General features: G+C 52.3%; 1 protein-coding gene and 1 pseudogene across 3 annotated transcripts; one reads left to right on the top strand and one right to left on the bottom strand.

Moving 5' to 3' along the window:
- Window positions 1-30,743: 30,743 nt before the first annotated feature.
- On the bottom strand, window positions 30,744-31,607 carry LOC308624961 (actin-related protein 2/3 complex subunit 3-like; annotated as a pseudogene). Its single transcript has one exon. The product of its transcript is annotated as an actin-related protein 2/3 complex subunit 3-like (transcript).
- A 1,430-nt stretch (window positions 31,608-33,037) lies between these two features.
- Window positions 33,038-111,108, top strand: FBLN1 (fibulin 1). Of its 2 annotated transcripts, XM_081250021.1 has the most exons (17): window positions 33,041-33,241; window positions 48,349-48,451; window positions 54,214-54,349; window positions 56,474-56,645; window positions 61,317-61,376; window positions 62,921-63,022; window positions 63,649-63,786; window positions 64,906-65,043; window positions 68,718-68,861; window positions 69,715-69,843; window positions 70,639-70,764; window positions 73,233-73,352; window positions 74,477-74,608; window positions 76,384-76,507; window positions 90,392-90,534; window positions 92,601-92,732; window positions 110,761-111,108. In XM_081250021.1, the coding sequence occupies exons 1-17, from the start codon at window positions 33,163-33,165 to the stop codon at window positions 110,898-110,900; spliced, it is 2,118 nt and encodes a 705-aa protein (XP_081106147.1). In that variant the 5' UTR covers window positions 33,041-33,162; the 3' UTR covers window positions 110,901-111,108. The 2 variants fall into 2 exon arrangements, with proteins under 2 accessions (XP_081106148.1, XP_081106147.1); XM_081250022.1 differs by lacking the exons at window positions 90,392-90,534; window positions 92,601-92,732; window positions 110,761-111,108 and adding an exon at window positions 82,873-83,325 and having other exon boundaries at window positions 33,038-33,241.
- The last annotated feature ends 5,921 nt before the right edge of the window (window positions 111,109-117,029 follow it).

Here is a 117,029-nt window from a genome sequence, read left to right as displayed (position 1 = left end):
ACCAGTCGGTAGTAAATATCCCACAGCCCAGATTACGCCTCCAGCACCCACCTCCAGCTTTCCTCGTCTGCCACTAGAGCTCGCCACCTGGATGTCCACATGCATCTCAAACTCAACACGTCCAAACTGAACTCACCATTCTCTCCAGGACTGCTCAGCTATATTCAGATTCCACACTGATGAAAGGCACCACCTCGTCCTGGGCAGGAAAGCTGGGAATCATTCCCCGTCGCCCCCGTCCACCGCCCATGCTGCCCTCATATCAACCAAGTGCTGGCCCTTTCCTCTCTGATTTGGTCCCCTCTTTCCCAGCCCCCTGGTCCCTGCCCTGGTTTGGGGTCCTCCTCCAGAGTCTGGAGCATTGCAGCAGCCTCTTCTTGCCCCACCTCTGACAGCCACTCCCTACCCCTCCAGCCAAAGTGATCTTTGGAGAAACCCACATAGATTCCATTTGGCCGTGGCCCTTTTTGAGGACTGCACTGGAGTGCAAACCCATCGGTTTCTCCACTTGAACTCCACCTTCCAAGAAAAATGTAAATAATGACAATATCAACTCATACCTAGGATTTAACACAAGAGGACACCTTCCAGGAACTGCCCTGAGACAAGGACACCCTGGGGGAGACTGTACCCCTTCTTCCGGTCCACCACGTCCTGGATAATGGAACTGGTGGTCTGGTGGCAGGATTCTGGCACATGGAGATGACCCAGATGCAGTCCCTGCCAGGTGGGGCTCAAGGATGGGTAGTTAGTAATGACTGAAAGGAAAGTTTCCAGAAGGAGGGAGCAGAGAGGGGCAGGGCCAGTTTGAGAAAATCTTGAGCCTTGAAAATGCCAAAAGGATGGACAAATGCCTGTGGTCTGGGGAAGCTGCCAGTGCATTAGCAGGACAGCAGATGGGCAGTGCTGGGCATCAGACAGATGAAGCATGCCGCAAGCTCTCCCGCACCCCCTTTCCAATTCTTAATAGCCTTTCACTTGGGCTTTGCGTTTGGAAATCACGATGCGGGGCACAGCTGACCCTGGCCCAACCCCCCCTCACCTAGAACTGGCACCTTGGGGCTGGACCAGTGTCTCCGAGTGCTGGGAGGCCCGCCTGTTGCAGCCTCAGGGGGTTCTGGTGAATAACAAACTTGTATGCGTTTGCTTCTTTGCTTTGCTCTTAGAAGGCAGCTAGGAACTAAATATTTTCTGGGTGAGTGCGTATCCCCATTTCCCTAACCAGCTTCTACCAGTCTGCCCAAGACACCCAAAGGGCAAAGCTAACGAGCTCAGTGTGGCTTTGTTGACCCGGTGATCCCTCTAGTAGAACCTTTTTTTTTGCGGTACGCGGGCCTCTCACTGTTGTGGCCTCTCCCATTGCAGAGCACAGGCTCCGGACGCGCAGGCTCAGCAGCCATGGCTCATGGGCCCAGCCGCTCTGCAGCATGGGATCTTCCCGGACCAGGGCACGAACCCATGTCCCCTGCATCGGCAGGCGGACTCTCAACCACTGCGCCACCAGGGAAGCCGTAGTAGAATCTTAATAGCAGCTAACACTTGCTGCATCCCTGCCGTATCCTAAGCATTTTGCTTGGATTATTTCATGTAATCCTGACAACAGCTTGTGGGCTGCACACTATGATTACACCCATTTGCGGGTGAGAAATCGAGGCCCTACTCAGCTAAGTCGCTGGCCCAAGGTCGCACAGCCGGTCGTCGGTGGAGCCAGGATTTGAACCTGACGTTGGCACCTGCAGATGTTTGCTGATAGAGCACTTGGATGCGTTATTTTTTTTTTTTTTTTTTTCTTTTTGCGGTACGTGGGCCTCTCACTGCTGTGGCCTCTCCCGTTGAGGAGCACAGGCTCCAGACGCGCAGGCCCAGCGGCCATGGCTCACGGGCCCAGCCGCTCTGCAGCATGGGATCTTCCCGGACCAGGGCACGAACCCATGTCCCCTGCATCGGCAGGCGGACTCTCAACCACTGCGCCACCAGGGAAGCCGTAGTAGAATCTTAATAGCAGCTAACACTTGCTGCATCCCTGCCGTATCCTAAGCATTTTGCTTGGATTATTTCATGTAATCCTGACAACAGCTTGTGGGCTGCACACTATGATTACACCCATTTGCGGGTGAGAAATCGAGGCCCTACTCAGCTAAGTCGCTGGCCCAAGGTCGCACAGCCGGTCGTCGGTGGAGCCAGGATTTGAACCTGACGTTGGCACCTGCAGATGTTTGCTGATAGAGCACTTGGATGCGTTATTTTTTTTTTTTTTTTTTTCTTTTTGCGGTACGTGGGCCTCTCACTGCTGTGGCCTCTCCCGTTGCGGAGCACAGGCTCCAGACGCGCAGGCCCAGCGGCCATGGCTCACGGGCCCAGCCGCTCCGCGGCATGTGGGATCCTCCCAGACCGGGGCACGAACCCGCGTCCCCTGCATCGGCAGGCGGACTCTCAACCACTGCGCCACCAGGGAGGCCCATTGGATGCGTTATTTAATCAGATGCCAGACAGCTCCCACCCATCCAAACCCCGCCCTCCCCATGCCACACCTCTTTGGGATTAAAGGTCCTTTCTGCAGCTGTAAATTGATATCTGGAAGGGGAAGTCCCCATTCTCCACACATTTAATATAAATGGACCCACCACCCACCCTTTCCAAACAGCTGATGCCACAGTGGCTCCCGACCAGCGGTCAGCTCTGGGGTCGTCAATTTCTTGGTCACCCACGGAACACTCCAGCTTTCCAGCGAGCTCGTGATAAATGCTGTGGGGTTTTCCTCTGGGAGGGCAGGCGCGGGCTCCGGGCACAGACGGGTCACAGGACTGACAGCAGGGTGGCCCCCCGCAGAGGAGGCCGTCCCAGGGGGTCCCCTTCCAGCCACCCCGACCAGAGCTGCGGCCTCCTCTTTGGAGCCGGGCGTAATTGGTTCTGCATGGTGTTGTTATGGCTTATGTGGAAATCAGAGCAAAAGAATTCAGTGGGGAAGGCCGCTGTTGGGGACCACATGGCGATTTCCGGTGGATGTCTCTGCTAACCTGTTCCCAATTAGGGGCTTGGGGGGCTCCAGGCCTCCCATTTGTTTGTGAAGCGGTTTGACCAAATTCTGCCTCAAAATTGGTCAAAGGGGAAGGCCCTTTGTGGAGCCGTGTTCATCTTTTCCTTTTTAAGTCTTTTTTTTTTTGGCCACACCAGGTGGCTTGTGAGATCTTAGTTCCCCAACCAGGTGAGAAAGAACAAGGTCTCCCTGTCGGGCCGCTATATTATGGGAAGGGTTGGAAAATTGTTAAGCTTTGTCCCTCTGCACTGGACGGTGCTCAGAAGTCGGGTAGACAGACTGACATTCCCTCAGCTGGAGTTTCCAGATGTGCCTGGCCACTGTGATTCAAGAAAGAGCTAGCTGAGAAATTTGGGAAGAACCAGCATTTTCTTCCCCAGTTTGGGCACCATTTTTGCCATCTACAAAAATACACTTTGCTATATTTAGGTGGCGCTATTAACAGAACTCTCTCTTTTCCCCTCAAGAATGTTTCTCGGTTTGTTTTTGCCATTTCGTATTTTTCCCGAACACCTGGGGAAATCATCAAGCACTCACATTCCTGAAGCAACCTTTCCCACTGCTAGCTAATTAAAATAAACCTCTGTCCAAATTACGACCTTCATATCTTAGGTATCGGTGGAAAGTATTCGTGCATGTTCCCCCACCTTGGATGGACGGCACGTTGCTGGTATTTCTGGGGTGTCTGCTCTGTGCCAGGCACCACGCTAGTTGCCATCTGCGTGTTTGTTCATATCGGGCTCTTGTCTACCCTGTGCTGGGGGGCTGTTAGCATCACACTATGTTCTAGATGAGAAAGCTGAGCCCTAGGGGGTCAAGCCACAGTCACAGGGGCTTGGGGACACTGCGATCTGAATACAGGTTTATCTGACTCCAAGTTCTGTGTTGAACATGACGCACAGGCTGGGGCTGGAGGAGACACACGCTGGGGACATTCACTTCTGAAGTTCTGGGGGTTCTATTTTAATGTGGAATTCCATGAGCCTCTAACTGACCCTGGAAGTGTGCTCCATGGAAGGGGCCTTGACCTGGGGGGATCAAGGGGGCAGACCTCCCTCCCAATTCGCCCCTACCCCCAACACCACTCTGAGATGTCGCTTAGCTTCCAGCCCTCACCCCAAATGGCAGCAACAGTGAAGTCTTCTTCACCTCTCCAGGGGGACCCCAGGACATCAGGCACGAATTAGGAAAAGCCCCCAGCCCCCTCTCCCAATGCAGGGCTTGGCAAATTGGAAAAGGGTGTCGGCTGGCTCTCTGGATGGGTGTGGTCTCGTGTCCAGGCACATGGCTTGGCCAGCTTGCAGGGGGCGGTGTCCAAGCCACCATTCACCCCTTGGCCTGGCGTCCGTGTGCAGTAAACAGCTTCACACTGCGCAGCACTGACTTTCCTTAGCAAGGAGGCCATCAACACAAGTGCACAGGCCATGTGCTCCTGAGCCTGCCATCCCGGGCCTGACAAATGATGACAACAGTGACATGACAAGAAAATAGTTCATACTGATCTATAGCTACGATGCCTGTGCCAGGCACTCTGCTAATCATGTCTGGTTGTATTAACTTGTTTAATCTGCACCACAGCCCCATGAGGTACGTTCTATTATTGTCCCCATTTGAGAGATGGGGAAACTGAGGTTGTCATTTGCAAATACAGGGACCATGGGGTCAAGCTTCTTTAAAAAAAAAAAATCTGGGAATTCCCTAGTGGTCTAGTGGTCAGGACTCTGCACTTTCACTGCCGAGGGCACAGATTGGATCCCTGGTCGGGGAGCTAAGATCCCGCAAGCTGCATGGTGCAGCCAAAAATAATGAATGAATGAATGAATAAATAAGTAAATAAATACACAAATCTGACCTGATCACTCTGCTCAGTCCTCTGGGCATCCCTCCGTATAACCTCAGAGCCTGTGGGTATGGCTCCAAAGCCCTCCATGGTCAGCCTCCTGCCTGTCACTGCAGCCACGTCTGCTCTTGGGCGCCCCTACGCACTCTGCTCCAGAGGTACCGAAACCTCCCACCCCGTACAAGACCTTAGCCTAGGCTGTCGGTCCCACCCGGTCTGCCTGGCAAATACCTCTTCTTCATCCTTCAGAGCTTACTTGAGGGCTTCCCTGGTGGCGCAGTGGTTGGGAGTCCGCCTGCTGATGCGGGGGACACGGGTTCATGCCCCGGTCCGGGAGGATCCCACATGCCGCGGAGCGGCTGGGCCCGTGAGCCATGGCCGCTGAGCCTGCGCGTCCGGAGCCTGTGCACCGCAACGGGAGAGGCCACAGCAGTGAGAGGCCCGCGTACTGCAAAAAAACAAAAAACCAAAAAACGTACTTGAGCATCGGTGGTTTTGGTCTCTTTTCAAGAACAGCTCCTTCCTTCCTTCCTCTGGGTCCTGCCGCTCTCACTGCGTACCTCTGTCATGGGACACCTTGCAGCTTCTGCGTGTTCACGGTCCACCTCCTGCAGTCGAGCGTGGGTCCTAGGAGACAGGTGTGGCCGCTGTGAGCAGGGTCTGGCTGTGAGTGTTAGGGAAGGGCCCTGTCCCTCTCTTCTCTGCCCCTGACCAGCATTCCAGGTTAAGCTCCCATTGGTGATTCAAACCACGAACCTAATATTTTTGTCAATAGCATCTTTCTACATCTGATAGTTGCAAGATTCTAGCCTGTCTCTTTCCATACTTGTTTGGTGCCCCTGGTGCTTGTGTCCTGGGCGTGTGTGAAATGATCCTGCTGAGGCCTGGGGAGAAAGCATGCAGACACATAAATCTTGCAGACGTTCCATTCATTTCAGCGAACCCAGAGGCCACGTTCTTGGCAAAGCACCCAGGGAAGGCCTGGTGGGGGGATGCTTGGTGAGCACGGGGCCTCAGACTCCCACTTCCTCCTAGGAGACGATTTCTGGTTAATGGTGACAGCAGTCTGAGTCCAGGGTGGGGGGTTTCTGAGTTGAGAGGAGCCCAAAATAGGGCCCTCTTACACTCCTAAGCACCTCACTCTGTAAGTACAGCATGATTGCCTTCTGGGGCTGCAAAACGTGTGAACTGGTGTAGTGCCCAAGTCCCTGGTGCGATTTCTGAATACCACTGGAGCGTGGCATCCGGGGAAGCAGCGTCTGGGTGGCACCCACATGCAGGACGCTGTAGCCACGAAGCGCTCACCCAACTGTGGCCACGTGTGGTCATGCTCATTGGGGCTACAGCTCCTGAGAAACACTGAACTTGGCAGTTCTGCCTATTTCGTGATCAGTCAGCCTTAGGTGGGAGCGGGGAGGGGGCGTGGCTGAAGAGGTGGAAAGAAGTTAATGGATTTAGAGCTATTTAGGAGCCCAGGTGCCCAGGTGTGGCCGTGGACAACTGTGGAAGACACAGAGAAGAAGGATTCGGAGGAATCTTGAGCTTCTTCCTCGCTTGGGCAGTTGCCTGGTGGACGTGTTTTTCACAGAGGAGGGAGTACAGGGAGCAAGCCAGGTTGGGGTGAAAGCGTGCGTATCGGTCTGCTAGGGCTGTCATCACAAAGTTCTACAGACTGGGGGACTTAAACAACAGACATTTACTGTCTTACGATTCTGGAAGCTGGAAGTCCAAAGTCAAGGTAGCAGCAGGTTTGGTTCCTTCTGAGGCCTCTCTCCTTGCCTTACAGATGGGCATCTTCTTCTTGTGTCCTCACATGGTCACCCCTCTGTGTCTGTGTCCTAATCTACTCTTCTTATAAGGATGCCTGTCACATTGGGTTAGGGTCCACCCTAATGACCTCCTATTAACTGAATCACCTCTCCAAGTACAGTCACATTCTTTTTTTTTTTTAAAGGTAAATGCATTTTTTTTCTTTTTTAAAAATTTTTACTTATTTTTGGCTGCGTTGGGTCCTCGTTGCTGCGTGCAGGCTTTCTCTAGTTGCTGCGAGCACGGGCTACTCTTTGTTGCAGCGTGCAGGCTTCTCATTGTGATACCTTCTCTTGTTGCAGAGCACGGGCTCTAGGCGCTCAGGCTTCAGTAGTTGTGGCACATGGGCTCAGTAGTTGTGGCTCGTGGGCTCTAGAGCACGGGCTCAGTAGTTGTGATGCACGGGCTTAGTTGCTCCGCGGCATGTGGGATCTTCCTGGACCAGGGATTGAACCTGTGTCCCTGAATTGGCAGGTGGATTCTTAACCACTGTGCCACCAGGGAAGTCCCTGCGATCACATTCTAAGGTACCAAGGATTAGGACTTCAACAGATGAATCTTGGGAAGATACAATTCAGCCCATAACAGCATGCATGTAGTTTTAAACAGGTTGAGTCCTGAGAACCATGCAGACACCCAAGCCATGTTGGATGTGTCCTTCTGGGTTGAGAGGGAAGGGCTTGGCTGGAGCTGTGAATTTGGGGGTGGGTGGCAAGGAGATGGTAATTGAGGCCACAGGAGAGGAGGAATTGGTCCAGGAGAGAGAGTGGCGGGAGATGAAAGGAGATTCAGGACCAGCCATCCAGGAACCCAACATGGGAAGGGCGGGTGAAGCCGTGGCCGGTGGGACTGGAGAAGATCCAGGGGAGAGTGGAGTCACAGAAGGGACCCCAAGGAAGAGATTGCTTCAAGGAAGAGGGTGTGGTCATCGTTTTGAACAGCAAGTGCCCTTTTTTCTATCTGACACTCATTCTGTTTCATGTCTCCCACAAGATGGCAGACAGCTTGGGGCAGGGGCTTAGTTTTGCTTTTATCCAAGCCCACTCCCACCCTCGACTCACCCCAGGGCCTGGTTCAGGAATAGAATAAAACTTGAAGTATGGAAATATTCATTTCCAGTTTTCCTTAGGCAGGTGTGAGTTTCTGTTTTCGTGAAATCAGTCTACTCCTGGGAGTTAAAGGTGGATAAACGTGTCCTCTAGTGGCAAGAGGCTTGTGTCCCCCCCTACCAAGACAATCTCGTGGCAGCAAATGACCGTGAGCTAAAATGAAACACCCAGATGTGCTGTTCGACTTGGAAGGGGGGGAAAAAACCCCGGCTGTGCTCGCTGTGGCTTTGTTTGGCCTTTAAACATTGATTGGTCAAAGTGAATGATGCTTTCCAGATGCTCCAGTTTCCCCCAGCCAGGAGTCCGGCTGGCCAGCTGGACCCCCCTGCGGGCCTCTCCTTCAGCCCAGCCTCCCGTGCAGCCAGACAGCCTTCCTCAGGCCCGGCTTCCACCCGCCTGGCTAGAGCTGTGGGGCTGTGGCCTCTCTTCCTGCTGCGGGGGATGGGGGGCTGGGCAGATGGTCCCCAAGGACCCTTCCAGCTCTAACAGGCAACAGTTGTGTGCCTTCTGGGCCAGCAACTGCCTCAGAATCAAAGTCAGGCATTCGGGGACCCCCGCAGGGTGAGCGGTAATGAGGCCCTTTATTTGCAAAGGGCTTCGTGATCTTCTGAGACGCCACCCCACATGTCCGCCCCGAGCTGCCCGCCCAGCCCCAGCACTCTGGGCACAGCTGCCTGGATAACCCACTCCCGGTGATGTCAGCCCCGCGCCTGCCCCTGCCTCTGAGCTGCTGTCCTTTGGAGTTTATGACACTTTGACGTGAATCAATGAACAGGCTTCTTCTCCTAGAGTAACTATTTGTCTCGGATTCTAAGACTTGAACAAGCTGGTGAGACGCCTATGTTAGAATTTCTTTTAAACTTTTAATTTCAAAATAAATATAGATTCACAGGAAGTTGCAAAAGTAACATAGAGAGACATTTCTGCTTTTGGAGTAGATGTACTTTTCCCTATTCCTCCCACTAAGTACAACTAAAAACTCTGAATGTTTTATATAAAACAAATAGAAGAAGATTCTGAAAGGTGGAGAGAAACAGCTGGGCTGACTAGGGACCTCAGGACCCAAGGAATTCCACAGTAGCAAGTTCCCTGGGTTTTCTTTTGCCTCGTACATCCTAGACTTGGAGGAGGAGAAGCTGGCATTTAAAAATGCCAACAGGCACAGACAAACAAAAGCCTTCTCTCTCTGGCCAAAAGACCAGGAAAGGGAAGCCCAGCAAGACAGAAAACTTTTAGACAATAACTGCCCTACTTTAGATAAACACACACGGCCCCGCCCACACCCACACCCGCACTGTAATGAGGTGTCCCAACATCCCCACTGGTGTCAGAGGAGGCTGAGTGGGAAGCCAGGACTTTCATCCCTGCCAGCTGGAAATGAGGCCCCTCTCCCGTGGTGCCTGTAGAGACATGTGGGGAGTCCAGACCTCTACCCGAGCCTGGCGGTAACAAGGCATCTTTCCTCCTCCCCACAGGGTTTTGTCAGAGGAGGACTGGTAGAGAGTCAGGTATTTCACTTTGGCCCCATAACAAGGTCACCCCTCCCCCAACCCCATGTCTACAGGTGAGGAGAAGAAACAGCCCTTCTGTCCCTCCCAGCCAGGGAGTTTTCCGGGCAGGCTTAGTGGGGAGCCAGAGCTCTCACTTCCATGCAGCGGTAATAGGAGCACCTCCACCATGGGTGCCAGTGAAGGCCAACTGGGAAACCAGGACTTCTATCTCCACCTGGCAAGAATGAGGCTCAGCCCATGCCACCCCTTGGAGAACAGAGTGAGAGGAAACCAGCTGAAACAGAAGGTTTAAATAAAATCCAGAATCTCATGTGCAATATGAGAATGTCCAGGTTTCAAATGAAAATCACTCAGCATACCAAGAACCAGAGAGATCTAAACCTGAATGAAAAGAGATAATAAATAGAGACCAACCCTGAGATTACAGAGATGTTAGATTATCCGACAAAGATTTCAAAGCACCCATGATAAAAATGCTTCAACAAGCAATTATGAATATGCTGAAAACAAATGAAAAAATAGAAAGTCTCACCAAAATATAGAAGATAAAAGGAAAGCATCTGTGAGCTGGAAGACGACAATAAAAAGTATTCAGTATGAATAACTGAGCTACAACAGACAGGAAAACAATGAACAGAGCCTTGGGGACCCGTGGGACTATAACAAAAGATCTAATAGTCGTTACATCAAGTCCTGGGAAGAGAAGAGAGAGAGGGTGGAGCTGAAATAATAACTGAAAACTTCCTTAATTTGGCAAGAGATGTAAACTTATACATTCAGGAAGCTGAGCAAATTCCAAACATGATAAACCCAAAGAAATCCACACCAAGATGCATCTAGTCAAAACTAAAGACAAAGAAAAAAATCTTGAAAGCAACAAGAGAGAAATGACACTTTACCAATAGGAGAAACAATTCAAATTAGAGCAGATTTCTCATCAGAAATCATGGAGGTCATTAGGAAGTAGCACGACTTTAACAAGGGCTGGAAGACAAAATTCAGAATTCTATACTCAGAGAAAATATTCTTTAGAAATTAAAGGAAAAACAAGACATTGTCAGTTGAAGGAAAACTAAGAGAACTTTTTGTCAGTAGACCTATCTTAAAGGAATTGCTAAAGAAATTTTTGTAAACAGAAAAGAGACAATAAAATGAGGGACCTGGGAACATCAGGAAAGCGAGCAAAAGTTTAGGAAAATATAACAGGTTTTCATTCTCCTCTTGAGTTTTCTAAATTATGTTTGACATTGAGGAAAAATTATAACACTGTCTGATGTGGTTCTAAATATATGAAGAGGAAATATTTAAGACAACCGTAAACGGAAAGAGTAAAGGAACCTAAAGGGAGATGAAATTTCTATACTTCACTCTAACTGGTAAAATAACACCAATAGACAGATAAGTTATGTATACATAATGCAATACCTAGAACACTACTAAAATAGTTATATAAAGAAACACTATACATAAGTAAAAATGGAATCCTGAAAAAGTTCAGTTAACCCACAAAATGACAGGAAACAGAAAACCAAAAAATAGAACAAATATAAAACAAATTGGCAGACTTAAGCCCTAACGTATCGATAATTACATTAAATGTAAATGGTCATTTACCATTTAAGGACAATTAAAAGACAGAAATTGGCGATAAAAAAAGGGAAATAGACAGAGTGAATTTTAAAGGTGACCCAACTATGTGCCATCTACAAGAAACCCATGTACAATAGTACAGGCAGCTTAAAAGCAAAAGGGGGGCTTCCCTGGTGGCGCAGTGGTTGAGAGCCCGCCTGCCGATGCAGGGGACACGGGTTCGTGCCCCGGTCCGGGAAGATCCCACATGCCGCGGAGCAGCTGGGCCCGTGAGCCATGGCCGCTGAGCCTGCGCATCCGGAGCCTGTGCTCTGCAACGGGAGAGGCCACAACAGCGTGAGGCCCACATACCACAAAAAAAAAAAAAAAAAAAAAAAAAAGCAAAAGGGTAGGAAAGATATATCATGCAAATATTAATTTTAAAAAATCACATGGCTATATGAATATCAGATGAAGTAGACTTCAGAGCAAGGCAAATTGCTAGAGATAGAGACTATGTAATGATAAAAGGGCAAATCCACTAACAAGACAGACATACCAATCCTAAATGTGTATGCATCAAAGAACAGAGTTGCAAAATATGTGAAACAAAAACTGATAGAATTGAGAGGAAAAATAGATAACTCTACAGTTACATCTGAAGACTTCAACATTCCTCTCTCAACAATTGATAGGACAACTAGACAGAATGTCAACAAAGATATAGAAGAACTCAACAATACCATCAACTAAAATGATCTAAACAACATTTAGAGAACACCCCAGACAGCAATAGCATAACACACATTTTTTTTAACTGTCAGAGAACATATACCAAGATAGACCATATCCTGGGCCATAACACAAACCTCAAAAAAATTTAAAAGCACTGAAATTATACAGTGTGTTCTCTAATCACAATGGAAGCCAACCAGAAATTCATAACAAAAAGATAACAGGAAAATCTCCAAACACTTGAAGACTAAACAACACACTTCTAAATAACCCATGGGTCAAAGAGGAAGTCACAAGGGAAGTTAAAAAATTATATTGAGCTGAATTAAAATGAAAATACAATGTATCAAAATTTGTGAGAACAGCTAAAGCAGTGCTGAGAGGAAAGTTTATAGCACTAAATTTGTACATTAGAAAAGAGGGATGACTTCCCTGGTGGCGCAGTGGTTAAGAATCTGCCTGCCAGTGCAGGGGACATGGATTCAATCCCTGGTCCAGGAAGATCCCACATGCCACGGAGCAACTAAGCCCGTGCACCACAACTACTGAGCCTGCGCTCTACAGCCCGTGAGCCCCAACTACTGAGCCCATGTGCTGCAACTACTGAAGCCTGTTCACCTAGAGCCCATGCTCTGCAACAAGGGAAGCCACTGCAATGAGAAGCCCACGCATCGCAACGAAGAGTAGCCCCTGCTCGCCGCAACCAGAGGATGCCCGTGCACAGCAACAAAGACCCAAAGCAGCCAAAAATAAAAAAATAAATTAATTAAAAATAAATAAATTAAAAAAAAACCATAGTGGGATGGTTCACTACATACCTATAAAAATGGCTAAAATAAAAAAGAGCGACAACACCAAATGTTGGTGAGGATGAGGAGAAACTGGATCACTCACATATTGCTGATGGGAATGTAAAATGGTACAGCCACTCTGGAAAACAATTCGGCAGTTTTCTAAGAAATTAAATATTCAAATACCATATGCCCCAACAGTTGTCTTCCTGGATATTTATTCCAGAGAAATGAAGATTTCTGTTCACAGAAAAACCTGTACACCAATGTTTATAACACCTTTATTCTTAATGGCCAGAACCCAGAAACAGCCCAGATGTTCTTCAACCTTCTCTGAGCATGTTTACTGTCAGTCTATGTGGATGACCTTTATCAGGTTGAGAAGTTCCTTTTCCTTCCTGTTTAGATTGCTAAGATTTTTATCATAAGTGGATGTTGAATTTGTCAAATGCTTTTATATATATGTGTGTGTGTATATATATATATACATATATATAAATGATTATATGGCTTATGTCAATGTAGTGAATTATATGGATTATTATTTTTTTTTTTGCAGTACGCGGGCCTCTCACTGTTGTGGCCTCTCCCATTGTGGAGCACAGGCTACGGATGCGCAGGCTCAGTGGCCATGGCTCACGGGCCCAGCCACTCCGTGGCATGTGGGATCTTCCCGGACCGGGGTACGAACCCATGTCACCTGCATCGGCAGGCGGACTCTCAACCACTGTGCCACCAGGGAAGCCCTATACTGATTAATTTTTAAAATGTTAAACGTATCTTGTATTTCTGTGATAATTCCAACTTGGTCATGATGCATTATACTTTTTATATATTACTGGATTTGATTTGATAGTATATTGTTAAGAATTTTTGTGTCTATATACATGAGGGATATTGAACTGCAATTTCCTTTTCTTGTAGTATCCTTGTCTGGTTTGGTAATAGAGTAATGCTGGCCTTATCAAATGGGTTGAGAAGTATTCATTCCTTTTCTATTTCCTGAAAGAGTTTGTATAAAATTGATATTATTGTCTCCTTAAATGTTTGATATAATTCACTTATTAATATTTGAATCTTCCCTCTAACCCTCAATCCCTCTGTCAATATGGTAGGTACTTAGTACATGTGGAATGAATAAATTTGTGCTTCTAGACCAAGGGTTGCAAGTTCAGTTGACTTCAAGACTGGGCCAGTAACAGAAATAGGTGAAACAGCTGAGTACTATAGGGAGTGGTGGGGTCTGTGGCTAAAAAGCAAAGCATTCAAATTCAAACTTTATCCACAAATAACAAATGCTGGAAAACTGTGTGGAGAAAAGGGAAGCCTCCTACACTGTTGGTGGAAATGTAAATTGGTGCAGCCACTATGGAAAACAGTATGGAGGTTCCTCAAAAAACTAAAAATAAAGTTGCCATGTGATCCTGCAATCCCACTCCTGGGCATATATCTGGAGAAAACCATAATTAGAAAAGATACATGCACCCCAATGTTCACTGCAGCAGTATTTACAATAGCCAGGACATGGAAACAACCTCAATGTGCATCGACAGATGAATGCATAAAGATGTGGTACATACATACAATGGAATACTACTCAGCCATAAAAGAGAATGAAATAATGCCATTTGCAGTAACATGGATGGACCTAGAGATTATCATACTAAGTGAAGTAAATTAGACAAAGATAAGTATCATATGATATCACTTATATGTGGAATCTAAAATATGACACAAATGAACTTATCTACGAAACAGAAAGAGACTCACAGACATAGAGAACAGACTTGTGGTTGCCAAGGGGGAGGGGGTTGGGAGAGGGACAGACTGGGAGTTTTAGATTAGCAGATGAAAACTATTATATATAGGATGGATAAACAACAAGGTCCTCCTGTATAGCACAGGGAACTCTATTCAATATCCTGGGATAAACCATCATGGAAAAGAATATGAAAAAGAATATATATATGTATAACAATCACTTTGCTGTACAGCAGAAATGAACACAACATTGTAAATCAACTGTACTTCAAAAATATACATTTTTTAGAGAACAAATTCAAACTTTAAAAAACTTATCTGTGGATCTTGCCTGTAGACCTTTGGTTTGCAACCCCTATAAACACTTCTAATCCCATATTTTCTTAAGACATGGAGGCGACGGTAGAGGACAGTATGAGCTGAATCATACTGAGAAATTTAAAATGTATAGATGTGGCTCTGTTTGGTGCTCTCCTCACATTGATTCACCCTCCTACCTTGCCTCATTTCTCTTCTCTCTCACTATTACTACCCTGGGATTGCAGGCTTCCAATAAAGCATGAGCATGTTTAGAAAGAAAGTGGGGGAGGGGAGAGTTATGACACCATGCAGCCATTGCCCAGCAAAGTGTTAGGGACTTATCTAAAGGGATAGAGAGATAAGAAATGCCTAGTGATGTTCTTATCAATCCAGGGCCAGCTAGGATTCTTGCTGGCAGTGTAAAGTGTTGGGGCAGCATTTCCCGGCTAGCCAGCCACAACTGCGCATGAGCTGGAATTCTCTCTCTTGGTGCCTTTGCTCACACGCCCCCCAGGGTTTGGGGGATAGATTCATTGAGAAGAGGTCACAGTACTTGTAGTCATTCATTCCTAGGCTGCTGGAGCCACTCTCCCCTGCCTCTTCATCTTCTGAGTCTCACTCATAGAAAGGGTCAATCCACAAATTTTGGCTGCATGTCTGTCCCAGGCGGGGCCATGTGCTGGGTGCTCAGAATGGAGCCAGACACAGCCCTGCCCAGGACGACTCAGGACTGGGCATCATCAGCATAAAGGCTAGAGACCATCAAAGAAAAATATGATGAAATAAACTCATGCTCTGTTTCTAAAGGCAAGGAAATGTGTTCTACATTTTGGAAATCTTTCCATTCAACACCGTCAAAATAAAGAAGCAAAGGCTTGTTGCTGGAAGGGATTAGCTTCAAAACTGGGGAAAAATAGCTCATGTGGGACTGGCTTTGTTCCAAACACACTTGATCAATGAGTGGTTACTGCGTGGTGTTTTTAAAGGGAGTTAAAATGTTGTCCTACTAGAGCACAGAGGGTCATAGGGCACCATGGTCCCTAGTTTTAAGTCTTGGTGATGACTTCAGTGTTTCAAACAAAAATTTTTTTTTGGTGGGGCAGATCAGATCTAAAGTCTTACTAATTCTGTATAACTCTGAACAAATCCTTACCTGTCTTTCTAAAGTACATCTCCTATCTTTATGGGTTGTTTCATTTCTCCATCGCAGTTTAAAAAATATATTTCGAATTTTCCCTGGCTTCAGAATGAAGTCATAAGACCTCAGAATTGCCAACAGATGCTCTCTTTCTAGAACGTGAGTGTGCGGGGAAGTTTTATTAAAGTGATTTTTGTGTGCAGAAAAAGATTAGACATGTATAAAACCTGCCGTAAAAAGTAGACACATACTCCGGGGAATGTCTCAGATTTGATTTCAGGGTTCACTCTTGCATAGATGATGATAGTTTTTCATTTATAAACTTTTTTTTTTTTTTTTGGTTTGGGCTTGTTTTTTGTGTGTTTGGCCTATGTCCCCACTGTGATTCTAAATTGCCAAAACTTAAACATGGAAAACTGGTATTAGAGATTAGGCATAAAATTATGAGATCACATACCTCCAAAGTTTTTCATGCCTTTTGGAAAGTCTCAGTTCCAGTGCTCTTTAACGCCAGTAATGAACATGGGCTGGGAGCAGTGTGGGTTGTTAAAAGTACTTGCCAAACATACTTCTAAAGCTTAACCCCATTAAGGGGAAAAGAAAAAAAAAAGAAATAGTATTAAAGCTCCACATTGGCTTGAAAGCAATCTGCCCAATGACTGGCCTCCAAATGTTTCTCATTAAGTACCTCCCCCAAGGGCAAGACTAGGACTCATTCATTTCTTAATTTCCAGTCCCTAGCTCAGTGTCAGATGCTCAGTGCTCAGTGCTCAGTGTTAGATGCTCAGTAGATATCAGCTGAATGGATTATTTGAAAACATGTGACGTTAAGAGGCGTGTTAAAAGGATGATGGGTCCCCAAGAGTAGGATCCATACCCCAGGGCAAAGGATGCTGCGCTGTCTTTCACTTCCAAGGTGGACTTTTGGAACTCTCAGCAGAGGTAGTGCCTTGAAATCCAAGAAGCTGCCCTGCCTAGAGGAAGGCACCCCAGAAGAGCAAGAAGAGAGTCTGATGCTGCTGAGTTCCTGGGTGGGGCCTGGGAGCTACTCCCTGTTCCTCCCTCAGAATGCACTGGGGGCAGTGGAATCCCAAAAGAAGTCCTGGGGAATCCTGAAGTGGAGGGACCTTACCCTCTTGGAGGCCCTTCGCGGTGGGGTGGAGGTTACTGCCTGGAGGTTGGTGCAGAGAGGACTTACTGGTGGCTTCTGTCTAGAACAGTCTTCTCTCTTCCCCAGGTGGTTCTCACCTGTTCTTCAGGACTCCAGTCAGATGTTCCCTCTCTGGGAAGGCTACCCTACCCCCCAGTGTGGGTTACCTGTCTCCTCTACTCTGGGTCTCCTGGTTCCCCATGTGTCCATCTACCATAAACAAATCACATGATATTGCAATCCTGTTGCATTCATAGCCTGTGAGCTCCTTTGGGAGGGACCATGTCTCCAGGCATCACTGTGTCTCTGTGATCAGAACAGGGTGTTCCTGGGCCCCCACTGCCCCTCCCTCTGCCCACCCCAATTTATCAAGTTTCTGTTGAAGATAATGTATTTTCCCCATCCCCACTCATACCCCCAGCTGCTTTAAATATTTTTCTTTGTGTTTGTTTTTCAACAGTTTGACTATTTGGTATTCAGAATGTGGTTTTCTTTGTGTTTACCGTGTTTTGGATAAATTGAGCTTCCTGAATCTGTGGGTTGGCATCTTTCATTGCTTTGGGAAAATTCTTGACCATAATCTGAGTATTGTTTTTGCTGCCCACACCCACCCCTGTTTTTCTGGGGCTACAATTACATGTATGTTGGACCTTTTGACTATGTCCCATAGGTCTTCTATCCTCTTTTAAAATCCATTCTTCTATTTTTTTCTATGTTTCAATTTACATATTTTTATTGATTTATCTTTGATTTCATTTTTCTTGTGTTCTACTATGTCTAATCTGTTGTTGAACCTTTCCCTTTAGTTCTTTTTTTTTTTTCTTTTTTCTTTGGCTGTGTTGGGTCTTTGTTGCTGTGCACAGGCTTTTCTCTAGTTGCAGCAATTGGGGGCTACTCTTTGTTGCGGTAGACTGTCTTCTCATTGCGGTGGCTTCTCTTGTAGCGGAGCACAGTCTCTAGGCACGCAGGCTTCTGTAGTTGTGGTGCGTGGACTTAGTTGCTCCTTGGCATGTGGGATCGCCCCGGACCAGGGATTGAACCCGTGTCCCCTGCATTGGCAGGCAGATTCTTAACCACTGTGCCACCAGGGAAGTCTCTCCCTTGAGTTCTTAATTTTCCAGTTCTGGAATGTCAGTTTGGTTATTTGGTTCTTTTTTCTCTAAAGAGTCCAATTTCCTATTGAAAATCTACCTTTCATTATTTTGCCTATGTTTTCCTTTAGTTTCCTTGACATATGCATAATTATTATTTTAAATTTCTTGTCAGCTAACTTCCATATCTGGATCAACGGTGGTTATGTATCCTTTGCTTGTCTTTTCTGTTCATTCCTTACCATATTTTCTTCACTCTTTTCAGGTATAGTAATTTTAATTGAAAGCTGAACATTGTGTAGGGAAAGCAAGGAGGCTCCAGGTGACTTTATTCTCCTCTAGGGATGGTTTCTCCTCAGCTCTTAAAAATATTCCTGCTTGGGCTTCCCTGGTGGAGCAGTGGTTGAGAGTCCACCTGCTGATGCAGGGGACATGGGTTCGTGCCCCGGTCTGGGAAGATCCCACATGCCGCGGAGCGGCTGGGCCCGTGAGCCATGGCCACTGGTCCTGTGCGTCCAGAGCCTGTGCTCCGCAATGGGAGAGGCCACAACAGTGAGAGGCCCGCGTACCGCAAAAAAAGAAAAAAAAAAAAAATTCCTGCTTATGTGAAAAAAAGCTAAATACAAAACTGTCCCTGGGCTTCCCTGGTGGTGCAGTGCTTAAGAATCTGCCTGCCAACGCAGGAGACACGGGTTCGAGCCCTGGTCCGGGAAGATCCCACATGCCACGGAGCAACTAAGCCCGTGCACCACAACTACTGAGCCTGCACTCTAGAGCCCGCGAGCCACAACTACTGAGCCTGCGCGCCTAGAGCCCGTGCTCTGCAACAAGAGAAGCCACCACAATGAGAAGCCCGTGCACCGCAACGAAGAGTAGCCCCAGCTCAACATAACTAAAAGAAAGCCCGCATGCAGCAACGATGACCCAACGCAGCCATAAATAAATAAATAAATAAATGTATTAAGAAAAGAAAAAACCAAAAAACTCTCCCTATTGGATAAATGGTATGAGAGCCTTTTCACCTCAGTCCAACCAGAAACTGAGCAGGGAAGGGGCTGAGTTGCAGCTTGAGTCATACTCAGTTTGTCTCTGGGGCGTCCCTGTTCCCAGATCATGCCCTCCTGAGCTTTCGACTGGACACCTGCTGGGCTTTGTCTCCCAGCCCCGAGAGACTACAGGACAGTCAGCTCTCCTACATCCTGCCCAAGTAGCTTCAACATCCACTACTACATGGTACATGGAGGCTGGCTGCATTTGGACGTAGGTCTCCTCCCAGGCTGGGCTTTTGTGTCCTAAGCCTCACTCTGCCTTTCCAATTTCCTTCTGGTTCCCTGGACCCCTGCACAGCTCCAGAACTCAGCAATTGCGCCCCCCAGGAAAAATGGGCTGTGCATCCAAACCCCCTCAATTTTCCTTGCCCCGCTCTCCCGTGTGACCACCGGATACTAATGGGCTTCCCCTTCCTCTGGCCAAGCCTCCCAGCCAAGAGCAGCCCCATCCTCAGTCCTCAGAAAGAACAAGGGTTAGAGATTGTTAGCTTCTCTCAGGGTCTCCCGGCTCTAGAATTTAATCTAATCTAAGCCTCATTGCTTCCATGACTTTTTGGTGCCTTTAAAAATATGATTTTTGTAATTTATCCAGCTTTTTGAATTGAGGCGATGGGAACATTGGCCTGTTACTCCAGTTTAAAAAGTAGAAAAAGAATGTCTCCTACATAGTTTATCCACATACTTGCTTTTTTAAAAAAATACAAGTCATGCTTAAGTGAAAAAACTAAATACGCAATTGTATAGACGCTGTGATTACAGCTGTAAAACTCCTTCGTGCAAGTGAACAAGAACTAGAGAGGAATGCGGAAAAATGAGACTAATGGGATGGGGCAGTGGGGTTGTCCATTTTTCTTGGCCTTCTGTTTTCTGTTAATATGATTAAAACGTGGTTTATAGAATTTTCAAAAATATTATTTTGGAAACCCACGCTTGGCTGTGTAGCTCCGCCTGAGGTCTGCTTCCAAGATGGTGTCCCAGGTTCTTGTAAATGGGTCCCTTCCCTCACCTCCCATCCGTTCCCTGCTCTTTTGGACACCTGTCTGGCCCCTTCTTCCTCCTCACTGAGACTCTTAAAGAAGTTGGGGAGAAGTCACCTCGTTGACCCAGCGGGTCTCCTGCCCATTCCCTGGTGCTTTAGTAGACAGAGCTCTGGGCTTGGAGCCAGGAGAGCTGGGGAGAAGGGAGCACGAGGCTCGGCTCTCAGGGGCTGCACGACGCCTGGTGAGCCCCTGGCCTTCCTGAGCCCCAGTTTCTCCATCTGTAAAGTGGGCACGGTATCCCTATCTCACAGTGTCGGTGAGGACTCAGGGCCACGCTGTGTGCGGCTGGCCAGAGCTTGGCTGAGTCTGCATTCGAGCCCTGGGATCCACAGACGTGAGCAGGTGGCAGCTGTGGAGGCTCAGGCCGCTGGTGGAGGGACGCATAGGTGGTCCAGGCCGTGCTGGGCTGATCTGATCAGATACATTCACAAGTCAGGCCTGTCTGTTCATGCCCCACGCTTGCACGGGACACTACATATGGGTGATCTCAGGACAAACGTGCACTTTCTCCTGAGCAGGGGTCCCTGGGAGGAGCAGAGGGGGGCCCTGCCCAGTGGTGAGAGAGATGGGCAAAGGGACGGCGCCAGGACAGGCTGGCCAGTGAGAGATCCAGGGCAGAGGACCCGGGGACATCCCGAGGAGGGCCGGGGAGAGGAGGCCTGCATCCCACCAGACCCACAGACCACCCAACCTCGACCAATGTCAAACCCCCAAATCCCAGAGGGAGTGAAAGGTGTTTGGTTGTCTGAAACACGAGAACATGTAAAGTGTGTTCATAAATGAAGTCAGCCTCGTAAATTGTGAAATCCAAGACACAGGCTGACTTTTTCCCATGTTGGGGTAAACACTGCACTTTTCGTGTTAAGACTGAAACTAAAACCGAAGATAAAGTCGGAGCCCCCTGCAGTGGTCTCTTGGTGCCTTGTCAGATGTGTCTCTCAGATCCCAAAGCTTCTGTCTGTGGCCGGCGGGGGGGGGCAGGAGGGGCAGTGCAGAGGTGGCCCACCCCCTCATTACACCGTTCCTGAGACAGTCGGGACACCTGGGGTAGCTTTTGAAGCGTGAGAATGGGCTTGCCAGGAGGAGGAGGGCCTGCAGGGGAGGGAATGGCAGCTCAGGCAAAGGAGGGATGTTTCATGACTGAATGGAAACTCCCTCCCCCATAGCAGCCGCTCCACGAAGGCAGGATTTTGTCTGTCTGGTTCATGTCTGCATCTAGGACAGTGCCTGGCACGTAGTAGGTACTCAATAAAATACTTGCCGAGTGAATGGATGAGTGAGCTGGGTGTGCAGAGAGAAGAGGCTGGAGAGGAAGCTGAAGGAAACAGGACAGTTTGTCCAGGGGCCTCATGTGGCAGTCTGAGGTCCTGGACACGGTCCTGCAGACAGAGAGGAGGTAGCAGAGATGCAGCAAGATCTCTTCACTATCGCTCACTGTCCCGACACTGTGGGAGGGAGCAGCGGGCGTGGGGCTGACTGGACCCTGGGCAGTGTCATGGCCACAGCCGCAAACATCGCAGCCCTCCAGGACAGCTCAGGGGTCTGGCCTGGTTTCTTGCTGTAAAGCTTGTGGTACGTGCAAGGCTTCTCCTGGCCACCCCTACCACATGGCCACACGGCAAGAGGAAGCGGGAAGCCATCCTGAGCAAAGCCAGGCTGCCCGAAGGAAGGTGAGGGGCCAGGCCCAGCAGCCAAGGTAGAGACATCGGAGGACGCCACCTTGCGCCCTGAGCACGGTGTGCACCTGGATGCTGGCGGTCATCCAACCCCCAGGGCCTCCCTCTGTAAAACGGCAGCTCCCAAGCACACCAGCTTCTAGGAAGACCTCAGCTGATGATGTGCCAACACGTGGCACAGGACCTGGCCCTTGGTCAGGGCTCCATAAAGACATACCAGGATGTAGACGTACAGAGACGCCAGGCCCACCTGCAAAGGCCAAGGCCACTCTCCCAACCTTTGTTGTTCTTTCTGCCTTGGGCGTCTCTCCCCTCCCATCTCTGTCCATGGAATTCTTCATCCTTTCCCCAGCTCAAGTTTCCATGAAGTCTTCCAAGACCAGCTCTCCCTGCTACATCCTCCTCCCCCGCCCCCTCCGTCTCCTCCTCCATCAGAGCTAACACTTATCAGATGGTTCCATGTGCGAAGCACAGGTCTAGAAGCTTCACAAATGGTATCCAAGTTAATCCTCCCAGCACCGGTATGAGGGTGATGTCAATATCCGTTTTGTTTTTTCTTTTTTTGAGGTACGCGGGCCCCTCACTGTTGTGGCCTCTCCCGTTGCGGAGCACAGGCTCGGGACGCGCAGGCTCAGTGGCCATGGCTCACGGGCCCAGCCGCTCTGCGGCATGTGGGACCTTCCCGGACCGGGGCACGAACCTGTGTCCCCTGCATCAGCAGGCGGACTCTCAACCACTGCGCCACCAGGGAAGCCCCCAATATCCATTTTTTATAAAGAAGCCTCTGCAGCTCAGGGCAGGTAAGTGACTTGCCTAAGGGCATCCAGCCAGTGAGGGGTGGAGGCAGTGTGTTAACAGAGGTCTGTGAGGTCAAAGCTTGCTCTTAGCCATCAGGAGACGCTGCCAGGAGTGAGAAGGAGCTGTGGGGTCCTCTAACCTTGTCCCTTGGCGCTCTATGTGTGCAGGGGAATCCTGACCATCTTCCTTTAGGATTTGCTTCACACACTGTCTCCATCCGGGAGACCTGGAGCTGAGTACCTTGAAAGCCAGGCCCAGGGCCCACTTGCCCAAATGCACCACCCACTCTCTTCCTTTCCTTGCCCACCTGGCAAACTTCTGGGCATGCCTGAGAGGCCCCCTGCTCCCTGCATCCTGCGTCTTCTCAGGGCACCTGTGGCCTCCCCGAGACTGTGAGCTCCCGGGAGCTGGGCCGGACACCTCCAGGCCTGGCACAGATCTGTGCTGAGTCTTTGTGAATGAACGAATCCAATCTCACATGGATTGATTCTGAAGTGGCCCTGGAGCTGGAGGGACAAGATTGAGCTTTGGTTTTGCTACTTAATTGCTGTGTGCTCCCAGCAAGTCCCTTCACCTATTTCAGCCTCAGTTTTCTCATCCATAGAAAGGGGGCAATTTGTGGCAAAGAGAGATGGAAGCGCTTCATAAACTTTGAGTTGTAAGGAGGGATGTTGGTGGCCTCAGGGAAGGCCTGGTGGGTCTGCTCCTTGTTAAGCAAAGCAGACACTTGGTAAGGCTCACAGCTATACAGATTGTCCTAAAATATGAATCCATACAATCAAAAGATTGTTGTGTTCCTTTAGAAAAACACTACCTACAGAGACACCCTGCCCCCACCATTTAGTTTAACAAGTTTGCTCTGGTCACAAAGACCCCAGCGACTCCCGCGTACACACAGCTGGAACCTATGAAGAAAGTTCAGGCCTTTATTTAATTAGAACCATTTGTCCTTCCAGCGAACGGCAGGTGTCTGGGCCAACTTAGAAAGAGATGCTCATTAGAGCAGCATGTGCCCTTTGACCTGTTCATCTGACTTCTGGGAATCTGTCCTAAAGAAATAACCCCAAATATGGAAAGGCTCATGAACAAATAAACAGTCCTTGCAGTATTTCTTATAACAGCAAAGAAACTGGAATCAACCTGACTATCCAACAAGGGATGGGCTGATGATGTTTCCCCAACTTGATGGCATTTTATCCCCCACTGGCAAGGATGGCTGTGGAGGCTCTGCAGCAACGCGGAGCATGGTTATGAGAAGAGGTTAATTAAGGAAATCAGGTTGCAAACTGTGTGCCCCGAGACGAGCTACGTAAACTATGCATATAAAACACTGGAACTCAATGTACCACCATTCTACTTGTGTCAAGAGAATGAGATTATGGGTAAATTTTTTTCTCCGTCTTCCCAATCTTCTGCGATGTGGTTACAGTTAAAAGTATATTATAAACCTAAAAAACTCAAAACAAAGAAACAATGGCTGGTTTTCTTAGGGTAGAGGTAGAACTTCCAACTTTGTAAAAACAGGTTCTACAGAACCACTCCTGTGGCCTGTCTTAGATATTTTTTCTTTAATGTAAAAGTAATACATGTACAGAGGAACAAATATGCAGGGCAGAAAGACCAGCAAATGCCACTGTCCTAATGACACTGCCTTTTTCTTCCAGTAGTCTTCATATTTATATACAATTGAACAAAGCCTGGGGCTTCCCTGGTGGCGCAGTGGTTAAGAATCCACCTGCCAATGCAGGGGACACGGGTTTGAGCCCTGACCAGGAAGATCCCACATGCCACTGAGCAACTAAACCCGTGCACCACAACTACTGAGCCTGCGCTCTAGAGCCCGCGAGCCACAACTACTCAGCCCACGTGCCACAGCTACTAAAGCCTGCGCACCTAGAGCCTGTGCTCTGCAACAAGAGAAGCCATTGCAATGAGAAGCCCGCGCACCGCAACGAAGAGTAGCCCCCGCTCGCCACAACTAGAGAAAGCCTGCGAGCAGCAACGAAGACACAACGCAGCCAAAAATAAATAAGTAAAATTAATTAATTAATTAAAAGAAAACAACAGAAAAACAAAGCCTGGTGTATATCCAATTTTAAGTTCTGCTTTTTAATTTTATTTAAAAACAAGCACCTCTGTTGCAATAGTCTTCATAGTTTAAATTTAATAGTTCCCTGATAAATCAACTACACTCCAATAAAAATTTTAAAAAAACAAAACAATTACATGATCTTCCATAGTGGGGATCTGTCATGTATTGACTTAACTATTCCTCTCTATTACATACTCGTTATTATGTTTCCATTTGTGTTTATGTTTCTATTATAAATCTCATGGCAATAAATATAATTGTACATAATGTACACATGGTTGTCCATAATGAATATGTAAAAACTTATAGCCTTCCTTTCCATCAGCAGTAACAAATTAGAAAACGTGATGGGAAAAATATTCCATTCAGAATGACAATAAAAAATATAAAGTGCTCAGAACTAAAGAATTAAGATGTAAGATCTGCACTTAAAAAAAAAAACTGCAAAATTTTAATAAAAGCTGCAGCTCTCATGGAGTTCCTTGGTGGTCTAGTGGTTAGGATTCAGTGCTTTCACTGCTGCGGCCTGGGTTCAATCCCTGGTCAGGGAACTGAGATACCACAAGTTGTGCAGCGTGGCCAAAAAAAGGTAAAAAAAAAAAAAAAAAAGGTTAAAATAGTAAAGTCTATATTTTAAAAAAAGTTGCAGCTCTCAAAGAAGAGGGAGTCATGGGCTGGGCTTCATTTCTCAAAGGTGCCTACCTCATTCCACCCCTTGGCTACTCAATACACCCATACCCCCTTGCTCTCTACACACAAACTTGTTTTTGCTTAACTCAACCCAACTGTCTCACATTCCACTACAAAGTTATTAACTTTCCCCCACCCAGAGGCAACCAACATCATGTCCAGATGTTACATCCAGATGCATCAAATTAAGGCCCCTGTTCAGCGTCCACCATCCTTAGGGGACTGTCCTCCACTAATTCTGTAACAATCCCTGTATCAATCAGGACTGTTAGCCGCAAGCTGTGGAAACCAACTCTGGTTGAAGTAAATAGAAAGAAATTTATCGAAATGGTATTGGGTAGCTTGTAGAATTATCAGAAATACTGCAGACCAAGCCTAAACCTGGGCTAGACCAGGGACACTTGGAGTAAAGCCAGGGCTACAGCCAGATTCAGGGCACAAAACCAGTCAGGTGATGTCGCTGCCAGCTACCACCGTGCCACTCAGCACCGGATGCCACGGCTTGCTCTGTTTCCAGCACTGACCCCAGAAATTCCATGTTCTTGCTGCTGCTGCTTTTAACTGTTAACAAAATGGATTCTCCACCAACCTTGCTTCCCTCCATCTCCAGCTGCCTGTACAAAATCTGGGGCAGTTCCATGAGATTGGCTTGCCTTGGTCACAGGCCAGCACCCTAGCATAAAGGGAGGCTGGTGTGGGGACGTGAGGGTTTAGTTTCTGCAGTGGGAAGAAAGCAGTGCCTCCCCGTGAGGCTCTAAAGTGGGGAATTTCTCAAACAAACGTGGAAAACGGATAGATGCCTATTTTAATCCCATTCACTTTTCTGGACTAGCAGGAAATTTAAAGATCGTCATTCTTTTGTCTGCTGCCAACAACAAAAGAAATGCAAATCTGCCCTGAAACCAGCAAAAACCCAAACTCGAGTCTTCCCAGCCTCCACTGCTGCCCCCAGGGCATCCGGAGAGAGTTTTCCAAGAACCTTAGCGGTGAGAGTTTCATTTTGTCAGAACAAAGTTACATGTGCTTCAGCCATGGAATGGCTTCTCCTCCTCCTTCTTTTCTTCTTTGACCACAGGAGCTCCCATGGTTTTAATCTTTATAACCATCACCTTTCCCATTTCCACTTCCCTGCTCTCAGGACAGCCGCGTATCATGCCCCTACCCACAACGTCAGGCTCTCATCACGGGCTTTTCTGTTTTCTGGGCTTTCCTTTGTGCGAGGCAGCAGCTTTATATAGTCTCCAAAGCAGAGTACAGCTCCTCGAGAACTATCTTTTCACAGAAAATTAAACGATCGTGGTTTTTATTTGAATTTCCCCTGATAATTCTTCTTCTGATCCACGGAGAGTTCCAGGACAGCTGACGTCATAAAAGCCCCTCGGACCCTGTTGCTCGCCCACCTGCTTCCTTCCCTGGTCCCAACGCCTATTTACAGAGTCCCTGACCACAGACATGGAACACCTCTTCCGAACCCCTCTCTAATTGTATCAGCCTGCAGTGCTGCATAACAAAGTACCACAGACCGGGGGGGCTTAAACGACAGAAAGGTATTTCCTCGCAGTTCTGGAAGCCAGAAGTTCGAGATCCAGGTGTTGGTAGAGCTGGTCCCCTCTGAGGTTTCTCTCTTTGGCGTGTAGACGGCTCTCCTCACCCCGTGTCCTCACATGGTCTTTCCTCCGTGTGTGTCTGTGTCCTCACCTCCTCTTCTTCTAAGGACCCCAGTCCTACTGGATGGGAGACCACTCTAATGACCTCATTTAATGTGATCCCCTCTTCAGTGGTCTGGTCTCCAAATACAGTCACATTCTGAAGTACTGGGGGTTAGGACTTGTGACTTTTGCGGGGGACTCAATTCAGCCCAGAACACTCACTCACCAACCACCTGCCACCGTGCTGGGTGGGCACTGTGGGCTGGCGATGAATGCGTGGGCTCAGGACCCAGACATGCCCGGGTGCATCCTGGCCCTGCTGCTGGTCCATGTGAGGCTGGCAGCTTCCTCTATGGTCCTGCCCCTCCCTGCTGTGAAAGAGGGTTCGTGCAGAGGGAAATGGGATCAAAGGCGGAGACGTGCAAAGGTGCGGGACAGATGGGAACAACGTGCTTCCCCGTCAGCGGGGAGGTGGACGAATGAGACGGGCCCAGGCAGGGACTTCCGGTCACTTCCCGGTCACTGGCGGCCCTGATGGTGGGGGCTGCTGTGCTGCGTGGGGGTGCACGGGTTCAAGGTAAAAGAGTCAGGAGAGAGAGGCGTCTGTGGGAGGCCCGGGAGAGCCCAGGGCTTCCCCACAGCTTGTGTACTTGGCACAATTTGGAAGCTCTCATTTTGGGAGCCCACTTGAAGGGTTGGGACTTTTTGCACTCGTCCCCCTAGTCACACGATTGCGCCTCTGAGGAATACCTTCCGCAGGAGGAAAGACGCCAGTGCAGTGGAGAAGGGACCCAGAGGGGGCGGTGAATGGGCTCAGGAGCAGAGATGCTTGGATGGCAGCCCTGGGCCAGTTCCCAGGCTGGCAGAGGGCAGCGTCTGGGGCCACACTGGGCGCCAGCTCTGCCACGCCCCTGAGCCACAGTCTCCCCAGCCGTCACGTGGGGGGGATGATGCCCATCTCAGTGGAGGTTTTGATGCTGGACGTGGCCCTGACTCAAAGCCGTGCTTGCTCTCCATGCTGCACTGCCAGCTGCTGGAAAGGCCGCTTCTCCATTCACACACTAGACAGGATTTGTTTTTTGGCTGTGCCCTGCGGCACGCAGGATCTTAGTTCCCCAGCCAGGGATCGAACCCTCGCCCCCTGCAGTGGAAGCGCGGGGTCTTAACCACCAGACCACCAGGGAAGTCCCTTGACAGGATTTATTGAGCACCCAAGGTGTGCAGACACAGTCCTTGCCCTCAGGGAGCTAGTGGGTTTGTGGGTAGAGAGAAAATCAACACTTTAACAAAGAAAGAAAGGAGGAGGGGGGGGCTGGCCGAGCGGAGAGGCAGGAAGCGAGGGGAGGAGCTTGGGTGTTCTAGGAGCCGTGCAAAGGCCAGGGGTCTGCCGCCAGGGCGTGAGGGGTGCAGGGCCAAGATGAGCCTGGAGTGGTGGGCAGGGGCCGGGGCAGCCACTGCCCTGAGAAAACCACCGGGTGGGTAGCAGCACCTCATGCGAGAAACCATAGCGGTCCTGTCCTCCAGAGGCTGGGCAGCGTCAAAGACATTTGCTTTCTGGCTTGGGGGAAAACAGTCCACGTGTGCCAACAATGATCTTTCAAACAAAATGGAAAATTATTTGTTATGTGGAGGAGGGCAAGCATTTGTTCTGCTCCTCAGAGATGGGAGAAAGCTGGACTGTCACAACGGGACATAACGAATGACTTCCTGCTTGGAGCAGAATCCGAAGGGTGTGTGTCATCTTGTCCTGGACTGGGGGCCAGGTGGCAGGGGGCCCCCTTTGTCCCTAATTCCCCCCGTGGAACCTCTCTGAAGACCATCCCATCTTCCACAAACTACAAGCAAATGTGCAGCTCATCAAGTTTCCTGACTCTTACCTCAAGACCCAGAAAGATGATTTTTGCTTTGGTTGCCAAGAGACTCAGAGTCAAGTTTATGTGCAGGAGTTATATCACTCCAGGTTTCTGGTACAATTATTCCTCCCTGTCTCAATTGTATCCTAAAAAATAAAAATTAAAAATAACAACATTTTCACTAGTCAAACACAACTTCCACTTTCATTTAGCTCCCTTTTGATCTTTAGCTGCACGACTATAGCTTTTACAGTCATAACTGCAGTGTGAATCTATACATTCACACTCAATCTTGTTTTCCTTTTTCTTTTCACATAATATTAGTTCGCAAAGATCATATTTCTACTAAAGCATTGTATTTAGCCCTTTCAACTATGGCACAATATTCTGTTGAATCACTGACTATTGACATTGTTGAATTCAATCGTACATACTATAAATAAGCTATTGTCGGACATTGCATTTTTTCTAGCTTTTCACTGGAATAAACAATTCTGCTATTATAAAAATAAATGAATAAAAGTTATGAAAGAGAAATACAAATATGAAAAATGTTCAACCTCTGTGATGATTAAAGACATACATCGAAACATCGAGACACCCGTCCTTTTGACTGTGGAAATAGCCCAGATTAAACAAAGATATTCGTGCTGGAGAGGAGGTGGAGACACCCACGGCTCAGCTCCTGTCTCTCTCTGGGGATGTGAATGAGTCCATTCCTGGGTGTAGCATCTGCTCTTCTAGTGTATCCATGCGGGGAGCTGAGCCCAGAGCACACAGGTTTCACTGCAGCATGATTTATAACCCCCAACTTTGAAATGATCTAAATGTCCAATAATAGGAGAGTGGTTAATTAAACGTGTGTACAACTTTTATACTATTCACTCACTGGATGTATAATGTAGATTTCTAATAAGAGGGGGAATGTTTATGCTATAGTGTTCGGTGAAAAAGAGAACCCTGGATACAGATGAGCCTGGGATTGGGAGTCAGATGGCCTGGATTCAGATCCCAGGGCTGCCAATCACTGGTCATGAGAATTTGACCAATGACCTCACCTTTCTGAGCCTTGGTTTCCTCATCTGCAGAATAGGGGTACTAAAGCCTCCTGGGGCTGTTGTATTAATGAGATAGCGTAAGAGCATATAATCTATTACACACACTACACTTTCCCTGGTTCTCTAACCTCCTTCCACAGCACCCTGATTCTCCCGTGGCTTAAAAACATCAAATTAGTATTAAAGTACTAATGAGTCTCCAATCTGCCTCCAGCTTAGAGCTCCCCACTCACCCTTTATCCAACTGCCTTCAGGACCTTACCACAGCACATCTGTGGGCTTCAGGGACCCACATCATCCAGTCAGAATGGACTGGATAATCTTCCTGAGCTGCTCAGGGTCTCTGATGCCTCCACACTTTGCAGATGCTACTCCCTCTGCCCAGGAAACCCTTCTCCCTCTACTGCTCGTCTTTCACGGGCTGGTCCCACGTCCCTTTTCTGGGAAGCCTCCTTAACCCGGGAGGCCATTAGCCAGCGGGCCCCTTTCATGAGCTCTTCTGGGCTCTTCGCAAACCTCAGACTTAGGAGCTAACCTGTGGGGAGATGAGTGTTGTGTCTTTCTGTTGTTGTTGTGTTTTTTTTCTGGCTGTGTTGGGTCTTGGTCGCTGCACGCAGGCTTTCTCTAGTTGTGGCAAGCAGGGGCTGCTCTTCGCTGCGGTGCGCGGGCTTCTCATTGTGGTGGCTTCTCTTGTTGCGGAGCACGGGCTCTAGGCACGCGAGTTCTGGTAGTTGTGGATCACGGTCTCAGTAGTTGTGGCTCACAGGCTCTAGGCACACGGGCTCAGTAGTTGTAGCTCGCAGGCTCTAGAGCGCAGGCTCAGTAGTTGTGGCTCGCGGGCTCAGTAGTTGTGGCGCACGGGCTTAGTTGCTCCGCGGCATGTGGGATCTTCCTGGACCAGGGCTCGAACCTGTGTCCCCTGAATTGGCAGGTAGATTCTTAACCACTGCGCTACCAGGGAAGCCCTGTCTTTCTGTTTTTGATTTTTTTTTTGTTAGGAAATTTCTTTATTATTACTCATTAAGCACCAGCTTAATACTGCAGAAATTTCAAATCACCCATCAACAACTCATTCTTCCCCACCCCACAGCCCCAAATTCTTGATAAAGAGCTCTTCAAGTAAAGACACACTCTCTTCTCTCCTCTGTATAAAACTTTACGAAATAAAGGCAAAGAACTGTGTACATCTTGCTGTAAATGCTGCCCACAGCTGTGGAGACAATGTCTGCCCAAGGCTCCCTTTACTGTCCAGGTCCTGAAAGACTCTTGTTCATGAATTGTCTCTTCACAAAGCAAGTCCACCACTTGCTGGGTTTATCATTCTGAGGGTCAAAAACTTTTTCACAAAGTCTCAGTCCAGGCAAGAGACTGGACTGAGACTTGCCTCAGCTGTTGTAAGTAGGCCCTCATCACTTCATCTTCCTGTTTGTTTGCAGGTTTGGTGTAAATTGCATTAAGTGGAAAATCAGGCTCTCCGGGAACGGGAGAATTAGTGTATACATTCAGTGTATACATTTCTTTCTCGCCTTGGCTTTTAGAATTGCACTTTTGGAGTTTCTTTAGACACTCAGAAATGTAGAGAGTTATATATATCAAGGTCCTATCAGCTTCATTCTTAATTTCATAGTTTTTGAAGAAGACATTGGCCTTGAAGTAATAGATAGCTTCATCCACAATATCTGTATCTTTTGTCTCTCTAGGGGCGGGTCCTTTGAACTGACTTCTGATAGGCAACAGTGCCGTGTTTCCAGTAAGTTTCGTGTCAGGGTCCATGAGGGAAGAGTGGTAAGCCGTCATCTTGGAGGCACCCGGGTTTCAACCCCGACGAGGAGGATCGGGCTAGAGCGTGGTGCTTCCGGTCTGGCAGTTGGGCAGGGTTGTTTTTGATTTTTAAATCTGTATCATTCATTCAGAAAAGGGCACATGTAAGTGAGCAGCTTCATAAAATTTCACACACTGAACCCAACCTTGAAACCAATACACAGATTTAAAAAAACATCCTAACTGGCCCCGGAGAAAGCTGCCTTATGCCCCCTGCAGTCCCTAACCCACCCCCAGGGTCATCACTCTCCTGACTTCTGACTTGTTTCTGTCCTTCATTACAACAGAATCCTGCAGGAAGTGTTCTCCAGTGTCTGGCACGTGTCTGAGAGCCTCCCTGTAGCTGCCTGGGTTGTAGAGCTCTCACTTTTCAGGGCTGTGTAGTTCTCCAACCTGACTGCCCAGTGCTTTCATTATGCTGCTGGTGAGGTTGGGGCCTTCCCTGCTGGAAGCCGTCATGAACTACACTGCAGTGAACACTCTGGTACAGGACTTTCTGTCTCTTGGTGCACACTGCACGACACGTATATGCCTTTCTGCTGGGTGTAAACCCAGAGTGGGTCTGCTGGGTCAGGGGACCCCTACACTTGGCTAATGGTATTCCTGTGGGTCTCATCCTGTTGCTCCCCATCTTCACCCGTACACGTTTTGTTTTTGTTTTTCTTCTTCTTTTAAATAAATCTATTTATGGTCCCAACGGACTAATTCATCCTCAGTAACCACCAACCGGTTGCAGCCATGAATTCCTACACAGGCCCAGTGCAAAGGCTGCTTCCTCTCCGGCAAAAAGAATCTCTTTCTCCCCGCGGTTGGGTGTCCCGGCTTCATCACCCTCCACGGATGCTGGGATGTTGGTGGAGTCTGTCCGCTGCCCGCCCCACTGGCGGTCCCCTGAGGGCAGACCCAGGTCGCAGCCCGGTACACACCTAGAGTTAGCCGCCGACCTGCAGAGCCCCGGGCGACCCGCGCGGGGCTGGAGAAGGCGCGAAACCCGCAAACCGCGGGTTCGGGGCATTACTCGGGGGCCGGGTCCCACAGGGAGCCCCCCGAATGGTCACCACCCTTATTCCCCCTCAGAAGGCGCCTCCGACGCTGGGGACCCCCCCGCAGCCTGACTTCCCTTTTGGCGGAGTCGGGCGGAGCTAACCTTTGCTACCCAGCCCGCCCCTCCGGCCGATGGGTGGGGAGGGGATCGGGTTTCACTGGCGCAGGGGGGGTGAGGGGTGAGGGGGGGTGCCTCCCGCCCGACTGCGCCCCCCTTCCCCGGCCCCCACCAGGGAGAAGTCTGGGGTCCCTGCTCCCAGCCCGGCCGTGGGCCTGCGCGCCCCTCGGGCCTGGGGTGCCAGGAGGGAGGGCCCCGGAGGTCCCGGGCGGGGAGCGGTCGAGGGGGGAGGGGAGCGGGCGCCCCGCGGCCCCGCCTCCGCCGCGCCCTCCTCCGGGGCGGGATAATTGAACCGCGCGGCCGGGGCCCTGCGTTGGCTGCGGAGGCTCGGCTGGAGCTTGGAGCCCGCGCTGCCCGCGTGCCGCGCCCGGAGCCGAGAGCCGCGCCCCGCGCCCCGCGCCTTTGTCCGCCCGCCGCCCGCCGCCCGCCGCCCATGGAGCGCGCCGCCCCGTCGCGCCGGGCCCCGCTGCCGCTGCTGCTGCTCGGCGGCCTCTCGCTGCTGGCGGCCCAAGGTAGGGGCGCGGGGGCGCGCCGGGGGGGTAGGGAGCGCCCCGAGCCCACGGCCCCCGCGTTAGTGACTCTCCGACACCCCGACCGCCCGGACCCGTGCCCCGTGCGACTTTTGGAGCTGCCGGCGCCCGGGAGCGTCAACCGGCGCTGCGCCCCTCCGCGGTCCTCGGGGTGGTTGTGCTGCACTGCCGCCAGGCCCCGGCGACGCTCCCCCCCCTCCCCGACCCGTCTCCTGGCTTCGGTCCTGATCACCTCGCTGACGTGTGGATTTGTTTTAAAGACGGATCCCTGCAGACACATCCTCCTGCCGGCCCTCTCGCATCCACCCTGCCCACCCTAGCTCCCACCCACCCCCTGGGGCCAGGGTGCGGGCTGGGGGAGAGGAAGGCTGGCTGGTGGTTGCCAAGGACCCCCCCCCCACCTTGCACCACCCCGTGCCTGCTCCTTGCACCTGGAGCGCCCCTGGCGTACCTGTTCCCACTGCCCCCACCTCCGCCCCTGCGCAGGCGCTGTGGTATCCAGCTTGCTGGGCAGTGGAGACAGTAATTTACCCAAGAGACAAAAGCAGTCATGGGGTAAGAGGTGGACATGAAGAAAGCAGAGAGGAAGGGAGTGGGCTGAAGGTGTTCAGGGCCATAGCTGTGTGTGTGGAGACCCCTGCCTCTCCACCTGAGACACTGAGGACCCCAAGACACGGGGTTCTGCCAGGCTCCAGACTCAGCTGTGGCTGGGGACAGGCCACCTCCAAACCCAGCCACCTGGTGGCAGAGGGTTGCCAGGGGGTCTCCACCAGCAGACCCGTGGCCCAGAGCTCCCAGCCCTGGGACTGACAGCACTGGGATGGCAAGCACCCGGCTCATCCTTTCCTCCTTAATCTTCAAGGCCTAGGTACTCAGGGGTGACCGCAAGGCCCCGCCGATCACAGCCATGACCTCTGACCTCTCTGCTGACCCGTGGCTCATCAGTCATTAGCCAGGCCAGCCTTCCTGGGGCCAGGCCCAGATAAGAGCCCCGACCACCCTTGGCATCCCAGATTCTTTATCTCTGGCTTAGTTGAGTTTCTTTTAAACTCTCTGGGGACCACCCTCCTCCTCTGTCAAAGGTCACTGGTCGCAGCTAATGCTTTGCCAGGATTCAGGAATTCCCGGAGAGGCTGACAGGGGGCGAGGGGGGAGAGCTGTGCAGAGGTTTCTTGGCTCAGTGGCTCCCTGCAGCAGACCTTCACGGAGCTCTGGCTGTTCCAGGCATCGGCTCCATCCTGGGCATGTCTGGGGGCGGACATCTCATGGGGTGGGGGGAGGTGCAGGGCTCAGCATTGGCAGCAAGGCCATCCCAGGCCCTGGGGCTTACGGGAGGCTTCCTGGAGGAGATGGCATTTGGGCAGGAGCTGGTCAGGCAGGCAGGGAAAGAAGGGAATTCTGGTGACCTCTGGCTGGAGTGAAAGCCCAGAGGGGCCTTAGACTGGGGGCCACACAAGACTCCTGTTGGAAATGGAAGGGGCCCCGGAACCTCCTGTATTTTACACCCAAGGAAACTGAGGCTCAGAGAGAAAGCTTAGTTGAACTTTCCTGAGCCCGAGTCCCCAGATACTCCATCGCTGTTCTTTTCTGCCTACTGTTTGAGAAGGGTCCCCTGCAGCCTGCCAGTGTCCAGCTTTGAAGGAGCACCGAGACTTGCTAGGCTGAAGCCTGACTGATGGTTTACAACCATCTTCTTCATAGAGAAGGTCCTAACTTGAAGTGTATAAAGGAAACCTTAATTGCACACTGATGAGAACGCTGTGGTCCTTTGTTTCTTTTGGGAGGTCCCTCTTTTGAGTTTCAACAAGTTTAGTATGGTTTGGGGAGAGAGAGTTAGAAAATTGCCTGGTTCCTTTCTGTGCCTGCAAACTCAGAAGCTGTAAGGTTCCCTGAAGCCTTGTAAGGCCGAGGGTGACACTGTCCCCACCCTCCGTAGAGCTGTGGGGTCCAAGAGGAAACATGCAATTTAAAAGTGATCATGGGAAAGGCCTCGATGGTGAGCGTTTTAGCTAATCTGCTGAAACCCATTTGGTGACCTGGCCACGGGAACGCAGAAGGGGGCTGGACTTTCGTGCCAGGGGGCAGAGTTGGAACCACCGGCCTGTCCTGTATCCATCTGTCCAGTTGGGTTTTCCTGAGAGCCAGGGTAGGCGGGAGTAGAGGGAAGGATGGTGTTGGGAAAGACGGTTGTGTTTTCTCCAAGACTTCTTGGCCTCTGGCTCCAGCCTGGCAGCCTTCCTGACTGATTACAGAGAACATCGCTGGGAGGAGAACAAAGGGGAGAGAGGACTTGCCTTGGAAACACGTGGCGGCACCGTTGCCGCTCCTAGAAGTTTCCCAGTTGGGTGGCAGGGGCTGGACAGGCTGATGGGGCTGCTGGAGCGTGAGACAGTGTGCCCTAGGGGTGCAGTGCCAGGGCCGCTCCTGCGGAGCCACAGCTCTGGGTCATGACCCCTCCTGGCACTGCCCAAGGCCACTCCCAACTTGGGCTCATTTGCCGCCTCTGATGGTGGCGGGGGAGCGTGACTCACCGTTGGGGCCCAGCAGGCTGCCAGGAGCGTTTGTGGGACTGCAAACATCTTTGCCTGTCATCCCTCAGAAAAGAACCATGGACTTATCTGGTGGTTTTCTCATTTGTAAAATGGAGATAACAGAGACCAACTTTTTAGTTTCGCTGGAGGATTGAGGGAGAGAACATAGGACGACGCCTGTCATGGTAGCTGTATTATTATTATCTGTTATTTGTGATGTCCCCTTCCTAGAGTAGGATAGGACAGTATCCTTTCCCCCAAGATTGCACTACTAAAACTGCATTTCCCCAGCCAGGAGCTGGGAAGGAGGCCCAACAGGGCCACAAAACCTGCGGCAGCTGTCCAGTGCCAAGGCGTGTTGGTAAAGGTCATGCAAAGTGGCCTCAGCTGGCCTCCTTAGGCGTTCAATCATCTGTACGCGAAATATCTGCTGAGGACCAGCTCTGTGCCAGACACTGTTCTAGGTCTTGGGGATACGGCAAGGAGGAAGAGAGACCTGGCCCTTCTGCCCATGGGGCACATCTCCCGGGAGATCCAGAAAAGCGAACAATTACAAACCAACGCCAACTGGGAGTGAGTCAGGGAAGACTTCCTGGAGGAAGCAGCATGCAAACTGGGATGTGAAGGAACAGAGGAGGGCTGGGAGGAGGGTGGGGAGGGTGTCCCAGGCAGAGAGAACAGCATAGACAAAGGTCCGGAAGGTGAGAGAGAACGTGGGACTTCTAGGAGTTCTGCCCCCTCCTCATGCCTGGGGAAGACCGCCGTGCCTAGCACCTTTTCCAGCAGCCCCTTCCCCAGCAGCCCCTTCCCCAACATCCTGCACACACCTCCCCCCCTTTCCTCTGAAGGTGGAGCTCTGAGCAGTGGGCACAGCGAGTGGAGCAGCTTTGCAGGAAAACAGTTCTAATAGGGAGTATTTTGCCAGTATGTTTTACATGATAAGAGGTTTTTCTTTTGCAAAACATCAAATTATAACAATTTCATTAATAATCCTTTTGCAGGCTTCATATGGTTCCAGTTTCTCTGTAATGCTCTCAAATGTGGCCAGATAATGAAACGGGCGGTGGGGGGGCACCCATTATGTCAACTTTCCTGGGGTCAGAGACCCTTCAGCCTGGAGGGGAGCTCAGAGCTGAGCGTGTGACGCTGAGGCCAAGTCATCTGTCCCAAGTCATCCAGCTCGTAGCAGGCATGGCTGGACCGGAGGCTGAGCTTTGTGGCCAGCACTCTTTCCACTGGTCACTGCCTTTAAGCCCCAGGCTGGTCGTAACAAGAGGCTGGGACAGGAGGGTCCTACACTGACCCACCCATTGCTGGGGGTCAGCACTTGACCAGGGTTAGGAGACTGGTCCCAGCCCTGAAAGTGGTTCGAGAGAGCTTGACGGACTCCCACAGGCTCTCTGCTCTGTTTCCTTAAAAACAGAATGAAAACTCTCTGCCCTAGGAAATTATGATAATTGAAGTCTTTTACATTTAGTCACTAACTTAGTCCTTCTCCACAGCCCCATGAAGTAGGTACTACTGTTATTTCCACTTTACAGGTATGTAAACTAAGACCCAGAGCGTATACTCTAGCGGGCGACAGGCTCCAAAAGGAAGAATAGGTTCAAGAAAAATGCTGGCTCAGCCCATTAGCGTAAAAACACTGTGATCTTGGACGTTAAAAATCCAGTCCTGGGGCTTCCCTGGTGGCATAGTGGTTGAGAGTCTGCCTGCCGATGCAGGGGACGCGAGTTTGTGCCCCGGTCCGGGAAGATTCCCACATGCCGCGGAGCGGCTGGGCCCGTGAGCCGTGGCCGCTGAGCCTGTGCGTCCGGAGCCTGTGCTCCGCAACGGGAGAGGCCGCAACAGTGAGAGGCCCGAGTACCGCAAAAAAATAAATAAATAAAAAATAAAATCCAGTCCTGGCAACCAGCCCTTGCTCAGGACGATGTGGTAGCAAATAGAGGACTCAGGATCCCGTGGTCCTAACCACTCGGCTGGACGGGCACTTCAGTGCCAGAAACGAGTGCTGTGTGTATGAGGGGCTCCTTTGAAAGAACAGGCATTTTCCACGGGGGGTGACGGGGGAGAGGCCACAGCAGTGAGAGGCCCGCGTACAGCAAAAAAGAAAAATAGATGTAAGAACCAAAGAACCAGCTGTGGGTCCTGTGGGGCCCAGGGCGGGTTTTGTGATGGGCACTCGAGCAGAATTTGGGGAGGAATTGTTTGTCTATCGGGATATGGAAATCGAAGATCGGCCGACCCACTCCCTTTACATAGGTGAGGAAACTGAGGCCCAGAAGGGGGAAGTGGCTTGTCTAAGGTCACTTAGCTGCAAAGTGGTGTCATTTGTAGGCTGGTTTTCAGTTTTACTCAGCAGACATTTGCCAAGTGTCTCCTTTGAGCCTGGTGTGGCCCCTGAGGAGCTGTTTGTCACGCAGCCATCGTGTGTCTGCTTGTGCATCCATTTATTCAACAAACGCTCATTGAGGAGTCAGGTAGTGGAAGAGGCCCCAGGGACACAAGCCAGATAAGGTCCTTGCATCCTGGAGCTTGTGTACTGCGTCAGCTTCCTGTGGCTCTGGGCTGAATTGCTGCAACCTAGTGGCTTAAAACAGCAGAAGTTTAACCCTCTCACTGTCCTGGAGGTGAGATATCAGGGATATCTCAGTCAGATATCAGAGTGTCTGAGGGCTTCCCTTCCTCCACGGCTCTGGGGCGCCCAGAACTCCTTGGCTTGAGGCTACATCCCTCCAGTCTCTGCCTCCATCTTCACGTGGCTTCCTCCTGCATCTCCTCTGTGCATCTCTAAGGACACTTGCATGAGACTTAGGGCTCACCTGGATAATCCAGGATGATCTCATCTTGAGATACTTCATTCCATCTACAAAGATTCTTATTCCAAATAAGGTCACATGCACAGGTTCCAGGGGTCAGGACATGGACACATCTTTCTGGGGGCCACCGTTGAACCCACTACACACACTAAGAGTAAAGACAGAAACAGATGCACTAACAAAAAAATCGGGGGCATCCGTGCCATAGTGACTGTAACACACTGTGACAGTGGGACACGGGTGGCTCTCAAGTGGGTGTCGGGGTGGGGGGCGAGTGAGAGCAAGTGATACCTGAGCTCAGATGTGAGTGGCAAGGAGCCGTCTGTGAAAAGACCTGGGGAAGAGCGTCTGGGCAAAGGGGACAGCCGGCACAAAGGCCCCCAGGTGGGACCAGGTGTGCCAGAGGGACCGGAGAGGTGGTGTGAAGGGAGGGGAGGGGGGTGCCCAAGAGGGTGGCAAAGGCGGGAGGGGCAAGGCAGTCGTGCAGGGCCTTAAAAATCAGGGTGTGGACTGTGGATTTTATCCTAGATGCTCGGGGAAGGCGCTGGAGGATCTTCAGCAGGGGAGTGACATTCCTTGACTCACACTTCTAGAAGTCCCTCTGTGCTGCATGGTGAATGGATTATAGGGAGACCAGCATGGAGGTGGAATAAGCTGGGGGGAGGCTCCTGCAGGGTCCAGGGCCAAAGATGCCTTGGTCGGGGAGGGCGGGGGGGTGGCGGGATCTGCGGGCCAGAGGGAAGTGGACAGATCTAGGGCGTTTGGGAGGTAGAGTGGACAGGACTCGCTGAGGGCTTGGATGTGGAGGGGGAGGGAGATGGAATAATTCAAGCTGGCCCAGTTATTTTGGCTCCAGCCTCTGGATGCATTGTGACTGCTAATTACTGAGGCAGAGAAGCTGGACAGGGGTGAGGATCAGAGTCCTGTGTGGAAACCTTAAGTTTCCTATTAGACGTCTGGGTGGGCTCATGGGCGAGACCAGGCTGCAGACAGAAGTGTGGGAGTCTCGGCCGATAGGGGAGGCTGGATGAGGCCACCCAGGGAGGTGGGGGCAGTGGGGGGAGAGGACAAGGGGCCACGGCACTGAGCCCTCCCAGGCAGTTTGAGGAAGAAGAGCAGCAAAGTGGCACCCTCTCAGGGGAGTCCCCAGAGCCATGGGTGGTAGCTGGGACACTGCCAGGACTGGTTTTTAGATGCTAGCTATCAGTGTTTTTATGCTAATGGGCTGAGCTAGTATTTTTCTTTCTTTCTCTTTTTTTTTTTTGAGCCAGTATTTTTCTTGAACCTATTTTTCCTTTTGGATTGTGTTGCCTGCTGGAGTGAAATGTACTGGAAGTTTTGTTACCTACGTGCAGCGCCACTCGTTTTGACATAAGACCGCCCTCTGAAACCCATCGCGCCATGCCTGTCATTATCCCCATTTTCCATTATTGGTGTGAGACCCACCGCACCCCGGCACAGAGAGGCCAGGCAGCATGCCTGTGGACACACAGCTGCTAAGTGGCAGCACCAGGGTCCGAACACAGGCAGCTTGGCTCTCACATCGTGTTCCTGAGCAGGACACTGAACTAACCGCCTCACTTTTCTAACTGAAAAGTCTCCAGTTTTTTAAGTCCAGCTTCAGGGGGAAGCCACTGTCTCCTTGGGTTTTACGGTGGGTGGGTGTGAGCTTTAGAGTCACAGCCAAATTCTAGTGCCACCTCTGTGTTTGTCCCATGGCCTCGGGCAACTTGCTTCATCTCTTCCCGTCCCCTGTGTCATAGAGTTGCTAGGATCACATGAGATCATTTGTCCATTCATTCCTTCACGGACATTTACTGTGTGCTGGCTCTGGACCGGCTGAGGGGCAGGGTGCAGAATGAGACTCCTGTCCAGCCCTCGTGGCACAAGTACACCCTCGGTTAATTACTTGTGCTAATTGCTGGGAAGTTCAGGGAGCAAAGAAACCACAAAAGAAAGGAAACATGTCTGCCCCATGTTCGTGTGTGTGCACATGTGTGTGTTGGGGGGTGCAGTTAGGGAGGACTTCCCAGAGAAAAGGACCTTTGTACTGGTGTGGGTGTGAACGAGCTAGCCGGAGGAGAGGAGGGACCCGGGACCACCCAGCCTGGCAGAGCTTCAGTTTCCAAAAGCCGGGTGCAGAGGACACTTGACAGGTGTGCATACATGGTCTGAGAGGTGAGAGGAGAACCAGGGGAGTTGGGTCCTGCAGGGGGTATGCTGTAGAGATGCGGGCAGGGGGAGGACAGCCCACATGTCCACTGAGCTTGATCCAGGAGGTCACTGTGAGCTGCCTGGAGGGAGCAGTGTAGAAGCTGCTGCTTCTCACCTTCCCAGAGATGTGTCTTCTGATCCTTGTCTCCTGCTGCCTCCTGTTAGCTGGTGCCCTATCCGAGACCCCGTCTCTCTGTGCCGGGTGCTGGTGTCGGGGGGTGTGAGGGCACCAGCCGTTCTTGTGCTGAGGACAGGGCCTGGAGCCATAAGAGCAGACTCAGCACGCCTTGCTTCCTCCTGGAGGTCTTGGGGCCTTGAGGAGGGGAGATGGGTCTGTCCTCATCCCAGTCATACAGCATGGTGCAGAAGCACTGGGACACACCAGGTGACTGTTGCTTGTCATCTCCCTGGGTTGTCTTCTCCCTGAGAACAGGGTCATGACTCTGGATCCCTCGCCCCGAGCTCAGAGCCTGGCACATGGAAGGGTCCTAAGAGGGGCATCTGCTGGCTCCCCAGGCTCGTGAGGTGGGGGACCCCGCAGGGGCTAGGGGTGTGGGCTGAGTCTTGCGTGGTTCTGTTGGGTTGGAATTTCCTGTTGGCATCTCATTGCATCTTAGGCTTCCCAGTCATGCGGGTCCTGGACACCACAGGGACCCCCTCCAACTTTTTGCTGCAGCTTTAGGCACTGCCGTGGAGCAGATGGGGCATGAGCCTTGCGTCAACTCTTTATTTTTCCAAATGACGGTATTAAAATAAAACCAAATAGAGAGCTAACCAACCACCATCTCATATCTCAGCATTTCATATACATGGAGGGCATTTTAATGCCCCAGATTTTGGAAGGACAAGGAATTTTGTCTTTGTGGATCTCATCTAGTCAGATTAACAGGGACCAGAGATGAAAACTGTACCCTGCTGAAGTTTCATCTCAGAGAGGGAAAGGATCTGAGGGAGAAGATTCCAGACTTGCCCAAAGCCCCACTTCTCTCTTAAGAGCACCTACGGGCTCTTAAGGACGGGCGTTGAGTGACCAGTAAGCGCGTGGTGGGTGTGGGTAGGTGACAGTGCTCCCCGGGGCTGGGGACAGAAGAAACAGTGATGGCCTTGTCGCTCCAGGTTGCTTTTGTGACATGATTTAGGAGGGCCACTCAGACATGGTGGGGTCTGTGCCTGAGGTTTCCTCAATTTTATGCCCTTTGGGAGGTGCTGCCAGGGGGTCTGCTGGTGGGCCTGGTTGGTCTGATACCGTCAGCTGCTGTGAAACCCTTGGTACCAGTGAGGTGTGGCATCAGGTGGGGTGACACCTTGGTTGTCTTGCCCCCCGTGCCCAGCCCAGCCATGTGCCCTGTGTCAGAGATGGGGCCACAGCCTGGAACCCCCGTCCCTCTTTCCCCTTCCACTGATGTTGCAGAGTTCCTGCTGTGAGTGGTTGGGGGAAGTGATGCTGGAAGAGGGGCCTCCCCATCACCTCCAGAAAGCCTTCCCTCCCTTCTCCCCTGGGCTCGGGTAGTGAGCGGCCTCCTCTGCTCTGTGGCCCCATCTGCCAAAGGACTTGTCACACTCCCAGGTGACAATCACTTGACCCAGCCGCTCCCCCGCCTAGTCTGGGAGTGGCGGACCGGCACTGAGAAGGTGCTGCATTGGGGTGTGACAGGATGCACAGGCTGAGGGTGGGCGTCAACGGACATGTCCACAAGTGGGGACAGGAGAGAGGCACCTCTCTGGGCTTCAGGTCACCCCCGGTTTGGTGATGGGGCAGAACTGAGAGGCAACCTGATCCCCCAGGTACAGTGAACAAGCCGCGGTGTCCGCAGTGATGCAGGAGGTCAAAGCCAGGGCAAGTCTGAACTTTAGGTCTTTCTGCCTCTCCTCCACCTGTCCCACCCTCTGCTGGCCACTGCCCCAGATGCATGGGGGAGAGACGATCCCTGGGGATTTTTGTTTTGTTTTTAAACTTTTAAATCATCGTTATTTTGGTTGCAAAGTTACAATTTACTTTAAAAAAATATATTTGTTTATTTATTGGCTGTGTTGGGTCTTTGTTGCTGCACGCAGGCTTTCTCTAGTTGCGGTGAGCAGGGGCTACTCTTTGTTGCGTCGCGCGGGCTTCTCATTGTCGTGGCTTCTCTTGTTGTGGAGCACGGGCTCTAGAGCTCAGGCTCAGTAGTTGTGGTGCACGGGCTTAGTTGTTCTGTGGCATGTGGGATCTTCCTGGGCCAGGGTTCGAACCCGTGTCCCCTGCACTGGCAGGCAGATTCTTAACCACTGTGCCATCAGGGAAGCCCAGGCGGATTCTTAACCACTGCGCCACCAGGAAGGTCCCACAATTTACTTTTTAATTAATATTTTCACCATTCCCATTTGAGGTCTCATAGCTTGCCTTGGAAAACATTGCATTCTCTACCAAACTGCTATACAAAGATGTTGTAAAATACAGTTGCCCAAATTAATCCTCTTTGCCAGTATTCAGATTAGTGCATGAAAACAACATCGATTGAAAATGGCAAGTGACTTAATCGGCAGAACATACAATTCCTTTCCTAATGAAGGGTGCTACAAAATGGTACACAAAAGCTCAATTTTTAAAATGCATTTAAAAAATACACATAACAATGTGAGCTATTATATATAGAATGGATACACAACAAGGTCCTACTGTATAGCACAGAGAACTATTCAATATCCTATGATAAGCCATAATGGTAAAGAACATATTAAAACAGTGTATATATATGTATAACTGAATCACTTTGCTGTACAGCAGAAATTAACACAACATTGTAAATCAACTATACTTCCATTAAAAAATTTAAAAATATGCATAACATACAGTTGACCATTTCAGCTCTTTTTAAGTGTTCAGCTCAGTGGCATTAGGCACATTCACATTGTTGTGCCACCATCACCACCATCCATCTCCAGAACTTTTCATCTCCCCAAATGGAAACTCCATCCGCATTAAACACTAACTCCCCCTCCCCCAGCCCCTGGCACCCACCATTCTACTTTCTGTCTCCATGGATTTGACTGTTCTCAGGACCTCATATAAGTGGCATCATACAGTCCTTTTGTTTGCCCTTTTGTGACTGGTTTCACTTAGTATAATGTTATCAGCAATAAAAAAATTAAAAGAAGGATTCCTTTCAGTGTTGGGTATTCAGCTTTCAAAAACAACAATCATGGGGAAGTTAGTTCCCCAAAGTAATTTTAACCCGAGGCTGCATATATAACCGTTGTTCTACAGGACATAAGGAAAGATAAATAATGACCCATAGAACCAAACCATCATACTCAACATGGTTTCAATAGAATAGCCAAGTTGGGATCATTAGAATCTGAAGACAAGGTTGACAGATGAAGATGCTCAACCCAGAGCTGTTCGTTCCCATAGTGAAATATCGGAAGTAACCTAGATGCCCAGAGAGGGGGGAGTGGGTTGGAGACGATGCTACTTCTGTACAACAGTGTGACACCTTGTGCCTGGCACAGTGGCATAAAAAAGGAATTTAAGGGGGTGAGAGGCGGTGAATGGACAGGCTGTCTCTGCGAGAATCCTCATGTGTCCGGCTGTTACGATGAGGACGGTGATGTCCTGTCTGCTCTGACCTCTGCTGCGTCACCATCCAGCCTGGCCGTGGGTGCCCCGTGGCCCCTCGGATTGGGAGTGCAGGAACTTCCCCCTGGCAGGAGAGGGGGCGCATCCTGCCCAAGGAGGGTGCACTGACCCCGGCCGCTGGGAGCTCCAGCTTTATGGCTGCTTGGGGCATTCCGGGGATGTTCCATGTTTCTGGATTGAGTGAAAGATGTCACATTTCATTGTCCTTCTGAGAATCAGGTTCCAAGTGCTCAAGGCTCCCCAGTGGGAATCATTTCCAAACGTTTCTACAGCTTGGGCACAAAGTTCTCGTGCTGCTGAGCCAGCTCCAGGAGTCTGAGCTTCACCTGTGCTTGCCTTTCTCAGAGTTGAGGGAGGCCGAGGGGCCGCCACTCATCCCTGAGCCATTCTGCACCCCGAGATGGGGCCTTGGTTACCCCATTCTTTTTTTTTTTTTTCTTGCGGTACGCGGGCCTCTCACTGCTGTGGTCTCTCCCGTTGCGGAGCACAGGCTCCAGACGCGCAGGCTCAGCGGCCATGGCTCACGGGCCCAGCCGCTCCACAGCATGTGGGATCTTCCCGGACCGGGGCATGAACCCGTGTCCCCTGCATTGGCAGACGGACTCTCAACCACTGTGTCACCAGGGAAGCCCGGTTCCCCCATTCTTCATGGGCAACGGCAAGCAAATTCCCTTTGTTCCTTCCACGTGTAATCCAGCCACTGTTTACTGGGGCTCCCTGTGTGCTCGGCACTTTATAAGCTTTTTCCATCTCCTCAGCCACCTTCAGAAGGTACTGTGAGGCCCGTTTTGCCATCCAGGAAGCTGTGGCTTAGAGGCGTGAAGTGTCCTGCCGAGGGTCACAGAGCAAGAAGGCGCCGGAGCTGGGATTGGAGCCCACGCCTGTTCGGCTCCGAAGCTGACACTCCTACTCACCCCTGTAGCTGCTGAGGGCTGGCTGTGGGCTGAGGGCTGAGCAGGAGACGGAGGCCTAGCTCTGCATGGGTGGGAGGGCGAGGCAGACAGATGTTGTCAATTGTGAGTTTGCTCCAGGCCGGGCTGGGGGGCAGGCGGGCTGCAGGGGCAGGGGGGAGACTGGATGGGGGTTGGGCCGGGGCCGGAGGGGCTGTGAGAGCCACGAGGGGTGAGACTGTGGGCGGGAGAGCTAGGCGGGCCCGGCTGGGATTGGGGTGAAGGGGTACAGCACAGGGGACATCGGCCTCTGCCAGGCCATGTGGCTGGGTCACAGTCGTCTTGGGGGTGAACCACAGGCCATGTTTTATCTGTGACAGGTCAGGTCCTGCGTTTTGTGAATGCTTCCCTTAGAATCAATTGGAGCAAGAATGAAGGAAGGAACGAATGAATGAGTGGGACCCCTGGAGGTCACCCCGGTAACCAAGAGGCTCTCCCTCATGAGGGACCTCGCTGTTTGGTGCTGGGAAGCCGGTGATGCCAATTACATCTGAGCCCCAGCCCACGGTGCCCCCCACGTTCACCAGATGGCATCGTCGGAAAGTGTGGAGGGGGACAGCTGAGGTCGGGATGGGCCGAGCGGCCGGTGGGCAGTGGACCGGCAGACGTTGCCCTGGGGTGGACTGTCACACTTATTGCCAGCCTGGGGGAACCCGAGAGAGCGAGGGTGCGGCAGCGCATCTTCCGCTCCGAGCTCCCCCGGCTGCAGGTGGGGCTGAGGCTGTCATCGTCGGGGGACCTGGCAAGGCCCTTCCTCCTCCTGGTTCAAGAAATGCCTGGGGCTTCCCTGGTGGCACAGTGGTTGAGAATCTGCCTGCCGATGCAGGGGACACGGGTTCGAGCCCTGGTCTGGGAAGATCCCACATGCCGCGGAGCAACTAGGCCCGTGAGCCACAACTACTGAGCCTGCGCATCTGGAGCCTGTGCTCCGCAACAAGAGAGGCCGTGATAGTGAAAGGCCTGCGCACCGCGATGAAGAGTGGCCCCCGCTTGCCGCAACTAGAGAAAGCCCCCACACAGAAACGAAGACCCAGCACAGCCATAAATAAATAAATAAATAAATAACTTTAAACCATATGGGATTCTAAGAAGACCTCTGCTTTAAAAAAAAAAAGAAAAAGAAATGCCCGGCCCAGCCTCGGACCACGCCCATCAGGGTCTCCCTGGAGGTGAACCCAGAGCTCAAGGGCACTGTGTTCCAGGTGCAGTTTGTCGGCAGAGGCTCTCGAGGTGGCAGCGGGCAAGCCGTCACAGCCGGTGTTTCTGGACACATTGGCCTCTTGCTGAGCCCTGGAGTGACCCTCTCTTTTGGGGCCACCCCAAGGGCCAGGCCTTGGAAGAATCATGAGCTCAAACAGAACACCCAAGGCCCTTGGTGCCAGGAAACTTTCGCTGCCAAGCCCGGCGGGATTTACCCCGTGGGGCGCGGGAAGGCCAGCCGTGAGAAACTGTGGCGTTTCTTAGAGCCCAATTTTTTTTTTTTTTTTTTTCCATTTTTTTTTAAGTTTATTTATTCATTTTTTTAATTAGTTTCTGCTTTATAACAAAGTGAATCAGTCATACATATACATCTGTTCCCACATCCCTTCCCTCATGCATCTCCCTCCCTCCCACCCTCCCCATCCCACCCCTCCAGGCGGTCACAAAGCACCGAGCTGATCTCCCTGTGCTCTGCGGCTGCTTCCCACTATCTATCTACCTTACGTTTGGTAGTGTATACACGTCCATGCCTCTCTTTCGCCTTGTCACAGCCCACCCTTCCCCCTCCCCATATCCTCAAGTCCATTCTCAAGTAGGTCTGCGTCTTCATTCCCGTTTTTGAAATGTCCTGCCGAGAGGTGACCTTCTGCCCGGCAGCAGAGGCTGTTGCCACTAACAACAGCCCCCTCCTGGCTGCAGGTGGAACTGACGCTGGGGGCGCCTCGGTACCCAGCTGCTCCTCCCTTGGGGAATGGTGGGGTCCCCTCCTTCCTGTGAGCTGAGGGGCCCAGCGGGGCAGCAGCCTGGGTGGGGCTGAGTGCCGGACTGGGCGCTGGAGGGCGTGGGTGCCCCAGCTGCTGGACCCACCTGAGCCTTCCATCTTTACTTTTTGTGAGCAAAGAGGCAACCTTGTAACAAATCAAGGGCAGAGACCATCACCGGCCTCAGTTTCCCGACCCGTACAGTGAGGACTGATGCTCTCCTGGCAAGTGGCTACAACGATGAAGTGAGAACACAGAGTGGGTCCCGGAAACGCTGGCGCTTTGCTTCTCTGCAGAGCTGGCTGGTTGCATTCGAGGCCCCGCATCACTGTTCCCTCCTCTGTGCTCCGCTCATGCTGTACTTCTTCCCTGGTGTTCGCTCCCCACTCTCGAGCGACGCCTTCCTTGGTTGTCCCAGTTTGGGGGACACCTCTAGGCCTCCCCAGTTCTGCACTGTTCATTGTTAGTGATACAAACCATCTGTGACCCCATAGGAGTGTGGTCAGCCACGTCCTGGATACCCACCCGCCAGGCTGGACGGCAGCTCGGCCGTGCCTTGGTCAGTAACACCTGTCTTTCTTCCCTCTGGACTGTGAAGGCAGGGACCCCGTCTGGGCAGGTCCCTGTCCCAGTTTCCGGCATCTGGCTGGAACAGGGATCCCGGTGCTGAGCTGCAGCCCCGTCAGAATTGGATTTGGAAGGTAGTAGTTAAGGTTTCAGGCCTTTCTAGGAGGAGCAGAGTGTGTGCTCCCAGCCCATGACTCAGCGGAGTTTTCAGTACACGTTTGTCGAGTGACTGAAGGACCGGATGTGCCGTGGCCCTTTCGGCCCCGTCCTGATGCTGTAGAGAAGACCTAAGAAAGGGGTGTCCAGGTGGTGTGGCCGGGAGGGGGCGCTCTCGGCCACCTGAGGGAGGCCGACCGTCTAAGGGGACCTTGGGCGGGGCCCGAGGTGAGTCACCTGTCGCCAGTCACCCCGTTCTCTTCCCTGCACGGCAGGCGCAGACGTCCCCATGGAGGCTTGCTGTGCAGACGGACATCGAATGGCCACTCAGCACAGGGACTGCTCACTGCCGTACGCCTCGGAATCCAAGGAATGCAGGTACGTTTGCCAGTGCCGCTGTGCTACCGTAATAGTGTTCTTCTAGACAAAAGCAGGGGAGGAAGGGATAGTGGGTGCCAGGCCCCCGGGAGAGGCTGGGCCCCCAGGGCCAGGCTGTGGGAGGTGTGGGGGGCTGGTGACCCCCACGTCCCTCCTCTGTGCTCCCACGGGCCTTGTACGGGACTCCGCTTACCCTTCCCGTGCCACCCTGGCATTGCCGGGGCCTCCCGTCATTTCACCAGGCTGCAAGCAAGAGGATGTAGGTTTGTAGCCCTCGCTGCCACACCTGGGCAGTGTGGCCAAGTCGCCCAGAAAGGGGGTGGGTGTTGGGGGCGGCAGATGAGATCGTGTGACTGGAAGTGCTTTGCAGACAAAAGCATGGGCTGCCTTCAGACCCCGAAAACACAGACGAGCGAGTCCCAGAGCAAAAGTTCTGCCAGACCATTGTCTACTTTATACAGTAGCCAGCATCTGGATCAACTATTTTTATTCCTCTCTTCCTAAATTGACTCAAGCTCCCTCAAAGTTTTGGGAGAATGTAAGCTTAGAATAGATGATAAAGATATGTAATGTTGATCATCACCGTCAAAATAATAGCAAGCCTTTATGAAGCACCGACTTTGTGCTGGGCGTTTGATGCCCTTCGTCTCATTTCACCCTGTTACTGATCCCATTTTACAGATGAGGAAACTGAGCTTTCCCCAGTACGCACAGCTGGTAGGTGATGGCGTTAGGACTTGAACCCAGATCTGCTTGCCTGGGGAGCAGAGGTTGGGGGGGGGAGGCGAGGGTAGGAATGCATTCCATCACTTGACATCCGTTCATTTTCTCTGCCTCTAATCCGAGTCTAAGCTGCTTTGACGCTTGGAGCTGTGGGATGCTAGGTGGAGAGCTGCCATGGAAGGAATGTGCAGGGGAGGCTTGTCTGCCTCACTCTGGAGTTTTGCATTTGTGTTGGCATCGAGCAGAGACTGCTGCCTGCCAGCAGTGACGGAGGATGTAAATCTCGATTTAGGAAATTCTTGAAAAGTCGAAAGCATTATAGACCAAACAAAGGAAGAGAAGACAGGGCACTCGGATTGTTTGAATTGACTGGGAGACCACGCCATTCGGATTTACCACGCCGTTAGGATTTATGGCACGTCTGACGAGTGAGAGTGGGGATCTTGGCACCCGAGCGTGGCTTCGAGCTAGAAACGTCAGAGGGTGGCTGGCAGTTGCGGAGCGAAGCTGGGTGGTGAGCGCCAAGCATTCTGTTTGCAGACTGGGCTCTGAGAGGCAGCCAGGCCCCGGGGACCCACCTGGGCCGGCTTTCAGGCTGTGTGACTTGAGCCGACTTGGAACCTCAGTTTCCCCAAATGTAAAAGGAGGACAGCGATAGCTTCCTTTCAGGGTTGTGATAATGAGCGAGGCGAGGGAAGCAGCCGGGACCACCAGGCCAGGCTGTGGGGCTGTATGTGTCTGCTCGGGCCGCTGGCACAGATACCTCTGCCCGGGAGGCTTAAACCACAGACATTTACTGTCTCACAGCCTGGCGGACGGAAGTCTGAGATCGAGGTCTCAACAGGGCTGGTTCCTCCTGAGGCGTCTCTCCTGGCCTAGGGATGCCACCTTCTCCCTATGTCCTCACGTGGTCTCCCCTCTCTGTGTGTCTGTGTCCTAATCTCTTATCCTATAAGGTTGCCAGGCAGATTGCACTAGGGCCACCCTAACCGTAATTACCTCTTTAATGAAAGACCCAATCTCCAAATAAGTCACATTCGGAAGTCCTGGGGTTAGAACTTCAACATAGAATTGTGAGAGGCAGGGATACAATTCAACCCAAAACGGGGAGCCCTGTTTGTAAATCAAAGGCTTACAAAGTGAGGCATCAGCCAGCTGACCCCTCAACGGACAGAAGGAGGAACTGAGGTCAGCGACTCAGTGGCCTCTGGGCCCTACTTGTGAATTTGCATTTTAGTCACAACTGAATTTGTTACTGACTTCTACTCACCAATGTATTGACTGAGTTTTGGAGGTATCTTGATTCCCCAGTGGGCTCCAGACTCTAGAGAAACTACCTTCTTGGCTATGCAGCAGGCATTTGTGTTATGATCTACATTTTTTTTTTTTTGAGAGTTATGGTTTTTTTTTTTTTTTTTTGCGGTACGTGGGCCTCTCACTGTTGTGGCCTCTCCCATTGCGGTGCACAGGCTCCAGACACGCAGGCTCAGCGGCCATGGCTCACGGGCCCAGCCGCTCCGCGGCATGTGGGATCTTCCCGGACCAGGGCACGAACCCGTGTCCCCTGCATCGGCAGGCGGACTCTCAACCACTGCACCACCAGGGAAGCCCTGGGTTATCGTTTTTAATGAAGGCAGAGAAGGGAGAGAGCAGGTCAGAAATCCAATCTGCTTTAAGAGGGTCCTCTTACTAGTAATAGTTAAAAGATACAAGAAACAGAGACCACCGGCCACTTGGTAACTCAGTAGTTCTGGTGTCATTTTTCTTCTCTTGAAGTGGTATTCTGCCAGGATCTCCAGTTTTAAGCTCTCATTCATTCGGCAAATCTTTATTGATCCTCAGTGCTCTTCTAAGCTCAGGATGAGGAGAATGGGGTCACACAGGTGGGCGAGCCCCAAGCCAAGCCTCCAGGGTAGAGTTGAGGAAGGAAGGCAGTGAGGATTCTGTGGGGCCCAAGAGGCCTGGGCTTGGTGCCACTGGCAGACGAGGGGATTGGCAAGGACCGCAGAGGGCCAGCCCCTCTCTGCCCACATGGACTCCAGCTGGGCACGTTCGGCCTCTGCCTGAGCCTCTAACACATGGCACGTCTGGGGGCGGTCGTTTCCTCAACTCATGCATTGCCGTGCATTCTGGCTTCGACCGAGGGCCAATACGCCTTAGGACCCAAATATAAATTTGCCTCAAACCTTGGGTTGAATTAAGCCCACGAGTCTCTCGGAGGAATCTGGATACACACGGAGCCAAAACCTAAAGCAGATCCTCAGATGATGTTTTTCAGTCTACCAGTCACTCTCTGAACCCCTTTGTTTATTTATTTCACAAATCGTATTGAGGGCATTCTGGACAAGATGGAGATAAATCAGTGAACAAAATAGGCAAAATCTCTTCGACGGAAGATACAGATGGTAAAGTCTATGGTTTGTAAGAAGGCATGAGGTGTCGTGGGAAAGGAAAACCCAGGGACAGGAGGCAGGGTCTCCTGATCAGGGCAGGTTTACAATTTTAAATAGAGCCGTCTGGGGACAGACGTCTGAGCCAGGACCTGAAGGAGGCGAGCAAGGCAGCCAGGTGAATGCTTGTCCAAGTTGAAAGGCAGCAAGGGGAGCGCAGCTCTCTGGACGCCCAGCCCCACCAGGGTAGAGCTTAGTAACTGCTGCCCCAGAAGCCCCCTGGGTGTGGGAGGCTGAGGTTCCCCACCAGGCCATCCATCTCCCCGTTCCTGAAGCCTCTGTACAGGCCTGGCACACAGTAGGGCCATAGCCACATTTTTTTTAAAAATGCGTTAAAATATGCATAACACAAATTGTACCAGCGTAACCATGTTTAGGTGTATAGTTCAGTATATTCACATCACTCTATCGCCGTCACCACCATCCATCTCCAGAACTTCTTCATCTTCCTGGTGAAACTCGTACCCATGAAACAAAACCTCCTGGTTACCCCCCCTCCCCCAGCCCACCCCTTCTATTTTCCGTCTTTATGAACTTGACTCCGCTGGGTCCCTCATATAAGGGGAATCATAGTATTCATCCTTTTGTGTCTGGCTTATTTCACTTAGCTTACTGTCCTCAAGGTTTATCCATGTTGTAACATGTGTCAAGGCTTCCTTCCTTGTTAAGGCCAAATCCAAGTCCATCATATGTACAGACCACAATTAGCTCATCTATTCCTTGATGGACACTTGGGTTGCTCCCATCTTCTGGCGATTATGAATCACGCTGCTGGGAATGTGGGTGTGCAAATATCTGTTTGAGTCACTGCTTTCGATTCTTTTGGTTTTATGCACAGAAGTGGGATGGCTGGATCCTATGGTCATTCTATTTAAAATTTTTGGAGGACCTGCCATCCTACACCATTTTACCTTCCCACCCACGGTGCATGAGGGGTCCCATTTTTCCACACCCCTTGTTTTCTGTTCAGCCAATAAATATCTTTGAGTGAATGGATCCATGGATGCATGTCTGCCTGCTCTCCCTGATAGTGCAGTGAAATGCCTGTCATTTGCAAGTCCACTGAGAGCATGAGTGGATGTGTGGTAGCAGAGTACAGGCATATCTCATTTTATTGTGCTTTAAAGGTTGCGTGTTTGTTTTGTTTTGTTTTGTTTTGTTCTACGAATTGAAGGTTTGTGGCAACTCCGCGTTGTCAGATGATGGTTAGCATTTTTTAGCAAGGAAGGTTTTTTTTTTTTATTAAGGTATGTATTGCTTTTTTATTTTATTTTATTTTTATTTACTTATTTATTTATTTATTTTGCGGTACACGGGCCTCTCACTGTCGTGACCTCTCCCGTTGCGGAGCACAGGCTCCGGACGTGCAGGCTCAGCGGCCATGGCTCACGGGCCCAGCCACTCCGCGGCATGTGGGATCTTCCCGGACTGGGGCACGAACCCGTGTCCCCTGCATCGGCAGGCGGACTCTCAACCACTGCGCCACCAGGGAAGCCCTGTATTGCTTTTTTAGACATAATGCTATTGTACACTTACTGGACTACAGTACAGTGTGAACATAATTTTTATATGCACCAAGAAACCAAAATATTCATGTGACTAACTTTATTGTGGTTGCCTGGAACTAAACCTGCAGTATCTGGGAGGTCTCTCTGCAGAAAAATCCGTCCCGGATCCGGGCTGAGGGCAGTTCTAGAGGTGCACGGGAAGCCGGATGCAGAGCTCCGGCACCATAGGGTGGAGGCTGGGGAGGGCTGGCTGGGGGCCGAGGCAGCCTGGCTGGCAGCCCACGGAGCCCAGCGGGGCCCCTCCTTCTCCCGCCTGATGCAGGTCTGGTGGCTTCTCCTGCCCTTGTTGGCTCTGGCCAGAGCTATAGTTATTTGGGGTCTGGTGGGAGCCACACCTGTGATCACACACCTCGTGCTCCGTCACCTGCCTGCCCTCACCACCTGGAGCTGTGTCTGAGGGGCCAAGTCTGGGAGGTGATGGTCCTTCTGTCGACATAAGCTTTTGTGCACGTGTGTCCTCGGGTTTCCGAGGACCTTCCTCCCGGAGCTCCCAACGGGGCTGGGAGACGTGGATGCCACGGCCCAGTGTCACCGTTGCCACCATCCCTCACTCCGTGGCCTTGGGCAGGCCACTCCACCTCTCTGGAGCTGTTTCCTCTGATTCCGGAAACTGGAGATGAGTGTTGGGAAGAATTCAACTTGATAAAGGATCAGAAGGTCTGGCCCAGAGTCAGCAATCAGCTGTTTTCATTTTTTAAAATAGGTGGGAACTTTCTGTGGCTGAGGCTCAGAGGTCAGAGAGGTGAACTGGGGCTCTGGCCACACAACTGGGTCTCTCGACGCCACTCCCAGACACCACCCTGCATCCAGTCTTTCTAATTAAACACTGTTGAGCACCTTCTGTATGCAGGCGTTGTGTGTGTGTCTGTGGATGAGTGGAGGGGATGGGGAAAGGGGGGACACCCAAAGATGACAGAGCTCCCATCCCCGAGGGGCTACTGCTTCCAGGCTCTGAGTACCAGTTGGTGGGGCCCCCTGCCCCACAGAGCCCTTGGGCCAGCCTGCCCCCCTCTGCCCACAGGATGGTCCAGGAGCAGTGCTGCCATAGCCAGCTAGAGGAGCTGCACTGTGCCACGGGCATCAACCTGGCCAACGAGCAGGACGGCTGCACCGTGCCACATGGTGACAACACCAGCCTCGAGGCCATGTTCGTGAAGGTGAGGACCTGGGCCCCTCCCAGCTCAGCAGCCACTTCTTCAGTAGGAGGCCTGGGGCGCCCTGCTCCCTGCGCCCCCAACCTCAGATGCCTTTCCTTATGAGCAGTTCATTCTGCTCAACTCAGGGTGGGAGGAGGGACACTTAAGTCTCCCCACCTCCTCCAGTTTATTCAGTAAACCCTGGACAACACCCTGGGCCCTGTCCAACACCGGGGAAACAGGGATGGAGTGACCCAGCCTTGCCCTGAAGACTGTCAGTCCCGGGGCTTCAAACAGGAATGCAGAGGTCAGAGCAGGGGTTATCTGGGCTCAGGGCCTTCTGAAACCTCTTCTCAATTCAGATAGGCATTCCCCACCCCACTCCGGAGGCCCTCCAGCTTCTCTGCTCTCCCGAACTAGTCAGAGTTCAGGATGGGCCCCCACCAACGCCTCTGATAACACATGACCTCCATAACTGCCCTAGAAGAGAAAACTGAGGTTCAGAGAGGCCCACACTCCAAAGTGGCCTCTCAGCAGGGGTCCCTTCAGGACCAGCAAGGGAGGGATCTGGTGGGGCAGAGCTGGGACTGTGGTCCATCTGGCCCAGATGGAACCCTGCCCAGAGGTCAGCTATGAATGAAGGACGTAATCCATCCTGGGACTCCAAGTCCAGCCCAGGTGACTCAGGACCTCTGTCACTGTGGAAGGCCTGCATCTTTGCACGGATGTGGAAAGGTTACTGAGAGCGTTCCCAGGTCTGAAGCCTGCAAATAAACTAGGCTGTCCCTCTCTTGCAACCTACTGAGGGAGAAAAACAGCCCGACCAGAAGGCGCTCAAGTTTCGAAAGTTAATTAACCTGGTCATCTGGGTTTCTGTTGGAGGTGCCAGGGGACAAAAATGAATTCCCTGGAAGAAAGATGCCCCCGTTCCCAGTTAGGAAGGCCATGAAGTAATTTCAAGGAGCAAGCATTGGAATGAAGTCTGGATCCCGAGAGGGGGTGTGTGGGTTCCTTTCTGGGGATTCTCTTTCCACGCGGGTCGGAATGTGTAGGGAGATTCCACGTAGAGGAACTGGGGGTCCAGAGCCCCTCTGCCCACCCTCAGCCTTTGTGGGCTTTCATGGGAGGAGGCTTCTGGTGTGAGAGAGCTGGGGGGGGCAAGGGCGGGGTGATCTGGTCAAGGGGGCCTGGGAGCCAGGACCTTATGTGTTCAGTGACTGCCTCCCAGGAAGGGTTGGGGCTCTGCAGACGCTGTCTGCCCCGCAGACACTTCCGCCAGTGTCCCCCGACTTGAGAGAAAGGCATGGAACTTTCTAAGGGGAGTGGAAACATCGCTGTGGCAGGTGCATGGTCTGTGTTTCCGGGAAGGGGGACTCATGACCTAAAAGGTGGAGGAGGTAACTGAGGCTCCTGCTCTTTCCGGCAGCAGAGGCTGTAGAATGAGCAGGATGGGGGAGACCCGTCAACCTCTACGAAACTCAAGCAAAGCCACCCCTCCTCTGCTCCTGCTATGGACCTTCTGGAAAGCTCTTATGCTTTTCTTAGAATGATAAGGACTGAAATGGGGCTTTTCATGTGCCAGGGTTAATGTTGTCCCTAAGATTCAGCTGTGACTTTTGGAAACACTGGGGTCCAGGTGACAGGCAGCAACTCTGTTCCTCACTTGATGACCAGGCTCGAGGTTCCCTTCCTGCTGCTTGAACCACCCTCACTTGGTGCGGGAAGAGACAAGGCGCATATTCATCCTTCCAGGCGTGGTAGAGAAATCTCAGACCACGCAGAAGTCATGGACCCTTAGGGAGCTCTTGTGTGAGCCCCAGAAGGCCCTCTCCTAACCCCCTCTTCCTGGAGGTGGAAGCTGGGCCGGCAGAGATATTGGGGGGCAGTCAGGTATCATGGAGCGTGTGCTGGGATAAGGCCCTTTATGGTTCCTTTCAAAATTAGGACCTGCGAGATTTGGGGGCAGCAGGCTTCGGGCTCGGATTGCTTTGCTGTTTCCTGCCAACATGTAGAAGATGCAGCCCAAGTCAGACATATGTCATCATCGTCCAGGGAGCATTAACACGGCGGGGCTGAGAGGTCCGTGGGGATCCGCTGTGTCCTGTGTCTGGCTTCCCCAACGGGAGTCTCCTCCTGTGTTTGCAGAGGTGCTGCCATTGCTGCCTGCTGGGAAGGGCAGCCCAGGCCCAGGGCCAGAGCTGCGAGTACAGCCTCATGGTCGGCTACCAGTGTGGGCTGGTCTTCCGGGCATGCTGTGTCAAGGGCCAGGAGACAGCAGACTTTGCCCCGGGGGACGTTGGGGACCTTCAAGAAGCAGGTAATTCCCCCCTTTCTTCCCTCTTGGGCAGTGCAATTAGTTAAGGTCATCCAGAGAAACAGAACCAATAGGACTTGGAGAGAGAGAGAGACATTTTAAGAAACTGGTTCACACAGTTGTGAGGGCTGCCAGGTCTGAAATCTGCAGGGTGGGCCCACTGGCCAGGGACCCAGGGGAGAGCTGATGTTGCAGCCCGAGTCCAAAGGCCGTCTGCTAGCAGGGTTCCTTCTTACTTGGGGGAGGTCAGTTTTTCTCTTAAGGCCTTCACCTGATTGGACGAGGCCCACCCACATGATGGAGGGCAATCTGCTTTATTCAAAGTCTGCTGATTTCAATGTCAAACTCATCTAAAAAATACCGTCACAGCCAAATCCAGACTAGTGCTGGACCAAATATCTGGGTACCGTGGCCCAACCAAGTTGACACATAAAATTCACCATCACAGGCAGTGTGGGCACGCACATTTACCATTGCCTTAACTCAGCACAGACTGGTTCTAGTTGTCAGAGCAGTTTCACATTTGTCACTGTCCTGGAGTGAAACTGAGGGCTTGGGATCTGGGATCTGACAAATCTGTGTTCATGTCCCTGTCCTGACATGTATTTGGGGGGCAAACTGGTGTATCCAGGCCTCAGTTCCCTCATCTGTGAAAAGGGGATAATTAGAGTCCTACTTCCTCTGGTTGCTGGGATCAAATGGGGGAAGGGTATAAAGTGTTTGCCATCACAGTTCATCCCATCCCTCCAACTGCCTTGGGCAGCGTGGCTGGCTGGCCGTGCTCTTGTTTCACAGATGAGGACCTGGCACTCAAGATCACATGGCCAAGGGACTTCCCTGGTGGTCCAATGGTTAAGACTTCGCCTTCCAATGCAGGGGGTGCAGGTTCGATCCCTGGTCGGGGAGCTAAGATCCCACATGCCTCGGGGCCAAAAAACCAAAACATAAAACAGAAGCAATAGTGTAACAAATTCGATGGAGACTTTAAAAATGGTCCACATCAAAAAAAAAAAATCTTAAAAAAAAATCACAATTATTAAAAAAAAACGATCACATGGCTGACATACAGAGGAGGGAGAGCGCCGGCCTTCTGATGCCTGGCCAGTACCATCTCTCCATCTGGAGCTGAGGCAGGGGGCTCCACTCATTAATAGCAGGGGCAACACTCATTAATAGCAGGCTGTGAGCATTCAAACACTAGATATTTATTCAGCAAAGGGGCGAATGACCCCAAGAGCAGCTTCAAGAGGGCTCCCAGCTGTGTGTCCACCAGTTCAGTCTCCACCCTCCATTTGTCTGAAGCCACATAAATCCTGAAACCTTGGGGCTTCATGATTCATTTACATAGTTCAGGAAACTTCTTGGTTGTCTAATCATCTCTTCCACTTATGCAATGGTTTCCTGTGCCATAATGGAAAGAGCCCTGGAAAATTTCAAGCATCTGCTCTGCCCCAAGCTTGCTGCGTGACTGGGACCTTTGCCTTCTCACTCTGAGCCCCGTCTGCCCTCTGTTAAAAATGGGAAACGGGCAGGAAGGGGCTCGGAAGGGCGAGCTCACAGACCAGTGGTCCCTAAGTCAGGCCATCCATTCATGTGGCTTTGGGGTCCTCGGTCAAATGACCAGTCTTTCATTCTTTGTTTTGATTTCTCAAGTCCAGGGCCCCATGGCCACCGTGGGGCTGATTTCAGATATTTTAGTCATAAAGGGGGTTTGGAACCACATTCTGGCTCGTTCCTTGACTTTTGAAATCATGGATGACATTTTCACTTTAAACAAACTCAAATTCTTCATACTGGTGGAGAATTTCTCCTGTGTCTCCAGGGAGGACTTTTGTTGATTTATGTCTTGTTTCATTAATGATCTCTGAGCGTTTCTGTTGCTCCAGATGTCTTATTTCTCCTTTGTCTTTTATCTGCTTCATTTCTTGCCTCAGACTTTCCTCAGTGTCTCTATGAGGACTTCCCTGTGTTTCCTCCTCACCCAGACACAGACCTGCCTTCCTCTTCCACTGACATTTATTGTGGGCCTACTGTGTGCTACCGTAGCGGGCCCACAGACCAGTGCTGGCCTGCAACAAAATAAGCACAGAAATTGGGAGTAAGCTTTTAGAAACTTCTATAAGCATTTGATAGAGTAACATGTCTGTTTAAATATAAAATTGGAACTTACATGTCTGTTTTCTTATCTTAGTTTTTTTAATAATCTATATTACAAGTGATCAAAGTATTGGTCTAAGATGGGGGAAAGAACTCTGTTCCTTTGGGACGAACTGTGCTAGGGTGTATCTTGGTTATGTCCATTCTACAGATTGGGAGACTGAGGCTGTGGAAGCCTCAGTTCAAGATTCCTTTTCTAGCATTCTTTGCCAGGCTTGCTGCCTCCTGAAAAATGCTGTGGAAATCTTGATGACCTCATCACCTGAGTGATAAATAGTTTCTCATGAGTCCTCCTGGCCTTGTTACCATGAGTCCTTTGGAGGATGGGGTCTGGACACCCTGACCTGTGCCTGGCTCATGGCAGGGACTTGGGCTTTGCTGGGATGGAATGCACCAAGTGAATGAAGAGTCCCCAAATTAAACATTCTTTTTTTCTTTCTTTTTCAAAAATTGAAGTATAGTTGATTTACAATGTTGTGTTAACTTCTGCTGCACAGAAAAGTGATTCAGTTATACATACATACACACACACACACACACACATTCTTTTTCATATTCTTTTCCATTGTGGTTTATCCCAGGATATTGAATATAGTTCCCTGTGCTCTACAGTAGGACCCTGTTGTTTATTCATTCTCTATGTAATAGCTTACATCTGCTAACCCCAACCTCCCACTCCATCCCTCCCCCACCTCCCTCCCCCTTGGCAGCCACAAGTCTGTTCTCTATGTCCGAGAGTCTGTGTCTGTTTCATAGATAGGTTCATTGTGTCATATTTTAGATTTCACATATAAGTGATATCATATGGTATTTGTCTTTCTGTGTCTGACCTACTTCACTTAGTATGATCATCTCTAGTTGCACCCACATTAAACATTCTGAGCAAAGGTACTCCCAGCCTCCTAACCTAGATATGACTCACACCCTAAGGGTCTTTGGCTTAGTTCCTCCCTAGCTGAAAAGTTCTTTGGATTATTTAGGAACCCTTACCATATCTTAATAGCCCCTAAAAAATAATGCCTTATGCATAATTAGTGTCTATAAATTATGTTATGCTGAAACTTACAGCAGAATTACTAATATGTGTCTTTCTACTGATGTCTGCTTTTCCAGTGTGTGTGTATCATGTGCTCACTGTAGGCATTTTAAAAGACACGGGAAGGTAAAAGGAAGAGGAAGTCAACACAGAGATAAATATGGTTTCCATTAGGTCACGTTTCCTTCCAGTCTTTTTTCTGTCTCTCTTGGCTTCTCTTGTGTAGGTGTGGCTGTGCTGGGGATACCTTTGATTTATGCTTTCCCACCCAGCGTTGTAATGTAATGGCTGTTGGATTGTGATTGAATCGTGATCACTGTCATTCCATCTTTTGGAAGGTCCTCATCAGCAGAGTACTTGGTTTTTCAAGTATTCTAGGAATTCTTGGGTCTACCCACCCAGGTTAAAAGGACTAATCCATTTCTTCTATACGAGAATTGCCAATGGAATACAACCCTTTAAAATGAGGGCCCAGGTCTCCCACTGGGTCCCCCTCTATCCTATTGCCCTGTTGAATCTTAATCATTGAGAGGAGGGGCCTTGTCTGTGCCGAGTGCTTGATCCTCAGAGCAGATACTCAGACACCTTTGTTGAATGAATTGAGTGAGTGACTGTTGATGCCCAGCACTGCATTGAGCTTTGCAGGCAAAGTGTATAAAATAAGTGAATTCATTTCCTGGGGCTGCTGTAATAAAGCACCACAGACTGGGGAGCTTAAACCACAGAAATGTGTTGTCTCACAGTCTGGAGGCCAGCAGTCCAAGACCAAGGTGTCGGCAGGGCCGGCTGCTTCTGAGGCCTCTGGGAGCATCTGCTCCAGGCTTCTCTCCCAGCTTCTGGGAGCATCAGGTATGCCTTGGCTTGTAGACGGCTGTCTTCTCCCTGTTTCTTCACACCGCTTTTCCTCTGCGTATCTGTCACTGAGTCCCAATTTCCCCTTTTTGTAAGGACACTCATCGTTGGATTAGGGCCCACGCTAATGACCTCATCTTAACTTGATTGTCTGCAATGACCCTTCTCCAAACTAAGGTCACATTTCCAGGTACTGGGGGTTAGGACTGCAACATCTTCTGGGGTTTTGGGGGGTGGGACACAATTCAACCTGTAGCCATAAACTTTTACCAGGTGCATTGTTTTCAGTTTGGAAGATGTGACTTAGTTTATAGTAGGGCCGTGACTGCATTTGCAGAAATATTTGAGTAAAGTGGACAATGTAACCACACTCAGCATTAAGTTGATGACTACAGACAGACTTTTGTGCCAGTGCTGTTTCTATTATAATAGATCTTTTAGAGATTTAGCTACATTTATAAGTATGACTCTGTTTTTAAAAAGGATAAAATGAACACTGAGCTTTTTGTAAGATGTACCGACAGGCATTACTGCCTGATATTTGCAAGAAGAGAAGATGCTCGACGTCGCCTCTGTGTTAACCTGGGCACTGCGTGTGGACAAACCTGTGTTTACCTCTTCCCCCTCAGCTAAGGCCTCTGAGATCGAGGAGGGACAAGAGGACCCCTACCTGAATGACCGCTGCCGAGGTGAGACTGGCCCTCCCCAGGGCTAGCTGGTGGTTAATGAAGCCCGAGGGAAAGTCAGTGCTAATCTCGCTGGGAGCTTGACCGCAGCCCTTTGGCTGGGCGTCAGCTATAAGTCCCTGTCGTCTGCACTCCCGGGCTCCTTCCCTTCCTCTCCTCCTAGCTGGGGCCTGATGGGCGAGCGAGGGAGAGGGTGGGCTTGTAGAGAAGGGGCCGCTTGAGGAGCTGCTGTGCAAAGCTCTCCCACCACAGCCCACAGACTCTGTGAACGGTGACCCCCAAGGCTGGGAGCCCTTTAGGGGACGGGGGTGAGTGATACTTCATTTTACTGCTGGAGCTCCAGCTGTACCATCTGTAATAGTCATTTGTCTCATGAGAGAGGTGTTTGCAAATTTAGTCAGTAGGGCCTTGGGACTTCCCTGGTGGCGCAGTGGTTAAGACTCCGTACTCCCAGTGAGGCAGGGGGCCCGGGTTCAATCCCTGGTCAGGGAACTAGATCCCACATGCATGCCGCAACTAAGAGTTCTCATGCCGCAACTAAGGAGCCCACCTGCCACAACTAAGACCCGGCACAACCAAATAAATAAATATATATATATATATATTTTTTTTTAAAAGACTTTAAAAATGGTCCACATCAAAAAAAAAAAAAAAGTCACTAGGGCCTTGCACCTTTGTTTTCCATATGCTAAGACTTTGTTTCTCTTTATGGAACATTCCCGCATGTCTGCTCCCCGAGTACATTCAGTGGCTTGCCTTGTGGTTGGGCCTTCATTAGGGAGCCAGTTTAATCACAAAATGATGTGGTTGGTGTACAGTGACGCTCGGCACAGAGGCCTGGGGGTAGGCAGAAGGGAGGGCAGAGAACCCCAGAAAGACTCGTAATCCTCTCTGGGGGGCGTGCAAGGCTCTCCCTGGGGGAGGGGATAGCTGGTTTGCAATGGCTGAGGATGGGTTAGCCAGGGAGATGACATTGGCAGGGGGTTTGTGGCAGTGGGAGCGGGGACTTGCAGACCCGCAGCAGCTGGGCACTGGTGGGCCATGGGGTGGGGTACGGGGAGAAAGGAAGAGGCTGGAGAAGTGGGCAGGGCCCTGCAGGCCCTGGGCAGCAGTCAGAATTTTATCTCCTGGAATCTTTGCCCGGCAGAGGTTTTGTCCCTGGAATTTGCTCTTTGGGCATCACGCTGGCTGCCCCGCAGGCTGCCCTGCAGGAAGCCTGGTTGGAGGGTGGTACCAGGGATGCTCAGAGAGCCAGGTGAGCGGGCAGCTGGAGCTGAGGCAGTGGCGGTGGAAATGGGGTATCGGGGCCCCGCACACCCCCCGATCTGTCAGATCAGGGCTGGGACCTGAAGCCGCAGCCCCGGGGGGGGTCTCCCATGGGAAGGGAGGGTGCTGTGAAGGCTGCAGTGGGCTCCAGCCTGGGGAGCCTGCCCTTCTGTGTCAGCCTACCCTGAGGGCGCTTTCTCTGACCCCATCCAAACACCTGGAAAAACCCAGGAGGTCTCCGGGGTGCACCTGGCCTCCGCTCACGTTTGCTCTGACTCCAGGCGGCGGGCCCTGCAAACAGCAGTGCCGAGACACGGGGGAGGAGGTCGTCTGCTCCTGCTTTGTGGGCTACCAGCTGCTCCCGGACGGCGTCTCCTGTGAAGGTAAACGTCGTCCTGCCCTGGGAGCCTCTGCCTCTGCTTGACAGCCAGGCAGGGCCCGCTTTGCACAACTTGGGGCCCCATTCATGGGTGAAGAACAGTCCAGGACCGGCTTTCCAGCATTTCCTGGAGTTTGCAGGGCCTGGCTTCCAGCCACGGCTGTCCTCCAGGAGGATGTAAACACTGTGCTGTGAAAAGGGGTTGGGTTTGGGGTCTGACCGGGCTCTGAATCCAGCATCTGCTGAGTGGCCCTGGGCACATCCCTCAGCCTCTCTTGGCCTCTCATCTGTGAGATGGGGGAGATGGAGGGAGGTGCTAGCCCCAAATAGGGGGTTCTCTAGGATCACACGACTCCAGTGCAGGGCCTGGTGCTTGCTTAGCAGATGCTCAGAAAGAGCGGTAGATCTGAAATAGATCAGCAGGGCAGAGAACCCGTTGATTTTGTTTTTGCTCTGATGGTGAGTGCCCAGGGCTCCATTCCGGTGCACGGCCTGAATACGCACACGCCCGGGGAACTTGGTGGATGCGGGGGATCGATCCCATCGTGCCTTCTAGTACGTTCCTTCTGATAAAGCGTGAGGATCGGTGGTTCTTGCTGGTTACTCCTGCGTCACCTGTGTCTCTCCTAGATATCAATGAATGTATCATGGGCGGCCAAAACTGCCGGCTTGGAGAATCCTGCATCAATACAGTGGGCTCTTTCCGCTGCCAGCGTGACAGCAGCTGTGGGACTGGCTATGAGCTCACAGAGGACAATGACTGCAAAGGTAGGATAAGCTCCGCGTCTCAAAACCTCATCCCCCAGAAGTACATATGATGCGATGGGGAAGTGGCACTGGGCTCCCTGGGGTCTGGGCTCCGTGGTGCTGTGTCCCCACCTTTGGCTGCCTGGGGCACTGGCCAACCCTGATATTAGTGAAGATTTACCTCCTTTACCGTAATGCTGAGTTAATGACAGTGGAGAATTTGGGTTTCTGCAAAGGCTTAGAACACGCTCATTTAAAAACAAGACCAGAGATGAATTTCAGGTGCCCACATGTGCTTTCTAGTCCCCCCCACCCCCAAGCTGTTTTTTTGCACAACAGCTGCCTTCCATCTGATTCCAGGCTTCCTTGAAGTTCAAAGCATATTCCCTTCCGCTGCATAAAAAAACATGACATTTCTGGCTGCTGGCTTTCCCCCGCCAAACCATAGATGTTATTTGGCAGATAAGCCTTTGATGAGGATCTGTTAGAACATAGTTTTCTGCTGAGGGTTTCCAGCCCTTCAGAACGACAAGACCACTTGTGTAAAAACGTCGTTTGAATTATGAGGGCCTTTGGATGAGCTCAGTCCTCCCCACCCCTGCAGACTCCCTGGGCGGTGTGGACCTCGAGAACCCAGGGGCCCAGCCAGCTGAGCATACACTCTTGAACATTTGACGCCATGAACTTCAAGGGAAGGGCAGCCAACACGTCCAGTCACGACAATCACCATTGTTAGTGTTTGGAATAGTGCGAGGACTGCAGAGTGAATCAGTTTATAGGGACGGTGTTTATTGCCACTTAAGCTCATCATCGCTTTATAATCTAAACTAAACATGCCTGAAATGAAAACCAAATCAAACCAAACCACGTATTGCCAGGAAAATGCCTGGTTTATTCATTACATAACAGAAAATTTGCATCATAAGAACCTTGGGGAAAAAGTCAGAGTTTTGAATCTTTAGAAACATGAGCACCATTTGGCTAAGGCCCTTTTTGAATGTGACCTCTCTATTGGAACGTTTTGGGTTATAGTCTGAGTAATGAGCATTAAAAAAAAAAAAATTCTTGTGATTTTAAAGTGTTGAAAGATGCTTCTGGCAGGACTCTTGCTAACAATTTCCTTTTTTTATGATGTACCAGATATTGACGAGTGTGAGAGTGGTATTCATAACTGCCTCCCCGATTTTATCTGTCAGAATACTCTGGGATCCTTTCGCTGCAGACCCAAGCTACAGTGCAAGAGCGGCTTTATACAAGATGCTCTAGGCAACTGTATTGGTAAGATGCTGCCGCCAGGGCTAATGGGTCCACCAGGTGGGGGAACCGTCCAGTGATGGGGCACTACATAGTGTATAGAACAGAGGTCAGCAAGCTTTTTCTATAAAGGACTGGATAATAAGTTATTCATTGTGGGTTGTGTGGTCTCCGCTGCAACTACTTAGCTCTGCGGTTGGAGCTGGAAAGCAGCCATGGCTGTGTGAACAAGTGGGTGGGTCTGTGTCCCAATAAAACTTTATTTACAAACACAGGCGGCAGCTGGGTTTGGCCCCAGGGCTATAGTTTAGCGATCTCTGGTTTAGATGAAAGTGCTTGTGTTTTGAGGTCAGAGACACCTGGTGTTGAACCAAGTGACCTAAGGTCATTTACTTCCTCGGAGCCTCAACTTCCTCCTCTATAAAATGGGAATAATCATCATATCTGGCTTGTAGACCTGAGGCAAGGATTAAACAAGGTGGTTGTGAAGTGCCCTGTGTATTAAAAAATGGTTTTAGAAGATACTCTATGTTAGGAGTCAAGTTCACAGAGACAGAGAGTAGAATGGTGGTTGCCAGGGGCTGGGAGAGAGGGGTGGGAGTTACGGCTTAACAGGTGGAATTCTGCTTGGGATGATGAAGGAGGTCTGTGGCTGGACAGAGCTGAGGGTCGCAGGACATTGTGAATGTGCTTGATGCCACTCACCTGTACACTTAAAAATGGTTAAGGGCTTCCCTGGTGGCGCAGTGGTTGAGAGCCCACCTGCCGATGCAGGGGACGCGGGTTCGTGCCCTGGTCCAGGAAGATCCCACATGCCGCAGAGCGGCTGGGCCTGTGAGCCATGGCCGCTGAGCCTGTGCGTCCGGAGCCTGTGCTCTGCAACGGGAGAGGCCACAACAGTGAGAGGCCCGCGTACAGCAAAAAAAAAAAAAGGTTAAAATGGCAAAATACTGTGTTGATATCAGAGGAAGATCAATGTGAAATGAAAGCAAATCCCATGGAATTTAGTAAAAAGAGGAGGTCTGGGTGAGACTGCTTAAGTTGCAGAGGCAGCGTGGGGCAGGGGCGAGCGCGGGCGTAGTGGCCATAGTGACCTGTTCTGCAGACAGGAGGTGGCCCCTGCTTTCTCCTGCAGTCGCCCAAGACTAGCCATCTGGCCAGGTCACTGTATGCTGTTGGCGTTTGAGTCCAGATCTGCCGGGCTGCCCTTGCCCTCTGCTCAGCAGAAGCTTCCGGGTCCTCCCTTTGAGGTCAGAGAGTCGTCCCCCTTGTTCTGCGCTGCAGGCGCCACTAGTCAGAACTCACCCTTCCTGGAGCTGCCCCGTCACCCCCCCTGGAAAGGCTGGTACGCCACGAGCAAGGGGCCGAGAATTTCTTCTGTCTCACCCTCTTGCAGATAAATCTGTATTGATCTTTGATTTGAAATGGCAGTTTGGACTCAAAAGTCCTTCCCCGCTTTTATTACCATCCCAGGATATCTAAAGACAAATAGAACATCAACCCCTTAGGACAGGGGCCTCGTCTGAAGCCAACCCCAGTCTTTGTTCCTAAAGCTCCCCTTTCAAGGGGAGGAGGCGAGGCGTCTGAGCCGCGGGGGCCTCAGCTTGGCTGCATTGGCCCCTCGCCAGCCTCCTGCCAGCAGGGGGGCTGTCCTCGCTCCCAGAAGGAGGCCGATGAGCTGGAGGCTGACAGCCCTCCCAGGGCCAGGAGAGAGGAGGGGCCTGCCTAGACTTGCAGCGCACTTGCAGGGGGCTCCGCGGAGGATGGCATCTGCTGGGGATGGAAACCCTGACTCATGGCAAAATCAGCCCGATTTCCACAAAGAAGGGACCTTTGCAAGTCTCGACTTAGCCTCGGTTCCCACCCGCCCCCCACCCCCGATTGCGGGGGTGCAGCTCTACAGGGGGACGCTCCAGAGCAGGAGCCCCGGGGGCCCAGGACTGGCCGCAGCCCAGCACCGCCCCCCGAACTTGGGTCTTCAGAGGTCCTAGAGGCGCCCCCTCGTCTCAGCACTCTGGGAGGGTGGGGCCGTCCCGCCTTTTGTGTGCCCACAATCAAGTTCACAGCCTAGTTCACAAATCAAGCGCCACAACCAAGTTCAGGAGTCTTTCTTTTTAAAAATTATCTTTTTTATTTCAAAAGTTATGTCCATCTTTATTTGCAAAAAAGAAAGCAAAAGCCAAGTGCAGAAAGGGAAAGCTTGGCAGCCGTAAAAGTTCTAAACGCTGCATTAATTCTTGACACAGGGCCAAGCTTTTTCTGAGAAGGGCTAGAGAGTAACTATCAACCTCGTTGACCGTAGGGCCTCTGTCACAGCCACGTGGAAGCAGCCGTGGACACTACACAAAGGAATGGGCCTGGCTGTGCTCCGGTAGAACTGAATTTACAAAAACAGGCAGTGGGTGGGATTTGGCTGGCGGGTTGTGGTTCACCCACGCCAGGTTTAGGGGCCCTCGTCCTGGCCGGAAGGCAGGAGACCCTGATTCTGGACCTGAGTGGGTCCCAGCCTTGGGCTCGGGGAGTTTCCTGTTTATAAAATGCAGATAATCCCATCCTGCCTAACTTGCAGGGCAGTACTGGAGGTGAAAGCTTTTGTAAACTGTAAAGTGCTGCACTGCAAGACCAGCAGGACAAAGGCCGACACCAGGATGGGGAGGGAGTCGGACTGCCCATTTGTCCGAAGAGGGTGGGGCTTGGCTGCCAGGGGAGAAGTACAGCTGGTCCTCTACCATCACCCCCTTCTCTGCGCCCCTTTAGATGTTTATAAGTGATTCTTGAAACCTTAGGTCCTTCGGGGAGAATACTCCTGGTAGGAAGTTTGATCTGTGTGGTTTGGCACTGAATCTGAGTGCGAGCAGTGAACACATGTGTAACCCAGTTCTCCTTCTTGGTTTACTGGTTCACACCCGCCGGGCGTGTGTTCATCAATGGGGAATGCACGCCCCACGGTCCCCCATCACAGGCGTGTCCAGTCGGGGAGAGAGCCACCGTGCAGAGAGCTTAGAGCAGCCCTTCCCCGGGGGCGCGAGTCCACACAGGCCCCGTGGAGCCCGGAATGGGGCTGGGGATGTGGGAGAAGGTCTTGCTCAAGCTGTAAGAAAGGCACGTTCACCAGGCAGACAGGGGCGCTGGCTTCCCAGGGAGGAACTGTGAATAAAGGCACAGAGGTGGGATCTGAGCGGCCGCTGGAGGCTAGGGCTGGAGCGTGGGCTGCAGGAGACGGAGCCGAGTGAGGCTGGGGAGTGGGGCGCGGGGGCCAGCCGGTCACTGGAGGAGCGCAGAGCACACGTGCCGGCACCGAGGGGGCGGCCACCTCTGCCCCTCAGCCGCTGCTCAGCTCAGGGAAGACCCTCATTAACCGTGTGGAGTATGTGAACACAGGACGGCACCTGAATTGCCAAGTTCACCATGTGGGACTCACGGGCAGGCAGCTTCGGATTCGGTGCAGTGGAAGATGGAAGTGTTGCGGGTTTAGGGGCAGGAAGATGGACCAGGGAGGGGTCGTTACGGTCTGGTATGCTGCTGAAACCTGGGAGCCGGTTGGGAGGCTGCTGTGTGGTCCAGGGCGAGGGCATCGTCGTAACTGCATTCGTCGTTTTATAAAGAGGAGGGAACTGGGTTTTCTTTGGAGATCCAGGGGTTGGGTTTTGGGAAGCCCTCCGGGTTTAACCCTGTTGTCTCCGTCTTTCCCCCTGTAGATATCAATGAGTGTTTGAGTATCAGTGCCCCATGCCCTGTCGGGCAGACATGCATCAACACGGAGGGCTCCTACACATGCCAAAAGAATGTGCCCAACTGTGGCCGTGGCTACCATCTCAATGAGGAGGGGACCCGCTGTGTTGGTTGGTATTAAAAAAAGAAAACCTATTTGAAATGGACTTTTGGTCTGCTCCCAGCACAAATCTCCCTTCCCTGGAAGGAGAGAGCAAATCCCCAAAGGAAGCTGTTTGCACCTGTCCGTCCATCCCATTGCTGATCTCCAAGCATAGGTCTTTGCTGGCTATTGCCTGGACCATTGCAGTAGAATGCCAACCCACCCACTGCCGCCAGCTTTGCCCCTTCAGTCTGTCCGGTTCATCCTGAGCTGAAAGCTCTCTCGCGCCTCCCTGCTCACAGCCCCCGTCGGTGATGACTCCCCATTGGCGGCAGACAGAGGACAGATGCCCTCTGCTTACAAGTCAGTCCTCCTGAATTGGCCCCAAACTCACACACTTTATGATCCAGGTGAAATAGGTCTTACTGCTCCTGCAACAAGCCCTGCCCTTTCCTCTCTGTGTGGTTTTTGCTCTTACATGCTTCCCTCTTCACCTACATTCCTTTGGATTCAGGCAAAGGTATTGTGCGCCCAGCCTGCCCAGATCCCTGCCACACAGAGGAGTCTCTCCTCCCTGTAATGCCCAGGGCACTTCCTCAGCCTCTCCCCAGTCACTGGGCACTTCCTGCCTTAACTAGGGTCACTGCTGGCCCAGAGGAGCAGGGGGCCCCTGAGGGTAGAGGCTGCTTCTGGGTCAGCTATCTCGCCAGTGTGGAGTTGGCACATAGTAGGTGCTCTATGAAATCGGGTTAGGAATTAACCGATGCCACTTTGCCCATTACGTTTTCGTTGACTCCTTCCTCGCCCTCCTTCCTGGTCGTCTTAGGGCACAGGCCCCCCGACACACTAAGGGTTTTCACCACGTCTTTCTCTTTTGCAAGATGTGGACGAGTGCTCGCCTCCCGCTGAGCCCTGTGGGCCGGGGCATCTCTGTGTGAACTCCCCTGGAAGTTTCCGCTGCGAGTGCAAGGCTGGCTACTACTTCGACGGCATCAGCAGAACGTGTGTGGGTACGTGGGTGTCCCTGCAGGGGGCCCGGCCAGATGACATCAAGGAGAACCCAGCCTGGGGCACCCTGGAGTGACCGTGTTCTCCTCCTCGCCTCTGAAAATCCCAAGTGCAGGCAGTCCCAGAGAAGAGACCCCGACCGGGAGACCCCCGTTCTAGTTTCAGCTCAGCTGCTGCCAGTCTGGCTCCTGGGGAGGCCCTCCTGGGCGTGAGCCACGGTCCTTACCTGTAAGACAGGTGCTCTGCTTGCCCCAGGACCTCTGAGTGTTTATGAGGCTCCAGCCAGCTCTACAAATGCCCCAAAGTCTTAGTGATTTCCCAGAGATTCCTGCTGACCTGCAGGGCTGCAGGGCCCAGAGCTGTGTGCTCGCCCAGGGCGGTGAGAACCCAAGACGGCATGGTGGCCCGAACACCAGGGGCCAGGACAGGTCCTGCTGATGGACGCCAGCCATCCCCAAACCAGGGTGCTCAGAGGAGCCTGGCACCTGCCCCGCCCAGCCCCACGGCACCTTTGTCAGATCCTGGAGGGCACTCTCTCGGGCTCTGGGGTGGAGGGCTGGCGGGTGGGAATGTGCCCAGGCATGCCGTCATGGAAGGAGCACGAAGCTTGCCCAGCGGGCAGACAGGCCGGGGCCGTCCCAGCTCCCCTGCTGACTTGCCGTGTGTTTGGGACAAGTCACTGTTCTTTCTCTTGGAGAGGAGGCCAGGGGAAGTGGGGGACACAGGTCGTGAACTGCCACCACGGTCAGCACTGCCCAGGGAGGACGCTGCCTGAGCCGCCTCCTGCTCTGTTGCAGACATTAACGAGTGCCGGCGCTACCCCGGGCGCCTGTGTGGCCACAAGTGCGAGAACACGCCTGGCTCCTACTACTGCAGCTGCACCATGGGCTTCCGGCTCTCCTCTGATGGCCGGTCCTGTGAAGGTGAGGGCGGGGCGGGGCAGGGTCAGGAGCTCTGTGACTGCATCTGTGCCCCTTCCCACAAGCTGCCCACCTCCTGGGGAAACCACCACTCTCCCTGCAGCTCTGCATGGGACCGACTCACATTTGTGCTCTAGAGCATATCAAACAACGTATTAGCAGGGGAACGACCTCTAAAAGCTTGCTTGTCAGAGATGACTGCCCTCCCCAGTTTCTCCTGGGCCCTGGAGGGGGTGATAACACCTGTGCACACGTACGGATGGATAAGTTGGCTGCAGAAGCCGTGTGGGAGGTGGCTGAGAGTGTGGGGTTTGGGGGCGTCTGACCCACTGCTTACTCACCTGACCCTAGGGAGTGGCTGACCTCACCTGCCTCATTGTCCTCACAGGGGAAAATGGGGCTATTTATGCCAAAGAGAAACAAAAGCTAGACACTTGTTAAAAGTGGTAAGACAGATTTTATTTAGACTACTGCAGTAGGGGAAAGAGACTTCAGCATAAATTGGTCTCAACTCCACCAAAAAAGAAGGTGCGGGTTTTTCAAATGCTGGGGTCTGCTAAGGAATAGTTCTGGAGGATGTTAAGGGCGCTGGTCAGTGGGATTAGGCCAGCTGTGTCTTCTCACTGGCTCTGACCCTCCTGCAGAGTCTGGGAGATGGGGTGGGGGTGGGACCTCCCCTTGATGACCGCATTTCAAAGGCCTGGTTCCCACCTTAAAAGGACCTGGGTTGCAGAAGATACATCTCAAAGGGACAGAAAGGATTTACATCTGCAGGTTTTCTAAAGTAAATGCTCCTAAGAAAAAGGGAGGTCAGGGCCTGTATTCCGGTGTTGGCTGGAATACACAGGAAATTCTCTGGCAGCATCAAGCTTTCCCAGGCAGGCATTTCAAGGGTCATGGTCTTGGGCTGATGCTAAAGTTTGGTCTGGGTTGGGGGGCGGGTTGGACTGAGTCATTAGTGTCAAGAGTCTTGGGGTTGTCAGATACAGATAATACTGACCCCCTCTGATGGGATGGACTGAAATGAGAGGAGGGCCTGGCACATAGTAGGTGCTCAGTGGATGTCACATCTTCTACGGGAATTAGGTGATAAGGTCAGCAGAAATTGAGAGCTTCTCCCCCCACCCCGGCAATCCCTCACGTTGCCCATCGAGCTCCCTTCTTTGCAGCACGGTGCCCAGGGGCAACCTGTAGAGCCACACTCAAGACATGGCAGGTCTTAAGTTTCTGGATTAAGAAGGATGATCACAAAAGTCAGATATGCCAGGATGCACCCCAGTGTGTAATTCTCAACCTGGAGCATGAACAGTGTGATGGACTCCTGGGTCCGAGGCTTCTCCTGAGATTCTGGGATTTGTCCCCAAAAACCAGACCCAACACACACATGTAATGGCAAGGAGCAAGATTCATGCATGGTGGTCCCTCAGGCCTGGGTTCACATCCCAGCTCTGTCACATTTACGGCCTTGAAGGAGTAACTCAGCATTTCTGGGCCTCAGTGTCCTCATCTGTAAAAGGGGGATAGTAGGACCCACTTTGTAGGGGGTCGTGAGGGTGAATCAAGATGAAGCCTGTCAAGGGTTTGTCACGGTGCCCAGTGTGAGATGACACACTTGTGATATGGAGACTGCTTGTATCATTGTTATTATCATTCGTGGCTAGTGCTGTCCCTGGTCACTCCTAAATGGCTGACTAGTAGGTATTCATATCTATGTTAGTGGACAATATTGTGGACACAAAACCAGGGCCTGGCCAGCCTTGCAGTATTATTCCACGAAGCACTTATAAAGCACCTGCCGCCCCAGATGTGTAGCAATAACATGGTTCCTGCCTTCAGAGAGTGTCTCTAGGATGTAAGAAACCACACTGAGCAGAGGTGAGCAAGTGAACGGGTGGCAGCCAGGCCAGGAGTGTGGGGCTGCAAGGATGAGACTCGGGGTGAGAGGCTAACGGACATTCTCGGCTACTCACCCCTCCTGCCCTGCTAAGAATTAGCAGTAAACAAAAATGGAGAGGGACTTCTAGGTCAGAGGTTGGCAAACTTTTTCTCTAAAAGCCACGTAGTAAATATTTTAGGCTTTGCCAGCTACATCTCTTTGGCGACTATTCAACTCTGCCTTTGTCATGCACAAGCAGCCATGGACCATAGTACATGAATAAGCGGGGCCACGTACCAATAAAACTTTATTTGCAAACACGGGTGGTGGGCCAGAAGTTTACTGATCTCTGCTCTAGCCAAAGGGAACAGAGGAGCAAGAGCTCAGAGTCGGTCTGGCTTGATCAGGCGCTGGGTGTGGGGAGATGCCAGGTCCTCCAGCCGTGGGGGGCTGGAGTGGGCCCGCTCCCTCGGGGCAACTCCAGGCAGGTCCCTGGCCCTACACGTGGTAACCTCTGCCTCTGTGTGTGTGTTAACTTGAGGGAGGCCACGTCCCCGCCAGCACTGAACGGTGACCCCGGGACCCTCTCTTTCAGACGTGAATGAGTGTAGCAGCAGCCCCTGCAGCCAGGAGTGCGCTAACGTCTACGGTTCCTACCAGTGTTACTGCCGGCGAGGCTACCAGCTCAGTGACGTGGACGGGGTCACCTGCGAAGGTGAGGGCTCCCCGCTCGGCTGAGGGTGAAAGCACCCCTCCCTTGATCCCCATCCCCCATCTCCTTCTGGCTGCCGGCTGGTTTGTTTATTTTTCCCTCTAACTGAGATTTATTTGGATGCACTTTACCCATCGTTGAGAGTGAAGTTTGTAAAGGTGCAAAGCCACTCACAGATTTTTCTTTAGTAAAATGAAACATGACGGTGGAGATCGCCATGTGTGCCGGGACCTCGAGCAGGGCAGTGGTGGGTGAGGAACGGATGAGGAGGGGGCTCAGGGGCCGCCCACGTCTCTGACTCACAGCTCTGCCTCTGGCCTTTTCTTTTTTTTTTTTTTTTTTTTTTTGTGGTACGCGGGCCTCTCACTGTTGTGGCCTCTCCCGTTGCGGAGCACAGGCTCCGGACGCGTAGGCTCCAGACACGCAGGCTCAGCAGCCATGGCTCACGGGCCCAGCCGCTCCGCGGCATGTGCGATCCTCCCAGACCGGGGCACGAACCCGTGTCCCCTGCATCGGCAGGTGGACTCTCAACCACTGCGCCACCAGGGAAGCCCGCCTCTGCCCTTTTCAAAGCCCCTCCCTGGGCCTGGACCATCCTCTCTGTAACATGGAGGTTAAACCCACACACACCAGGTTGCCAAAGGATGAATCCAAATGATGACTCAAAAGCACTTCATAGGTGCCTGGCACAATGTAGGTGCTCAAAGGATGACTCTTGTTAAGATTATTACTGTTTCTATATAAGGTGTGTTTGTTATTAGCACATTTATAATAATCAGCATTAGGACGTAGCCAGCCAGGGCACCTCTATGTGTGTCATTCTGAAGCCCTGGGCACTGCCCCCTGCCACCGGTTCCCCAGTCTCCCTCCTCCCCTTCCACGTGCACACTTCACACCATGAACTTGCTGTGTGGCCCTAGGCTAGGCTCTTACCCTCTCTGGGCTTCAGTTTCCCCTTATGGCGTGATGGTCTCTGAGGCCGCCCCAGCCGCAGCACTTTGAGGCCCCCCACGCCGTGTCCGTCTTGTCCTGTGTGGCTGCCCTCCAGGCCACAGCTCAGCCCACCACGGGGGGTGTAGCCCAGCCGGGGTCCACACAGATGCTGAGGGTGGGCTTTGCCGTCACAGACATCGACGAGTGTGCCCTGCCCACCGGGGGACACATCTGCTCCTACCGCTGTCTCAACATCCCTGGAAGCTTCCAGTGCAGCTGCCCCTCAACCGGATACAGGCTGGCTCCCAATGGCCGCAACTGCCAAGGTGAGCGGGGTGGGACTCCTGGGGTGTCTTAGGCCGGCTCGGGACTCTGTGGTGTTGGGGGACTGAGGCCTGGCAGCCACACCACAGACGGGGTGTGTTCGGAGAGGGGACAACTCTGCATCCTGGGTGTGTCCTGGGCTCCATGGGCACCCTGGTCTCCCATACCTGGGCACACTTGTCTGCCGGGGGTTCTGAGCCTCCCACCCTGCCCTGGGCAGCCCCAAGAGGGCCCGAAGTGGGGCTGACAGCCTTTAGGAAGATGCCCACTGTGGAGGAAACAGGATGTCAGTGCCTGGAAGACCCCATAGCATAGCACTGCTGTTTAGTCTTTTGTTCAGTCACTCGACAAACACAGGCCCTACTGGGTGTTAAGGGCAAAGCAGTGAGCAGACGGCACAGGCCTCTGTCCCGGGGTGCTGATCCCCACTGGGCGAGGAGATGGGCCTAGTCAGGGTGTGTGAAAACCCAGAGGTCTCTGTATTTAGGGACACTATGGCTGGAGGGTGCCGCGGGGGCCCGGGGGTCGGCTAAACGAGGGGCGAGTGACATCCATCCTGTTGTACCAGGCTCCCATTTCAGGGGTCATCAGCGTCCTGTAACCGTCCATTTGGTTCCTGAGGGGGGTGCTAAGTAGATATTTGTGAAGGGGCGACCCTGGAATGGGCGCGTGGGACTCGCCTCCGGGAATGGCCGCAGAAGCTGAGTCAGAAGTTGGCTCTGTCCAGCCCCTCCGGATGAGTCCCCACATGGGGCTGGTGGCCCAGAGGCTCTGGAGGGCCCGGGTCCTGCAGATGTCCTTTCTGGTCATGAAGAAGGTTTGAAGACTTTGATCAAAGGCGGGCAGGAGCTGTGGCATTTCCTGGGAGGGACCCGCTCAGCTCGTCCAGAGCTCCGGATGGAAGTTGCTCTGTTTTCACATTTCTGACGAAGCAGATGACCTGGCCAGGCGCCCTCACCACAGCCTGGGGTCCTGCCAGACACAGTGAAAACACATTCCTGAGCCTCAGCCTTTGAGATTGGGGAGGGCTGTTTTTGCCACCAATGGTCAGGATTTGGCATCTCTTAACAGATGCCTCTGGCACGGTGTCATCCCCTGGGCCCACCATTTGGCTGCTCCGGACAGTTGAGGGAACGGGACGGCTCCCCATGTCCAGGGTGACCTCGTGACATGCTCCAGGCCGGGTTCCGGTCCAGCCCAGATAGTCACTGACTTTGGACGCTGGGCCCAACATAGAATCCCTTTAAGCCTCAGTTTCCTCGTCTGTAATATGGGGCTAGTGGCTTCTGCTCATTCCCTCCTAGGATGTTACAAGTGGCACGTGAGGTAAGGCTGATGCAACTTGGGAGCCTCAGAGAGGCACTGGCTGCCTGGGTTCAAAGCTCGACTCCACCACTTACAGAATGTGTGACCTTAGGCCAGTCACTTAACCCCTATGACACTTCCCTAAAATGAGGATAATAACAGTACTTGCCTCATTTAATTATAATGAGAAGCAGGTGTTTCCTGCAAAACACTTTAAGGGCTGTCATATAGTGTTTGCCGTTATCATTATTATGCTTACTCCTGGGACTGTGAATAATAGGTATATTAAATATAATCTCCTATAAGTAAAAATGCTGGCACAGGGCTCTGCTCCAGAGAGCAGCCAGTGGAGGGCAAGGATGGCCTGATCCCCCCTGACCCTGGTTGATGGGAGGCCTGGGCACTCCTGTCTGTGGATGGGTACGGCTGGGGGGCCTTGGCCTTCACCGTGCTGCCTTGGGATCTCCTGCAGACATTGATGAGTGTGTGACCGGCATCCACAACTGCTCCATCAACGAGACCTGCTTCAACATCCAGGGCGGCTTCCGCTGCCTGGCCTTCGAGTGTCCCGAGAACTACCGCCGCTCCGCAGACACGTAAGTCCCTCGGTCCCCGCGATTGTCTGTCTGTGTTGGCCTTCCTGGGGGGCCCGGCTCCCGGCCTGGGCGGGTGGTTAATGAGCCGTGCCCTCCCACATGGGTCTTGGGAAACTCAAGGATCCCTGGTTCTCAGGCGCCTAAATGCCAATGAGACTGGTTGCAGAAAGGGAAGGTAGTGACCTCATATGGGCTCAAGGTCGGCAGGCCTGCTCCCAGACCCACCTGTGCATGGAGCCAGGCAGAAACCCCGGCCCTCTCGCTCCCCGGGGTGAAGCCTTGGGCAAGGGACAGCTCTCTGGGCCTCAGTTTCCTCATCTGTGACATGCAGATGGCAGAACCTGCTCTGACTCAGATAAAGGTAGCGATGGCTCTGGGTGAGCCGACGTGACTTGCTGGGGTGTCATTGTTAGATGACCCCACCTGAAAGCCAGATTCTCTTCAACCCAGTGACGGCGTGGAAACAGGATGAAAGGTTCTGTGTCCTCAGCTTGAAGCTGTGTGTCCATATGTCACTGTAAGCTCACTCACTCTCAGGCCACCGGGATATATCCTGCTGGGGTGTCCAGGAGCCCCGTTCCTCAGGGAGCAGTGAGGACCCTCTGGTCTCGCCACACACGACCCCATCCCTTATTTTATCAGATGGGTCTCCTTTCGTGCCCCTGGCAGTTGTTTTAGGAAAAGCTCCACAGTGGGAGCCAATCTCAGGAACGAGGACGCATGACCCCTTCCCTCCAGCCCCAGGAAGTGCTCAAAGCCAGCACACAGCCAGGCTGCCTGGGAGACTCGGCCTCTTGTCCTTGGCCCTGGTCAGTGCCATCTTGGGCGGGGTCCCAGTCCCCAGCATCCACTTGCTGTTCTGGTCCCGCCTCCTGCTGGCCGAATGCCAGAGCAGGAGACGCTCAGACGGCCCCAGTGTTCTTCCCAGCATCGGGGGTGTTCATCCCCCGGCCTTGCGGCTCCTGCCCCCCCGCAGGTCCTCTCAGTTTCCCCAGTGGGCGTGCTTGCCAGGTAGGGAGAAGCCACTCCAGAACTGGGTTTGCCAGCATTCCAAAGAGCCTGTGGGTTATGCAGCTAAGTGGGCAGTGTTGGTGCTCCCCTGAGCCGTGAAGAAAGACCCGTGTCCTTAATTTGAGGCTGCGCTGCTGTCTGTCTGCGTTCCCTCGCTCCCAGGACCCTTGTCTGGGTCTGGGTCTGGGGATTCTGGAAGACTGGCTGATGGCTCTCCATGTATAACTCACACACAATCACGAAAGCAAAAGGGGAGGAGGCTGCCCTGTGCAGGGACTTCACGCCTCCTAAGCTGGGGGTGGGCAGGCCGGCAGGCTAGCGTCGTGTCCTGAGGTTGTGGCTGAAGTTGCCCCCTGCCCCCCGCCACGTTGATGCTTGTGGTGGAATCCTTCGCCGCCCCGCAGTGCCAGCAAAAGTCATTTACTTGTTTGGGGAATGTTCACCGAGCCTACTGTGTGCAGGCACCTGGGCAGACAGTGGGCCCACAGAGGCCACCCATCCCCTGCTCTGAGCCCCACAGGAGCACGTGCAGAATGGCAGTGGGCAGAGTGCAGGGGTACTGAGACCAAGGAGGGCCCCCCCGGCTCCGGCGGGGAGCACGGTAGGCAGGGGGGCCTGGAGTCCTGGCTGTGAATATGGGGTATTCAGCGAGGAACCACACTCTGCTCACCGAGGGATGGATGCTCCAGGGCCTGGTCTGTCTCCATCCCATGGGTTCCTCAGCCTGCCCCCCAGGGGATGAAAAAGAGGGGGTTCCATCATTCTCTGTATTAAAAGGGCAGGAAGTGAGCCCCTCCCCACAGTCAAGGTGAGAGGGGGAGGATGAGGCTCCAAGCAGCCCCTCCAGGGAGACAGTGGCCCCGTTGACCAACATGCCGCTCACCAGCGCCACCCAGCGGCCGGAGCAGAGGCTGGGAGGCGAGTGGAGCTGGGAAAAGGTGTGGTCCCCGCCCTGAGGGTCCTGACTGAGCCCCTGTGGCTGTTCTCGGTCCTCTTGGAGATGCTGTCTGGCACTGAGATGAACGATCTGGCTTTGGTGTCCGGCTCGCTTAGGTTTGCCTCCTAAGCTCAGTCCGTTCCAGGCCCCTTGACCTTGACCGTGACCAGGTCCCGTGAGCTTCTTGCTGTAAAGGGGGCGGTGACATCGCCCTCCTGGGTTCCTGTAGGGTGACCTGCGACTGTGGGGCTGAGCCACCTCCATACCGCTTGCTCTGAGTTCAGCCCTGGGGGGTGTGGATAGGCATCCCAAGGCCTGTTTTACTGCCAGTATTTATGGATGGAGGGAAGGTGGGCCCTGGTGTCCAGGTTGGGGCATGGCCTGGGAGGCTGCCCGGAGGAAGAAGGAACCAGGGCTGGGTCCCATCCTGGCTTCCGGGCCTGGCTCTCCTGTTCCTCAGTGCCATGACCTTGGGTCTTGGTCACCCAAGGGCCCTTTTTGCCTCTGTAATACCTGCTTGTCAGTGCCTGGAGGATTAATGAGGATTGGCAGTAACGCTCCACATGCCCAGCCCGCGGCCAGCATTGGTACCCAGACAACAGTGGTGGTGAGGAGGATGACAACTGGCCACCCTGTTCTCGTCCTCAGAATCCAGAGGTTCCTCAGAGCAACTCTTCAGCCCTTGCTCTGCTGCTGACTGTGTGCCTGTGGGCTGACTGTGTGACTGGCAGGTCTAGGGTCGCTCAGCCCTTAGATAGGAAGACAAGACATGGGTTCCTGAAGGGCTGTGTGGTCTTGGGGCCGTGCCTGCTGCCCATGGGAATCTGTCTAGTTACAATTTCTCCTTTGTTAACCCTGTTGAGAAATCATGGACCAGCCAGGAGCCCAGCGTCAGGCACAGGCAGTGAGGGCTGGGCCTGGAATCCCAAGTTGAGGGGCCATAGGGGGTCTCATCCTGGTTGCCTCGTCCCAGTTGGGGGGGTTACTCTGGGACCACAGGAGCACCGCTAACTTAGGGTGAGCACAGTGACGGGATGTAGACCGACGTGGGCAGGACACAGGCCGGAGCTCCAGGTGAGGAGGGGCCGACCCTCTCTCAGCACTGCAGACCCCTCAGACTGGAGTTTTCTACTTTACAGCACTTTTCCTTCTCCACAAAAATCCTCTTAAAGAATTTACTATCTGACCTTCAGAAAGCAATTTGTAAAATTCAAAAAGGCTGCTTTAGGAAGGACCCAGTAACTGGCACTTCTGTGGTTAACATTAAGGGGGCCTTTACAGGCAAGGTTTGAGTCTCTCTCTCTCTCTGTGTGTCTCTTTGTCTTTCTGTCTCTGGGCCTCAGCCTTCCCTCTCTCCCCACAGCCTCCTTCTGGCCAGTGGTAACTGGAACATGACCCAGCAGGCTGGGCCGCAAACCACAGGGCTGGGCCTCACGGACTGATCAGGCTGTTAAGATCCTGAACACACAATTTCCTCCTCCCCACAGGAGGAATGTTCAGTGTCCCAGAGCCTGGGGTGGGACCGAAAACATCCTCTTTACCCCCTCGGCGGGGCAGCCCCCTGAGACCCGGGGTCTCGGAAGCCAGAGCGAGGCTGGGCAGCCTTGACTGGCACAGCTGTCCGGTCCCAGGCGGTAATGCGGGTGGACAGAGCGGGTGAGGCCCTGCCCCGGCCAGTTCCTGGGGCTTGTGTCCAGAATGACAGGAGCCTGAAAGTCAGGGAACTGCCAGCAGGGACGGCTGCGAGCATCAGACAGCCTGGGGGGCGGCCAGAATGGCCATGCCTCCCGAGAGAAGGGACTGGCCTTGAGGACCTTTTTTCTCTGGCGTGTGGTGGCCTTCAATAATTGCATTTTCATGGAACTTGGGGGGTCCCGATCAAATTCGTTGAACTGAAAAATCGGGGCACATTGTTCTCTCATGCGGGTCGAGATGGAAACCAAGGTGTGTGGTCCCGGGGGTCCGGGCCTCCTCTGCTCCGTAACAGATGCAGTGGCGATGACCCCTCCTCTGTCTAGACATACCGGCTAACAAAGACTTCGCTGCCGTCCCCAGGCTGACAGGCAGTTTGCCAGAGGCAGTGGTTATGCTTTCTGAGATGTTTCAGCAAGTATGGGGGAGAGCGGGATAGGATAATTGATGTTGGAACTGACCAGGAAAATCAGGCCCGTATTTACTCGTGTGCAGGTAGAAAGCATGTAGGTGTCGAGCTGGTACTGGAGATGAAGCCAGAGAGCCACAGCCCCACCCTTGGGAAGCAAGCAGTCTGAAAGGAGCCAGGCCCAGAAAGGCCCAGAGTGAGGAAGGACTTGGGGGCTCTGCTTGGTGACCCTGTGGGGTTGGGGGTGGGTGGAGACCATTGAGGAGGAAGGAGTATCCAGCTCTCTGGTGTGTGATACCAGGACTTCACGCACACCTCATGTTCCCTGCCTTCCACCCATGCCGGGTTAATCCTCTGGCGAATCAAAATCCTGGCCTTGGATATGGGAAACGTGGGAAAACTTAACGCACATGAAGGGGACCCTGGCGCCACCTGCTGGCCAGATCCACCAGGCCCTTCCTGAAGCAGCTGGGCCGTGTGTGTGTGTGTGTGTGTGTGTGTGTGTGTGTTTCTGTGTGTGTGTGTGTGTGTGTGTGTGTACACACAGGCTTTGAAGTGAGACAGGCGCACTTTGCTTCTGGCATTTAGTACAGACTGTGGAATCATGGACAAATTACATGTCCTCACCGAGCTTTGTCAGTAGAATAAGGAGAACCGGGTGGGACAATGAGATGAGCTTGGGGAAGGAGAAACCCCGATGTACCCAGCACGAGGCCAGGCCCCGTCCCTCAGTTTCTCCACAGTCACCTGGCACACTCCCATTTGGCCTGGACCTGGGTGTCTCTGGGGGAGGGGCTGCCCCTGAGCAGCACCCATGCCCGCCTTCCTTCCTCCTCCCCCCTGCCTCTGGGCCCCCTCCCATGCAGACCCCTCCTCTTCAGTGTTCCTGATCCTCACACACCTTTACTAGCATGGAGCTCATTCCCAGGGCTGCCCTTTCTAAGAGCTCAGAATGGTAAATATCCAACTACAAGAAAGGATTTTACATCCTGGACATAGGATGTAAAAAGAGACAGCGCTCACAATAAATGCCAAGTGTAAATAAGTCCTAGTCACCTAACAAGAGGCGTGGAAACTAAAAAAGTTCAAATGGAGGCATGATAGAAGACTAGGACAGTAGGTGCTCGTGGTTGGAGAATCCAAACACAGTCCAGATGGCAGAACTTCCTGGGACGTGCCCTGTCAAGTCCCGCAGGGCTCTGCACCTTGACTCTGCTTGAAGGCAGTTGCCTTCAGGGTGTGATGGGCCTGGAGTTCAGGAGGCAGAAGATAGGCCCTGTTCTTATCATCTCACAGGAAGTTAGAACCTGTCCCCGTCCTGTTACAGGACGTTAGAACATGTCCCCGTCCTGTCACAGGCCGTTAGAACCTGTCCCCGTCCTGTCACAGGCCGTTAGAACCTGTCCCCGTCCTGTCACAGGGCTTTAGAACCTGTCCCCGTCTTGTCACAGGACGTTAGAACCTGTCCCTCTCCTGTCACAGGATGTTAGAACCTGTCCCCGTCCTGTGACAGTAGGTTAGAACCTGTCTCCATCCTTGTACAGGAAGTTAGATCCTGTCTGCATCCTGTCACCGGAAGTTAGAACATCTCTCCATCTCCGTCTCAAGCCCTGGTTGGCCCTGTGGACACAGACAGGGAACTGGGCCTAGAGCACAGGGCTTAGTGAGGGAAGACGGGGAACAGCCCTCACTGCCTGAGCACAAATCTAGCTTCCTCACACACTCTGTGACCTCAGGAAGGCCACTGACTCTTTCAGCCTCAGTTTCCTCATCTGAAAAATGGCCCTCAACCCCCCATCCCCGTGCGGTGGGATCACAGTAGCGGAGGCGTGATGGCGAGTAGCCGTGCGCTCTGTAAACGGCAGCAGCCATGCTTGCCGGCGTGCAGGCGCTCACTTCGGGGTCGTCTCCGAGACCCGCTCAGGAGCCCTGTGTCGCCCTGACCACTATCTGGGTGAGGATCCAGGAGCCTGGACGACACTCGGAGGGCAGGGTGTGCCTGGTGAGGACAGCCCGGGGTGGGGCTCTGCCAGTGAGAAGGGGACACGCCTCGCTCCAGGCACGACCCTTGACCCCAGCCACCCAGCGCCCCCTGAGGGTGTTGGAAGAGGCTAGTGCCTGAGCCCGCGGCCAGGAGGTCCCCGGCACCTCCCACAGGTGAGTGAGGGGTGCTCTTCCCGTTGGCTGATTGGCCAGAGGGGCGGCGGGAGGCCCCGCCCAGCGAGCCCCCGCTTCCCCGCCCCCACGCTCTGTTGTTTCTCCGCTTGCCGAATGGGCCCTAACCCTCTTCTTTCTCTCTGTCCACTTTTCTTGCAGCCGCTGCGAGCGCTTGCCTTGCCATGAGAATCAGGAGTGCCCCAAGCTGCCTCTGCGAATAACCTACTACCACCTCTCTTTCCCCACCAACATCCAAGTGCCCGCCGTGGTTTTCCGCATGGGCCCCTCCAGTGCCGTCCCCGGGGACAGCATGCAGCTGGCCATCACCGGCGGCAACGAGGAGGGCTTTTTCACGACCCGGAAGGTGAGCCACCACAGTGGGGTGGTGGCCCTCACCAAACCCGTCCCCGAGCCCAGGGACTTGCTCCTGACCGTCCGGATGGAGCTCTCTCGCCACGGCACCGTCAGCTCCTTTGTGGCCAAGCTTTACATCTTTGTGTCCGCAGAGCTCTGAGCACGCGCTTTGGGCCGTGGGGGGGCCCCCTCTTGTTGCTTTCCTCACCCTCCCCTCCGGGATCCGAATAAAGGTTCAGCGGGCGATCCCACACAGCATGGCTGGCGTGCCTTGGTTTTATTTGGCGTGGTCGGGTGTCTCTGTGCTGCTTGTCCCTGGTGGGGAGGGTGGAGCCGAGCAACGCCTGGCGCCCCCAAGGGTGACCACGGAGTGCTTTCCGTGAGGAGTGTGTGCCCAGGAGCCCCCGTTAGTGGGACTCACAGTCCACACCGCCAGGGAGCCCAGGCCCGGAGAGAAAGAGGCTCGGGTGTTTCATTTGACATGATTCTCTCTCCTCCGCTTGTGTTTAGCCCAGAGGACGAGGTGACGAAGGCCCCCAGGGTTGATTGACCTCCGTCCCCTCTCACTTCACAGATGTGGAAACTGAGGCCCAGAGAAAGGGAGGGACTTGGCCAAGGCGACGTGGGCCATTTGTGGTAGAGCCGGGCCCAGGAGCCAGGTGTATTGGCCCCAGCTTCGTTTCCTTACTGTGTCACCAGGAGCTGAGCCTTTAACCGAGGCAAAAAAAGCTCTATCATGAGACTCAAACCTCCCTTTCTGTTTGTCTTGATGGGAAGCCCAAACTTGTGGAAAAACACTGAATGCAATCGCAGCATCTTGGATGCAGCCCTCACCTAAGTGAGGTCGGTTCCTCCAAGAAGGTTCTCAGCTTTGTACCAGGAAGAGGCAAAGGACAGCACGATGAATGTGCCACTCGTGGGAACCCCTAAGCCAGCGTCAGGTCCTTCATATGCGTTACTTCCCATCCTGTGGGGCAGGTGTTTCATCCCAAGAGAGACTCAGAGGGGGCAAGTGATTTGCCCAAGATCACACAGTGGGTATGGGAACCTCGGTTTGCTGACTACACAGCTTTGACTCTTCCACCATGATCCCAGCCAAGTCCCCAACCTGCCTCTAAAGGCCCTGCGTCATTTAGTGCTAATGTCCATCTCCACCCTGACCTCAAATTGTTCTCCCTTCGCTCACCTCCCTGGAGCCACACTGCCCAGCTCTTTGCTGCCTCAGGCCCTTTGCACATGCTTTTGCACTCTTGGCCTGAATGTTGGTTAAACCTCAGCCTATATGTTCCTATCTCAGCTGGGCCTCCCTTGACATCCTTTGGTTATGTTCTTCTGTCAGTCTTTCTCATAACACTGCCTTTGTGATGCTCATCACAGTTTGCAATTCCTATTTATCTGTTTTACTTTTGTCTTCCCCACCATCCAGAAGGCTCCGTGAAGGCAGGGACCAAGTCTGTCTCATTCAGTGCCGTGTCGCTAGCTCCTGGCAGGGCCTAGCACACAGTAGGTGCTCTACCCCTGTCTGTTGAGGGAATGGATGACTTCCTGCCAACATTGCTTTACACGTCTAGCATTTCTGTGGCTGCTGGCGACGTTTTCAAGCAGAAATGTGAAGGGAAGGCAGAATGTCAAGAGGAATCAAGTAAAGGTTACTGGAGGATCCTAAGGTCCTTCCTACAAGTACATGGAAGGAAAGTGGGGAAGGGGCCCACCTTGCTGTCTAGTGGAGAGGACAGGTATACAGTTAACACTATGCCCAGTGCCCTATGACAGAGGCTGCGGTTAACTCGCCATGGGAGCACACACATGCTCCTAGCCATTCATCTTCAAGCCCCCACTGTCTCCCAGACCCCCCTCTGAGCATCTCTGGTCTGGACTGGCTCCCAGTCTCCTATCTTCCAAGCTGAAACCAGAGGACCTCTCTGAAGGACCAGTCTGGTTATGTCCCTCCCCTCTTTAGAAACTTCTATGATTCTTTCACTAGCAGATGAAGCCCAACTCCCTTGGAATGGCATTCGAGGCCCTGCCTACTCCAGCCTCTGCCCATCTTTTCAGCTACATCTCCCTCTCGCTCCCTGCTCTAGCTCACCCCCTTGCTTGTGTTCCACTCACGCAGGGCTCTTGTCCTTCTCTGCGTGCACTTTCTCCAGGCTTTAGCATGTGCCATGCCATCCTCCTGCAAACGGCCATTCTCCCTGAAGTCACGTCCTCAGTGAAACCTCTCCTGAATCTGAGCTCTTCTAGCACCGGGCGTACTCCATCAGAGCAGTTACCCTATCGTTACTTTTTACTGTCCCCACTTCTCTGGGCCTTTTTGAAGGCAGGGATTGTATCTGTGTTCTCTACACTTTCAGAATGTCTGGCCTGTGGAAGGAGCTCAGTAAACATCCGAATAAACATGGATGGATGGATGGATGGATGGATGGATGGATGGATGATGGATGGGTGGATAGTATTTTCAAGGTTTAGTTCAAATATCACCTCTTCTGTGAAATCAGCAAGACACAGCAGGGATTCATCATGTATTCAGTTATTCTGTTATCATGGTCCAGATTATTCAGGCCAGAGAAGCACTTTTCGCAAAGGAGTGTTAAGATGGGGGGAAAATTCTTGGGGGCTTTAGAAGCCAGAATCCCCTCTACAACATTCCCACCAACTGACTATCCAGCTTTGTTTGCACTCGCCCTTGTTTGTGGAACTCCCTGCCTCTTAAGGTGGCCTGTTCCATTTTAGGACACCTCTGATGTTTCTCTGTGTGTACCTGAGTGCACATGTGGGGATGATATCTGAATTACCTGCCTGCTCACCTCCCTGCAGTTCCTTGAGGCCACTTAGCAGTATTCCTGGATCATCCTGCTGAGATCACACAGTGCAGAAAAAACAAACCAAGCCAGCCAACCAAACAAACAAACAAAAACACAAGAGTTTTAATATCCTCCTTGCCATTTACTAGTTCTGTGACCTCGGATAAGTCATTTGCCTTTCAGAGCTTCAAGGCCCACTTCCTGGATTATTTTGAACATTACGTGAAGTTACTTACACACGAGGCAGTATCTGGCATGTGGTAGGCAGTTAATAAGTGTTGGTTTCTCCCCTCATTGGAAGGTACTTGAGTGTTCATTTGGATCTTGATTTAAACGGGGAATAAAAGTTCAGAGGGTTTGTAGAGCTGCCATCACTTCCGACTCCTGGACCTGCGTGTGCACTTTTTTTTTTGGGGGGGGGCTGTGCCAAAAAGCACAGTGTGCTTTGTGGCTTGTGGGATCTTAGTTCCCCGACCAGGGATTGAACCTGCACCCTTGGCAGTGAAAGTGCAGAGTCCTAACCACTGGACAGCCAGGGAATTCCCATGGGAACTCCCATCCTTTTGACTCACTGTACTAAACCAAGCTCCCAAGGGTGGAGGATAATAACTATGATTATCATTATTATACTGATGAAAATAATAACAACTATGACAGCTAACACCTAGACACTGCTTTCTGTGAGCCAGGCACTGTGCCAAGCACTTAACTAACCCTCACAGAGCCTTGTGAGGAAAGTGCTGTTATGACCCTCATTTCACAATGAAGACATCGGGGAGAGAGAGGTTAAGTAACTTGCCCATAGTCCCAATGCTGATGTAAGGTGGGCCCGGGTTTCAAACCCAGGCAGCCTGGCTCTGGAGTCTGCTCTCAGAAGTGCAGCCCCATGCTGTGAAGGGGGCAGGATACCGGGATGAGTCAGTGCTCCTCAGCTTGCTACCCTAGCCTCTTCCCAGAAAGCCCTGCATACCAGCCCCATTCTAAAATTCCCAAGTGAAAAACAAAGCATTTTATTAGCTAAGGAAGGAGGCAGTGTGGTGTAGAGGAAAAAGCTGTGAAGGTTAAATGAAGTGATGTGTGCAACTGTCCAGCAGAGACATCAATGAGGTCTGAAAAACCACTGTGAACCACGCCTCTTTCTCAAATTTCAGGAAAACTAATTTCACATAAAAATGATCAACTCAAAAGTATCCAGGTTAAATCTCATAAAAGATATTGCAGGAAAAAAGAGAATTAAGAACAGAATGATATCCTTCTGGGTAATGAAAGTACACCAGGAAGATATGCTCACAGACTAGATCAAAACTGTAGCCTATATCAAAACAAACTAAAAGGATTGAGAAAATTACCAAAAATGAAGGAAAAATGTAAGCCAGAATTAGGAAAAAACAAGAAATGAAGTGATGGAACTCAAGAAATAATTTAAAATTAAAGCAGAAAGCAATTTTAGAAATAAATACTTAAGGAGAAGTTGAAGAAAAATTTTATAAATTGAAAAATGAATAACAAAAGAGATGAAAAGGCTTGAAGAGAAAGTGACAGCTGTTAAAGATAGGCAAAGAAGATCCAACATACAGATAATAGAAATCTCCAAAGAACTAACCCAAAACAAGGGAGGGGAGCAATAAATACTAAAAATGATAACTCAAGAAACTTTACAGAAATTTTAAGAAAAAGATTTGAAATTCCATATTGAAAGAACACCCAACATACCTGAAGATATTGACTCAGAGCAACCATCACCAAGACAGAGAAAACAAAAAAATCCCTGTGCATTTGGGCAAAAACAGCAAGTGACTTATATGGGAAAAAAATTATATTATCATCGGACTTCTTCACAGCAACACTTATGCCAGAAGGAAATGAATACTTAGGATATTCAAGAAAATGTAAGCCAAGGATTTTATACCCAACAAAACGGACTTTCCTGTACAAAGGGCACAAACTATTATCAACATGCGAAATTGTCGGCATGCAAGCACTAAACATAGTTACTCATAGAACTACAACTAAATGAGTGCAGTAAGAAAAAAGGGAAGTATGGGGACTTCCCTGGCGGTCTAGTTAAGACTCCGCGCTTCCACCACAGGTGGCGTGGGTTCGATCCTTGGTCAGGGAACTAAGATCCGGCATGCCACGCAGTGTGGCAAAAAAAGAAAAAAAAAAGGAACGAAATGGCTCAGACAATGTAGAAATAGCACATCTATTTAAAAATTGTAGGTAGAATAGGGAGAACATATCCAAAAAAAATTATTCTAATTAATTATGTTAGTGGTAGTAATTTTAGTATTGTTATTCTGAGAGTACTGGGTTAAATATGAAATATACTAAATAAATAAGTATGAAATATTCTATCATCTTCTGTGTTCTTAAGAACGAGGATTTTGATATGGAAAAAAGGAGATTCCTTTGGTACATAGAAGAGATTAAGTAAAAAACTATGTGGTTCTTGTTTTGAATTGTAAATATCAGTATGAACTCATGATGTAGTTTATCTTTAAAAATGTCCACTGAAGAAGCCTAGAAACAATGACCAACTCAGTAGGACTGAGCATTCCTGGTATCCAGATTGTGGTCTTGAAATACCATTTTCTACTAAAAAACAAAACAAAACAAAAAACAAACCCAACACTTCTTGGAGAAATAGCTGGGGCAGTAAAAGTGTAAGATGAGGCTGCTGCCTTGTCAAGCCAGACAGCAAGAGAACCATCAGAGATTCCTGGGGCCAGGTCAAAAGGACTTGGGAGCCAACCCGATTTACCCTCTGGCCAAAGATGGGAAAACTTGAGCTCCAGTAAAGGATAATAATTGCAATAGGTTGAAATCCATCAAATAGTTTAAATCTATGAGTTCATACTGATATTTTTAAAAAATCAACTGATAACCTCTGGATGATGATTGCTAGTTCATTATCCTGAAAACAGGTCAACACGAAGAAAGAATCAAGCATTAATCTTGCTTTTCCTCCATGAACTATACCCCCTGGTAACAAGATAGTGTATGAGGGGAAGCATCTCTTTACAGAAGTATTCAAACTAACAAGTGAAAAAGAAATTATAGACTCGGACCACAGCATTGTGCCATCCCCGATGAATCAGTGGATCTGGACCCTGAGCATCAGCAGCTGCTAACGTCACAGAAAGGAGATGACCAGACACCACATGCCTCCGATGGAAGACACACCACCACCTGTCATTTCGCTAAAGGACCTGGGTCTGCATCTGATCAGGCGTCTGGATCCGGCTGCCAATGGGCAGGGAATGCAGAGGACAGGGGAACACGCTGGGCTGCACCGTGAGGATGCAGTCAGCAAGTCCAGAAGCTATGGAAACTCCATAGCTCAGATGCTTTGCTTTCCTAACAGGTAAACTGTATGGAGAGTGAAGGAATGGAGAGGAAACCTGAAGGTTAAAAAGGACTTTAGAAAGATATAACAGGGACTTACCTGGTGGTCCAGTGGGTAAGGCTCCACGCTCCCAATGCAGGGGGCCCGGGTTCGATCCCTGGTCAGGGAACTAGGTCCCTCATGCCACGACTAAGAGCCCGCATGCTGCAGCTAAGAACCCGCATGCTGGAACAAAGATCCCATGTGCTGCAACTAAGACCCAGCGCAGCCAAATAAATAAAAAAAGAAAGATATAACAAAAATTTTTAATGGACAAGTTTAAATGATAGTGTCTTGAGATGCACACTTATATGACACAGATGTAAAGGAACCCAGGTAAGTGATTGCTAGGATAGTCAGGACAGGAGTTACTTTGGGGACACACGAGGGGGTTGAGATGGGTCTGGGGCCCACGAAGGCGCCTCAGGTGGCAGGTGAAGCTCTCTTTCTTGACATGGGTGCTGATTATAAAGTGGTTTGCCTTATAATACTCATTCAATGGTACCTTTGTTTTGTGTAGCTCTTGCATTTGTGTTTTATTTTATGATAAAGAGGTTTTAAAAATATGGTTAGACCTGTAACAAACTTGGGACCCTTTTCCTTCCTCTCCGTCCATCGTGTGACACTGGAGATTTGACCGCTTTGTGCTGGGCACCAAGCTGGGTGCTTTACCTATGCTCCCTCATTTATTACCGCTGCAACCCCCCGACCCGGGGCCCTGGGAAAGCCGGACCCTGTCTCCCTTGTTTGCTTTGGTGTCCCTGGTGCCTGACACCCAGCAGATGCTCAAAACACACTTGTTGAGCAAGTGAATGAATGAATGTTATTTGCAGTTGTAGAAATCGAAGCTCAGTTCGTATAGTTGGCAAATAGCAAAGCTTTGCTTATCCCAACCGGGACAGATGGAAACTGGGGCGTGTCTCAGGGGTTTGGGTTCTGGTCCAGTTTGCAGCAAGGGCAGAGAAGCATCCCCTCAGAGCAGCCGGGCTGCGGAGGCCAGTGCGGGTCTCCGGCGGAGCCATCTCTGGGACAGGTGGTCCCGCCCGGCCACCTGCTTCTCCTCCCCGGACCCCGGTCTCTGTGGGAGTGCTGGTTCCACCTTTCCCATCACTTCTTGTGCTGTGGTTCCCCTCAGGCTCCGCCAAGAGAAGACAGACACCGTCCGCTGCATCAAGTCCTGCCGCCCCAATGACGTCACCTGCGTGCTGGACCCAGTGCACACCGTCTCCCACACTGTCGTGTCGCTGCCCACCTTCCGCGAGTTCACCCGCCCCGAAGGTGAGTGGCCGGGCGCTCCCACGGCTTGGAACCGGCGTAGGGGTCCCGGGGGAGGCCATCGTCTGGAGGAGCTTCCTTGCCAGGCAGCCCCCTTGCTGGAGTTGAGAGCTTGGCCTGCAGGAGCCACTCCTTGGTGGGATGTGGGTTTGGGGTTTGGAATGCAGACCCCTCCCTGCCTCTGCATCTCCTCCGTGTCCCCAGACTACATGGCGGTACCGTTCCAGCCCATTTCCAGCTCTCAGTTCGGGGGCCTCTTCTTAGGGGTTACAGTTGTTCAACACATAGCTATCAAGTGTTGATTCTGTGCCAAGCGCTGGGCTGTGGGGGCCTCCAGGAGGCAGTGACTCCACTCTGGGTCCTGAGGGGTCAGTAGGAGGCAACTTAGTGAAAGTGGGGAACACGGAGAGAGGAGGGCAGAGCAGAACCTCTGGAAACGTCTGGAGGTGAGTGGGGAGTGTAGACCTTTGAGGAACAAAGCCAAGTTTTTCTGGCTGGAGCGGTGGACGGCTTAGCAAGAGAGGGGCTGAAAGGGTGAGAGCAGGAGGCTGCACTTGGAGTTGGGGCTTCAACTCCTAGGCTTTGGGAGCCAGTAGAGGGTTGGGACTGATGCTGTTTGCGTACAGAAGCATCATCCTGGAGACCGAGGGGCAGATGGGCTGGTGCGGCCAGACCAGCTCCAGGGAGCCCAGCAGTAAAGCAGGCAGTGTGCCCTGCCCCCAGGCAGCTCCTGGCCTGCAGTGTAGACCTGCCATCACAGCCCCCTTCTCACACAGGTAGGCCCAAGGTAGCGGGCTCCTTGCGCCTGGCAGAGGGCTGTGGACGGGGTGCTGCTCCGTATGCCTTGCTTTGGGGTGTGCAGCCCACGTGCCAGGGCTGGTGTGGTCTCCAGATGCCGCCTCCCTCTGTGGAGGCCTTCAGAGGAGCTCGCCATGAGGATTCACTCCGTAAACGTCGACTGAGCGTCCTATGTGTCAGGCTCGGGCCAGGCTCTGGGACACAGTGATGAGAAAGAGCCCTCTGGCCATCTCAGAGACGACGGACAGTTTGCCTTGTGTTTACACACGGCAATGGGGTCCTGGGGGGTGATGCAGGTGCACATGCCAGAGGGTAGAGCCTGGCCAGGGGGGTGGGAGGGCACCAGAGGCAACCCAGGGACGTGCTTGCCTGCAGGAGCCGGTGGCCCTTGCCCCACCTGCCCACTCATCCTTCTAGAAAAGGGGAGGCACAGAATCTTCGCAGGGTGCGCAGACTTGGGTCAGAGAAAATCACTGACTGCTGTTTGCCTTGTGCAGAATGATGGGTTCCACCAAACCACAAATCCTTCCCAAATCCCTAATGGCCGGTTTTGTGGCCTCCTGGCCAGTGCTGATCCATAATTTTATTCTAGCGGGAGCTGGGTGTGGTTAGAGATACCTGTCAGCATCTTGGGCCCAGGCAGTCCAGACCTTGACCATTAGCGTTGAGAGGACCCTTGATAGGCCCTGGAGGGCTGCCTCATTCACTTTACAGATGAGGAAACTGAGGCCCAGAGAGAGAGGACATTCCCCCCCTCACCCGAGATAACACAGAGTGGGGGTAGATCGGGGCCTCGCGCTCTCCGCCCAGGGCAGGCTGCCGGCTTCATGTCAGGTGGCCCGGGAGATGGATACAGCCACCAAACTGCCCGGCCCGGCCTGAGAAGTGGCTTCTGACCCACATCACTGTGGGGCAGGGGTCCAGCCTGCTCCCTTGCCCTTTCTGACCTCTCGCCCATATCCCGTCATCCACCCCACTTCCCCGTCTTCCCAGCTTCAGGGGGACTCCTGAATCATCACTAGTTCCTTCCTAGCACCGGCCCTACTGCTCATCAGCTCCATGACTTCAGGGAAGACTCGCAGGCTCTCCAGGCCTCAGCTTCCCCGTTGATGAGAAGGGGGGACAGGCTATGATCTAGGGCCCCGAGGGGCCCTCCAACTTCTCCATGCAGGGGGTCCCTCATGTTGGGTCCTCATTGCCTGGGGGGGGTGCATTTCTGGGGTCACGGGGCCCAGCGCTGCACGCTCTCCATGCCGTGCTTCTCTCTGCAGAGATCATCTTCCTCCGGGCCATCACACCCGCGTATCCTGCCAACCACGCTGACATCATCTTCGACATCACAGACGGGAACCTCCGCGACTCCTTCGATATCATCAAGCGCTACATGGACGGCATGACCGTGGGTGAGTGGCTGGAGACGGCAGGTCCACCTAGACGCCCCCTCGTCCTCCCAGCCAGTGGCTTAGCCGAGGCCTGTTGGGAACCAGCCCGGGTCCCATCTGAGTCCCCTGGTCCTTCAGGGCCCAGCTGGAACCCGCCCCCCCCAGCCAATCACAGTGTGAGGAGCATCCAGGGTGGTGGAGCCGCCAGCTCTTGGGGAGACCCCTGTGGGCTGTCTCCCGACCTACAAAGGGTGGATTAACTAGGTCTCTGCGTCTCACAAACACGGATTTCAGACAAGGTCACACAGGTAAAGTGCTAGTCCGGGGGCTCGGCACAGCTGCCCCATCGTGGGAGCTGATATGATCTTTATTCCTATGGTGCAACAGAGGAATAGCTAACGGGCGTCAGGGCCGGGCTCGCCTTGCAGGATGTCCAGTCTTGTCCCCTCCCGCGTGTCATTGGGTAGGAGGACCGAGGTCACATCAAGGTGCACGTACAGCCACCCCCACATACACACACCCCGAGATTCAGCGCCGAAGGAGGGCTGGCCGGGAGGGGGCGAAGCAGAAGCGGGTGCGTCTGGGAAGCTGTTCACGGTGCCTCTCCTGAACTGTCACGCTTTAAAGACTTCAAATTCATGGAGAATGAAAACCATCACATCTGCCACTTTGGACTTAAATTTAGACTCGCATTTTCAAAACAACTGAGCAACTGAGGGCCAGGCCTATCCTCGCCTAGGCCTCCGTTTCCTCGTCGTGAATGGGGTGGGCAGGAGTGGGCCTCGTGGTCTCTTAGACCCTGGATTTTGTGAGGTCTTGAGCGCCCACTCGGCTGGTCCCGGAGCCGAGCATTTTGGAACATGGTCTGTAGGTGGCGCTGTTGGATCTCAGAACCCCAGTCTCCTAGGCTCCCAGCCACGACCGTTGTCGAGCTGCAGCTGAAGACAGGGAATGGTCATTCCCCTGTTGCCAAAGAACCATCTATAGCGACTTTACAAGCTCTTAAATGGGTTTGCATGTTGTAAACATGACTGAGTCATCTGGGGGGCCCCCACCCCTGGCCCCTCCTCTGCTAGTTGGCAGCAGGAATAATTAGTTAATTACAATTAATGGTACATTAGCTCACTGGGATGCCGAGGGGAGGGCGTGCAGTTTGGTTGTCAGCAGGCTTAAAACTTGCCGCTTGCGCTTCAGTCACTGCCCACCCTGGGCCTCAGGTTCCCCCATCGTTAGGTGAAGAGACACTTAAGGGACCTTCGGGCACCTGGGGATGAGGGCAGACAGCAGGAAGTAGGGTCAACTTGCCCACAGAAGCCCACCTTGGGCCAGCCCTGTGCTTGACGCTGGGCCTGCAGGTGTGGCTGCAACACAGCCCACCCTGGGGCAGCCCACCCCCGGGCAGTTCACAGCTCTTGGAACCACAGGAGTTGGAATCAGAACCTTCCAACGCACTCATTCATTCTTTGCATCTCTGCATTCTTCCCAAGCCCGCCCTGTACCAGGCCCTGGGCCCGGCCTTGTGGGTACAGAGATGGGTCAATACCACGCAGCCCCTGCCCCTAAGGGCTCTGCATTCCACCGGGGTGGGAGGAGGTGTGCGGCGCATAAACAGATCATCAAAACGTGGTGGTGGAGAGACAGTGACAAGCCTCTCCGGCTGAGGCCTCTCTGGGGGCGGGCTCTGTATGGTGTCTGTGCCTTCAGTTCCCAGCTAAAGCCTTCCTGGAGTGACCCAAGCCAGGGGCTGGGCAGTGACCGGGCCCGGAGCCGGTGCTCAGCAGCACATTTTTCTAGCTGCATCTATACTCCAAACAGAACCAACCTGGGAGTCTCGATTTCTTGGCTTCCCATCCGCTGGGGCAGAAAATCCTGGCATCTCAGAGCCTGGAGGCTCCTGGAGGCCACCTCTTCCAACTTCTTCTTTGGCAGAGGGGGACACCAGAGCAGCGAGGGGGCTGGCTGGTCTTCCCAGGGTGACTCGGGGTAGGGTGGGGAACAGGACAGACCCCTGGTGTGAGAGGCGAGGCCGAGGCCGCAGAGACAGAGCAGCCTCTCCTCACTGAGCTTCATCACATGGGCCCCGGTGTTTGGATTCTGATGCTGGGTGTGTGTTGGGGGGGTGCCCAGGCTGGCCCTTGGGAATTCATCCTGCCTGTGGTCCGGCCTCCTGGGTAGGCCCGGCCTCTTCAACTTCTCAGGACATTTGCAGGACGTCCCGTCCTGTTGGGCCCCTGGAGTCTACCGATGCCCTCTCCCAGGTGGAGGACCAAAGCCAGAGGGGGCAGGGTCTCACTGAGGTGGGACCCAGGCTGTGCTGGGCTCTGGTCTCTATACCCACCGGTTGCTGCCCTGTTTCTCTGCTTGGGGTCTCTTCCCTGGGCTTCCTTATCCCCACCTCCTTCCTGCTCCTCTAATGCACCAAATAGTTTCTGTGCCCCCCGGGAGCTTCTGGGCTCTGGGGGTAGCCACCCTGGCACACGCTGGCCCTGGACACAGGCCTGTCCACCTGCGATGGACTTGAGACCAGTCTGAGCAGCCCTGGGAACCACCGCTGGGCACGCTCACCCCCGCATCCCTGCTCGCTCACCCCCACATCCCTGCTCGGTCCTTACAGATGCCTCGGGGGGTGTGATCATCTCCCTTGGGCAAAGGAGGGAGGAGAGTAAATGACTGCCTGAGACTGAGCGATGGAAAAACCACAGGGCCCGGGTTGTTTGCAGACTTGTTAACAGATGAGGGAGCGATGGCCAGAAAGGGCAGGAGGCTTGTCCGAGGCCCCCCGGTGCTGGGGGCAGAGCAGGCCTAGAGCCCAGTCTTCCCCAGACACCCAGAGCTGGAGCCTGTGGACAGCTGCTGTTGACTTGGGCAAAGTTACCGAGAGTTCGTGTCCCAGAAAATTACCCAGCGTACAAGCCGCCGTTGAGTTCATTCCTCCCCCAAATAACAGAAGAAGAAAGTACCCCAAGTCGATTAAGAACCGAAAAAGGCCAGACTTTCCCCTAATGTATCCTTTAAAAACCAGCTCTTCGCAGGGATAAAGGTGGCTCTGAAGCAGAGCTGAGCTGCTGTCTCTGTAAAGCCCCTTGCAGCCACCCTGTTGCATTCCTCTTTCACCAGCTGTCAATGAAAAATGAAGAATGCATTTTCGACCTGTGCGAAAATGCTCTATTAATGCCTGAGGTATTCTCGGGCCACTACAAAGCCTTCCTTATCCAGCCCCGGTTTCATTCTTCGCTCAGCAGAGTACTGGCTGTAATAGGGAGCTGCTCCACAAGGGGTCTTTCAGGTAATAGCTCCTGAGAGGTGACTCATGGGGACCCTGGCGAGATGGGCGCAGGCAGTGTGGCATCAGCCGCCAGCAACTGGGGGCCACCCCTGGACTCCCCAGGCCTCTGGGTGGCAGCTGGTGTCTGAGCCTCTGCCTTCCCCAACCCCTCCCTCCTCACTACTTCTTTTTAACTATTTTTCTAAGGAGGGGAAGAAAAGGTCTGTCTATATTGAGGGTCAGCTTGGCCAAAATTTCTGCTAAAACCTCCCCAAAGCCAATAGGAACTAGACAGTGCTCAGCAGAAACTGCTTTTTAGACCCACTGGTTGATTTTGTGAACAGCCCTCCTGATCCTTGGCTGGCATCACTGTTTCTAAAAGAAAAGACTGACGTGCTGGCCCGGGGTCCCACGGGCTGCAGCTGACAAGCAGGTGTGCTGCATGTTGTGTCTGTTCTGGGTTGTTCCCTGAGCTCCTCTTCCTCCGCTGGGTCCCCTGAGAAACAGAAGCGCTCCTGTCCTCAGCTCCTGGCGAGGCACCCTGGCAGCCAATCCTGCTCCCAGTAAAGTCTGAATGAATGGAGATTGACTGGCTCACCTCAGAGATGCTTACCTGTATTAGGTTGAAGAGTGATATTCCCTAATCACAGACACCATTATTGTCATTAGATGAAATGATTACGTGACAGATCCTAGCAGTGCCCGGCACACAGTAGGTGTGCAGGAAATCAATATTAATGGAACCCAAACCTTTTCCCAATGCCGATGCTGTCTGTACTGAAGCAAGATGTGGGGCCTCTAAGTTTGCCCACTATGTACCACCCTCGTAACAATATCTTCACTCCCGCTCCTAAAGGGAACCAAAAACTTTTGCATTTTGAAATAGCGCTCTAAGTTTCATCTGTGAGCATATAAGGATTATTACCCTATTTCAAGTTAAGTTTGAAAATATCAGTGGCTGCGGTGGCCCTTTTCAGGCAAAACACAGTGGAGTCTCTGCTGCCACAGAGGGAGCACTGAACTTGGGGTGAGATGTTCTGGGCATAATTCTTGCTTGATTCTCTGTTTCTAGCTGTGTGACCTCAGGCAGGTCTCATAACCTCTCTGAGCCTCAGTTTTATTCTCAGCAAGCTTGCCATAATAATATTTGTCTTGCCGGGTTATGAGGACTGGAAGGAGTTATGTGTATTTTAACATAACTGGGTAGGTTGTTAGGGAGAGAAACGAGCCACTGTGAGGAAGCCGTCTGGAGCGGGTGAGCTGGTGAGAGCTCGGAGCTCCCTGAGAGGACAGGACAGCAGGCCAGAGGGAGGCACGTGGGACGGTGCCAGGACTGTTCGTCCCAAAGTGGCTCCAGCTACCTGGGAGCTATGTAACAGGCACATCTCGTGGCCTCAGCTGACCAGTCGGGCCCACCCTGAAGCAGAATGGTGGAGGCTGTGCCTCCCACGTTCTGTCATCCTTGAATTATCTCACTCATTCAACAGGAGCATCCTGGGTTCCTGCTCCATGCCGAGCCCTGGGCTGGGTGCTGAGGAACAAGTTTACACCCAAGCCACAGGTCCTGCTTTCAAGAAGCTGCCTCCTGGCTTCCCTAGCATCCTGCCATCTGAATTCCTATAGAGGAAAGTGCTTGTTTTTCAACAATAGGTTCTGTGCCTGTGAATGTCTCAGTGGGAGAGACAAGTGGTGTGTGGCAGGGCTGCCATGTACAGTTGAATGTGTTGTGACTGTGAAACCCTAGGGGGTACCATTCGCAGCTGCTTCTACGTATGTGCAGTGCACAACCTAGTCAGCTGTACACAGCAGCCCCGGTACAAGAGCTTGTGAGTGAAGATACCAACCCAGCTGTGCCTCTGCCCCTGGCCAGGCGAGGCCTCATGCAAAGCAAAGAGCTTGCTCGCCCAGCCATCTGGCTTCAAGTCACCCTCAGTGGTCCCAGCTACCAGGGCCCAGGTCGCCTCTGCAAAATCATTACCTCCTAAGGGGTTAAACACGCGCTGCTGACCCCATCCGGCAGCCTGATTCGGAAAGCTTGGCCCGGGATCAGTACACATTACGAATGAGATGCAGAAATTCCACCTAAAAACAACAGCGCAGCCATCCCTGCCAGTGATGAGTGATCCGCCCTGTCCCGGCTTTCACGGCAAATCCCAGGGATTAGGCGCTTTCTCTTCTCTGGGAGGCACAGCCCCGTCACCGGGGGGCCACACCCTGGCCAACAGCCAAGTCGTTTCCCGGGTGACGCGCAGGAACGGGCCTCGGCCCAACTTCACCTGGAGGCTGGCCGTGCGGGGAGGGCAGGCGGGGGTCTCTCAGAGGGGTGAGATGGGGCGCGAGAGGGGGACAAACTTTGACACTTTTTGTGCTTCCTGCGCTGGGACCCCGCGGAGCAGAGATGGGCTTGTAGGCGTCAGGCCCAGCGCTGTCCTGACTCGTAGAAATGCAGCTATTCCCCCTGCAAAGCCCTGTGAGGAGGGCTCCCGACACCCAGTTTCACAGGTGCAGAAACTCTCAGAGGCCACCCCCCAGGCAGTCCCCTGGCCCGGGCAGGACTCTCAGGGCTCAGAGGGGTCCACTGGAGCACAGCCCTGCTTTTGAGCCCCCTACCCCGAGGGGGGCGCACAGGGGCCACAGGGATCCTCGCTGGACACCTCCCTGCTCCTGCTCCTGGACCCATGCGTCACGTGGGCTGCTTCTCACACCTGCCTCCGATGTCTTCACCTGGCTGTGAGGTCCCGCGAGCCTGGCCAGAGCATCCTCCTCTCTTAGCAGTGCACTTCCATGTCACGGTGCAAGGTGCTGCAGCTACTCGGTTCCTGAAGCTGGAAGCCGGGGACCCTCTGCCCTCCTCCTCCCACCCCCCACAGCCAGTAGCTGCTGGTTCTGTCAGGTTTTAAACCCCAGCTTTCACGTCCAAACCTGCTGCCCGGCTGGAGAGACATCCTCAGCCTCAGCCTGCTTTTCTCCTCCCCAGCGTCCAGCACTCTCATCCCTTCCTCTCCCCTCCACTCTGCTCCAGCCACCCGAGCCTGCGCCCCAGACCCCGGACATTTTATGGCCTCTCTCTTCTCCTGAACTTTAGCCATAGCATTCACCTGCTTCTCCTCTTGGTAAGCTCCTATTCATCCCTCAAAGCCCAAGTCAGCCATCACCTCCTCTCACATGCCCTCCATGCCCCCCACAGGCAGAGTGTGCAGCTCCTTCCTTTGTGCTCCCAGGGCACCCTGGATGAGCTTCTTATAGGACTCCTGTCATACTCATTCTTCTAGCAAATAACGTGTGTGTCCAACGGGCTCAGACCCTGCTCTAGGGGATGTAGCAACGACCAAGACAGACAGACAGACATGAATCCTTACCTCATACATGTTTTATTCCAGAGGGTAGCAGCAGACAAGAAACAAATATAGTATCCACACTGTCAGGCGGTGGCGAGTGTTATGCAGAGGGCGGGGTGGGGCAAGGTGTGGGGAGGAGCAACTGTACCTCTGGTGGTGGAGACATTCGCCTAAGACTCGAGGAGCTGAGGAAATGAACCATGCGGAGATCTGGAGGAAGAGCTCCAGGCAGCAGGAACAGCAGGTGCAAAGTCCCTGAGGCAGCGGCGAGCCTGGCGTGTTTGAATCACGGCAAGGAGGCTGCAGCTAGAGCAGAGGCATGGTCTTGAGGCTGTCGTAACGGCTCTGGCTTTTCTGCTGAGAGAGATGGGAGCCACATGAGGGTTTCGGGATGAGGAGGGAGATGACCTAATATTATAAAGGCTCCCTCTGGGCTCCGGGGTGAGGCTGGGCTCAGGAAGACACTGCAGCTAGCTCAGTGATCCAGGCTGGAGATGACGGTAGTTTTGACCATGTGGCCCCGGCAGGAGGGGTGAACAGTAGACAGATACCAGATGTGTTGGGAGGTGGTGCCAGGTTTTGCAGACAGATTAGGTGCCGAGGCAGGGATGACTCCATGGATTTCACCTAAAGAACAAGGAGACGAGGGTTGTCATCAGGTGAGCCAGGGAAGCTGTGACACGGCAGCTTTGGGGAGGCCAGAAGTTCCCTTTGACATTAAGACTGAGGGGCTTGTTGGACACCCGTGGCCATGCGGGGTAGAATAAGTGAGTCTGGGAGGCGTTAGCGGGTGGATGGTAGTTGGAGCCCCGAGGCCAGACAAGCTTGCCAAGGAATTGAGTGTAGACAGAGGAGAGAGGAGGCCAGAGACCAGACGCTGCAGCCTCCTGTGCTCAGAGGTCGGGGAGATCAGGAGAGGAGGCCAGCCTGGAGGAGGAGGCCTTTCCAGGAGGAGGCGCAGTGAGCCGTGTCAACGATGGTGAGTCTGGTCAGATGAGGACCAAGGATTCACCATCGGATTCAGTATTGCCCCAGCTGATGGTGACCTTGACAAGGCTACCTCAGTGCAGCGGGGTCAAGGGGAGACACACCAGAGTGGGAGTGCTGAAGGTGGTGCTGGGGACTCCTAGAAGATCTGCTGTGCGTGGGAGCAGAGAAACACTGATGCCAGCGGGAAGGGTGTGGTGGGCATGACATTGTGAGTTTCTGCTTGACTCTTCTCTTCCACCGATTGTGAATTCCTAGAGGCAAGAGCCTACGAGGGGATCATTTGTGCCATACCCCCGTCACCGTTTGTCTTTCTTTCTTGCACACACATGCATACACACACACAACACACCCACTAGGAGGTAACCCGGGCCCGGCGCCCAGCAGGCTGCAGGGTCACACTTGCCTGCTCACTTCCAGAGTAACCAAGGGGTTGAAGTGAGTCCAGAGCAGCCTCTTCGCGTTTCCCGAGGTTCTCCTGGGATCGGCTGTGTCCAGAATGATTTGTGACCCTCTTACTGCTGCTGTTATGCACTTTTGAAAAGCCTTTGATATCACCGGCACATTCATAAATTATTCTTTTTTTTAAGAAAATGAAGTGTTTTTAGCCAAACAGCAGTAGAGGCATGTTGTGCAAAGTTAGAAAAAAAGAGCCTGACGATGATATGAATCTTCCGATGGCCTCACCTGACAACCGTATATACACGGAGGACCCAGACACCCACCGTCAACCACTGTCATGGAGAGCGCTTCCTGTGGCCTCGGAGTTGGGTGTTTCCAGATGGAACATCCAATCCGTGCCTGCGGCTTGAGAACCCCAAGTATTGGGTCCCAATTATCACAGTTTTATCTTAACAGCGAGCCCTCCTGGGCCCCTGCTGTGTGCCAGGCACTCTTCCAGCATGTTGTACACACGTATTGTGTCACTTAAGCCTGTGGGTGATGGTCCCATTCTCCAGGTGAGGAAACTGAGGCACGGAGGGAGTTCCAGGCTCAGGGGGCCTGACTGAGGCATGCACACAGCGTGTTGGGACTCGGTGTGGGGTTCCTGCTGCCATGACCATCCTCTGTGACCTTGAACCAGCAGGCAGAGTCCTCCTCTTTGAGTTTCTACCCCAGTCCTGAAATTTCTCTGCCTCCCTGGTAGCCATGAACACAGTACCTAGAGTCGGTGCATAACAAATGTTCAGTCACTGGCCGGTCAAGTGATTCTCTTTCTGAGGATCCAGTGCCGGAAGAGCCTCTGTGGAGCCTTGGCCGGGGATAAAGGGAATTGAAGGCTTGGGTGTTTCAGGCTGCCGCCCTGCCAGCAGGAAGCCCTCTCTGTCCTGAATGGGCTCATTCTTAGTGCCTCTTGGGAAGGAAAGGAGAAAAAGTGATGGTTCTCACCAAACCTCAGCATGTCCCCTCCTTCTGAGATCTGGCAGTGACGCCATCACTCCAGGAAAGGGTCTCACCTCCTTGGGGCCATCAAGCCGCTGCCCACCTGCTGGCCTCCTTGCTCGCCCCTCCCCCCTAATTCTCACCCACTTGGGAAACTGAGAGCAGAAATTCTCCACCTGAGCCCCTCCCCGAGGCCTGTTTCTGGCCAGGCCACCCTGTCCGTCAGAATCCAGCTCCAGGTCAAGTCCTTGGTGATGCGTGCATGGGCGCCGTACCGGGTCCCGGCGGAGTGCTCCCTTTAGCGCTACCAAAGCACCTGTGCTGACCTTTACCGGCCTCTACGCCCCATCATCTGTGTCTGCCTCCCCGGCGGCCCAGAGCTCCGTGAGGACGCAGACCAGCGCTGTTCTCACTGTCTGTAACCCCAGCGCCCGTGCAGCTCAGCAGCAGGGGGGGCTCGGGGCGCCCAGGCTGCACTCACCATCCAGGCGGGCCTCTTAATCCCTCGGGGCCTAATCACCTCTGGAGAAGGAGGTAGCACAGCCTCAATGCCTGCAAAGCAGAGGGAGGACCCGTCTCTCTGCAGTTTCCCGTCTTTGAGTCTAAGTCAGGCCGAGCTGGCCAGACCCCTGCTCATCCTGCCCTCTCGTGGCTTTTGCTCATCTTGGGGGTCTGTGAGGGGTCTGGCGTGGCCGGAGTATGGCCAGTGCTGAGAAATCAGGCTGGACAGGGAGGCGGGGCCTAATCAAGGGGCGCCTTCAGCTGCTGTGGGCCGGGGGCTGGGCGGCGGGTCGAGAAGAGTTCTGGCCTTGGAGCAAGAAGCCTGTGGACTCCAAGTGCCCGGCCCAGGGGCCTGGGGGAAGGGCATCGGGTTTGGGGGAGGTGGGGGAGTTCCAGTTGCCCATCTGGGGGCATCTGGAGAGATGTGAGTGAGCTGATGAGCTTGGGTCTGGGCCAGGGAGGGACTCCAGCGGGCACGTGGGTAGGGGCTGATGCAGGCGGGAGGACACACAGAGGAAGAGGAAAGGGTTTCTCAGCCTTCCCATCACAGTCACAGTTTTGGCCAAGTTGGTAAAAGCAGGTGCATCAGACGGTAAATCCCTTCTGGAAAACTGCCCAGGCCTTCTCTTCCTCTGGTGAGGGCATGTGGCTTGGCGGAAAGGGCAGCAGGCAGGGGTCTGGGTTTGGGACCTGCTTTGCTGTTGCTGGAACCTCGGACCACGAAGCCCCAGCGAGTGTGGCTGAGATGAGGGGGAGGAGATAGTGGATGGGGGTGGGGACCATACCAACCACGCGCCCTGGAAATGTTTGGACCCACGTCCTGGAAGGAGTCTGAAAAGTTTAGTGCAGAGCTGACATTTCTTCTGCTATTTCTCCCCTAGGGAAAGATGGACCCTGGGGGTTGACTCTTAGTTGCTTGCAGCTGTCCAAACTGTGCCGTTTAGCTCACAGGAGACCCATGGAGAAAGCGCATTTGTAATAATCAAGAAATCGGGAGGATAAGTTCTGCTGAGGCACGTTGGGTGCCATTTGGTATTTGGATATGTGGCCCAGACACCTGTCCCCCTCCTTCTAAGCTCCCACCTGGGCGTTTTTCAGGGAAAGAAGAGAAGACAGGGTGTCAGGAGCTCCATTCCTTCCCTGCCAATGAATGATATGATTACCCTCTAGTTTCTTTCTGCCATTTTTGCCCTATAGCGATGACTCAGCTAAGAGCAGTAAAGTTTCCTCCAAACCACGTCACACCGTGAGGAGAGTGCAGATGCCGTGGGGTGGAGAGAGCTGGGCTCGGGGTCAGTCCTGGCTGGATGGACGCCGTGCCCTGAGGGCTGGGCGGTCCGGGACATACAGCCCCCGGAACCTCATTCTCGTCCCCAGTGGAAGGAAGGCGATGATCCTTCCCTCCCAGCAGTGTGGGGAGAACAGGATGGAGCAGTGGACACGTGGGGCCCCTCCGTTTCTATTTCCCTCCCCTGCTGTGGACCTCTTTCCAAGCCCATCAGTACTCCAAGTTGTTTGCTTTAGAAGTATGGACCGCATTTCTTTGTGTTCCTGATGTTTCCTCTTTGCCTTTGGTCTGTGCTGTTAATGCTAGCCTGCAGAGATCGTTATTCCTATCAAGGCAGATTTCCCGAGATCTGGGTGATGGTTTGCTCCTTTCTAGTCGCCCATTGTGCTTGTGTTTGGCGAGACCACGTGGGCCTCCCGTGCTCCTGGGTTCCAGCAGCTTGTCATACAGGCCCACTCATCACCTTCCCCCTGCTCGTGGCTCTGTGTGGTGGCCACCGGGGCCAGACAGTGAGACCTGGCTCTCATGCATCGCCTTTCTCCTGCCATGCGGTCAATGCCTGAAAAGCCAGTGACTTTTGGCGATTGTTCATTCCTTCCTGACACTTTCATTTCTGGGTGGTAACTTTCAACTTTATAAATTGTGCTTAGCACTTTGATCTTTAGTTCATTCATTCATTTAGCAATTCATGTACTGAGTGCCTCCTGTGTGTCCGGTCCATAGTAGGACCAAGGACCTACTATGTTCAAGAACGAGAGATACAAGAGTGACCAGGAAAGACAGTGCCATTGGCCTCTGGCCTCACATTGCAGTGGGGAGACAAATGACTCTATAACCTGATTTCAGGTAGTGACCACTTCTTATTCTTTTATGATGTGGACATGTGGCTTTCTTTTTTTTCTTTTTAATAAATTTATTTATTTATTGGCTGCTTTGGGTCTTCGTTGCTGCACGCGGGCTTTCTCTAGTTGTGGTGAGCAGGGGCTACTCTTTGTTGCGGTGCGCGGGCTTCTCATTGTGGTGGCTTCTCTTGTTGCGGAGCACGGGCTCTAGGCGCGGGGGCTTCAGTAGTCGTGGCACGCGGGCTCCAGTAGTTGTGGCTCATGGGCTCTAGAGTGCAGGCTCAGTACTTGTGGCGCACAGGCTTAGTTGCTTCGAGGCATGTGGGACCTTCCCGGACCAGGGCTCCAACCCGTGTCCCCTGCATTGGCAGGTGGATTCTTTACCACTGCGTCACCAGGGAAGTCCCGACATGTGGCTTTCTTACCTCTTCCTTTTCTAACTTGAACCTCTGTCTTTTGAAAAGCACAGTTTCCACTGGCATGAGATATCATGCAGTCTCTAGATTGATCATCTTTTTTGTTAAGATACTCTTAACAACTCTGTTCACACCATTTCACTTGGTCGGTTGGAATCACAGGACTTGTGAGTTGGAGGTTGGACTTCAGAAAGACAGTGACTCATACAAGGTCACATGACTGGTCTCTAAGGAACCAGCATAGGAACCTAAGCTGTGACTCCAGGTCTCTTTATAGATCAATGTCTCATGCAGTCGGCCCCGTGGCTGGTCTTCCTCCTTATAAACTACCGGGAGACAATCAGTTGCAACCTCGGTCAAGCAGCAGAAGCTTGGAGGTGGCTTCAGGGGCCTGGAATCCAGACCAGAGTCCCCAAGAGGTGACGGAGGTCTCCCATTGGACTCTTGTGCTCCGTGTTCAGGCTTCTGCATCCCCGGCACATCAGCTGCAATTTACAAAGCAGAGACGAGACATGAAGATGAAGCGCCTGAGGGGACCTACATTTTTCAAAGGGAAAAAAAGGCTTAATTATATCTTTAAGAGGCACAGACACGCCGAGGAATACCAGCAGTGTCTGAGACCCGAAGCAGAAATGCCAAGGATGAGGATTTGGAAGATTAACACAGTTGAACTCAGCATCATGGCCTTTTTTTTTTTCCTGGGGCTCTTGAAAGGTAGGGAGGTAAATACTCCAGCAGGTAAGATGGACAAGGCAGGCGTGATGGAAATGCACCGCTCCCTTTGTCCTGCATTTTGCTGCTGGAATGGTCATTCCACATAAAGCCGCTCTCGGAGCCTTCAGTGGCCCCCTTTCCTTCAGGACAGAGTTTTGAGGGGCCCTCAAGGACTGGTGTCCCTTCTTTCCTCTCTCCTTCTCTTTTCTCTCTCCTTCTTTCTTCCCTGCCTTCATCTCACTCAATAATCTTAATGGTGCTTCTGCTGTGTCCTGCCCCAGGCCCTGGGCTGGGGACAGTGAGACAGAGATGAGCATGATGCAGACCCTGCCCGTGAAGGGGGAGCCAAACTGTAAATATTCCCTGCACTGGGCAGATGCAGTGGTACAGCCAAGAGAGACACAGAGTGGGGCTGCGGAGGCTTCATGAAAGAGGACACAGGCAGTCTAGCTGGTCCCCAGTGCCTGGCACATAGCAGATGCCAACCATACCTCTGTAGAATCAAGTGGATGATGGAATCGGACCCCTGGTGGAGGTCCAGTTTCTAATATTTGTGATGCCGCATATGGGCAGCAAGGGTTTCTCTTCTTCCCTCTCTTGTTTCCCTGCACTGGGAATGTTGTCGGTAGTTCTGAAAGAACACTGGTCTAGAATCGGTGTTGGGGAGGAAGCCAGGAAACTGCTGACCTGGGTTCCAGGTTCTGTGAGCCTGACGAGGTGTGAGGTCCCTGGAGAAGCCCTTTACCACCTTCTCAGCCTCATCCATCTATCTTCCCCAAGATTAACACTGTTCCCAGAGCTGATCCGAACCTTCATACTTTTGGCCTTTGCACATGTCACACTTGCCTCCTTAGCTCCTACTTACTCTTCAAAATCTGATTTGAAGTCAGCTCCTCTGTAGAATCTTCCTTAAACCTCCCTTGTGCAGAATGGCCCCTATTGAATGGATGCGTGGATGGATGGATGGATGGATGGATGGATGGATGGATGGATGGATGGATGGGCGGATGGATGGATGGGTAGGAAAGCTGTGAAGAAAGAAGTGATATTAGGAGAAAGTTTAGGTTCAGTGAAGGTGAGGACCAGGAGGTGGAACTCAGGCTTGAAGTAACCTGGGAATGAAGGGAGCATGTTCACCCAATCAGAGCCCCCAGGAAGTGTGGCCAGGCTGAAGAAGTGGTCAGGTCTACTGAGTGGGCGTGGGTAGCCTGGGAAAGGAACCCTGGGCTGACTAGGGTTATAGATAGAGTTGGAGATTCAGTGTGGACCTCAGGTCAGAGGAGAGGGACAGAGAAGCTGATTCTGGAGGGCTGGGAAGGGAGGCACATTCCTCAGCACCTGCTGTGTACACTCCTACGATGATTTCTTTAACCCTTGCAGCACACCTATTTCTTCCACCTTAATCAATTTTTTTGTTAAATGCAAAGATCCTGAGAAAATCCAGGCCCTGAATGTGACCTGTATCTGAAATTCAGCCCCTTCTCAACACCCTTTTCATTAAAGCAGCCTTTTGCTTCCTTCAGTGTTTCATTTGTCTCTTAGCTGTTTACAGTCGGAACAGTCAGCCAACAGCATGCAGTTCTGGGCTTCGGCCATCGTAAAAACTAAACCTCGTGAAGCGCCCTAACACGACATAGTTAGGTACATTTTCTACACGTTCAGAGCTTTCCTTTCTCATTAATTTTTAAGTCAATCCAATAAAAATATTCAACTCTTGCCATATTGTTCAATCACGTAAGAGTTCAGCTCTATTTTAACTGAAAATCAGATCACATTTGAACATTGGGAAGCTCTGTGACATCCAGCAGTCACTTCTGAGGGAGAAGGGGCAGGATGGCCTTGGGATGGTTTTGTTTCTGATTCTGAAGTTTGCTATTCTTTTTCATTTTTTGGCCGCGCTGTGCGGCACGTGGGATCTTAGTTCCCCAACCAGGGATCAAACCCACGCCCTTGGCAGTGGAAGCCGGAGTCCTAACCACTGGACTGCCGGGGAAGTCCCTGAAGGTTGCTGTGTTTAATCCTTGTTTCACAGGAGAGGAAATGAGGACTCAGAAAGGTTGGATAACGAACCTGGGGTCATGCTACTGACCGAGGTCGGTTGGACTCCAACCCTTTGTCCTGAAGAACTGCAGTCTCATAGTCCAGCTAGAATGACCCTGTCCTCGAGCCCAGCTCCCTGCATCAGCACCTTCTCTTTCCTCTCCGTCCCCAGGCTGAGCCCACCAAGGACAGCCCCTCATTTTCTCTACACTAGTTCCTTAGCCCGGTGCCTAGCACACACAGGTGGGCCCAGAAATTTCTGTGGGTCTGAACTGTTGATGCTACCAAAGCTCCCACATGCAGCCAGGAATCTTCATTTAAATGTGCATGTGTGTGATATCATTATTTTGTAATATTTACATTTTATATACATATTTATATATTAATATATAAATTGTATTTTATATAATAGTAATATAAATTATATAAACATCTATATAAAATGTATGGATATGTGCAAAAGTTTATATAAATATAAATACTATACATTGTAATAGTATTTATATATAAATTAGATTTTGATCTATTTTAAATAAGCTCACTTATATTTTTATATATGGTTATAATATATATTTTGTATTTATAATAATCAAACTATATATTTCTATATCATATTAATTATATGGTATTTAATATAATAATAATATATAGAAATAAATACATATCTGATCGTAGCTTGCAGAAGCGTTCCCTCCACCTCCATTGCTCTCTGTCCTAAAATAGTTGCCAGGCTCGCGTAGCCTCTCACCCTCTCCTTCAAGCCCCCCCGAGCCCCTCTGAGCACCGCCCCTGGGATGGGTGCCGTCGGCAGGTAACCCAGGCCACTGAGGCTGGTGGGCGCCCGTGGTGGTCTCAGGCCTGGGGAGAGAAGAAGGTGATGCTGATGGGGGTACTGAGGAGGCAGGAGAGCTTGGGGCCATGCCCCCCACAGGGGCCACGCTGACCCGGGCCCAGACAGTGCCCAGGGAGGGGCAAGTGGGAGTGGCCCGGTCATACTGAGGGTGGTGACAAGCCCGCATCTCTAGCCGGGAGCTGAAGATGTTCGTGGGCGTTCAAACAGGACAGAGCTGCCATGTCATCGCCAAGCAGGGGCAGAGAAAGGGTGCTGACAGCCCGCAGAAGCCTGTGCTTATCTCTCCATCAGAGCTAAAGCCCTTGTTTGCTTAGAATAGCCTGGAATTCCGCCCTGCTGCTGGGCATTTCACTTTTGAAACTCAAGCTCAGGGAGTGAAAGGGGGGAGGGCGTGCCCAAATTCCCCTTCTGAGCATGAACTTGGTGGTCCTGACTGGGAACTGACCGCTGGTGCAAAAGGCCTTCGGGACCCTTCGGTCTCCCTGGAGCCTTCGCTCCTCACGGGACGGGTGTCAGGGGCCTGACTGCTCTGCCCCGTGTGCACATTTCCCAAGTCTGTGGCAGGGCTGTTTGTAGAGACCAGCTTGGAATCAGCGGTTGGATGCAGCAAACAATCAGTGACTCTTTCTCAGTACGTGGTTGAGGAGCTGCAGGCTCCAGAGTGTTCTTTGCAGGCATCCCTGCAGTGGTGTACGGGCACTGAGCGCTCTTTCCCACCCTGCCTTCTGTGACGTCATGTTGGTAGCTTGAGATCAGCCATGGAGATTGTCATGTGGCACAAGCAGAGAGCCGGCTGCTCTGGCACACCCCTGCACCACATGACTTTGGGGAAGTCCTAATATCAGAGCGGGTATGATGGAGGAGTGACCTTTCCTAAATGTCAACAGCTATGGGTGGCACCTGCTCTGTGCCAGGCACTGAGGATCTGCAGGGAGGGCCACCTTCTCCAGGAAGCCTTTCCTGATCCCCTAGCCTTCCTCACCTCCATCCTTGCCCCTGCTGGACAATGTGCTGACTTCTATCAGAGCACGGCACTCATCTACATCTGCCACCAGCTTTGAAGCCAGGATTCTATTCGTTTTCTCGGTGTCACCGAGAACAGTGTCTGGTACCAGTTGAAGAAATGCATGAATTCAAGTGGAAATGAAGCACTGAGCCTGCTGGTCTGGTGGGGAGGTAGCCCTGCACACCTGGAGCTCACACCTTGGCAGACGCTGTGCTGGGGTGTCTGGATCACACAGTGCAGAAGCACAGGGTCAGGTGGCATCATACGCTCACTGAGGAATCTGAGGCCCAGAGAGAACGGTGGTCTCTCCAAGTCCATGCAGGTGGATAACACTCACCTTAGCCCCATCTGTCTGGTCCCAGAGCGCAGGAGCATTCTCTCCATGAGCCTTGGGGTTGCCCTGCATGGCCAGGCAGTGGCAGCAGGGTCCGGCCTGGAGACGTGGAGCTTCCAGGCACAGGTCTGGGGAGACTTATGGAATCCACTCTTATCACCCAACCCCGCTCCCCTGCAAGTCTGCAGAACGCCTGGGGTTGTTCCTTCTTCCACTGTGACTGAGCTGAGCTTGTCTGCCGTGTACTCTGAGCCTTGGCAGGGGAGGCCTCGGATCATGACTTTTGCCTGGTCCCTATCTGGTCCAGGCAGAACTCCTTGCCACCTCCAGCAGCTTCACACAGGTTTCTGCTTCCCCAGAATGGACACCTGTCTCCACTCTGCCACCTGTCCCATTTCTGCTTGCCCTGCTTGGGCTGGACCTGAGCCGCCTCTTGCTTACCTGTTACCATGAACACGGAACAATGAACTTAGGTGTCACCCTCCAGAAAAGAAGTGTGGAGAGCGAGGGAGCCAGGAGTATGTCCCATGGGGAATCGGGACTTCTCTGCTCAGATAAAGTGTTTCTGGGACCCCACTACAGTCCTCAATGGGAGGGACTGAGGGAAGAGGATCATACCTGCTTTATTTCTTCCCAAGGGTCACAACTGGGCACAGTGGGTAGAAGGGAGTGGGACAGGTGTCTACTCGACATCTACTCCATGCCAGGCCCTTTATTTAGACTCTTAAATCCTCGGTCACGTAGATGGTGGTAGAGGAGGGAACCTGGGCTCAGAGAGAACAGGAGCTGGTGTTGACCCTAAGGCATCTGACTCCAAAGCCCACATGCACAGATTCCCTCACACTCTGAGCCGCACACAGTGGAAAGGTTGTGGCGAGCTCACTGTCACTCATCCCTAGAGGTGGCAGCAGACCCCGGGAGTGACCGCTTGGGGGGAGATGCTAAGCATCTGGTTCAGGTGGGACTTGATGAGGCCTAAGACCTCCTCTAGCTATGAAATTCCTGGAGAGAAATCATTTCCCAGATCTCCGTGTTCCTTCAGTCCCTGCTAACTCCCAGAACATCTTCTGCTCTCTCCCCAGGTGTTGTGCGTCAGGTGCGGCCCATTGTGGGCCCATTTCACGCTGTCCTGAGGCTAGAGATGAACTACGTGGTCGGGGGCGTGGTGTCCCACCGAAATGTCGTCAACGTCCACATCTTCGTCTCTGAGTACTGGTTCTGAGGGCCCGCTCACAGCACAGCCAAGCCTGTGCCTCCAGGCCAAGTCATTGCTGACAATGACAATGCCCTGTCCCTGTTTGTGCCACCCAGACATATCTTGATTTTATGTATTTGTTTGTAGTGTTAGGCCGACATGTATTAAGCTGGGCCAGATGAATAAGTCCATCTGTTGTATTTTGGTGTTTGAATAATGAGTCCAATTACCTAACTGTTTGGTTGAAAACCTTGCTTATGTTTTAATGTGAAAGTTAAATTTTGCTCCCTTTTTCTGCCTCTGGGCTGGGCGTTGCTAAGGGCCAAGGGAAAACAAGACATTTTTCAGGGGGCAGCTAGTCCAAATGCTAAGAGAAGACCAGTTCTTGCCCTGATTTTATGAAATTTGACATTTGGTACTTTTTTTGCCAATCAGATTTTGTATGTCCAATTCTAAGGACGCAGCTGCCAAAGAATAGCAGGTATGATAAATTCTGTCCAGAAGCAGCATGCCACAATGCCTTGGGGAGCACTTCTAAGGTGAATTACAGTTCTGTGGAAACAGAAAAATCCCTCAGTAAAGACAGAGCCAGTTAGGTTTGTGTGTGGCTCCAGTATGTTCACCAAAGGAATCTCTGGGTTTTCTGCACCCTGCATCCATCATAGGTGGGAAAATAAACAGCTTTGTGATCCTCCTGATGGCCTGTGGGGGGGAGTCTTTCAAGAGGGGGGATCCTGACTAGCAAAGAGCCTGCAAATAGTCCCCCAGGCCTTCTCAAAACCCTCCTGCCTCCCAAGGTTCTGGGGTGGGGTCCAGCACGTGTGTTGGAAAAGCTTCCAACTCACATCATTTCTGACAGCTTGCCCGCCCCCTAGGAAGCGGGGCTCAAGCACCCCCCATGCCCCACACCCCACGCCCCACGCTCAGCCCAGCGGGCACGTCACGGAGCTCTGCTGATGGTGTCCCTCGTGGGCATTCTGATCCCCTCTAGAAGTTGCTGGGGAGAAATAAGGATTCTCTTCATTGGGAGGGAGAGACCACCAGATGCACTGACGCCCCATGCATTCTGAAGCTGGTGCTTCGTTTATTCCTCCTGGGAACCCAGCCAGGGGTTGTGGTCTTGCCCTATTTAGAGACACGCAAACTGGGCTCAGAGAGAGGAACTCCACTGCCCAAAGTCACACAACTTTTTAGAGACAAAGAAGGGATTCAAATTCAGTCTGTCAGACTCCAAACTCCATTCCTCTAAAACCCTAGGTCAGAAGAGACGCGGACAGACTGGATTTATGGGGTATCCTGACACCACCTTCAGCATGGATGGTGGAGCCAGGAGCAGCCTATGCCCAGAGGCTCGCTGGGACCCGCAGGAATTCAGTGTCCACACCCTTCGTTTCCACACACGTGTGCTCTCCGAATCCTGCCCTGGGTTTATCCCATCCTTTTAGGCATCCCATTCGTGCCCAGCTCATCTCAGCAGCCTGGTCCCTGGCACTAGCTGAGCTCTCAGCCCCACACATGGGATTTCAGCCTGGCCGGTGTTCTGGTCATTCAAGCCTGTCCTGCTCCAACTCTGTAGGACCTTTGGGAACGCCCAGCATTTCTGAGGTCACTCATTTGGGGTACTTATCCATCAAAGCCAGACCTGGGCCAGCCTGTCACATCTGGAGCTGGTGGGGAGGGTAAGAGTCAATGTGGGCCTGGACTGTCCTGGGAGTCAGGTCCAGGGATGAGACGAGTGCAGGGGACATCTGAGCGGCTCTCAGTGCCAGTGAATTGGGGTCTTGGCCGGGAAGGGGAGGGTGCCTGGGGTCTGATCACAGAAATTGAAGCCTCAATATAGGGGCAGGAAGTGCGGAGGCCACATAGGGTTCTGGTTTTCCACCTGCAGCCTGTGGGGCAAGTCTGCAGAAGCCAGGCAGTTCTGAGCGCAGGCCCTTGGAGAGGAAGGTTTCTGGGAGCCTCTTCCTTCCTGAGTCCTGGGTGGAGTCGGGTGGGAAGACATAGGCGCTGGTTCCTCCTGGGAAACGGCCTTTCCCACACTCTTAACAAGTTAAGGTGAGAGGTGCCATTGGTGGACAGGGACAAGCCTCCCGCCATTGATTGGCTCACAGGTGAGCACATGACCTAAGCTGGCCAATCAGACCTTCCTGACGAAGGGTGGCGGGGCATGGGAGAGGGTAGAGGAGAGGTGGTGAGGTCAGGGAGCTGCGGGGTAGAAAAGCAGAGAGGAAAAGGGAATGGAGGCCTGTTCCTGCCTGATTCAGAGAGCCAGAGGGGCCGGGTCCGAACCTCACCTTGGCAGGAGCTAGCCACGTGAGTCACTGCCATCCGCCAAGCCTCAGTTTCTGCATCTGCAAAATGGAGCAAGGAATCCCTGCTCAGCTGCCTTGCTTCCCGATGGCAGTGAGCAGCCCTGGAGGTGATGAGAGCAAAAGGCTTTGCAGCTGTAAAGTGCTGCGTACTTGCGTGAGATCTTATCATTATTCATTGTTAAAGGTAACAATGGTGACGATGATAACGGTTGCCACTGTCAAGCCACACGAATGTCCTCCGGAAGCCAGGCATCTTTTTAATTCTGCATTTCCTTTTCTTAATCATCTGTGAGAGATTCGGGACAGACAGTCGTGTATATTACACACGAGCCTAATTTTTCATATTTCACGTCACACTCCGGGTTGGGCACCTGATAGACAGTACTTATCCCATTATTCTTGCAAAGTAATTACTGTCAGTGCTCAGTGTCAGCTGCATTAGGTTCCAGAAGGTCTTGTGCTGTAATATTCTACCAGAAAGCCATGTCTGCTTTAAATGAAGGGAACCTACTCTAATGTTCAGAGCAGCGCCGTAGCATTGTGGCGGGAGGGCCTGGGTCACCTGGCATCCTGGAGTGACCAGGGTTAAGGTTGATCCTCTTCATCCTGGAAGTGGAACGAGATGGAAACTGACTTTTTTTTTTTTTGCCGTAAGCGGGCCTCTCCCTGTTGTGGCCTCTCCCGTTGCGGAGCACAGGCTCCAGACGCGCAGGCTCAGCGGCCATGGCTCACGGGTCCAGCCACTCCGCAGCATGTGGGATCCTCCCGGACCGGGGCCCGAACCCGTGTCCCCTGCATCGGCAGGCGGACTCTCAACCACTGCGCCACCAGGGAAGCCCTGGAAACTGACTCTTGGATGATTTTTGAAGTCTCCAGGGAGAAATAGAGCCACTGCAGAACTTTTATAATATGGCCTAGGGAAGTATGGCTACAGTCATTGTGACTCCTAATAATCACATTACACTTTGTTGAAGATCTATTATGGACCAGGAACACCTCTGTAATGGTACCCCAATACACGCACACACACACACACACACACACACACACACACTTCACTCTCAGCCCCTCTGCCAGGCCAGCTCAGGGCCATCTTCTCCCAAGAGGCCTCCTGCCTGTCTTACCCCCTGGGCTGGCCCTCTGCTCCCATCCCTGCAGAACTTACAGTGTGATCTCCTGTCCTGTACTCTTTCTATATCCACAGCATGTATCCACAACTCTGAATGAAGAGCTTTCTTCCCTCAACATACTAGATCTGTGACTTTCAGTTTTTAAAAAACTTGTCATTATATGATTTTTAAAAATGCATTAGAGTATAGAAAAGAGTATATAAAACTTCTCATCTCCGTTACTCAGCCTCAACAATTATCAACTCTCTGCCCATCTTTTTTCATCTCTGCCTCCCGTCCCCCTGCCAACTCCTTTTATTTTGCAGGAGTATTTTTTTTAAAATAAACTTTATTTTTTAGAGCAGTTTTAGATTGACAGAAAAAACTGTGAAGATAGTACAGAGTTACTGTATACCCAGCCACCAGTTTCTCCATTTTAATATTTTACATTAGTCTGGTACATTTGTTACAATTAATGAACCTACACTGATGCATTATTATTAACTAAAATACATACATTATTCTGGTTTTCTTAGTTTGTACCTAACGCCTTTTTGCTGTCCCGGGACCCCACCCAGGATCCCAGCTCCTCTGGGCTGTGATGGTTTCTGACTTTCCTTGTTTCTGATGACCTTGGCAGTTTTGAGGGGGAGTGGGAAGGTGTTTTGTCGGATGCCCCTCTATTAGGTTTTGCATGATGTTTTTCTCGTGATTGGACTGGGGTTATGGGTTTGAGGAGGGAGACCACAGAGGTGAAGTGCCCTCATCCCATCACACCAGAGCATGTGCCGTCAACGTGACTGATCACTGTGGTATTGACCTTGGTCACCTGGCTGACCTGTGTTTGTCGCACTTCCCCACTGTAAGGTCACTCTCCCCGCCCCAGCACCTCACCTCCATCAATTCTGGACTCTCTGGGAGGAAGTCACTGTGCCAGCCCATCCTTAAGCAGTTACTCTCCAGAATCCTGAGGGCAGAGGGCAGGAATATTTTAAAGCAAATCCCAGACATCTTGTCACTTCCTATTTCAAAACCTTAAATACTTTTTAAATATGCATTTCTAATGATAAGTGTGTCTTAAAACACAACCACCACACCTGTTACACCTAACCATATTAACAATGGTTCCTTCATATTTTCTAATAAGTGGCTTATATTTCCAATCCAGCTCAACAAGCATTTAGTAAGATGGGTATAAGGACCCCAGGAGAGATACAAAGATAAAGAAGAAGCAGTCCCTGCTCCCTGGCATGGGGGGCAAAATAGAAGGCGGTGATTCCCCTAACAAAAGAAACTTTTCCTTACCAAAGGGTTCACCTTGGGACTGTTTTACAAGACCGGCCTCCAGGTTGTGTTCATGGCTTATCCAGAATGGACTTGTCCGTCTTCATCCTTCAAGTCTCAGCCCTAACATGCCTCCCAGAGTTGAGGCTTCTCCTGGACGCCTACCGCCCAGGGCGCGGACCTCTCTCCTACAACAGGTGTTTCAAGTGCACACCCTAAATGATCCCAGGGCCGCCTGACCTGGGGCTGCGGGTGTGGTGAGCCAGTCCCAGGCAGGGCTCTAGGCCACTCCTAGGCCAGGTGGTCAGAGCTGGGAATGAGAGGCCAGGCAGGACGAGGGAAAGGAAATGGCATGAGCGGGAGGCCCTGTGCACCGGCCCCAAGGCTGGTTGTAGTGGGGCAGCGAGGAGGCTGAGCAAAGGCGAGCTGGCAGGAAGGACAACTCCCCGCCTCCACCCCGCCTCTGGTGAATGAAATTTCAAGTTAGAAGGTACCATTTATCTACGGGTAGGCAATTGAATAGTGTCCCCCACAGAGATATGTCCAAGTCCTAACCCCAGGTCCCTGTGAATGTGAACTTATTTGGAAATAGAGTCTTTGCAGGTGCGATCAGGTTGAGGTTCTTGGGATAAGATCATCTTGCATTTGGGGAGGGCTTTAAATCCAACAACTGGTGATGTTATAAGGAAAGGAAAGTGAGACCCACAGGGGAAGGCCATGTGCAAACGGGGGAGGAGATTGGAGCGAGGGGTCCCCAGACCAGAAACTGTCGACGACCACCAAAGCCGGGGAAGAAGTGTCCCTCAGCCTCCAGAAGAACCCAGCCCTGCCCACACCTTGATTTCTGACCGTTGGCCTCCAGGCTGTGAGACGATAGATATTTGTTGTTTTTAGCCACTGTTTATGGTAATTTGTTACAGCAGCCCTAGGAAACTGATATCATGTGTGTGTGTGTGTGTGTGTGTATACATATATGTATATATTTTTTAAATTCCCACTCAATAATATATCTCTTGGTTTATCGATTTCTTGGAGAGCATAGATAGTGAATGAATGCTGTTATTTTCTCACTTTTTAAAAAATTTTTTATTGGAGTACAGTTTATTTACAATGCTGTATTAGTTTCAGGTGTACAGCTTTTCTCAAGTTTTTCAAAAATACGGCCCGGGGCTTCCCTGGTGGTGCAGTGGTTGAGAGTCCGCCTGCCGATGCAGGGGACACGGGTTCGTGCCCCGGTCTGGGAAGATCCCACATGCCGCGGAGCGGCTGGGCCCGTGAGCCATGGCTGCTGAGCCTGCGCGTCCGGAGCCTGTGCTTCGCAACGGGAGAGGCCACAACAATGAGAGGCCCACATACCGCAAAAAAAAAAAAAAAAAAAAAAAAAAAATCAAAAATACGGCCCGCTTGAGTGTGGATGCGTGTGCCTTATGTGTCCCCTTGGTCTCAGTCTT

This window comes from Mesoplodon bidens, assembly GCF_964165515.1.
Source record: "Mesoplodon bidens genome assembly, chromosome: 11".
In the NCBI taxonomy this organism is placed as follows: domain Eukaryota; kingdom Metazoa; phylum Chordata; class Mammalia; order Artiodactyla; family Ziphiidae; genus Mesoplodon; species Mesoplodon bidens.
This window is presented reverse-complemented; position numbering and strand designations above follow the sequence as displayed.

Excerpts from the sequence above, each read along its gene's own strand:
- FBLN1 (XM_081250021.1), top strand. The coding sequence starts at position 33,163 with ATGGAGCGCGCCGCCCCGTCGCGCCGGGCCCCGCTGCCGCTGCTGCTG. Across the intron at positions 56,646-61,316 it reads TGGGGACCTTCAAGAAGCAG|CTAAGGCCTCTGAGATCGAG; the intron begins GTAATTCCCCCC and ends CTTCCCCCTCAG. Across the intron at positions 63,023-63,648 it reads GGACGGCGTCTCCTGTGAAG|ATATCAATGAATGTATCATG; the intron begins GTAAACGTCGTC and ends TGTCTCTCCTAG.